At 30.3% G+C, this 121,292-nt stretch overlaps 13 protein-coding genes across 31 annotated transcripts; 5 read left to right on the top strand and 8 right to left on the bottom strand.

Annotated features, from left to right (window-relative positions):
* Positions 1–8,257: 8,257 nt before the first annotated feature.
* Positions 8,258–10,947, bottom strand: LOC105638910 (uncharacterized). 2 transcript variants are annotated; one of them, XM_012222808.3, is made up of 3 exons: positions 9,741–10,947; positions 8,703–8,931; positions 8,258–8,603 (listed from the first exon to the last, which is right to left on the bottom strand). In XM_012222808.3, exons 1-3 carry the CDS (start codon positions 10,670–10,672, stop codon positions 8,439–8,441), a joined length of 1,326 nt encoding a protein of 441 aa, XP_012078198.1. In that variant the 5' UTR covers positions 10,673–10,947; the 3' UTR covers positions 8,258–8,438. The 2 variants fall into 2 exon arrangements, with proteins under 2 accessions (XP_012078198.1, XP_020536933.1); XM_020681274.2 differs by having other exon boundaries at positions 8,703–8,919.
* A 12,963-nt stretch (positions 10,948–23,910) lies between these two features.
* Positions 23,911–26,345, bottom strand: LOC105638909 (Pyridoxal phosphate (PLP)-dependent transferases superfamily protein). Its single transcript, XM_012222807.4, has 2 exons — positions 26,020–26,345; positions 23,911–25,247 (listed from the first exon to the last, which is right to left on the bottom strand). Exons 1-2 carry the CDS (start codon positions 26,209–26,211, stop codon positions 24,096–24,098), a joined length of 1,344 nt encoding a protein of 447 aa, XP_012078197.1. The 5' UTR covers positions 26,212–26,345; the 3' UTR covers positions 23,911–24,095.
* Positions 26,346–35,566: 9,221 nt separating this feature from the next.
* LOC105638908 (GRAS family transcription factor) lies at positions 35,567–37,231 on the bottom strand. The gene has a single exon (XM_012222805.4). It carries the CDS (start codon positions 37,056–37,058, stop codon positions 35,586–35,588), a length of 1,473 nt encoding a protein of 490 aa, XP_012078195.1. The 5' UTR covers positions 37,059–37,231; the 3' UTR covers positions 35,567–35,585.
* A 10,424-nt stretch (positions 37,232–47,655) lies between these two features.
* On the bottom strand, positions 47,656–49,464 carry LOC105638907 (histone-lysine N-methyltransferase). Its single transcript, XM_012222804.4, has 3 exons — positions 49,172–49,464; positions 48,313–48,381; positions 47,656–48,011 (listed from the first exon to the last, which is right to left on the bottom strand). The coding sequence occupies exons 1-3, from the start codon at positions 49,382–49,384 to the stop codon at positions 47,817–47,819; spliced, it is 477 nt and encodes a 158-aa protein (XP_012078194.1). The 5' UTR covers positions 49,385–49,464; the 3' UTR covers positions 47,656–47,816.
* On the top strand, positions 49,435–51,217 carry LOC105638905 (uncharacterized). Of its 3 annotated transcripts, none has more exons than XM_012222801.4 (3): positions 49,447–49,574; positions 49,719–49,822; positions 50,750–51,217. In XM_012222801.4, exons 2-3 carry the CDS (start codon positions 49,773–49,775, stop codon positions 50,982–50,984), a joined length of 285 nt encoding a protein of 94 aa, XP_012078191.1. In that variant the 5' UTR covers positions 49,447–49,574; positions 49,719–49,772; the 3' UTR covers positions 50,985–51,217. The 3 variants fall into 3 exon arrangements, with proteins under 3 accessions (XP_012078190.1, XP_012078191.1, XP_012078192.1); XM_012222802.3 differs by having other exon boundaries at positions 49,450–49,574; positions 49,750–49,822; XM_012222800.4 differs by lacking the exon at positions 49,719–49,822 and having other exon boundaries at positions 49,435–49,574.
* A 60-nt stretch (positions 51,218–51,277) lies between these two features.
* LOC105638906 (uncharacterized) lies at positions 51,278–54,710 on the bottom strand. Of its 3 annotated transcripts, none has more exons than XM_020681264.3 (10): positions 54,571–54,710; positions 54,401–54,465; positions 53,874–54,186; positions 53,668–53,806; positions 53,446–53,547; positions 53,219–53,343; positions 52,722–52,761; positions 52,478–52,640; positions 52,293–52,383; positions 51,278–51,813 (listed from the first exon to the last, which is right to left on the bottom strand). In XM_020681264.3, exons 3-10 carry the CDS (start codon positions 53,985–53,987, stop codon positions 51,418–51,420), a joined length of 1,170 nt encoding a protein of 389 aa, XP_020536923.1. In that variant the 5' UTR covers positions 53,988–54,186; positions 54,401–54,465; positions 54,571–54,710; the 3' UTR covers positions 51,278–51,417. The 3 variants fall into 3 exon arrangements, with proteins under 3 accessions (XP_020536923.1, XP_012078193.1, XP_089581835.1); XM_012222803.4 differs by having other exon boundaries at positions 52,478–52,761; positions 53,874–53,992; positions 54,080–54,186; XM_089725709.1 differs by having other exon boundaries at positions 52,478–52,761; positions 53,874–53,992; positions 54,080–54,186; positions 54,417–54,465.
* Positions 54,709–60,213, bottom strand: LOC105638904 (Ribonuclease II/R family protein). The gene is made up of 7 exons (XM_012222799.4): positions 59,537–60,213; positions 58,689–59,086; positions 58,538–58,591; positions 58,367–58,435; positions 55,861–58,077; positions 55,672–55,743; positions 54,709–55,573 (listed from the first exon to the last, which is right to left on the bottom strand). The coding sequence occupies exons 1-7, from the start codon at positions 59,667–59,669 to the stop codon at positions 55,160–55,162; spliced, it is 3,357 nt and encodes a 1,118-aa protein (XP_012078189.1). The 5' UTR covers positions 59,670–60,213; the 3' UTR covers positions 54,709–55,159.
* Positions 60,214–70,373: 10,160 nt separating this feature from the next.
* On the top strand, positions 70,374–74,079 carry LOC105638903 (S-locus lectin protein kinase family protein). 2 transcript variants are annotated; one of them, XM_012222797.4, is made up of 2 exons: positions 70,374–71,288; positions 71,432–74,079. In XM_012222797.4, exons 1-2 carry the CDS (start codon positions 71,123–71,125, stop codon positions 73,927–73,929), a joined length of 2,664 nt encoding a protein of 887 aa, XP_012078187.1. In that variant the 5' UTR covers positions 70,374–71,122; the 3' UTR covers positions 73,930–74,079. The 2 variants fall into 2 exon arrangements, with proteins under 2 accessions (XP_012078187.1, XP_012078186.1); XM_012222796.4 differs by having other exon boundaries at positions 71,393–74,079.
* A 670-nt stretch (positions 74,080–74,749) lies between these two features.
* Positions 74,750–76,701, top strand: LOC105638902 (glycine-rich protein). The gene is made up of 4 exons (XM_012222795.4): positions 74,750–74,897; positions 75,997–76,100; positions 76,203–76,353; positions 76,440–76,701. Exons 1-4 carry the CDS (start codon positions 74,879–74,881, stop codon positions 76,472–76,474), a joined length of 309 nt encoding a protein of 102 aa, XP_012078185.1. The 5' UTR covers positions 74,750–74,878; the 3' UTR covers positions 76,475–76,701.
* Positions 76,702–81,884: 5,183 nt separating this feature from the next.
* FLS1 (flavonol synthase 1) lies at positions 81,885–83,696 on the top strand. Its single transcript, XM_089726519.1, has 3 exons — positions 81,885–82,433; positions 82,539–82,866; positions 83,342–83,696. The coding sequence occupies exons 1-3, from the start codon at positions 81,973–81,975 to the stop codon at positions 83,552–83,554; spliced, it is 1,002 nt and encodes a 333-aa protein (XP_089582645.1). The 5' UTR covers positions 81,885–81,972; the 3' UTR covers positions 83,555–83,696.
* A 476-nt stretch (positions 83,697–84,172) lies between these two features.
* LOC149493524 (camphor resistance CrcB family protein) lies at positions 84,173–96,538 on the bottom strand. 13 transcript variants are annotated; one of them, XM_089725805.1, is made up of 8 exons: positions 92,860–92,999; positions 92,332–92,572; positions 88,795–89,206; positions 87,767–87,850; positions 87,014–87,112; positions 85,784–85,976; positions 85,273–85,685; positions 84,173–84,955 (listed from the first exon to the last, which is right to left on the bottom strand). In XM_089725805.1, the coding sequence occupies exons 3-8, from the start codon at positions 89,200–89,202 to the stop codon at positions 84,737–84,739; spliced, it is 1,416 nt and encodes a 471-aa protein (XP_089581931.1). In that variant the 5' UTR covers positions 89,203–89,206; positions 92,332–92,572; positions 92,860–92,999; the 3' UTR covers positions 84,173–84,736. The 13 variants fall into 13 exon arrangements, with proteins under 13 accessions (XP_089581931.1, XP_089581929.1, XP_089581928.1 ...); XM_089725803.1 differs by lacking the exons at positions 92,332–92,572; positions 92,860–92,999 and adding an exon at positions 96,109–96,479; XM_089725802.1 differs by lacking the exons at positions 92,332–92,572; positions 92,860–92,999 and adding an exon at positions 95,445–95,645.
* Positions 96,539–104,568: 8,030 nt separating this feature from the next.
* LOC105638897 (cold shock protein 2) lies at positions 104,569–105,874 on the top strand. Its single transcript, XM_012222791.4, has one exon. It carries the CDS (start codon positions 104,916–104,918, stop codon positions 105,522–105,524), a length of 609 nt encoding a protein of 202 aa, XP_012078181.1. The 5' UTR covers positions 104,569–104,915; the 3' UTR covers positions 105,525–105,874.
* Positions 105,875–116,258: 10,384 nt separating this feature from the next.
* On the bottom strand, positions 116,259–119,229 carry LOC105638896 (auxin transporter-like protein 3). Its single transcript, XM_012222790.4, has 8 exons — positions 118,909–119,229; positions 118,601–118,786; positions 118,269–118,381; positions 117,985–118,168; positions 117,759–117,856; positions 117,225–117,432; positions 116,880–117,137; positions 116,259–116,745 (listed from the first exon to the last, which is right to left on the bottom strand). The coding sequence occupies exons 1-8, from the start codon at positions 119,062–119,064 to the stop codon at positions 116,551–116,553; spliced, it is 1,398 nt and encodes a 465-aa protein (XP_012078180.1). The 5' UTR covers positions 119,065–119,229; the 3' UTR covers positions 116,259–116,550.
* Between the last annotated feature and the right edge of the window lie 2,063 nt (positions 119,230–121,292).

The following is a 121,292-nucleotide window of genomic DNA, read 5'->3' as shown; positions in this document are numbered from 1 at the left end:
TCAAAAATAGATTATATTTCCATTCTATAAAACTACAATATTATGCTTATACATTAAAAATATAATTTCAAAATGTTTTACTGATAGATTATGGGAATATAAGCAAGGAAGGAAAGAGCACCAAGGCATTCATCTTTCTCAGTCAATATTGTTCTGCAGGTTACCCAAAAAAAAAAAAAAGGAAATTATAATATGTTCAAATATCTAGGCTACATCTAAATAGAAATACAGTAAAATAATTCAAAATTGTTTCCCACAACATTAGGAACATGTCTAACCACTTGCATGTGGTTGTTCATTTGCATCTAGGGTTCCAAGAAATTTAATACCCTATTTCAGCCAACTAAAGAAAGGTAATGTCAAAAGTGTTAGGTGACCAATGCTGCCCTAAATTATAAAACTTCTAATAATTGCATTTATGTTCTTGCAACAACCATGACTACATGTAATAATGGTGGATTTGGTCCTGAATTTATTTAGCGAGATGAAAAAAAAAAAAAGATTAAATTTAATTTTTTAGGTCAATTTAATTTTCTAATTTGTTTAAATTGATTAAAATATTAAATTTAACATTTTGAGCCAATTTAATCGCTGAACATTTTAAAATAATTACAAATATCATATTTAATATTTTGAATCAATTTAACCCTATTTTTTCATTGTACATACATGTATATACATTTATTAATACTATAGTTAGGATCAAAACTGTATGATTTATTAAAAAAAATAATTAAATATGAAATAAAAGAAAATGATATATAAAGTTTACCATATAACTCTTTAGCTTGACTAATGATTTTGAGTTCATAAACACATACTAATTTGAACATTTTAAAATTGAACTTTATTACTAGGTTATATATGAAGTCTATGCATTTCTCATGTTGAACAGATTAAATTTATAATATATATTTTGTAATAAATAATTATTTTAATACAGAACAAGAAGAGATAAGAATTGATCTTATTAAATTGAAATAATTTATTAATTTGTAAAAATAAAAACATCTTCATAGGGGCTAAATTAACTGAAAAAAATAATGTAGTAGAACATTTCATCGAAAACGCAATTCAGAATCAAGAGATTCATGGAAAACTTCTACTTGAAATAAGAATAAAAGCTACTAGATCAAACTAAAAGTCAAGCAACACAAGACAATAAGCTCGAAACCATGCTAAGAAAGAATCCACTGTATCGACTACCTTTTTAACCAAACAATCTATAAATTATTTTCTGTTTACATGTCTGAATTATTTTTGAATGTCTGAATTATCATAACTGAGTCAAAATAATACAACAAAGATTCAAACTTATTTTTAAAAGAAATAATTTGACGAATTATTCAAAATTATCTTTTGACGAATTCGATAGTGAATAAATGAGTTTGGATGAGTTCGAATAGTATTTTTATTACCTTTATTAGATTCGGTATCTACCACTCGTTACCTGTTTAATTAATATTTAAAAATATTTAAAATAATTATTTTTTAAAATAAAATTATATATATACACTTTTTAATGCTATAATATATTACATTTAATGTTTATATTATATTTTTATTAAGTCAAAATAATAATTTTATAATTTTTACTTACTTTTTGCTTTTGAAAAATAAAAATAAAAATAATATTTTTAATGCTAAATGGGTATTTAAATGCATTCTGGTTTTTAATCAGATAATTATAATCAACTCAACGAATTCAAATACCTAATTTATAATAGGATTCAGGTTTGATTAATACATTTTAATTGGATACCCGACATGTTGCCATCCTTAAATGGATGCACCATTCATCTAATTTACCTACATGTTAAAAACATCATACCATGATGTTGGTTAATCATTCATATGATTTATCTACTTATATGTGTTAGCCAAAGGGATAAACTTGCGCGTTTCAACTTATTAGTTAGCTGGTTTTTTAGTTTAATATATAAAGAATTTAGTTTTTTAATTATACTTTCTATTGAAAATTAAAATTACCTTTATAACAAATAACAAAATCTAATAAAAAAAACTCAAATTATTCAGATTTATATAAATGAAAAATTGAAATTACATTAAACATTCATATTCTAATTAATTGAATATATATATCCAATAAAATAATATGATGATTGTTTAAGTTTAAACATTTATATATTTTCTACCTTACAAGATTGTGTCATAATTTTATGGAAGAGTGTGTCATATTCCTAACTCGTGTATTAAAGAAATTAACCAAAATTGAAAAATAAAAATAGAAATAGAAATATTTATATCATACCTTTTTTGGAATAAAAAAAATCAATAAATGTTTGTAAAATTCATTTGCAAATCTAATTTTTTATATTTAGAACATAAAAAAATTGAAACTAAAACAATCCGTATTTCCATTATAAAACCATATCCATCCTCCTAATATTCTAAAATTATTAAAAACAAGTGAATTTTTAATTTTGAATTTATTTTCAAACATAATTTTAAAATTAGCCAAGCTTTCTCTATTTCTATAAGGAAAAATTTCTTACGAAGAAGAAGAAGAAGGAGAAGGAGAAGCTTCTTTCCCAAGCAAATTGTGGAAACATATTCAACAAAGTGATGGTATTTAAATATCTAATTAATTCAAACCGACTTCTTGTTTGGATCTTTTTGACAAATGAAATATATAGAGTGAATCTCATTAAATATGTTGTTGAATCCTCATAAAACGCCGAATATTTTGAATATTATTTTCTGAAATTGTCAAATTGCGTTTCCCATCCTATAAATTTATTCCTCATAAGCATAATTAAATCTTTGATTATCTTAATTTTGCTGGCAATTACCTTCTCATTCCTCTCTTTTTTAGTAATAATCAAATTTCTAATTAAGAAATCAATTCCTTCCCTTGATGTGAATTTAGAATCATAACTGAAAATTGATTAATTTATGAATTATGTATTTGAATATTTAATATATTTAAAATAATATTATAAATAAAAGATTGTAATTAGCATGAAATAGATTGTTATTTTATGTTGGTATGGTATATTAAGTCAAAGGAAGACTTTGATGACATAAACTTAAAACCTTTTTAATGAGTTGTTGGAGGATTATAAAAGACCCATTTTTACTCTCCGCACGCATTGTTCCAAACTCTTTCTTCCTAACTAAAATTGAAAATTTGATTATTATAAATAGAGCAAATACTTACTAAAACTGTTTCACTCTTTAGAAGGTTAACTCGAAACAAATAAGATTTAGTTCTAATTTAACAGACCGTAGATATCGGTCTGATTAAAGATGTGTTCGACAATAGCTTTTTAAGTAATTTTTAGTGTTTTGAAACGCTACTTAAAAAACTGTTCTGTAACATAACTTCTAGACTAACTTTTAGATATTATTATAATATTTTATAAAAAGTTAACTCATAAAACGTTTAATTTTTATCATTTCATAGAAAACTATTAAAACAGTTAACAATTATCAAAACAACTAATTTTGTTTAATAAAACTTAAAAAGAAGAAGAAAAAAAAGCTAACAACTGTCAAAATAACTAATATTCGTAAATAAAGATTTAGAAGAAGAAGAAAAGAATGAGGTCATTGCTGATTGGTGACCCCATCAACCAACCAACTAAATTAATTAGTGGCATATATACTATTGGAGTAGGTGACTTAACCCAGTCTCATGCAACTCTTTGCCGTTACTAATAAATACAATAGGAAAAGGACTTGAAGGGGAGGGGAGAGTAGGGCTTCTGGTAGGGCACTATCATGCATATATGTTATATTAAGATTTAATGACACTGTCATATCATATCCTACATATATACATATCACTATCACTTAGACTTTGTTGGGGATCTTGCATCTTTATTTATTTCCTTTTTTTTCTAATTAACACTTCAAATTCTCCACAACATAAAAGGAAAAATCTATAGTTACATTATTAAAAGTCAAATTGAGGCATTGGGTTGAGACCGCTTGTAAAATTCAAATGCATGAGAGTCACATACCCTTGTATTAGAAGGCAACTATTCATTAACAAGGACATGTAATATAAAATTGTTGACCTTTTCTCTTTCTTTTGGTTCCCAACAATTGAGGTCAAATTACCCTTTTCAAAAATAAAAAATTTCAATAGCTCTAGGTTTTTAGCAAGTGTAGTTTTAGGGTTTTTGAAATTCATATTTATTCACAACCAGTTGTGAATCCTACAGTTTGAAAAGGGGCCAACGCTTTAGATGCTAAAGCGCTTACCAATTCTATCAGCTTCATTATGCACTTAGATTACTTTTCTTCAACTTAGCTTCCATTTGAAGTATTTGGACAGAGAGGTTAAAAGAATAATATTATTCTAGCGAACTAAGTTTGTTTAATTATTAAGCTTTTGAAAATTGAAACAAACGTTTGGTCTTATTAAGGATTGGTTATTGTAAATTGAATATTAGGTATAGTTTGATTGAAAATGATTTATTTTCCGAGAAATATACTTCCTAGAAAAAATATATTTTCAAGGAAATTATGTTTCAGGAAGTATAATTTGAATGTGTTTGGCATTTAAATCAACTTTTTAAGAAGTAAACCGCTCTCAAACTATAAAAAACTAATGTCCATAATATAAATTTAAATGTGTTTAGATGATAGTATAGATGAATAAATTCATTGCATTTAATGCAACTTCCTTAGCCATCTCTAAGCAAGTTATTTTTTTTGTACAAAGTTAGATAGTCTATTTCTCGGAAAGTAGAATTGATAATGTAAAACGAATACATGATTTTATGCACTTTTCGAAATTAATCTACTTACTTCCAATCAAATACCACCTTATATAAAAGTTATGTTCGGCAAGAGCATTTAGTGTTTTGATTAAACACTGTTGTAATTAATTATTCTGTGCGGTAATGTCATATATATTCTAACGTTTAGCGTTTGAGATGGTGTTTCATAAAATTTTATCATCACATTTAGCGTTTTACGAATATTTTATCAAACATATATCCATCACTTTTCTTTATCTTGTTCTCTATGACCATGTACTTTTCCGTCTTTATATTAAACAGCAAATCAAACACTTCTTTTTACCGAATATTTTTATTTTAAATCGTTATATAAACAACTAATCACTAACAGCTAGTAAAACAACTAATAGTTACTATAACAGCTAACAATTATTAGAACCGTTAAAATTGCCGAACAAGGCAAAAACAAGTTTGTCAGTCATTCAATACAAAACAGTATTGGGAGGATGAGGCAAATTTATTAATAGCAACTGCTTTTATCCCAATACAATTTTAAATTTAATAATGATAAATCCATTCTCATATGAAATGAGCTCATATATATATATATATATATATATATGGGACCAATAGCCTAGCTGGTTAGTTTCATTATTGTGAAAGATTTTAGCGAAGAAATATAAGGGTAGGATTGAATTGGAAGCAAAGATGATAGCTTCTGATAAATTTGGTTATAATATACACACGCAAGCCATTTGTCATCTTCTTGCAATAATAGCCTGCCAATTGGCCCAATATAATCTGCCTCCCACTGGATTTTTTTCACCCTTTTTCTCATTTTTTAAACATTATTCTCATCTATATATTGATTAGTGAAACTATAAATTATAAAGTTAAAATACCATTTAAATTGGACCAATAAATTCTAAATTACTTAAATTAATTACTTTATTTATCAAAATTATAATTTTGGGCAAGGCCATAATTAGATATTTTACTTATAAATATTTAGTTTTTGAAAGAACTATCGAAAAAAAATTCAGATAATCTACTCAGATGCAATGATGTAGGCTATTTATTTTTTTCTTTCACTTAAAAGTTTTTATAATTATTTTTTTGTTAGTTTTTATTCTAATTATCATTTATTACCAAAGTAAAACATGAATTTTAATAATAATAGTATACAAAAACAGAAATATATTTTGATATTTAAATTTTTATTTTGAAAAATTAAATAAAAAATTCAAGAAATTTTCGTCTTTCTCCCTATAGTATTCCTCTCTATAGATTAAATTTACTATTAGTATTGTAGAAAAAATAATTCCAAATAAAAAATTAATGGAATCCTGCAGCAAGAAAAGAAAAAAAAATAAAAAATTTAAAAAATATTTATTGATGACATACTGACATCAGGGTAAGGCAAAATAAATGAACAATGAATGTAAGAACCAAACATGCCTGAAACCCGTTCTGCTGATTCTGGATAGAATATTGTCATAATTTCAAAATCCAGTAGAGTTACATTTATTAAAACTCAAACCTCCAATTTTTATTTAATTCAAATAAAAAATTTTCTTGAACTTCTCACCTTTCCAATTTTTACCATGTTTAGAAGCATCTTTCATTAGCCCAAAGCAAATTTAGCAGTAGCATTTTGATCTAGTGCATTGGAAAATGCAGTATATTAATTTTATGTTTAAAAATCCAACCAGCAGTTTGATCACCGAAAAATAACTTGTATTTCAAGACGAGTTTTATTTATAGAATAAAGATTGCATGATTAAAAATTTAAAATTATTACTGTTGAGAGAGTTTTATTTGAATATCACTAAAGTTACTATTATTGGGAGGATTTTACTTGAATACCACATTGATCCGAGTATATAGACTTATTATAATAACTGAGAAACAAAAAATTACATCTAAAGATTTGACAAATTCTGAAATTTTTTTGCAATATTAATTTATGGAGAAGAACTCTCACCAGGCAACTTAATTACTATTTTTTTAACAAACATCTAATAAGAGAATCCTTGAACAAATTTGATCAGATCACTGATTATTATATGTATAGCTGAAAATATTTAATTCAAATACCACCAACAGTGGTCTGAAATTGAACCCTCCAAGGGCTACCAACTAAAGAAGAAAAACAATTTTTAATGAACAAAACTTTAGAGTAATGATAGCCAATATGAAATTTTAATAGAGTAATGGCAAACAAAAATTGCTTTAATTAATCTCTTTCTCACATGATCAATTATTAAATACACTATGAGTAACATGTTGGGATACAAAGCTCAGTCAGGGCTGAGGTAATATTTAATGTTTTTTTAGAGTTGGTGAGTTTAATGAATTTGAACTATGATCGAAACATAATTAATAAAAAAAAGTTTTCAATATTTTTTTGGTTTGCTTATATATTTCTAGTTCGGATAGAGAGTAACATTCAGGTAAAGTTAACACAGGAAAAAGAGTTTAAGAGTTGAATTTTTTATCTTGTAAGTAAAATTTGCCTCTTGGTAATAAATATTTACTAAGTAAGGAGGAGAAGATTTGAATCTAAGGTAGAAGACCAGTAGTGAGTAAACTGAATAAAAGAAAAAAGAAAAAGAATCACCATATATTTTAAAAATTTAAATTCAAACAAAAGAAAAAAAGTTCTTTTGAGTTGCCTTTATAAAATTACATGGAAACAGAGATTGTGGATCCAGCATGCATGAAAAGGCAGAGTATTTTGGCCAAGGCAAGGAGCCCCACACCCACCATGTCATGTGCTTTCATGTATTTAAGAATAATATCAAGCCTAACATTATCCTATATCAATGAGGAAGGCACATGGCTTCTATACAATAGTTTAATGAAAACATGACAACCAATCTTAACCCTTCACTTGATTTGAGTTCTACTCTCTATTTTTAAGTTTTCATCATTTCTTTTTTGTCATATATTGTTTGGGACAACATAAACTACCCTACTGAATACCTAAAATTCAATCCGACATAATAGTATCATTTTGCAATCTCCGGAAATGACTTCACTGCAAAGAGATAAAACTAAGATCCATTTAGATAAGCAACTGGGAATAATTGTTTCAATTTTAAGTTTTCAAAATTGCTAGTGAATCCAAACATGCCCTTAGCTTTACCATTAATCTTATCAACAATACACACTGTTCAGCAGTCGATCAGATTGATCTTTTTACTTATGTGAGGAGCGATAAATTTCGTGTTAAACTCCTCTCGACCCAAGTGTTTTTACATCCCTATTATCTTTATTGCTGGAATGTCTCTAAGCAAGTCCTCAATGATTTATAGAGCATGCCAATGAAGCCAAGCCTAGATGTATTATTTTATATCTATTGCCATGTTCTTTCCAACTTTGTAGCCATCCAAATTCCACAAGAACCAGAATATGGTTGTCAAATTTTAACTAAAAGACAAAGCTTGGATCAAGCCTAAAATTTCACGATTGTACTACTGTAGTACACACAATAATAGAGAGCCTCATGCAGCAACTTGTAGAGTAGGGAAATGAACAGCCTATGAAAAAAAAAATCATCTTCCACTGATTGATTTACATGGTGTATTTACAAGTTACAGTGTGATAAAAGAAGCCTTAGACACTCTCAACCTCTGATAAGCTTTTGCTTATCGGGGCGACATCTTCCAAGTACATAAAATTAGTAAAAATGTACACTTTTTTTTAATGGAAAAGCTAAAATTCTTACACATTCGTATCGCAAAATTTTCCATCCATCCGGTTTTGAACAGCTTTGATAGCAGCAACTCGAGCAGCAGTGGCAGCTTTGTTTGCAGCCTGAACTGCTTTGTTCACTTGATCATCCACCCGGCGAAGGCGAATAGCACTTTCAGCTGTTTTTCTTGCAGCCTATGGTTTCAAAATAATAAAAAAGAGTCAGAAATAAGCGATTGGTTATCATGAAGTATTAACAAAGGAAGTTAAGACTTAAGACTTCAAATCATATACCTGAATGGCTCTAAGGACTGCATCGGTTAGTGGAGCTAGAGGAGTCTTAAGAGTACCAACATCCCATTCACCGCATTTTGCATCGCCGTTTCTAAAAGTATACATGCCATAACCTTGCTTCCGGCCTTCATGCCATGACCCTTCATAGCAATGGCCATTGGCGAAGTGGTAAACACCAAAGCCATGGATTTTGTCTCCAAAATATTCACCAGCATACCTATCCCCATTTCTGCAATGCAATCAGTTTCATAATCACTATTGATTTATATCAAACCAAAAGAAGAAATGCATTGTGCATAATATCATGGTTCAATAACCTTGAGTTGCAGAATAACAGTCTATCAAATATTCAAGAAGCTATTAATTATGACTAACCATATAACTTATTCAAATTTTATCTAAAAATGGATATCAAAATCCTCGGATACAATTCAAAAAATCATAAGTTGGCTTTTGAGAAGCACCACCGTGAAAAATGAAAAGAAATAATATTTATCCCATAAACGCCATTGTCTATTGTTTTAAAAATGACACCTCATAACAAACCATAAATAGTCCAAACTGAAAAGTCAATAATAAGAGAAATAAAGAATTCCGTTTGATCAATAAGTCACCTGGAAATCAATAATAAGGTTGCCATGTTAAATCACAACCATAACTGCATATTTATGAAAATAATTCATAAGGCTGAAGTTCCTATAGCTTTATTAATTATGAGTAGTCTAAACAGTAATTCCACAAGAATCAACATGGTACCCAAAAACCATAATCAAAAAATAATTAGAAAATATAACAGAAATTGAGTTAAGGAAATTTCCTGATATGGTAAAGCCCACAAGAAACTAATGAAAAATTCAGTACTACAAGTAAAATTGAACTGTTTTATCACTCAAGAAAAAGATGTGAAAATAGTAAATCCAATAACCAGAATCCAAAGGAAAATAACATAAAAAGGAAAAAAGCAAAAAAAAAAAAAAAAAAAGGTCCAAAATAATATTCCCAAGCCAAAAATTAGAAAAGGAAAAAGGGAAAAATTACCTAAAATGGTAAACACCAAGTCCATGCTTGACACCATACTTGAATTCACCCACATAGCAGCTTCCATCAGAGCAAGTCTGCACTCCAACACCATGGCTCTGCCCATTACACCACTCTCCAGCATAAGAATCTCCAGTGTAGAACTTATAAACCCCAAATCCATGCCTTAAACCTTGTCTATATTGACCTCTATACCTACTCCCTCTAGCCCAACTCTCTATACCAAATCCGTCATATCTCCCATCAATCCAATCACCCTCATATCTTCCATTGACAAAATAGTTATAAACTCCACTGCCATTGCATTTGCCTTTGTGAAATTCTCCTTCATAGAAATCCCCATTGCTATAAAACTCTACTCCTTCTCTTATAATCTTCTTCTCCTTCCGGACTTTGTTGGTATCAGAATTTGACTCGCCGATAAACCATTGAATCTGCTTTGATTTGGTTCTTGAAGAGCAAAGACTGAGTCTTTTTGTGTTTTCTTCCCATAACTGCTTGATTACTATTAAATTCTGGTTAATTAAGTTCTTGTTCTTGCTTGCAAAGAAAAGGGTTATAGCAATGAAAATTAAAGCTAATAAAAGATTCTCTGATGTAGGTATTTCTTCTCTTCTCAAATAGAAGAAGAAAAAGAAGGAAAGCGAGAAGAGAGTAAAGAAAGTAAGCGAAATCATAGTAAGAACAGGTGTGAACCGAGCCGAACCGGTCCTTCTTGGGGTTGAACCAGACCGGTTGAGCTTTCTTCTATCTTCTCTTATTTTATCTTCTAATTCTTGCTTTTGTTGTTGCTGCTGCATCTGCTCCGGTCTGATAAGGTCCTCTTCTGCAACATAAGTGAGGCTGTGGATGGATGATCGGACGGTAGGGAATGAACGGAGAAGTGACGATTGGTTTCTTGTGAGCTTCGCTTGGCTTTTCTGGCCATCCATTTCTAGGCGTGCGTCCGAAAGGAGATCCAATCTCCACCGTTGAAATTAAATCTCCTAGTGGGCCGTCCTGTACCGCGAGATTCTGATAATTGTTGTTGTAACTGTTCCCGCCGACGACATATCTCAGAGAGCGAACGTTAAGCAGTGGCGGAGCTCGCACGTTAGCACACGAAGGAAATAGAAACTATAAAGAAAGTTCCTTTCTTTTCTTTCTCTGAGATAGAGAGAGAGAGAGACAGAGAGTGTGCCTGTGTGATTTTTTTGAGTTGTGAGAGAGAGGCTTTGGACCGGGTTTTGGTTAGCCTTTATGGTGTAACGGGGAGGAGGAGGGAGATTTAATCTGGTACGTTGGATGAGAATCTGACGGTGGAAGTAAAGAGTGAACTTTTTAGCCGTTGGATTTGATCTGGGAGGTCCCGGTCTTGACGGAGAAATATGATGTGGTCGTCGGATCTAGATTCGGCCCTTTTTCTCTTTACTGTGGCAGGCCGGCACGTGCCACAATATTTTAAAACAGAGAATATTTTCCATTGCGACTTGCGTAGTTGCGTTCATAATTTTATTTTATGGCATTCGTTCAAAAAACAACGATAACAATAATTTTATATGGAATCATCGCCGTTGAAACTTGTGGACCATACTCATATCACCGTGAAAATGATTTTCTTTTTATTTAGTAGTATCACAAATAAATGGTTCAACATAGTAAAATTGTTTTTTTTTTTTCTAATACTACTTGTGTCCCCCTCTCAGCTAAACTTAATTCAGCTCGCGCCGTGTCTTAAACATTTAGTCTCTTATTTAAAGGATCTTAGTTCTTTCTATTCAGATCAATCCCGTTAAAAAATTTATTTTTTATTTGATTAAAAACAAATACAACTGGCTCATCAGAATATAAAAAGTAGTTTATGATAAAGAATAAGCTAAGATGCAATTTATATCCTTCATGTAATGATGTTAATTTCAAGTTCATATGCACTAGAATATTAACTAGTTTCGTGTTGTATGTAATATTAATTGAGTTATTGAACAATTTTGAATTACTTATTTTGAGGCTATTTGACAATATTAATTTTTTAGCTATTAGCTGTTTATATATCGGTTTAAATTATTATTTTGTTTCATCGTACTTGTCACATTTGTTTTTTAAAAGAGTAATAAATATTTATTTTCATGTTTACCCTTTACACATGACCAATAATTATTAATTCAATTTAATGATTCTTAGAGAATTAATATTAAATTAAGGGTAACATAGTTAATTTACTCAATAATTTATTATAACTTACACAAATTTAATGATTTTCTTGAATGACGTGAAATTTCAAATGTGATAAGTATTATAGAATAGATGTAGTATAGTTAATTTACTCAAAAATTTATTATAACTTACACAAATTTAATGGTTTTCTTGAGTGACGTGAAATTACAAATGTGATAAGTATTATAAAACAGATGTAGTATAAGTGTTCGATAAAAATAGTTGTTTAACTTAAAATGACAAAAATGAACATTAATTGTTTAATTAGATTAAAATGCCACCAAATATTACAATGAATAGAAATAAAGTTTTTATTTAATTAAAACGCTAAAAACTAACTTCAAAGTTATCGCATAACAGGACCTTAATATCACAAGTTTTTCTCAAACCAAATATTATAATTGAGTATTAGGAATTTTTCATAGGATTAAGCACTAAAATACTTTTAAATTTGAAATAATTGAGTTTGACTTATTCTACTTGATTGAAATGCTAAAAAATTTTGAAATATATGATTATTTTAATAGTTGCAATAGAATGGTGGGGTTTTGTATAGTTAAACTTTCATAGGTTAATTATATTTATGGTGTCTATTTTTTTTTTTAGTGTTTGAATGAAAAAAATTTGTAATTAAAGTGTCTAAATTATTCAAAAATTTACAATTTTGCCAGATTATTTAACTGAAAAATAAAAATGAACCTTTTACTTAATAAACAACATCAAACACAAACATTCATTCAATTTATGTCTTTTTTTTTTTTTTTGATTTTTATTGTCTTATATATATTCTCTTTAATATAAAGTTTCATAAATTCCTTCTAATTTTCTTTTAATTTCAAAAATATCCTAAATGAAAAAGAAATGAATAAAAAATAAAAGCAATAATCTAGAAAATTAAATAAAGCGAAGTGAATAAATAATTCATTTTAATTTTTTCGTGAGAAATTTCAACTTAATGCATTTAGCTGTATTAAAATTATCAATTCAAATCACTTAATTACAAATATTTTACCATTAAACACTAAAATAGAAAAAATTATAAAATTTTAACACTAAATTTATAATTATTTCTATTTTATTCACGTAATTTATAGCCCCAAATTTGAGTCAATTTTCGAAACTTAAAACATTAATATTGAACCCCACGGTATTATCTTGACTTTATAATTACCGTCGATTTTACCATTAACAATTTTGACGGTGGAGATAAAAAGTGTTGGAGACTGGTGGGGATTTTGATGGGATGTCACGTGAGGGAAAGGTAATGAATTTCTTGGAAGTAATTATCACGGCTCACAGGGGCGGTAGACGTGCCTATTAATATTATGAGTATACACAAGTTTGGATTAAGGAGGTTAATTAAATGATTAATCACTTTAATTAATGACTTATTATTATCAAAGCCCAAAAATCATTTTGCCTTTTTCTAGGGGCACATAGATTCTTTACTGCTTCAACTTTTTCATAGGAAATATCAATACTTCAAAAGGATTCAATAGTATTTTTTCTAAATATTCCTAAATAGTTTGTGACATTTTTTAGAAAAAATCAAATTCAAAATTTTAAAAAAACTATATACAGATATAGAATATACATTAATATATTTCTATATTACAGTGTTCAATTTCTTTTATATAGGGAAAATTACTTATTTAAAAAGAGATGAAAGTTGCAATTCCTTAGTTAAATAATTAAGTACCTCTTCCGTCCCGTTTTGTTTACATGGTTTGACAAAACACATATATTAAGAATTTAGTCAATAAAAATTATTTTGACATTTTTTACTCTTAATCCATTAAGATATTAATAAATGTACTTCATTTGATGAACACTCATAAAAATTATAATGAGAAAAATAATTATTTAAATATATAAATTTAAAAATCTTGCAAACATTTTGAGACATCTCAAAAAGGAATAACAATCAAATAAAATGAGACAGATAGAGTATTATTTATCGCGTTGTCAAACAATGCATGATATGTTTGAGTTAGATATTTATATCATTTCTAATGTCGTTTTTCATTAATATAGTTTTATTTTTGAAAAATTAATCATATTAATCAAACATATTTAAACTATATTTTATGAAAAGTAATTTTTTTAAAAATGTAGTTACAGAAAAATAAACTTCTGTTTTTCTTAAAATAAGATGATAGTATCATTCTGTTTTAATGGCTTGAGTAGTTCGTTAAAGAGAAAACTTGAAATGAAGAAAAAATATTAAAGAAACATAAACTTGATACCTAGACCTTAATACATGTAAAATGCACTAAAAATAAAGAAGACAAAGAAATTGATTAAGATTATGTTCGGCAATAACTTTTTAAATAATTAATCAAAATGCTAAATGTTTAAACAGTTGTTTGGTAACATATCATTTGTATTGGCTTTTAGATGTTATGACAGTATTTTGTAAAAAGTTAATTTATGTAACGTTTAGCTTTTAGCATTTTATGAAAAGTTACTTAAACAGTTAATAACTAAACGCTAGTAAAATAACTAACAACTATTAAAACAATTAATTTTACCAAACATAACCCTAAATTAAACTTGTGCCATCAAATATATGAAAATTTTTAAACAAATTGATTGTCCCCTTTACCAATCATTTTAATACTAATTTAAAAATTGTTTTCTTTCAAAAAAATGTTTTTTTAAAAAATAAGCAGTTCAAATTGTCATATAAAAAGCTATTTAAATAATTGAACCGAACCGACTCAAATTTATTTTTAAAAAGAATTGCTTGTCATGTATTTCGTTTTTTTGCGTTTAAAAAGAAAAAGAAAAGGAAGGAGAAGGAGATGACAACGAGGCTTTAGAAAATTTTCCTACATATTCTACTTTGATAACTTAGATGGGAAAAAGAAAATTTTTCTGTATTGCCGTTGATTTAAGTTCAACCACTCTTATTCTGAGTTGAATATTGAAAATGTACGGTTTTACCTTCGGAAAAAAAAAATAATCACATAACTTGATTTTTGTAAGGACATGGATTTACTACATTGAGGTAAAATGATAAGCCAAATTCAAAATTTATATCTGTTTCTGAAGTTTCTATCTTGGATGACAAGACAATTGCGTGACTGGAGAGTCGGTCAAAAGGGTAAATGACTGGCTCTCTTTCATTTCATCAAATTTAGAAATTGTAAGATAAAAGGAAAAACAAAAATTTAGGTAAGCTTATGTCCAAATTTTTTTTTTTTTCACATAAGATAAAATATTTAGGTGTGCAGTGATCTCATTTTACAGAAAAAGAGTGAAGAATAAAATGTTTTAAATTTAAATTTTTGAATATTTTCGGCCATTATAATTGGTAAGTGAATTTATTTTCATCTTATTAATCGAATATAACATTTAATAGAATTATAAACTGATAAATCATAGAATGAATTATTGAATTATAAAAATTAGATGATGTCATGTGATTTTGTATCCGCTAAATTCACGAGTTGCATATTATATAAAAGTTAACCCGTGATGAAACATTTTTGCTATTTTTAAAAAAAATGAATATACAATTTGTAGGGAATTAATTAAGCATTGATTTATCTCTTTATTTTTTTTTTTTAAAATGAATATACAAATTAATTGATAATGTATCAACATAATAATAATAAGATATCATATCGGGAATTATAGTTTATACTTCATCTTTAGTAGGTAGTAGGTACATTAAACATTGGTAAACAATATATTTTTTTAAGTATGATTATCTTTGTCGGAGACAATTAATTGTCAACATTTGCAGGCACCAAAATGGATATTTACTTGAAAACAATATTATTAATTAATCTAAAACACTATTTAAACCAAATGATGTAACTTTTTTTTTTTTTTAAAGTAAGAGGATAGGTATTTTTCTCCATAAATATATAATAATAATAATTAAGTATTTTTCAAAAATACTTTTCATAGTCTAAAAAGCAAAGCAAGTGGACTATTTGTTAACCAATATGTATAGAGTTGGAGGCTTGCACACATTAAGGAGGTTGAAAGATATGTTTTTGGATTGTTGAAAGTATTGCCTACTTCAACCTCAACATTTTTTATGGCTTTGTGCAATACCCATTCCCATCTCCATCACTATTTTGAATCACTGTCTGGTTCACTTTCTAGAACTAGGTCATGTGGTGAGCATATTTTTATGGTAATTTCCTTTTTGTTTTCTTTTTTTTTTTTTTTTTAAAATAATATTAGGAAGATGTATTAGAGACTTTTGCTTACATTTCTGTTTCTTTGTAGGTAGAAGTTGAAAGTTTAATTTTTGAGACATTCTTATATATTAGGAGATGGTTTAGGTCATGTGGTGATTTGCCAACTTTTGGATATTTGATTGTTCCCTTCTTGAAGGTGTAGAGTTTATGCAAAGTTGATGAGCAAAGAAAATCAATTTTGATCATACCATATTCATTTTGATTAAAGAAAATCTCTCCTTTTTTTTTTTTTTTGTTATTATAGTAGAGAATGCAAAGAAAATTAAATTACATCGCACTTAAGCAAAATTAAGTAGAATCGGTAGAATTATTAAGCATTTAAGGAATATAATATCAGAAGGAGGAACTTTTTGATATATCAATATATTCAGCAAAATTAGCTATTTCAATGACTATTAGCTGTTCTAAATAATTATCAGTTGTTGAACTAGCTTTCATCAAATGTTAGATGGATTAATATTTCATAATTCACTCTCTCAAACTTTAGATATTATTATCTATATTACCGAACAATAAATAATATATGTTTTTAACTTTAATCAAAATGCAAATGTTACATAAAAAGTTATTATCGAATAAGACATATATATAATATATTTTGAGAAAAATTAAATATCCACTTTTTCTTTGTCTTAGCTGGAGTGCCCATGATTTTAAAAGATGATATATTGGGAAATATTAATTAAGTTTTTAAATTTTATAATGTTTATTATATAGAAAAAATATCAAATTGATTCATAAATTCATATACATCACTATCTACGTATATTAAAGTGATCCGAAAAAACTTTTACTGCAGTTGGAAGTATCAATGAATTCTGGAAGGACACGGAACTGAAATTCCAGATAATAACCAGATGCAAGAAAGTCTTATAGTTTTCATCACTCACCAACCAACAATTACTTTAATTAAATATCTATAAAGTAAAATTAAAGACTATAATAATAATAATTAAGGAAATCGAAAATGAAATTAATTTTCATTTAATCATTCTTTAACAATGATTAAAATTTGAGATTTAGAGTATCATACTTTATAATTGATATCAAATTTTATAAATTTTGATGGTAAAAAGATGATAGAAATTACTCATGAAATTTAAAAACCTCATTTCAAATAAATATATGACCAAAGTTCTAGATATTTTATGTCATCTTAAACTCTTATTCTTTCTTTGTTTTTTAAATCATATCTCTTAACTTTCTAACTTACCATCTTGATCATTTTCTCTATTTTAATTTTTCTTTTTTTTTTTATATATTTCTATTTTTAGCCATGTATATATAGCTCACATTTAAAAGATTATTAATAAAGTTAAGAGAAAAAATTTCAATCATTCGTGTCATTCTTATCATCTTTCTATTATTTATATTTATAAAATCCGAAATTAGAATTTTTATTATTCTAGAAATTGATATTAATATAAAAAAAAATAGGTATATTATTATACAAAAGTGATTGTTTAATAGGAATTATGTGTAAAACTAAACCCAAAAAAGAAAGTAGGAGTGATGGGCATGAACTTTAGGGTTTAAGGGATGATGGGGACCATAGAATGAAGGGTTCATCTTCAACTTATGTACTTATCCATTTTTCTGTTCATTAGCTAAGAGCAGAGTTTGATTTTGATACATGCTTTTACTACAACACATAACTCAAAAATTCTCCACCTTTACATGCCATTTGGACATGCTAACTTGTTAGATATGTCATAAGGTTATATATATATAATTTTTTTAAGCTTTTAGAAGATCTTTTTTTCCTTAAAACACAATGAAATTTTCTAAGATTATTATTATTATTTTTTTTGCATAACACTAAATTAATATGAGATATTTCTATTGATTGCAAGTGAAAGTGGAATATTAAAACATGATTTTAATATAAATAGTATGGTATTTGAAATTATTTTAAACACAATAAATGACATTTTAAGATATGTATTTTATAAAAATTAATCTATAAACGATCTTAATACATATTAAAAAAAATTTATAGTATGGTTCATATAATTTATAATTAATTCTGATATGAAACTAAGTTTTGAAGTTATATTTTTTTTCAGCAATTGATTATGCCTTTTATGCATTTTACAATAAAATTTTAAAAAGTACAAATATTAAATTTTAAAATTAAAAATTAAGGTGAGCACTATAAATTCAATTATCAATCATTATATTTTAAATTTATATTGGGATAATGTAATATTTAAATTTGTATTGAGATAATGTAATTATTATTGATGTGTCTATTAATCCTATTACTATTACTGTTTTGAAATCTAATAAATGTAAACTTGTTTTTATATAAAGTCAAACTTATGGTAAATAAATTCAAAAAATTAATCTTTGAATTGTTTTTCGTAAATCACAAATAAAATTCAAATTAAACAATTACATAATTTATAAAATAATTTTAGTAAAAAAAAGTTGAGTTATGGATATATTATAACTAATAATGTAGGAGTATATAAAAATTATATTATGATTATCAACATAATAAATTTAAAAGATTATTTACATAATGATTTTATAAGGCAAATATATATATTTTTTCATTTTATTTTAGAAGGTCAATATTAGCTCAATAATTTTTTAAATTTAATATTTTAATTATTTATAAAAAGGATATTTGATATTTTTCTTGTTGATGAACTTCCCGCATTAATGTCTTTTAGTTCGGCAAAACAAATTTTTTATTATAATACTAAATATAATTGAATAATACATAAATAAGAAATTATCGATTTTATATATAGAAAGTCATTAAATATTTTTAGATCTAATGGCCTACATTTGAGTAGTTTAAATCTAATGAAAGATTACTACTTCTGTATTAATACAAAATTTCTCATTTCTGCATAGTAGTCTTATCCTTTGACACTAAGCAACTTGCTTTTCAAATGGCTCAAAACTCATCAAAAATAATTGAGACTTGGTAGAATCTTATTTAGTATTTTGTCTAATTTGGATTTGTTTCTATATTTTAATTTTATTGTTTTGTTAATATTTGAATGCCATATGTGCAGAAGTGAAAAAATTATCATAATTAACATGGTATGGCCTCTATTGTTTTAGAATTAATATTTTTAATTATTGAAATTTGTTAACTATAGAGCTTTTTAGTTTTAGTTTTGATTTGTATAATTTTAATTTTATTTTTCACTATAATTTATTTCTGGATTGTTTATTTTATATGTTACTTCAATCTCTACAAATTTTAGATATGATACTTCAATCTCTACATTGTTAACTTTTTTTTTTTTTTTCAAATAATTTTGTAAAATCTCCAAATGAACCCTTCTAACAACTATATTACCGCTAATTTTAAGGGTTTGTGGAAAGTTATTTTTTTATATTTATTATAAATACTCCTTTTCATCTAAAAAAAAAAAAAAAGTTATAGCCCTTCTTTAAAAAAAAATAATAAGTTCAAGCTTTTTTTTTAATTTTTTCTAAAAATTATTTCATAAACATTTAAATTTTAAATTTTTTAAAAAAATGTTTCCTAATTCTTTATTTTATAATTATGTGAGTCGCCGAAAAATCAATTAAACAAACTGTCAGAACCGTTAAGAAACTGGAACCGTAACCATTTGGTTCCAAACCGTAATCAGATTCGAGCTGGTTCGGTTCCGAAACTATAGCTTCCCCTAATTGGATCCCTAAGTTATATTGAAATTAATACTTAAACCTCTTTCTGTTTGAGAAATGATTATGATGTCTGCATCTTATATTTTCGTCTTACAATTAGAGACTTTGTCAAAAAGTGAGCTTATTTTTTGGACGGAACAACTCTGTATTGAGATAAAATATAAGGTAGGAACATCATAATTATTTCTCAAATATAGAAGGATTTAAGTATAAATTTGAATATAATTTAGAGAACCAGTTATATTTTATCCTATTAGTGAGCATAATTCTTTAGAGTTTATAACAATTCATTATCATTTAGAAAATATTTAATATTCTTCTGGTTTAGTTCTTCATAAAATTATTATTTTAAAAAAATTACAAATAAAATGATCATAAAATATTAATTTTAAAATTTTATTAATAGTCATTATTTTGAGGTTGATGGAGTCCAAATAAAATTAGAATTAGCTAGCAGCCTATATGAAAAAGCTCTAAAATATTACTGTTGGAATCAGTATTTTGTTGGAACTTCTATCGGTTAAACCCAATATGCTCTTAATCTTTAAATTTAAAAAAAAAAAAAACCTTGAAACTGGAAAAATACGCATGATTTTATTTAGACGCATCAATTTTTGGATGATGAAAATCTATTAAAAAAATAAAATATTAATAAAGTTTATCGAAGTTGCCATCAATCACCACAATCCCATCTCGGTTTCATGATCATTTAGATCATCACAAAATGCAGTCCATGTGCAGATTCTGTGTTCGGCCCAAAACAGGTGTGACTCGTGGCCTAAAAATTATTTTTTAAGAAAATATTTTAATGTACTAAGAAATTGTCGAGTTATTGATAAAATATATAAATTAGAAGGTGAAGAATTTAATTTCAGGCACTATTTTTTTATAGAAAAAATTTCAATATATAAAAAAAATTATAATTTTCAAAATTTTTAAAAACTTTTTGCTTTACGTAGACAGTTAAATTAGCAAAAATGAACAATATTTATAAACGCACTCTATTTATCAAATTAGAAAATTCGAAATTGAAATTGTGACTATTAAAAATATTTTATTTAAGGATAAAAATACTTGTATAAAAGGAAATAGTTGGTCATTGTTTGCTACTTGTCAATTTGACAACACAAATGATTGAGCTTTGTATTTATAGTAAATGAAAACTAGCTAAAAATTAGGTCCTTATCTTGTTGACAATATTATTATGATAACACGAAAGGCACTATCATTACCAAAAAAAATAATTGTGTTTTGGCATTTCACAAAAATGTATTTCTTTCTTTTGTGATTTTCCTTTTCCAATCAAAAACTTATCTAATATTAAAAAAAAAAAAAAAATTTGCATAATGGATGCCTCTCTTTATTTCATGAAATAAAATCTTCTCATCTAAGGATTTTGAAATTTGAACTCCATACTTTTGAATTCAAATATACTCCCTCCCCCAGTCAATAGATAAATTTTATTTCTTTCATTTGTTCTAAATTATAATCCACTTATTATTTTAATAAGTTAATTAATGCGTTAAATCTTTATTATACCCATATTTACTCTTATTTTTTCAATTTTCAATGCATTATTTATTGAAATCTTCGAAAATTGACCATTTTCAATAACCTTAAATAATTAATTAATCTCGGTAGATGTAAAACATCAATGATAGATTAATGGATATATATCATATTAAAGTAAGGGTGTAATAGAAAAAATACATGTAAATTTATATTTTTAATTATTTTTTTTTATTTTTGTGAAATAGAAAGTGCATCGGAAACTCTGAGAGTATAAGTATTACTAATTTTTAACTTATTTCCCAAATAAATACTTTATCTATCCGAGAATATAAGTCAGATTTTTGCATGAAGATGAAAAAAATAATTATTTTTTTTTTTAATTTTAACAAAATCAAAAGTAATTTGACTAAATTATCATTTATTTCAAAATTAAAAAAAAAACTTGTAAAGGTAATTATTATACCAAATATAAATAAGGATAACATTAGAAAATTATTATTTTTTACTCTAAAAAATTCTTCAAACTACTTATATTTTAAAAGGGAGGGAGTATTTGTATACTCAAATCCATAGTTGGGAGTGTAGAGATGATTTCCCGTTAAACCAATCAATAGACAAATAACAAAATTTGCCAATAACCAAAAACTGTGATAAAAAATAATAATAAAATAATAAAATAATAAAAAATAAATTTAGCAATGAACTACGATTTGAGGTATTTACACAATTTCATAAAAACAGTGCAATTTTCACTTTCTTTAGACTGATTTTCTCTCCAAATCAGAGAGATTGCAAATATGTGTCTTGAATGAAAAATAAATTAAATTTTACTTCGTTATTTTCCAAACAAAAGAAAAATGATTTTCTTTCCTTATTTTTTACATGCATGAAGAAATATAAAGTTCTGAGAAAGAGTAGGATTAGCTTACCCTTATAGAAGGGCTCCGACAAAAGATTTCAAAATCACACAAGAAAAAAAATATTATAGTAAGAAAATTCATTGATCCAGAAATAATTTATAAGGATTTCTTTACACAAAGAATGCAAGAATTCCTTTTGAATACAACCTAAGATGTATACAAAGATTCAAGATTCATCATCGTCTAACCAAAAAGTGAACGATAGCAATATTGATGGAGCAAAAGATTTGAGCAAGCTAGAAGCAACTAAGCTGCGTCCTCCCTCGCTGGAGATCACATCCCAGCAAGCCACCATAAACATTGGCACGATAGGTCATGACTCCACAGTTGTCAATGCCATATCAGGAGTATAAAACAATTCGTTTCAAGAGCGAACTAAAGATCGGGTTATTGGGCTGGCAAGGTCAAGGCAGTGTTGTTGGTGCATGGAAGCATCCAGAAGGGAGTCTTAAAGGCGAATTGTTTGCTGAGCTAAATAAGTTGCAGTTTGCCGTATAAGGAGGCTTAATCGGCTTTAGAACAGCCATAGATCCAGCACTAACTCGTGCTGATTGGTTAGTCGGGCAGGTTCTTGGTGAGGTTAATTCACTGCCTGAAGTGTTTATTTACATGTTGAATTCTTTACGCTGCAAATACTTGTAGTGTGGGTGTTAGCACAAAAAAAGGCAAAAGAGCAACAGAATGTTTCCAAGTTAGTTACGGTAGAGATTTTGATGCTGAATATTGGGTCAATGTAGAGATTTTGATGCTGAATATTGGGTCAATGGCAGCGGGGCCCCAAGTTGTTGCCGTAAGAAGAGATTGGGATGTGAATCCAAAAATGACGCTAATGCAGTAGAACTGAAATTGAAAAAAACAGTGGGTACTAGGACACGGGAGAAGGCTGCACTAAGCAGGAAGATTGATAGCAAAATTGAAGTTAGGGTTTTTTTAATGATTTAGCCAGTCGATGCATATCAATCTTCCAGCTTATTAGGTACAACTTGAAATTAGAGTACTATTGTTATTAAAATTAAAGTTCAAGATATTAGGAAAAAAAAAGTTCAACGGAAGTTCAGGATATTAAAAAAAGAAAATTCGAGATACAATTAAAATCACCCACAAAGTTTGAGGTTTTTTTAATGATTTAGCCTTTTGAAGTCAGATTGAATTAATGGGCAGGATTAAAGATGGTGTTATCAACCTACGGGTTATGACTCGGTTGATAACACAGGCTAAGCGTTTGTAGGTTAGATGAGTGGGAAGAGCACTCGGATTTGATCACTAAACACGCCTATAGCAAGGCGCGAAAAACCTTAACTGTGACTACTGAATTAGTCGGTATTTAGGATAAGGTCTAGATATCGGTGGTTTACAAAAAAAAAAAAAAAACGGTGTTATCAATGTTTGAGACTCCCCAGCTTGAGGTAAGTCAAGACACAGCAATGCAGGGCATACAAGAGCAGCAGAACTAAAAAAGTTGTGAAAAAGATTCTATTTTTTAAAAAGATTCTCAGCTCATAAATAGTGTGATATTGGATTTGGGAGTAAACCGCCAGTATGTATTGAAGTGACGCGGGTGAATGTATTTTCTACACATAAATCCAAGCAACATAGATCCAAGTGATTGAAAAACAACACAATATAAGCAAAAAAATTCCAATTGCCCAGTCAACCAATTTCAGAAAATAGGGCTGGCAATAAAACTAGATATTATTTAAATATTTATAAGCAAGGTTAGAACAAATCTGTTTATTCAGGTAAACTTTATAAATTCATAGATTGAGCTAAATATTCAAGTGCTCACAACAGATGCTACTCACCTTCAATTGAAATGTTTAAGGTTACAGCAGCAACGTTTTCATCCCACATAAATGGGTTCATTTTCTCCTCAGCTTCTCCTTCATCCTCTCAACTGCACTCCTTAGAGTTCCTTCATCTTTGCAGAAAGTGAATCTGACCAAATTCTTCCCTTCTTCTGGGTTCAAATAAAAAACACTGGTTGGGATTGCTACCACCCCAACTTCCTTGATGAGATACTCGCAAAATGCAATATCATTTTCATGGCCAAAAGGCGTATGATCAACAACAACAAAGTAAGTCCCACTAGATGGAAATACTTCAAAACCAACAGCCTTTAATCCCTCCACTAAAATTGTCTTCTTTGCCAAATAATCCTTCTTTAGCTCTGCATAGTATGAATCTGGAGCTCTAAGAGCCACTGCAGCTGCCCACTGCATTGGAGTGGAGGTAGCAAAGGTGAGAAAAGCATGTGCTTGCCGCACTCCCCATGTCAGATGTGGAGGAGCTATTGCCCAGCCAATCTTCCATCCCGTTAAGGAGAATGTCTTCCCTAAGGAATTCAAAGTTACAGTCCGCTCATACATTCCAGGAAGGGAAGCCATAGATATATGATCCATTTCAAAAGCCAACTTATCATAAACTTCATCAGTAAAAACTAGAACATCATTCTCAATGCAAAGTGATGCAATAGCACTGAGTTCCTCCCTTGTAAACATCTTTCCAGTAGGGTTATGTGGTGTGTTGATAAGAATTGCACGAGTATTCTTTGAGATAGCAGACTTAAGCTCATCGATGGGCACTTTAAAATCTGGGGGCCGCAGAGTAATGGCTTTGATTTTAGCACCAGCCATGGATAGTGTGGCTTCATAAGAATCATAAAAAGGAGCAAATAGGATCACTTCGTCACCAGGATTTATCAAGCCTAACATAGTTGCAGCAATGGCTTCTGTGCATCCAGAGGTAACAGTAACTTCTTTCTCAGGGTCCACCACAAGCCCAGTATCTTTCTTGAATCTCTCAGCAATTGCAGAGTTGAACTCTGGAACCCCATAACCACGAGCATATTGATTCTTCCCTTCCCTAATGGCTTGAATAGCTGCTTCCTTAACAAACTCTGGGCCATCAAAGTTGGGAAAGCCCTGGCCAAGATTTATTGCTCCATGTTTGATTGCAAGCGAGCTCATTTGCGTAAAAATTGTAGTTCTGAACTTCTCCAATCGCTTTGCCACCTGACAAAATAGGGCCAAAATATTCAAATAAAGGAAAACAAGAGAACCAAGACATGTCATTTAAATGCTTCGTCGAGCAAAATATTCAAGTAAATTCATAAACTACGTGGAATATCAAAATGGTGCTTAGTGAAACGTTCAAGATAGCTTCATAAGCACCTGTTCAAAGAACTTTCAGTAGATGCTGAAATAAACCACCTCGAAAACTATAACCTTTCCCACTCTCCTATGAGGAATGCCTCTGAATGTGTTGTTACAAAGACAAGAGACTTACAATAAGCAATCCCTCATTAAGGTTTTGCTTAAAACTCAGTCCATATAAAATAAAAAGGTAGCTGAAAAGCAAACAGCTTGCCTTGTCATTTAGTATGGATTATATACAAAATATACTAAACAATTAAAACTGATGCTGTTATGCATATAGTAGATAAATCTTGTTCTCGCAAAGATTATATATATATTTTTTTACCCTTCTCAAAATTTCAGTATTCAAGATTGTAGCTCCTGCTAATAGAACTTTCGGCCCATAATCAAGTCAAATGTTTCACAAAATCAAAACCAACCATTAACCAAAATGACAATCTTAAAACCTTCAGCAAAAAAGCATACCCATAAAAAATTAAACAGGATAGAGAGATAGAAGACCTGAATTCCACATACTTATACACGATAGCATTACAAATTAGGTCAAATCCCCTAAATCCACAGCGAAAATTAATAGCCAACGCGTAAAAATTAAGCTGAAAATCAATAACAAAAGCTCTGAGTTTACTTGTAATGGCTGCTGGACCTGCTGGGTCAACACGTTCTGACCGGAAGCGGAATCATTTTTGGTGGTGGTAGCGGAAGATAAGGCGGCCATGTAAGAAGGATCGCGGAAGAGTGTCCTTCTGTTTTTATGCAAGTGCTTTGAAATTGAAAAGGCAGGCGAAGTGCAGAATTTAAAGCTGAGAGGTCTAGGCATTGCAGGATGTGTCCAGGTACATTGACACTGTATACCGGAACCAAAAGTTAACCAGGAAATGGAGGTCACACCTGCAAAACGTTTCGTATTCCGTCAACAGTCGAGGCATGGGTTTTTGCGGCACGAATTTTTTTAATTTTAGGAAATTTATTATTTTCGTGAAATTGTTATATTGATTCGCTACCTGTAATATGCAATACAGCTCACATATATATCCTATCTGATGTGGCATACATGTCAGCATACATATCATCAGCTAAGCCACGTCAGATTACATTTCAATGAAAAGTAAATCTGAACTAAATACCAATATTAAAGTAAATATTTCAATTGTATCCAATATCAATTACAATTAAGCCTCCAAAATCAAAACTACATGCGATTATATCCTAATAAAAAGTTATTGCTGAACACAATATTAAAAAGAGAAAAGACGGTTTCAAATTAATTACCAGGTAGCCGTGTTATATGGACTTGACAGAGAATGAGATAAGACCTTAATTATAGAAAAGAATATATTAATTGTATCATAATTTGAACCTTAAAATTTAATATTCATATCCCTGATAAGGGATCTAATTTAAATTTTTAAGCTGTATTAGGGACACATTATCAAATCGAGTCGGACATACATATGACCTGAGAACTCAAATTTAGTACTTGCACAATTAACTTTTATAAGAAATGACTTCTTTTATCTAGTTGGATATATGTGTTGGGGGGAGGGGGGGAGATTATATATAGTATGGATGTAGATACGAAAAAAATTAATGATTTTGAAAGGATAAAAATGAAATACTAAACAAAGAAAAAATTGTATAGTGAAATAGCGATCCACGTAGATAAATTGGAATGACAATTCAATAAAAATAAAATGCTTATTAAAAACCTTGAAAAAATAGAAAATTTGATGAAAACTGATAGGTCAAATTAAAACCTTAATAAAAAAAAACTAATTATCTTTTTTTTTTTCTTTTTAAAAAAGCTATTTTATTTTGTTGGAAAGTCATTCCAACTCATCCTCCTAACATAAAAGATCCAAATTCTTTATTTTATCTTTGATTAATAGACATATATAAGTAGATATATAGATAGAGTTATATTTATTCATATATTTTATTTCATATTTAAAAAGGTATTTTAAATAAAATATCAGAATGTCTTATTTGAATTACTTAATTAAAAGAATGTTAGAATTAAGCCTTCATGAAATTTCATGAATTGTAATCTTTGATAAGGATGAAGAAATAATAATAATAATAATAATTCGAAAAAAAGAATTATAATTTTTTTTTTTTGCAATCAAATGAAAAAATTTGATAAAATCCATGTAATATTTAAATTCGATTATAAAAATATTCTATCTAAATTAAATATTTATCTTTTTACTACTTAATAAAAATCCTAAAAGTATTATAGATATTGGAAAACTTGTTATATAGATTTTTTTTTTTAATTTTGGTTTAATATATAGGATATGAAAGGAATAAAATAGTAATTTGATGTCAAAAAAATTAATTTTGTTATATATAATTTTATCTTATATATAAATTTTTGTTGCATATATAAATTCGGGTCAACATTAGAAGTAATTATTTCACAAAGAGTGATCGTTGTATTTTCATCTATTCGCCGAATATATGATTTCACTTCTGAATTTTGTACTTCTGAATTTTGTTATTTTAATATTTTTGTTTCCATGCATAAAACAATTCAACTTTCAAAATTACATTGCTGAACACTTGAACTTGCAAAATCATTTTATTGAACGTTTCAACTTGTAAAATAATTAATTAAATTTTTTTTTTGTCAGCAATCAAATCAGTTTTATTACAGATTAATAATAAAAAGGAAAAAATTTTTCAAAACCGAGTGAAATTAAACCCAAGCAAGTAGACTTTTCCAATACTTCCAAGAAAATGCTCATAATTAATAAGAAAAACCTTACACAAAGAAAATTAGAGAACCTATCTTAAGGTAAGAGATGAAAACTAGAAGAAAGCAAAATAAAAATAAAAAATCAATAGAAACTCAAACATCACATTAATTAAAACCACGCTAAAAATGGGAGTTCAACATCAATACCTTAAATGTCTATTAAATAGTTAACAAATGTGAATATTATTATTATAAAAGTTATACTAATTATATATCAAATCAATATTATATACATATATATAAGCCAAAACCCTAAAAAGTATTATTGTTAGTGTAAATATACGTGCAATGTTATTAAAATTCACAAATTAAAGTATACAACATGTCATCTACAAAGTTCAAGATGTTACAAAATTAAAGTTGCAAAATTCAGGAATAAATTTATATATTGGGGCCATTTTATTTTTAAAATCAAATCAAATATATGATTGCCAATCAGGTATATTATCTTCCTACCTCTTATAGAAGATGTAGAGAGTGAGAAATCTCAAGTTCGAGTTTTTTCCATTATAATAGTTATTACAAATTTGGTGAATGTTATGAATTGATAAAAATATCATTAAGAATTTTAATTTTATTAGTTGAAAAATAAAAGCTAATTTAGTTTTTGATTGATGATATTAATTTTCTATTTAAATATAAATTCTATTGGATAAAATAATTTCTTATTTTTTAAGGAATTCTATATAAGGTATATATTAAGTATGGTGAAAATATAATATTTTTGAGGATTTAATTTTTCTATTTAAATTTAAATTCTATAGGATAAACTAAAAAAATAATTTTTTATACTAAATAAGATATATGTTAAATACGGTAAGAATTTAATATTAATTATATCATACCATATAAGGTATGTATTAATTATGGTCAATATAATATTAGTTATATCATACCATATAAGGTTATTAAATATGGTAAGAATATAATAATAATTATTTTTAATAAATTTTTAATTTGATTGATTGTAATTATTTCTTACAATTAATTTATTTAATAAATATAAATATAAAATATTATTATTTATTAAGGAATAAATTATGAGATTTATTGTGTGATATAAAATAGAAAATAAAATTCATTGGAAATATATAAAATATAAAATATAACTATAAAATTATTTATATGCTGATAGACTGAGGAAAAAGTTAAAGAAATACCAAAATTATAATGATGCACTAATAATAATTAATAAATTAATTATTATAATCGCTATCTATCTACAATGTATAATATTTATGATATTCATTTTGAAAAAAAAAATTATGAGATAAATTCAAAATGGCAATAAGACAAGTTAAGCTGATCCTCAATTTAAGAAAATTTCCCTCGTGCTATCTCATTTTCACTTTTATTTGTTTAATATATTTTTATTTTCAGTATTTATTTGCTTTGATGGTTTTACATAGAAATTAATTTTTTTATTATTTCCTTAATTTGTCTAAACGTTTAATGGAGTAATGACAATAAAATATATTTCTTAATATGTATACCAAATTTATAACGGGTATGTTCTTCATATATTTGTAAATGAAAAATCAATTGGTATATATTTATAAATTTTTTAGCTTTTTTTCTAAATTAATGCAAAAATAAAAATTATATTATCTTAATCCATAAAATATGTGAGTTAATCCTAATTTTTTATTTTTACTAATATAATAAATATTATATTATATACATATAAAAATAGTTGGGATATACTTTCTCCCTATTTCCATTCCTCTCAAACAAGGTGTTTAGGTCCATAACATTAGAATTCAGAATAATACAGACAAAACAAAGCCCAAAAATCTATAAACTTTCCAACTTGGGAGGCTATTAAGACTTGAAGCCCAATAAAATAGAATATTCCCCTCTAGGAATGGAATAAAATTATTTAAACTAAGGGTGACCACGATTATGGAACCGGCGGTTCCGGTTCCAAATTTTTTGAAATCAGAATCGAATCGAAAATTTCTGATTCTGGTTCTAGTTTAGAATCAAACAGCTCCGGTTCCGATTTCGGTTCCTTAACGGTTTCAAACCGACAGTTCCGATCGGTTTTCCTGCGAATCACATAATTTTAAATTTTAAATTTTGAAGACCGGTTTTCAAAATTTTAAAAATTTGTGAAAGTTATTTCTAAAAAAAAAATACACCTAAAAAAATCAAAAAATGCTTTAATTAAATTTATTATTTTTTAATGACTTGAACTTAATTATTTTTTTAAAAAAAGTCTTCAACTTAATTTATTTTTTGTTTAAAAAAGTTTGAACGTAATTTTTTTTTTTAAAAAATGGCTTGAACTTAATTTATAATAAATCTAAAAAATTATTTTTTCAAAAATACCCTTAAAATTAGCCGTTATGTAGCCGTTGATAGTTGTTGGGAGGGGTAATTAAGAGATTTCACAACAAAATTTAAAAAAAAAATGATAGTTTCTAATGGCTAGAACCGCCGGTTCGAACCGGCTAGAGAACCGGTTGTTCCTTCTGGTTCCGACCGGTTTGTGGAACCGCCAGTTCGCGGTTCCAACAATACTGGAACCGAAATCGAAATGAAAATCTCTGATTTTGGTTTTGGTTCGGACCGGTTTCGGTTTCAGTTCGGATGCGGTTCGAACCACCGGTTCCGGTTCTAGGAACCATAATATGGCCACCTCTAATTTAAACTAATGTCTGAAATATATCTCTTTTTATTTATTTAAAATGCTAAATATCATAATTGATTTTAAACTATGTATGTCTTAAATTCTTGATTATTTTAGCAGATAAACTTCAAAACTTTTGAAAATCTTCATGTTTAATATTAATTATTGGAAAACATCATTTATATTACGTAACTGCAACTATTATAATCAATAGTATGATAAATAATAATTATGGATTAATAAGGTCATTAGCATCAAATTTGCATGGTATGAAAACATGATTAATTAATTAGGAATACCAATTTAAAATATAATCAATATATCTCTAATCAATCTCTATCTTCCAATAGTTGTAAGGGACACCAACTGGCTGCAATTTCATCATCAAGCACGTCATTACAAGATCAAGAAGACAATAAAATATTATTTATAGATGACCTTATTAATTTAATTTCTTTTGATTTGAATATATTAACAAAAGAAAATAAATTATTATTGTTTTATGATTAACTTAATCACTGTTCCCTTTGAAGAAAAAAGCTGATGGGGTGGAGGTGGCAAAGGAATAATATATTCATGTTAATTTATTAGCAAATCAACTAATTAAATTAATTAATCAAGGGTAATTATTATATGAAAATTACAGGGGAAGAAGGGGATCTTTCTATTAATTAGGGTTTATAAAAGTTTTACTTTTTAATGGAAAACAAATAAATGAGTGTGCTGTGATTGGTACATTCTCTGGAATCTTCCAATGTTATGGCAAATACTTGTCAATTTAAAAAGCAGTGTTAGACATGACAAGAGAACGATATGCCCACCACCAATATCTCTCCTCCATTCCCACGAATATAATTAAGTAATAAATAATAATTATTAGCTTTAGGTTCCTGCACTGCATTATATATATTAAATCAACTTATGTATGTTTTCAACTATACATATAAGTTCATTTATTTTCTTAAACTTTTTTTAGATAAGTTATTATTTTTTAATTTTTATGCAAATAGAATATGAAATTATTAGTTTTTTATCAATAATAAAAGAAGTAAATTTAATGCACACTTAGACATAATATAGTGATAAGTGCAAATACAACCTGACAATGATTTTAGGTTTGAAAAACAAAAAATAGTATTATTTTTTATTATCTATCTTCATGGTTGAAAGCTCTCCACCATCTCATCTCCAATCTATCTATGATTCCCATCTGCTAATCACTTAATTATATCACACTTATTCTGGATTAATTAGCTTTTATAAAGATTATTCATACAGCAAATGCATATGTAACCATAATTCCTTCAAGCAATAGACACGTAGCCTACAGTTACAAAGTTTTCCTCCTCACTCCTTTCCAAAGAACCCACGCAGCCAATATTGAATCAACCAAATCTTTCATCTCTTTTTTCTAAAAGTTAATTTTTTAACTTGATTTTTTCTCTTTCTGCAATCCTCTACTTGACAATGGCAACAGTTAGAGACGAGACTTCATTCTTTTATCTGCTAATACTAGGCTTTGCCTGGTTGGTCTCTTGATAAATACATCTATTGTGAACAAAACCACCCACGCAAGTTCTCTCTTTTGACTCTCATTAGTAGATTAATTAGTTCTCTCTCTTGACTCTCATTAGTAGATTGATCAGTTAATTAGTGACTGATTTGGGAGGGAATCAAGCAACAAATTTCATGTTTGCTTAGTTAATTAGGTGCAGTAATTGGAGGTAGTTCAGTTGTAATTAGGGAGACGAGGTATTTTGTTTCTAAAAAAGATTAATGTTTTTATGACGTTAGAGTGCTTATGTTGTTGTTCCAAAACAATGCATTTTATGTCCCTTGGGTCAAGTTAACCCAGGGGTAACGAGTGAATATATTATTTTATTTAAAATTCTAGATATTTTTGAATTTGGAGTGTAAATATATCTAAGTTTTAAAATGTGGTGCCAAAGGATACATATATCAAATTAGAGTGATTTTACAACTAACTCATAAAGTTAGGATATTTTTGTAATTTAAACAATAATTATATATAACAATTTCTTGCATGTAGTGTAAATAAATTAATAAGTCAATAGCATATGATATGATTGATTCATTCATTTTCTATAACGCTGTAGAAATTTAAAAATTTTTATGTTTAAGAACTTATTCGAAAACCAATTTTAAAATAGTATTTAGTGTTATGAACATTAATGTTTAAAGGTCGATGAGGTTGATGAAGTGAATTACGAAACGTTAACCTATTTAGAGTTTAAACTCGAGCAGCCTCATATAAACATGATTCACTTCACACCTCAAATTCTTTTTAGGCAAGTCACAAGTGCTGGATAGCTATAATGTTAGTACTGTGCACTTAGAACCCAATTTGAAAGAGAGAAGCACTTATTTGACCTCTCTCCATTCTTTGAAACCAAAGTTTCTCAGCCTCCAGGCTCCACACATGTGCCGGACATAGCTCTTGTAAAATTGAGACCTAGTTACAGGAGCAGGTAGATAATGGTGGACAGTGGAGTATTAATAAATATATATTTTTGCATTGGCAACATAAAATATCTGCCGCACAATTTTGAATCTACATATGTTTATTGGAATTTAAAAAATAAAAAAAAATCCCATAATTCATAGTTACTATTATCTTAAAAGGCAAACATTAGGTTCAAAGTCACGTGCTTACATAGTTTCTTTGCTTTTCAATGATATGAACTGACTTATTATAAAAGGTAAATAATTTAGACAAGCGAAAGGTTCATGTACCCATGACAGAAATGTTTTTAGCTGCCTGTTTTTGAATCCAACTTTAGGGGATATGACTTAAGACAGCAGCTTATTAGAGAGGCGTGCCAACTTTCCCTACTTTTGAAGTGACCAGGGTCGAGCAATTCTTAGTTTTTAAATAAAAATCGAATCAAATCGATTTAATTTTATTAAATTTGAATAATAGTTTAAAAAATTTGTTACCAATTCATTTTGGGTATATAAAACTGTTTGATTTTTAATTTTTGGTTCGGTTAACATATGTAACTAGCCAAATTTATTTTATGTACCAAAATAGTTAATTTGATTTGAAATAATTAAATTCAAATCGAATCAAATCAATTTAATCAATTTGGATTGATCGTTACACTATTTAGTTTTAAACTTAAATATCATAAAAACATATTTGGACAAATCGAAATCAAGTTAATTCAGTTTGGTTTATTTGAATCTTCATCCTAGAAGAAACCAAATCAACAAAAACAGGACAAATTTGACATAAGAAGTCTATATTACTCCTAAATTTAATCTGCACCGACCAAATTATTGTTTTTCTTCCCAAACACTTGAAATTCACTCACTCGTCCAGTGATGGCGGCAACCAACGAAAAAACAAACAAAAATGGTTGTGGAATAATGGTGGAAATAGGTAGAAATTCGATAAGAAAAACCATTAATTCAAACTTTACAAAATCACAAATTCAAACCTACCATCCTATAAATCAAATCTAATTAAGTGGGTTGTACGCGGATTGCATTAGCACGTTTAATTTGTATTTTGAGTGGTTTGAATGTATTACACACATGTTAAATTAGTTTGGTTCGGAATCTATTAAAACCCAATCCTAACATGTTAATTTTATATATTTGACAAATTATAATTACATGTCATGACCTATTTTGTCATCTTTAAAGTTATCGATGGGGTGTTACATCAATTTAAATTTTATTTTAGTCCTTCAATACCACAAATTCCTTGGTGGTGGTACTACGGACAAAAGATGAGGGGCAGAGATTATACTTTTTTTTTATTAAATTTAAATATAAACTTCAGATTATAAAATTTTATTTTGAATTTCAAACTTTTGTATATCATCCTTTCAAACTCTTTTAAAAGAGATTGTACAAGTAATAAGTAGAGAAGCAATCAATTAGTGATTAGTAAAATGTCATTCACAAAGTAGGAATCGAGAACTCGTTTGATTGGCTTAATTAAAATATTAAATTTATGTATTGACTTAATTTTTCAAATTTAAATCCTATCGAGTCAAAAATCTACCTTTGACTTTTGGGATGACCAAATTAATAAAATTAGGAGAAATTTTATAAAAAAAAAAAAAACTCAATTTGTTGCCTGAATTTATTCAAAAATCTAATTTTTATAAAATTTACCACTGAACATACATTAAAAGAATAGAAAATCCATTTTTTAAAGAAAATTAATTTTGGGACGTCTAGATTCCTTACGAGTTCACATACCAACCTCCGGATTCTCAACTCACCTTCCCTTTATTTTTTTAAGCATCGTCATTCTTTTACTATCATCTCTACCGATTTCACCTTAATCTCATCAAATCAATTCCTCTTCCTCTTTTTCTTGTTACGAAAATCCTAAACACTCGAACCACTTACTCACTATTGGAGGCAATAGAATCAACGAAAAAATAAATAAGAAAAGTGGTGGAATAATGGTGAAAAATAATAAGAAAAAACACTAATACAAACATCCAACCTTACAAATCAAATCTTTATCTTCTATTTCTGTATAGACAAGCTTCTTATAGACAAAAAAATCAAGGGGTTTTGGTGGGTTCATCGTTTTTTAGAATACAACTGAAAATTCTTGCATTTTCTTAACAAATTTAAGGTTTTACTTGTTTGTTCTATTTAGTTTGTTGCTGTTTTTTAGTGAAATACAACTGTGGGATTGAGGGAATTGGTGTAATAAGTGGCATGGGAGGAAAAACTTGACATTTGACAAAGAAAAAGGGGTTGAAAACACAAATAATAATAATAATAATAATAATAATAGAATGAAAAGGCTGCTAATTTACAAATCACTTTCTGAAGGAGAAGTCCAAATAGACGCTGATAATATACGTCTTGATTTCCATCCTAAAACAAGCCTATTGCAACCCGATTCCTCCACCCTATATCCATCATTGAATAATCCCAATAAAAGCTTTGCTTGACAATGATTCGCGAAGCTTATATTACCTGCCTTAAACCCCACCGCACCTAACCAGTCCCCATATGAACCCGCGTCCTTTTCCCCACGTGTCCTATAGATCCGCGCTAATGACCCCGCTATTCGGGGCCCCAAGAACACTCTTTCTACCAATGCCCGCGCCCGACTTTGCATCGGAAAACCCGCTTCTAATGAGTCGTACACGGCAGAGTAATGGTGTAATGAGTCCATAAACCGATTCACGAATCCACCATCGCCAATTGGTCCTACTTCCTCTTCCACCAGAGTTACTAATCTCGGGTTTAGAGTCTTCGCTCCGGTTAAAAAAGAAGCAACCGAATCGGGTGCCCGGTAAATGAAATGAGGAAGGTGTAACATGCAATTCATGATCAATGCTTCTCCTCTGACCAACTTCAAAGCCGACGGTCTAAATGTCTCGTCGGAGTCTAATCTACACTGGTGAAAAGAAAACGGCTGCCCAATTGAGGCGGCGAAAGCGACGAGACGGCGGCCAGTCTCCTGAATAGTTCCGATTGATTTCCGGCCACTTCCACCTCTCGACAACGCCGTGATTCTAAGGTGTGGTGTAGGTGGGCCATCCTTTCGCGACACCAGGGATTGCATCAAGGAAGCCCATTGGATACCTTCCATGATATCGTAATCGACGATGTGGATTCTCCTATCTTGTGTCACCGCTTCTAGAATAGCTTGATTTGCTGTAAAATGGCCAAATTTAACATATGGTGACATGTCTTGAAGAAGCTGAAAAGCAGCAAGAACATCGTTTTGATCGTCACGGTGGTGATGGTGGTAGGGCCCATTTGTTATAAAATGTTTATTACTATGGCCGCCGCCGCTTCCGGCTGCACCTTCGAGTAAATTTTGCAAAGCGTCTGTGAAATACGCTGCTAATCTCTCCATATTAGTTCCGTCGTTAGGGGAAACCAACTCCTTGAGCCGAACCAATATCACCCGAGCCAGATCACGGCTTTTATTAACGCCGGTAAGCGCCTCAGCCGCCGCCATCAATAAATGAACTAATCGCAAGCCTTTAAAATCTTCGCCCACGCTAGTTTCATCATCCGCCGCCATAGTATCGGTGGATAAGGAATTATAATTGCATGTCTGATTATCCAATCCACCATCTTCCATCATAGACTCAATAAGATCTTGGAAATCGTCATGGGGACCGGATAAAGCTTTCCAGTCGACGACCGGAGACCAGTCATTCCAGTTTCCGGCATGGTCAGTGGAAGTGGTGGTTGTAGTTGTGCTGGGGCTATAGCCGGAAAAATCAAGCTCGAAAGTACCGTCAATAGCCATAGCCATGGTCATTGGTTACTTGTTAGCTGATTATGGCTGTAGCAAAGGTTGGTGGTGATAAACGAAGGACTTATAGAAGGGAAAGAGAAGAAAGAGCTGAAACAAGAGACAGTGTAATTGAATTTAAGTTTTTTTAATTAAGGCATAATGGAGTAACCAGTGAGAGGATAAGGCGACACCTAGACTGGTCTGGTTTTATAGATACATATCACCACCTTGATCATTATGTTAAGTTTACATTTATGCCCTTATTTTTTTAGGATATTGTACTCATCAGTTCTTTTTTTATGGTGAGTATTTTGTATTATTAGTTAATGGTAATTTTGTTGTGCTGGAGTCTTGGAGATATGTACAGCAGCTTTTTAGTCGTACGAACCAACGAGCTACTTACCAATAAATGCTCGCCACGTGTAATTATACCTCCTTTAATTACAGACGTTGAATTTAAAATATGAATATCTAGTACTTTTAAAACAGGGAGAGCTTTTTTTTTTTTTTTTTTATTCGCCATAGTAGGTTTCAACTATGGGTTAATATCCCGGATGTATTGCTTGAGTTCTATTCTCAACTATAATATATGAGTTCTCTTCTTTTCAAAAAAAAAAAAAAAAAAAACAGGGAAAGCTTTTATTCTCTTTATAATCCAGTCCGGTGCAAAATGAGCTTAATCTGGTCAATAAATTTGGACATTAAATTATTTAAAAAAAAAAAAACAGCAATAAGCTTTGAATAATGAATGGTTTTTAAAAAAAAAAAATAAATAAATGACTAAATTCATGCTCTAATAGTTTGTAATATTATAATACAATGTAATATGCATATAATATGTTTGAGTCGAATATAATTAAAACAATATTATAAACTATATAGGAATAATTCTTAAATTTAAAACGACTTTAGTTATATATTCATATAACTGAACTTTGTTTTTTTAGTAATTTTTAATTTGCATTCTAAATCCAACTATAAAATTAGTTTCTCTTCTTAACTCTTAATTTACAAATTTTTAGTAATAGGAGGTATGCACTCTTATCATATTTCACCTGGTCAAATGACACACAAAATGAAATAATATGATAAAATTTAAATTCATAGTAACAAGTGAAAAGACAATGCGGATGTAGGGCTTTGGGACTCCTACTTGTGCAGCAATAAGTCCAATAAGAACTGGATTAAAGAAATGTGGATACTGCTATTAATGTAGATGGACTTTCTTGGGGTATTGACATGGTGGCTAGAGCCTTTTATAAAGAGATGGTTGCAGCTTGTAATTTTTCTCCTAAGTTAGCCGAAGTTACGGAGATTAAAAAAACTTTAAATTGGATTAAATTTAACTCAATAAGTGAAACAAAATTGTTATCGAGTCTGATAATTTTTCGAATGTAATTAAAATTATAAATGATAAGAAATTTTTTTTCTTTTAAATTTGAAGGACTAAATAAAAGTTTTTTTCCGAATAAATGTATCAAAAATTAATATTCAAAAGTGATTAGAGCCTAGAGGGGATAAAAATATAAAGTTACAAGTAAGCATATTAAATATGGAAAAATAGAGGTGTAAAATAGCAAAATCGATATTAATATCTTGTCTCATCAAAACGGCAGAGAGCGACTGCTTATTCCTAGCTTAAAAATCATCCAAATGAAAGCTGAGTGGCAAAAGGTTTTGGACAAAAATTTTTAAACTCATCCACGTTGGCAGTTACGATTCAGTTTTCCCTAAGTGTTCAGATTGTTCATAAGCCTCTTTGACTAGGCTACGGTTAACTACTTTTTGTGCTCCACGTCAACAATGTATCCACGTAAGCACACTCGCCAGCTCCGCTGGCTTACACCGGTAGCATCTTTTCCGTCCTCCGGTGGTGGGTTTTTCATTGGCTTAAGAATCTTTGCTTATTGTGTAGGACGGTTAACGTCAAAGGCTCCACTGCCTTGCAAAATCTTTGAAGTCAAATCCCAATAGAGTAAATTAATAGGTTCCATGACACCTTTGATTGATGTAAGATGTTGTGCCAGTGGGTCCCATCACAGCCATATGTGAGACCATATATATTTTCTCTCAAGCTAATTAATAGTATTAAAATTATTTATCAGTTGTAAAAAAAATAATATTAATATATTTTCAAAATTATGAAATTGTAAATTTAAATTATTATCATAATTTAATTGATAAAATGTAAAAAATTAATATGAAGAAATATTTATTAAATTTAAGTCGAAATTATAAGAATAACAACTAAATTTTATTTTCAAACTAATTGAAATTGATTATATAAGTATTTTATTTTTATTATGCTTCGACTATAACTAGGTTACACATCTATCAAGAAGTAATATATATTTTGAAACAACTTTTCTCCGTATGATTTTAGATCCACCTCCAGTGTAGTCACTTACGAACTAAAGTACATGGGGTGAATATAAGACATAATTGAATCATTTAAGACGTCATTCTTCCATTTTATTTTTAATTTTTATTATTTGCATCTCTTTTTAGATGTAATTATTTTAATTTTGTTCAATCCCGTATTACCATATATTCATCTTATTATCCTAACATCAATACTCGTGTATCATTCATTTTATGAATATATCCAACATTCACTCATCCAATTTTTATCGAACTTGCCTTTTATAAACTTAAGTTGAAGTTAAAATTGAAAATTATCGTAAAAAAGGAAATCATAGAACACAAGTATGTAATTGGCAGCATGTATATATATTGGACATAGTAATTAATAGAGTCAAGTAGATGTGGTTGAATGGCCGGAACAAATAGTAGTTGATACTTTGATTCAAGGCGAGACAATAGGTATTTGAAAATTAGTTCGATGTTATATTTGGAGATGTGTCTATGCAATTCAGTTTTAAAAAAAAAAAAAATTGTAGTTACACCTATTGTCTTATGTAATCATCATATGGGCAAAACAATGTGTACAAAATACAAATATGGATTTTGTAATATATACTTGTAGTTGTAGACTCATTCTTATTTTAGTAACTTGTAAATGCTAAATTAACATTTAATAATTAAAAAAACATTTTCTATTAATTATTTTTCTAATTTAATGTTTTCTCTACTCCATCGGTTCCACTTTAATAGCAACATTGGATCTTCTCACAAGAATTGAGAAAATGATTAGAACACATTGATTTTCTAAAAAATAATGATAAAATGTCTAAATTGTCTTTCTTAAAATTAAAAACTCTTTATTAATTTTGTTACAAAACACCTAATAAATATGAGTAAAATTGAAAAAAAAAAAATTAATGCACTTTTAAAATCCTAAATGAGCACTTAAAGTAAATCAAAGTAAAATGTTTATTTATTGCTGTTAAGGTGGGTCAAAGGGAGTATTGATTTTAAGACATGAGGATCTGAATTTAAGTATTTGTTAAGTTGATTAACCCTTTCAATTGTTGAGATTTTAGAAAAATGAAAAGTCAACCCATTGGGTGGGTAGGATCATTCAACACCAGATCGGCAACAAAAAGGTTCTATACTCTATTATTTATGTAGTCAAAGTCAATTGGGAAATCCCGTGACAAAGACAGTAAAATTAAACAAGAGAGAGGGATAAAAAAAATTAATACCACCTAGAATACATTTTTTCTGGTGAAAAAATAAATCAAGGGTTAAAACAAAAGAACAGTAATAATTTGAGTAAAAACTTAAATTCAATATTCGTTTCTCCCAAATAAAAAGAGCAAGATGAAAAATATATATATTATATATGAATTTACACGTACTTACAACAATTAAGCAAGAGGAAAAACTCTCCTAAAAAAAACTCATTTTGAATTCTAAACTTATAATATTTTATATATTAAATTCTGATATATGAAGATACGTTGTTAGAATTACGATAACATTAATTTTCATTTCGGCGTAAGAAAATTGGAAATTTCCAAAGACCAAAATGGAAGTACAGTAACATTAGGAGTTTCAGAATGATAATTTCCCATGAATTAAAAATTAAAAATAAAGGCAGTGGTAAAATAAATAAGTGAAAAAAATGGGGAAGAGCAAACGGGAGTACATAGATTTGGTTATACAGTGAAGGGTGAGCTAATTGTGACCTAAGACGTGGCCGCATATGATCTCTTTCATTGAATCACAAATCTTATTCATTAATCGAACGGCCGGCAGGGAATGAACAGTTGATATGGACCTTGCTTGAAAGGGAAGCGGAGGACCCTGTTTGGGCGGCCTTTTAATGGCAATTTGGCAAGAGATGATTAGACAGACCTTCTATTAGTGCACGTCCATTTTTTTTTTTTTGAGAAAAGTGTATCTTCACTTCAATGTAGGGTTAATACATAGTCAATACATAGTTTTTTTTTTTATTATCAAAAAAAAAAAAAAAAAAAAAACATAGTTTTTTATATGCACATATAAAAATTGCAATTGGTAACTCCAACAAAGAAACAACATATCTATATATTTTTTCCATTTCATTCTCATTTCTAAATTTTTATTTCCTTATAAGGAAATTTGAAGAACCCTTAAACAGGGAATGAGATATGTGATTTTAGCACAATTATAATTAGATATGTGATTTGAAGAACCCTTAAACCGAGTATTATTTCTTATTACTTTAATGATAAAATTATTATAATCTTCTTCTAATTGTTCTCTCTCCCTCATTTTTTCTAACATAAAAAGGTGAAGTATTTGAATAAAAATTAAAAAATAATTCATGCCTAAATAACAAAAATTACAAATAAAGAAAAGACTCAATATATAAATTCACTCATATATTTTCTCGTAAAAAAAATTATAACAATTCCGCGTAAATTGCGTCATTAGTGGAAGCTAATCATTAGTCAAATTTAATCCAAAATTTTCATCCTTAAAATTTAACAACATCCTATTAAAACAATAGTTATATTATGTTAAGACATTGAAGAATGAAATAAAACTAAAGCTTAATATAAATTAAAATATATCAATTTCATGGTCACTATTATGCACTTTTTGGCTGACGTAATATAATTATGTATAAATAAATAATAATCATATATTAATTAGTTTCTATTAGACACAACTTAACCAACTTGCCTTTGAAGTTCAATATATTAATTATTAATTATTATTAACAATTAATTAATTTTTTTTAATTAAACTCCCTTTAATATTCTACATATATTTAACACCAAATTGCCCATCATCATCCAGGGAACAAATGGATGGTGATGAAAGCATTAGTATTAAACATTAATAATCCAAGTCAAAGCACTTTATAATTGGTCCACAGCATATGCCTCTAATTTCTTTTTATAATATAAACAATATATTATTGTCAATTTCTATTTGTTAAATATTTTGCCCAATAGAAATATCTAGCCGTATATACCAAGATTCCTTTGTCTTTCATAAGAACAAGGAGATTCCTTTCTCTAATTCTTAAAATATTAAGGCGTGTACTAGCTAGTATAATGTACTTCCACAAATAGCTAAAGGGTTTAAAAGTAATTAAGATAATTGTACTTTAGGTATTCACAAATGATAAATGAGAAGGAAGAAAAATACTAACGGAGTCTATAGATAATTAATTCATAACAGTAATTAAAATTATTAATTTGGACATATTTTTTCCATTAATAATGATATTTTATTTCAATATATTATATATTAATTGTTTCTTGAAATGTTAAAAGTTTATTTTATACTCATTTAACTTATATTTCATACTAAATTCCTATAAAATATAAAGAAAAATAAATATTTTATAGAACTCGTATATTAATCTTTTTCATTTCAAGCTATGAAGAACTTTTAAATGGAGTTTATAGATAATTGAGCTTATTAATAAAAATTAATGGATAAATCAAATTTAAATATATGTTTGAGTTTATTTTTATTTAACGAATATAATATTCTATACAAGTACAAGTATTCTTGAAATTTGAGTAAGTAAATGTATTTTACATGTGTCTAGGAAACTGGGGGCAAGCATGTATGTGGCGCGGGGCAATTTTTTTAGAGTAGACATCTTTATTTAAATTAAACAAATTAATTTAGTTATTGTTTATGTTATAATAAGTATTTAATAGTTCTTTAAAGCTTAATTAATCATCCCAACTTGTGTTTATTTAAATGAGTTAATGCAACTATATACTGCATAGATAGATTTTTAATTAACAGAAGTGATGTGGTTTATTTATAGTCAACTAAAAAATTAATCATCAATAAAGTTCTAATTAAGCATTATTTAATTTTAATCATACCGTAGTTACTAATTGAAGCAACCATTGAGATTAAATTATATTAGACACTTAATTATCTTATTTTCTAAATTAATCTATTTGTTGAGCTCTAAACAAACTGAATCAAGTCAAGTATCACATAAAGTTCAAGTCACTAATTAAAATTTTATTCGAGATTAATTTGTTCAATTTTCCAGAAAATTTAAGTTTGTTCATGAACATATTTAACTAATTAAAATTACAAAATTTGAAATATTTTTCTATCTAATAATAATATTTTATCCAATATATTAGATATTAATAACTACTTGATACATTCCCTAAAAAAAAAATTAATACTTGATACATTAAAATTTTATTTTATATTAAATTGAATTTTATTTCATAATAAGTTCTTATAAAATATAAAGAGTATAATTGTTTTTTTTTTTTTTTTTTTGTGTGTGTAAACCACCATTATTCAGACTTTATTACCAGAAAATTGCCTAATTCAACTCAGACTTAGTTGCAGTTAAGGCTTTTCGCCTCTTCCTGCAGATGTATTTAGTGGGAATTGCATCCGAGAGCTCTTCTTAAATGTCCAACTTGCATTGTCAACTGAACCACAATCCGTCGTTGTAATTGTTTATTTTTTTGAACGCAAATCAACGACATTTGCATTAATTATAAGAAGGTAATTTGAGTGGGGCAATTTTACAATCCTATCTATTCTTTTTCACACTATTGGCATTCTATAATCCAACAAAAATTTAATTTAAATTTTAAAATTAATTACTTAACAAATAATATCACATGCAACTATATTTTTTGAAATTTGAATTAATAATTATATTATAATTGTGCATATTATCATATATGTTAATCACAATATCTAGGTCAATGTTTGTCTCCTTGCCCATACAATTAATATTTATTAACTCAATATATAACTATAGGGCAAAATGTGATTTTCATGTGTGAAGGAAACTACTGAGGTCCATGCATGCATAAATATGGATTTTTTTGCGGTAGAAATCCATATTTAAAAAAATTAGTTGGTGCTCTTGTAATTAATAATTCTTTTAAAACTTATAGAATTACCTAGGAATGATTCATTGGAGCGTGCTGCTTAGTACCAACTGGCATATGTATCAAAGAAACAACTTATGACCTAGTAACTGCAGCATTTTGGTACTTGCACTGCTTTGTTTTTTTCTTTGTCTGCATTATCTTACATTAATTCCTACTCAATTATCATTTCTTTTTCTAACTAATTAATTACAAAAATTTTGCCACTTCTACTGGACCTATTAGCTTAGTTGTTAAGTGTCTATTCCAAGCATAAAAAATATAAGAAAAATAAAAAATAAACCTACAAGATAGTTTTTTTTTTTTTTGAAGAGCAAAACCTACAAGATGTTGGTTGAGCAGTAAGTTACTTCAATCCTCAAAATGGTAAGAATACAAGTTCGATTCTAGATAAGTGCATTTTTACTCCGAAGGAATTACACCATAAATTCAAATTTTGAGTCTTTTCATCTTTTAAATATCTCAATATTGTAAATAAATTGAGAAAAAAAAATCGACTTTAGGCCTTTTTTCTTATTAAATTGCAAATTGAGGAGATAAATTAACTTTATTCCAAAAAAAAAAAAATCTGATTTTCCATTTATAATATTTGTAAAATTATATTATTGTGAAGAAAATTTCTATCGGGAAGCAAATTCCTGTGCTGATCTCTTAATAAGGTTAGCAACATCGGTTCATCTGAGTACTCAAGATAAAAGAAAAATGGATTTATTGTTTTTCAATTTTCTTAAATATGAAGCCCTCGAAAATAAAATAAATAAGATGTGACTTCTAAAAAGTTGTAATATTTCATAATTATTTCTTATTCAAATGACAAGTGCAATGGCCGACCCACTACAACATTGTTCAAGGAGAAGGTTTTATGTCTTTGTCACCAATTAAAGTGATTATTTGGAAGTTTATGTCAATGTTGTCATGGTAATTATAAGGAAATTAAAAAAAAAAAAAGTCATTATTCAATTTTAATTAGCCAATAATTTAGTGTTTGAATGCTTGATTTTATAATAATTAATATAAGGTACTATTAAAAATTTTAAATAGTTTGAAATATAAAAATATACATATCTCATAATATAAAAAGTCCCAATTTTTTTTTAATCGTAATAATTATTTTTAATTAATACAAATAAAAAGTTAATGAAGTACCTAATCAGACTTTCATATCAGTGCTTGCACCGGCACTAACAACAATTGGTTCATTCTATTTTGGCATTTTAATTGATTTTGACATTTCTCTCTTCTTCCTCGTTGAATTGTGACATTTCTGAGCAAAATTTTTGAAACTTTCTCACCATTCTTTTCTTCCTTTAACTTTGATTTTTTCACTAACCATATTGAAAATCTTGCCGTCCTAATTCAACAAATTAGGTTAATTTGGATTCGTGAAGCCTTTAAGTTCCTTTCCTAATAAATAAATGACACTTAAGATATTTTCACAAAGTCTTTTGTGTATATCTACACATTTTGAGAATTACATTACTATAATTAATTAATTATTTAATATGGTTCCTAATTCAAGAAAATAAAAATTTTAAATTTTTGCTGCATGATTATTTCCTTGCATCGCAGTCTTCTTCCAAGTGGATCGATAACTTCAAGTCTTCCTGTCCCTTTATTAGCATACTAAACCTAGTTCTGAGTTTCTTCATCCCACACGTCATGTTACTAAACAACAAAAAGAAAAATAAAAAAGAAATTAACAAGAAAAATAAAATAAACAAGAAGTGTATAAAAAAGTTAAACTTGAAGGCAAGTGATGTCACTGCTTTCAGATCCATCATATCTCAACAAGACTGAAATTATGCTTATAATAATTAATTTAATCATTAACTAAAAAGGTTCCGATAGCTACTAATTAATTGTCTCTTCAGAAGAGAATCAACTTATATTTTATGATTAAACAAGTAATTAATTACTCATTAGAAAGCATCATTAGAGAGAAGTGTTCTATTGTTACAAGATGGCGACTTTAATTGATTTAAAAAAATTGCAAATTGGAGCATTTGAGGGTTTTGGTTGTTGATAGGTTGTCTTCTTCCTCTCTCCGTGATGGGTTTTGATTTGGAAGTTTAGTGATTGTGATTGCAAAATTTGCAATAATTTTTTTTGTTGGTTTCTTAGTTCATAAATCATTTCCAAAGGAGTAATTATTTTTGTATGAGGCAAAAGTGGTCACCATAGATGGTTAAGCCAATAATTGGTGGTGTGTTAAGCTTAATCATATATTTTAAAAATGAAATATTGTATATTAAACCTTATTTTAAGTTCAAAATGAACTAAAAAACAACAAGGGGAGATTTTTTTTTTTCATTAATTCAGCAATAAAAGATCACGCTAATTGTCATTAACTAGCTAATAATTCATCATTCCAATGTTTATTTTATAATTTAGTGATTAAAATTTCTTAACACCTCATTTATTCCTTGTTTCTATAAAAAAAAAATTGTATATATAGTTATCTGATTGATCGCACCATACATGAAAAATATGGAAAGTATATGTATAGTATTTTAATTTATAAAAATATTTTTTTATATATAGTTTTTATTTTAATTAGTTTAGTGATTTTGATTCAGTTTTTAGGTTATTTTTATTTTTTAAAGCCCAAACTCGAGATGGACTGAACTCGACCTAAATACATTATATAATTAATAAAACTATATATTTATATGAAATGCTAGAGTGAAATATAAAAATTTCTTAAGATCTTATTCGGTAATAGCTTTGAAACTGTCTTTTAACGTGTCAACACTTTATTTCTATTAATCGAAGAGTTCGGTAACATGGCTTTTAGAGGTTGAAGGTTTAGCTTTTAATTAAAATTTGTTGACAATCATACTCATTATTTTTTTTCCTCCAAATTTTAACTAATTAAACAACTAATGTTCTTTTTGCCGCTTTATGTTGCTATGTTTACCAGAACACTTATAATTAAAAACGTTATATTAACAGCTATCAGCTAATAGCTAACAACTAATAAAACAGTTAATATTGCCGACTAAACCCTAAGTTTTAAGAAAGTTTTATGCATAGGATGGGGGTGAATGTTGAGATGGCAATTCCTACCAGTAGAATAGTATAAGGAGCAGCTTTTGCTTCTCTTCTTTCCTGCAGACCCCAAGTACAAGGGGTTCATTGGCAGTGTAAACAATAATGAGGGAACTTTCTTCTTATTTTCAAACACAAATAGTTGAAGAAAACATCTCAGCAACTATAATTCTTGGGTACACATGATTCTTGGTTCATATAACATACAGTGCACTATAATGAAATGATACAGAATGTAATTAAAGATATTTTTGTTCCAAGAATTTAAACAAAAACGTTCCATATCTATCAAGAAAACTCTGTACTGTAACAGCTAATTTCCTCTGAGCAGAAAAGTATAGTAATTATAAAATATTGAATAACAAGTGTTCGAACAAAAAAAAAAAAAAAAAGAAAGAATTCTAATAAATGTCACTTTACCAGCTATGATAAAAGGAGAACTAAATTACTGGACATTTTGACTGCCACTAAATGGACCTCCCTTTTGGTTTAGAGCAACATGAACAGCCTTGGCTGCTGCAACAGCAGAATCTCCTCTCTTGACAATTTTCTCAAGTTCTCCAACTTTCTCAGACAGCATTCCGACATTTGAGTTGGTCAACTGGACCAACTCGCTTGCAGTTTCCAGAGCAGTGCATAACTAGAATATTTGGGAAAAAAGGATTAACAAGGTTATGGATTCAGAATATCAATACCGTACCAGATACTTGCCATCTACCTTCTCATGAAACATGCTGCATTTGCTGTAGTAATGAATTTGTGGTAGATGTTGCAATAGCATTGCATTATGTACTTCAAAACATAAGCCAACAGGAGATGACATGTGTGGGCATGCTTACAATTAATACAGACATGCTTCCCAGAAAAATGTTTAACATACTAAATATTGAGGCAGAGCAAGTCTCCATATCACATGCATACTTAGATATTTATCACCCTACCTTTAGAGTCAGACCTGTCCATGAATTATCTTTTCCTGCAAATGCCTCATTCAATTGGCTGTAGTTTTCCTGAAGCAAGATAGCGAAAGTTAGTTGAGGAGCTCTTGTAGATGCACCCTAGGTTGATCTAATAGCACAAGTAGCTGAATTACGCCCAAATTTTCATATGCAAGTTTGAATTATAAATAAAGTCCTCCACAAGGGAATCTATCAGTGAGGTCAAATTATCTTGTTAGTTCGGTAGATATAATCAAAGAAATTCTATACAGAGCATACTATCTTGCCCCCAAAACGCCACTACCCAGTAGCATCCACCAAGTCTTGGGAGGGGAAATCCTCTAGCATATTGGCACGAAGTGAGTACTCCCATATCAATAACCCAAGCATGCACTCTAGCGTAATTCCTGCATTAACTTAATGACAAAGGTAAGGCTAACTAGGAGTGGAAGCCAGGATTCAAGCTTCACCATTAACAATCTCTTTGCTACCCAATACCAATAATCCACCCTAGTATCTGCAAACCTAAGAAGTTATTGCACTAGAAATGGCAGATTCTTAATCTTATGCTTTTAAACGTAATTGTGGCTATCCTTAAGCTAATTCAGTTTTCTTGTTTGAATTAGATTACCCATCAATAAAAAATAGAAGTATTGTAGACAACATCTCAAATTACACTAGGCATACTACATACTAAAGACAAGATCAAATTAAATCAATTAGAACGAAATTACTTAAGGCCAACTGTTGCAGCAGAACAATTCAATGAAAACTTTCCAGAGCAGACAATTAGGTCAAAATAGTGATTGCATATGGGATTTATTAGATGATTGAATGCAATTGAAGAGAGAAAAAAGAAAACCTGGAAGAGCTTGGTAAGATCCAAGGAAGATTGAAGGGTATTGTTAGAATCAAGAACTGAAGCTGAAGAAGGGGAGGCTACTTCTTTGTAGGCTTGGTGATGATCAGATGCTTTAACACCATCTTCTTCTTTCTCGCCAAGATCGCTCAACAAATCTCCTATGCACAGCAATGGTCCTCCAACCCCTTTCATCTCTATCTCGCACTCGCACATGTACGCAACGCTTTTTAGTTTTGCATTGTATCCACTAAAACGACATCGTTTTTTTAGCTGCTGTACTTTACAAAAAAAATTACAGAAAAATAGAAATCAAAGTGTAACTGTTTATGCGGGAGCAGAGTTCCCAATTCACATTTTCATTTTTCCTCAAGGGTTCGCCTTCAAGTAGTCTTCTCTTCAGCAGGTGAGCTTCTAAAATATTAGATATTATAATGGGTGTTCAGCAGTTTTTCTTGCCTTTTCTTCTTCCATGGATTTTGCGGATTTTAGGGTTTGTGTTGTCAACAATAATCGAGTTTTTCACTAAATTAGCAAAAAATGGGAACAGGTTTGAAGTGGGTTGCTATTTTCATATCTAGGAATTAGAGGGCAATAATCAGAAATGGCAGGGCAGGAGAATGTTAAACACCTTGAGGATTGCTCGGTTGCCAAGTCAGTTCTTTTTTTTCTTTTTTTCTTTTCATTTTCAATTTTTCCTATTTAAATTTTCGTTTGTTTCTTTTATGTTTTCTGATATGTAGTTTGTTGATTGTCTTGTTTGTGTTAGATAGCTTACTGACTTCTGCATGCACTTATTTATTCGCCTTGTAGGCATTTCGTTTCAGGTGGATGAAATGCTTAGAATCCTATAGAGCCTTGCTATGCTGATATAAAAGAAGGTTTCATGATGTTGTTGCTCTTTTATGTATTAACAACCCTAACCAATCTTTATTTTTGGTGCTAGTAAAATTAATATTCTTGGATACACAAACCAAAACCAAAATCTTTTTTGTGCTAATACATATGATAAATAAATTTTTGTTCTAAATCCTTACTAGAGGCAAAGATTAACTAGATGGGTTTTCTATGTTTCATTCACATTTGCTTGGCCTTGTAGGTTGTATCAGTTGGCATTGTAATTCTTTATCTAGGTTAACCTATGATTTAATCTTGATTAGTTTGCATATTTTGATTTTCTGCTATTGAATTGATATTACAAGTTTTAAGGTACTTCCATATATGTGCTAACAGACTTTGTTGCAAATGCTATTTGGGAAACTTTGAAATTTAAATATCTTGAACCATTTGACTATAAGGTGAACTCAATTTATTCACCTTAATTAAAGACAAGCCCAAATTAACAAGCATGGTTGTGCTTCCATCTTTTAACTATTTAGCAATTCTCTCCTCAACTTCAAGTTTGTTTTCTTGTATGTGTTTCAGAAAGTCATGCCTCTTGACTCTTGAGTCATACTTATGAATGCAACAATTTACAAACGAATAGAATTTATCCCTTTCTTTTTCTCCTCATCTGTTATTCCACATTTATTTATTGTTTGAAATTATAATGTGAGAAGTAATCCATGTTGCTATCTGCAGTGCTTTAGGCACATGGTTCTTCTCGGTAGCAGGAGCTTTGGTAGCAATTCCAGTAGGGATAAAACGGAAATCCTTAGCACCTCTGGTGTTCTTTGGCACCACAGGCACAATGCTTGACATTATCATGGGAATCAGTCAATGTGAAAGAGAACATGCAGAACGCCAAGCAAAGCTGCTGGAAGCACAAAATTCTGCTGCTGAAGCCTCTGTTTCAGAAACAGAATCTGAGTCTTGAATCTCCGAAGCTGGTTTAGGCATGATCTCATTTGGCTTCATTTAAACTTGCTTGACATGGGAGACAAATTTCCTTTGGTCAATTGGTTAATCTTTGTTCTTTCACTTGGTTTGTGATTCAATATTCGGTTTTTTGCCGCCCTACTCTCTCAAGTTGTTTTTCTTTATGTAACTTCGTATTGTGGTGTCAACAAAAAATGTCATGATTGAATAAAACAGAGAGCTTTTTCTGAAGCTGCTCCATTTATGTTTTTTGAGTTATTAAGATAGAAGGTTGACTTGTAGAGCTAAAAATGCTTAGAAATGTCCAAGCGACCAACACTAATATTTAAGTAAAACCTGAAGGAACACAGTTCAAGCATTTCTTTTTCCAAGCACCAAAAAAAAAAAAAAAAAAAATGATATTGTTAAATGTACATTCTTCAACATCAACACTATCTGGTTCTGATGCATGGAATTGACACAGAAACCATTTCAAACTTGCCAGCTTCAATATCCAGATCGGCATTCACACTGACTTCGAATTTCAAGGGACTGTTCTTCCCTGGTAGCAACAGCATTTTTAGAATTATTAACCAAATCAAGTGGAAATTAACATTTTTATTATCAGTTCGTTTCCTCTCATCTGGTGAGCAAGAATCCACGACAGCTTTCCCAGTACCATTAGAAATTCTCTCTCTGTGAGGATCTTTTTGGCTACAGTTTTGACCATGGTTTTGCCCTTTATAGCAGCAGTAGACTCTTTCAGCCTTGATGTTCCCAAACAAGAGCTCTGCAGCCTTGTTTCTCACATATAGCGGCATGTATTCTGATTCATCCCACACATACAACTGCAGGAAGATAATCACAATCAGCAAGAGGATTATCCCAAGATGTCAAAGAACCACCATCTACATTCTATAAGAACTGTTTTACACATTCAAACAAACTGTTTACTGCTTTCATAGTTGAGAGGGAGATATAGAATACAAGAAGGATAAATCATCCTCAAAGAGGATACAAGAAAGACAAATTTGTTTTAAAATATTTCCTGTTTATATTATTAAAGGCAGGAAAATAATAACTTAAAATATAGGCAGGATAGTAATTTCAAATCAGCGTGTGGAAGAAAACACAAAATATAGGCAGGATAGTAATTTCAAGTCAGCGTGTGGAAGAAAACACAATGACGAGAAAACGCCATTTGATAATGGGTAGAATAAACTCTTCTCAACCTAAAATGAGGTGCTCGTAGCATTTAAAATTTTAAACAATAAAATGTAGGTAAGGTAAGGTATATTAAAGAAAAAAAGAACCAGAAAATTGATACCATGAAGGGCCTATAGATCAAGCCTGCTACATGAAGGTGATCTGAGCTTTTTGGACAATAGAGCGGAACAGAATTTTGCTTGAACTTAAACCTGTAGCAGTCAAAATCGCGATCAGTAATCAATTTATCGCCAATTCGGCATATGAGTAACTAATTGCAGCAAAGTAGATTTATTCCTTCCTCACCCATTCTCTGAATCCAAAGGATAACCACATAACTGACAGCCAATACAAGTAAAATCTTCCACTATGTTACTATCTTCATTGTTGCTTATTCTCCTGCTAACAAACATCTTTTCTTCCTCATAGTCACCAAGTGCTCTCCAGGTAATTGGTAGAAAAATTTCACCTGCAGATGCATTAACTATTGCTTTACAGGAATTCCTTAGGTGCAATACTTCTGAAAGTAGGAAACAGTCCCGAGATTCACTCTGTTCTGGTACCATCCAGTTCCTTGAGAGCTTCCTCTTCTGCTTTGCAAGATATTTTCAGCAATTACTCATGAATGCACAAAATATATGCCTTCAGTATTAGCTTAATTTATAATGAAATAATACGTCATATGTCGTTTTCAGAAAACTTTATCATCCTATATGGGTAGCTCGTTCCAAGATCATGATCAGAATAACTTGATTCTACAACCTCTTAATTTCCCTTAACAGTCTTCAAACACGCAGAAACTTGAGGGTGAAAATGAGAAATGCAGCATAATTGTGTTATATTTAGAATCGTCCAGAAAATAAAGTACTAAAAATGAGGCAATTCAAATATATATAAGGAAATGAGTTGAAACAACTTAAAAGCACCTTCACAATTATTAGAAGAAAGCTTTCCATCTTTTCAAGCCCAAGTGGGCATTTAGTTTAGTTTAGCTGATAGCTGATTTGTAGCCAAAGGTTCATATGTATTAGAAAGAAAAAAGAATACCTCAATGCCATTTGATCCAATGCTGTCCAGAGCAGAACCAGCTCTCTGAACCCATTTTATAACCTTCACAAGCTTTTCCATTGTTGTTTTCCCAGCTCGACATTGCCCTATTATGTCATCTACACCTACATATATTTATAGAAATTCATTTTATAAGTTGTTGAATAGAGCTTCAAATTATCCAATCTTTCTAAACCCCAAGGTGATAAAAAGGAAAATAAAGCCACCTTTTGAGAGCAGCAATTGATAAGGATGGATCAGACACAGTAAAGATGAAAACTGAACAGTTCTAGCCTCAACAACACATCCAAATTTAGTGATTTTGACATCTGCAATTCAAAAAATTAATAACCAAAGTTAATTTCTTAAACTGAAATTTCTCAAGCCGATTGCAGTACCAAATTGGAAATTTTTAAAGGCTAAAATTATCGGAATCAATCGGAGCTTACTTTGCAACAATACGACATCACCGGCAACCGCCGTAGTTGCCATTTGCTTTTGCCACAACGAGACTGAGAAAAACGGTAACGTATCATCACCAACCTGAATGTCTGTCCTGATTACTTCTCCGCCTTTTGATAATTTATACTGCAAAAAAGCCATTTCTCAAAACTACGACCAAAAAGATAAAACATAAATAAACACAGAGACGGACCTGAACGGGATTGCATCGGTGAACAACCACGAGAAGCTGAACAAAGTCGCCGATGTGAGAAGAAGCTTTGGAGAGATCGATCAGTGGTCCGTACCATCCGATTGCCGACGTCATCTCCTCTTGATGTTAAACGTAATGAATTGTGTGGCCTTTTAATTTTGGCGCTTAAAAGAGTTTTCAGTTAGGGACTAAGGAGGAGCATTTACCATTTTATTAGACATTGGTTGAGCGTTCGGTTTGAATCGAACCGAACCAAATCATCCCCAGAATTGAAATAATCCTGATCCAAAGTATCTGTTTTATTGATAAATAGCTGAACCAAAGAACCAAACTGAAAATTGTTACCATTCTAAAGGATCATATTTAACTGAAAAATTAAACCAAAATAACGTTAATTTAATTCCAATTTACAGTTCAAATTAAAGTTTCATGTTTTAAACATGTAATTCAATTATTTCAATGTATCCAATTTTCCTCACAAAAACCCATTCTCAAATCAAGAAATTAATTCAGATTTTTTGACTAACCGAATCAAACCAATACCATCAGTTTCAATTCGATTTGCTCACCCCTCCGACATCCCATGTGTTTACTGCATAATTTATCAATTAAAATAATATTAAAATTTCATAATAGTTGCGCCATGTCAAAAATTTTGAAAAAAAAAAACAATTAGTTTCTTTTCTTTCCATTTCACCTGCAAATGATTGCTGGAAAAATAGGATGTTATTGCTCCTCCTCTCCTAAACAAGAAGGGGAAAAAAAAATTACCTTGTTATTTTCCCCTCATCCAAACATAACCTTCATCTTCCCTATTCAAACAAAAACCAAAAAATTAAAAGAGGCAAAATCCTCAGCGTTTTATTAACTGTTCATAACACGTAAGAAGCAGAACCCAGCCACCCAAAATTAAAAGTTATTGGGCTGCAGAAATTCAAATTACAAGAGAAATAAAAGCTTAAACTCGACCTCGACTCGTCAAACTTCTTAATAACCATTAGAACTGGCCTACAAAAACAAGGGCCAATCCCATGAAGCAGCTTTTGTTAAAAACAGCTACCAGAGCTAAAAGGCCGGTAATATCTACACCTTAAACTAGACGTTTCAACAGTGTTGAGAAAATATAAATGACTCTAAACCAGACTCTCGTTTACTAACTATTTCAACTATACACTACCATGCTTATCTACAACAGAGCTCGTCTTCTTTACAAGCTCTATTACCTTCATTTTCATTACCACATCAGCTCATTCAGTTGCAAATGTAATAAGCTCATATGATAACGTTTAGCCAAAATATGAGCTCATGTATAGCCTTACTCCAATATCAGTGGGTCCATCATTCCCACCAATTGCATGAAGCGCAACAGGAATTGTTGAAAGAAGACGCACGGTAAGGGGGAAAACTAAGGGATCAATTTCAGACTCTGAAATGGGATCTACATGCTGAGATGGCATGTCATTATCATCTAATTGTGTGTTACTGCACTGAATTGCACTCCCTTCAACTGCAGCAGGATCCACCTTCAGGTTGCATGGATTTACAAGCCATGCAACCTCGTTCAATGCCTTGTAATAACCAGGCCCAGCCTTTCTAACTGTGCGTTTGAATGCACATAAACTTAACACCAATGTTGATGTAGCCTCAAACCACTCTACTGTCAAGCCTTCAACTTCATCGTAATATATTCGCCGTTCAATCTGAAACCATATACACAATCATCACCATGGAAAACTAGTACAAGACAACTATATATAACCTAACAACAAAATATACCGAGGAGCAGAAAGCTACTTACAGCAAGTTTTTGAACATAAATGGACATAAACCTCGGCCCCAGACCCAAGACTCTAGCTTCTGAAAATAAAACCTAGAGATAAAATGAAAAATAAATCACCAAGTCCTGAAGAGTAGAGAGAAAAAAAGCAATAAAACAATGGAAAAAGGTACACCACTGCCGGAGGCATCAATGGAGGAAAGAACGCACCTCTTTCTTCTTCAGCAAAACCCACATGTACAGTTTCTCACAGGCATCCTTGACATGCCTGCTAGCTAGCTTTCTCTCATTACAGTAAGCAGCAACATCTGAAAGTAGTTCTGTGCAGGGAACTTTATGTTTAAGTGCTGCAGCTGAAAATGCTTCCCTACCTTCCAAGGATTCAGCCGCATTTTTATCGAAATAAATACCAGTGAAACACCTTGTGACTTCCTCTTTCATGCTTACATTATGCAATATTCTTCTACTTCTCATATACAACTCCTCTGCTTCTACAGCTGCAGCCAATGTCCGATGTACAACAATATCGGGATACCGACGCAATGGTGAAGTAAAATGTGTATAGAGAGGAACAGCAAGTCCATAATGACCCCAATCATTTGTATTATCTTTCATGACACCACTGCAAAAGTAGGTTGCCAATTGCATTGGTCTTGAAGCATAAGACATAAGAATACCATACAACATAGAATCATCCTTGAGCTTTTCCCTGATACGCTCCAATGACCTATGGAAGTGACCAGAGGAAGTGGTGTCCAATTCTAGACCATGCTTGCAACAAAAAGCTTCAAACTCTCTTAGCTTCCGCATATTAGGTTCAGGATGCCTCCGCAATAAAGCACTATCTGGGAAAGCTCTACATATAACTTCAGCAGCTGTCCTATTTGCCAAAAGCATGAACTCCTCGACAAGGAAATTGGAGTCCTTCCGTTCAGAAAACATACTATCATATGGAATTCCATATTCATCAAATAGAAAAACAATTTTGGAACTTTCAAGCTGCAAAGCCCCATCATCAAACCTTTTCTCCCTTAAAGTTTTTGAAATTTCATGGAGACTCTTGACAGATCTAATGACATCTGCCCATTCAAAAGGGCCATGCAACTGTGGCAAGCCATTTCCATAAGTACTAGAAGCATCCTCATCAATCATCCCATCAACCATATACTGAGCATGTTCATATGAAAGCTTGCAACAAGATCGTATGACAGTGCGACCTATCCAACGATCTATCACATCTCCAGCACCATTCAAGTCCCAGAAAATAGAAAAGGCAAGTCTATCTACTCCAGGCTTAAGTGAGCCTAGATTCTCAGAAAGAAGTGGAGGCAACATTGGTAATTTGCGCCGCAACATGTAGACACTTGTTGATCGACTCTGAGCTTCTATGTCTAAGGCCGTATCAGGTAAAACAAAATATGAGACATCAGCAATGTGGACACCAACTCTGAGAGTGCCATTTTGCAGCCTTTCAACTGAGAGAGCATCGTCTAAGTCAGTGGCAGTGGAAGGGTCAATGGTAAATATGCACAAATTTCTAAGATCTCTTCTAATTTTAATTTCCTCTGCTGGCACTTTCCAAGCATCACATGGTAGGCAAGACAGAGATTCAGGAGAAAAATCAGAACAACGAATTGCATTTTCATATAAAATTGCATTGATTTGTGGCTCCATTTCACTACCCCATCCAAAAATATGCGAGACATGGGCTTGTGGAAAAGGACTATCTTCGTCCCAATTATCAATTTGCGCAGCTACCAGCTCCATCTCAACTGTCGGGTCTCCTTCCTCCAACCTTTTCTTGATAGGGTCAGGTAAGCTTTTCATGAGGACCATCATTTTAGGAAATTTTGGATCAGTGGGAGTAAGTTGGATATACTCATGGGCAGAGATTGATAATGAATTTTTGTTCTTTTTTCCATCTTTCTTACAAGCTTCCCTGTAAAATAACCACTGCTTGACATATAGAAAACCAACAATAGCATCTCGACGAGGAGATCTTTCAACAATGGCCACAACTCTACCAGTAGGGCGTTTTGATGGGTATGAATTGATCATGGCACATAGCCTACCCACACCATTCATGACATCATTCTGCCCAGTAGAGCTAAAATGCGAAGAATCTGAAGCAGATGGCTGATGCCCATTAACCAAATTATAACCCACTGGACCATTCCATTCCTGACGAACACCTTCGTCAATACAAGCACCATCCTCACAATGAATTCCTTTCTGAGGAGGGGAGAAACTTCCAGGATTAGTGCACTCATAATCTTCCATTTTACTTTTGTGCTTGTACTCATGGGCTTCTACAGCCAAATTGCTATCTTCCACCGAAGAAAGATTAGTGGATGGCCCATTGGAGCCCTTCATCTTAGTCCAGCATGGCAATGGATCAACTTTGATGACCACAACGTCTCCTTCCACCTACAGATGGAAAAAGTGAAATCAAACAATTAGAAGCCCCACACCATTCAAAAGGGTGATTTAGTACAAATACATATGAATATTGACACTTCTTTTTACAACTGGCAAGTGACACACAACATGAATATTTAATTCAAAACATTAAACATTCCTCGGCGTGAAAGAAAAAATATATCTTGCATCTAACTACAATGCAACTGCTGTTTGCTGTCTAACTACTTAATAAGGTGAAAAGACATAAAAACATCATAAATTGGATAATCACTTAGAACAACTAATCCAGACTTACAGCTCTGTTCTGAGCAGCAATTCCACTGACGAGAACATCCGTGGAAACCCCATCAATTTTGCAATATGCCTGTCAATAGGAACACCATATGCAAAGTTCTAAGCAAGAACTGACAAATTAAGGCAATTGAACAAATTGTACACATTATATATGCAGGATCCTAATACATACCTCAACCTTATTGTGAGCATTCACATGAAATAAGGCCTTAAATGCATCACCTTTCTGTCAAATATAAACATGAACAAATGGATCAGCTAACCTCACCAAATATCTAAATGCAAAAAGATAGCATTAGTATTGAATTAAATATCAAACTAACCTCTAATGCCTCATTAATAGCGTCCGTGGACCAGTACGGAGTAAAAATTTTACCCCTAGCATTACCATCAAACTGATAGAAGGTGAGTGCATCCTTGTTCACGCATGTTTCAAAGGGAACTCCAGCAGCAAAAGGTTCAGGACATGAGTTCGAAAATACTTGTCCACCAAGAGCAGATGGTAATAGGGGTTCCACTTGCTCATGAATGTGCATAATAGGCATGGAATTGAAAGCAACATTTGAGGCTGAGGTCAGCCTATTCTCATCCGGTCCATGAGCATCTAATTCTGGCTGCCTTGATGAAGAGCAACTCATAGATGATGTATGATTTTTCGTTTTGCCACCATTTCCAAAGGAATGTGACAACTCCCCACGTACTTCATTTATTGAACTAGACGCTGTTCTCATGATAATCAAGGTCAAGAAAATAAAACCCAAATCACTTAACTGATAGTTACACATGCATTCGAACAGTGGGAAAAAAAGAAGTGTATGAGATAACGAGAAAAAAAAAAAATGGAAGTGTGCTATCCAAGCCCCGTTCTTTTAAGAATCACCAAACACCTAAAATTCATAATCCTATCCAAAGAAACAAACCAAAATTTTCATACATTACTGAAAGCAAGTATAGATTACTCAGCAAGCAAATCAAAAATGAGTGTAACGACAAAAGCCGACAAGAACATAAAAGGACGAGTGAAAAAATAGAAATCAAAGCTACCAAACCTAATGTTTACAACTAACTCAAAATTTAACAGTTCACGAATAACTGTAATTAACAAGTAAGCTTACAGTAAGGGATCGCTGCCCAAGCTATAAAATTCACTGAAATATCAATAAAAATTTACCTTGATTACGAGAGTTCTGCTTAGATCGACGATTAGATCGCCGCTTATTTTTCTTCTTTTCTCTATCCTCATCTCCACCATCCTCAACCCTCTCAACCACCAGAGACGACGATAACTCAGTAGCGCCCTTCATGATTCCACTCGATAATAAAAATAATTTAACAGAAAACAGAACAAAAAAAAAAAACAATAAATAATAAACAAACTGTAAGTGATAAGACACCAAAAACAGAGGCAACTTCCGATTTTGCAAAAAAAAAAATATCCGGAAGAACCGATATTCAAGGGAAAAATTGAAAAACAAAAAAATAAATAACAAAAACTATCAAAGGCAAAACCAACAACACAAGAAAGGGAAAGGAAGGAGACGGTGATAGGGTTTTATAAGAAGATAGTCTTTTTTAGAGAGAGAAAGTAGTCGGATAAAGAATTAATTAATAATAATAAAAAGGGTAGAGAGAGAGTTGGTGGTGAGAAGTGAAAAAGGGAAAAGAGACGAGATGATTGGTCGGCGAAGACAAGGTGGCGCCGACTATCGATTCTTTTGTCTATTACTCGCTACTACCACAAATACTGCTACCCTTTCTCTCTGCTCTCTTCTCATTTTCTTTCTCTTTCACTTATTTTCTTTTCCTTTTCTTTCCCTTTCTTTTGCTTTCTCTCTCTGAAAGTTGTGTTCTCTTTTTATTATTATTATTATTATTATTATTTATTATTATTTTGATTGTGGAGAGTGGCTGGGGTGGGGTCCTTGGTTCTCGCAACACGTGTCCTTTTAGGACTGGTGGGTGCTAAGTTGCGCCGTAGATACCTGTAGGCAGGGGGTGTTCACGAAACCGCCAAAATCGTACAAATCGATTCAAATCGATCTAAAAACCATGGTTTTAAAACTTGATGGTATCATTTAATTTTGAAAAATTTAAAACCGAATATTTATTTTGGTTTATGGTTTATGTGTGTGACAACTTCTAAATTCGATTCAATTCAATTTTTTTGAATGAGTATTTCTTTTGCATTGATTAATTTATATTGGATAGTAAATTAGGGGGATTAGTTGTACATTTTATAAAAAGTTCAAACGTTAGAGATTTATGAAAAATTAGATATTTATATATGCAAAAAATTATATGGGAGCAAAATTATAGGTTTTTATAATTTTTTTTAGTAATAAATGTAAAAATATGTCAAATTTTAAATTATAGATACATATTTATAAATTGCTTAATTAAAATCTTATTGAATATAAAACTTTTTTTACCATAAAAAATTTAATTTTAATAGCTATTTAAATCACATGTATCTTATAAAAAAAATTATATTAATTTATTTTGCATAATTAGTATAATATTAATATTTTTTTCTTACTAACTAGATAAACGAGGAAGTTTAAGTTTTTTTTCTTTCAAACCGCCAAACTATCAAACCGAATCAAATCAATCTAGACCGCTATTAATTTGAAAATTTTAATTATTTGATTTGATTTTAATTTTTTTCGAGCCGTAACCTTAAATTTGATTCGATTATTATACTATAACCGAACCAAACCTACCACGGACAGCCCTACTTGTAGGTGAGTCGGAACGAGAAAGTGGTGAAATTTCTGCTTTCGTACGTCTACGTAAAAGTCGTCTGGACGGTGGTGTAAATAATTAGAAAAATAAGGTGCACCTGTTTTTATTTTAATTAATTTTTAAAATTGGCATATCATAAATAATTTTTATGTACATTGTACTGAATCTGACAAATATTTTTTTAGTGATATAAATCATAGTTATAAATAATTCAAGTTGCATATGAGCTGTTAAAAGTTGGATTCCAAAAATCCTCGTTAAAGGTTTCGAATTTGTTGAATTTAAATTTATTTATTAAACTCTTTTAAAAAGTGAGCCGGACTCAAATTTATTTTTCTTAAATATAAATATATCTTTATCATGTCAATTCATTTAAAGTCCGATTCATTAATAGTTTTATAATAATAATTAATCGTGATTCTATACTTCGCACATAGATTATTTGAATGTTTATTTTTAATAAATTATATTGTTTTGTCAAAAATTTTTCATTTACATCTTCATTTATAAATTAATAATATATATATATATATATATATTATTCATATATTTAATGTATCTGATTTCATCGGTGAATTATAAATTTTTGGTTAACGTGTAAAATATTTTTAAAAAATATCCATATTCCAAATTTATAATAAAGTAATATGATAAAAACTAGTATTACCATGGTCTAATAACCTCTATTATTAAATAAAATATATGTAAAATAGTGTACTTAAAATCACCCTAACCAAATTTTAATTGCATTACATAAAGTCAAATTTAAAAATAATTTATTTAAAATCGCCCTAATCAACTTTTGATTCTCCATTAATTGCAATAGAACTCGTATTGGTTATACATAAATTTTATTATTATGAAATTTTATTTTTATTTGAATAAATAATATATATTTGAATGAATCTAAATTTATGTTTTGAATAACAAAAAAAAACATTAATATAATGTTAAATTCAAATAATAATTTATTTTAAAATTTTATTTATAAAAAATGAAACTACAGTGAAAACTATGGCTCCGTTTGTTTCCGTAATAATTTGTAGGAAAATAATTTGCTGAAAAATATTTTCATGGAAAATATTTTCCTTGAAAAATATTTTTCAAATGACTTATTTTAAGTTGTTTGGTTGTAATATTGAAAATTAGTTCAAAATATTTAAGTCTTTATCTCATACGGCCATAAAAATATTAATAATAATAATAATTTTATAATTTAAAATCTTTATTGTTAAATTTGAAAAGAATGTAAAAGAAAATATATAAATTATGAAAGCCACCGATAGTCGTGGTGGTGGCTGCCGGTGGTCGGTGGTAAATGTTGACTGGTGGTAGTGACTATGATGATTAATAAATTAAAAAATATGGATTTATAAGGTTTGCCAATGTCCGAAAAAATGTTTTAGTCTCTCGAGAATAAGAAATTTTTTTCCTTTAAAAATGACTATTTTCCTTTGATCAAAAAAATATTTTCCGTTAACTTATTTTCCTGAACCCCAAAACAACGAAAAATTATGAAAAATATTTTTCTGCAAGTTATTTTATGGAAACAAAAGAAGCCTATGTGCAAGTGAATTTTCACATTTATTATTAAGCTCTCAAAATTTGAGATGTAGTAAATTCTAAATTGGCCCCTTAATGGGATAAAGTTAAAGTATATATACAGAATTTCCAGATGGTTGTATTAAGATAATGATTATGAATCATATATTATTTATTAATTTGAATTTATTTAGGAATCTTATATTTTTATTTTCATATATTTTATTATTATATGTTAACATTTATAATTTTATTTTATAGGATGTGGAAATTTTGTTTTAGTCAAACCAAATTATGAAAAAAAAAAAAAAGTATAACATACGCAATTAATTGATTAGAATATTGAAAGAGAGGTTTTTTTTTTATGAACCACCGGTATCTGGACCTTACTATTAGGAACCGACTAAATCCGGTTTGGGGCTTTGTCATAATTAAGACTCTTTGTCATTTGTGTCTAGCTGGGATTGAATCCGATAGCTCTTTTCACATATGCAGCCTATATTACAAATTGAGCCACAACCCGCATATTGAAAAAGGAGATTTTTCAGAAATTGTTTGTTGAATATTCGGGCCTAACCTTCAATTTCAACCCGAACTTTTTGAGTAGTTGCAATTTCACTCTAAATCGATCTTTGTACCCTAGACATCTTGAACTTATCAATATAATTGCAATTATACCAAATTTTACTTTTAAGGTGCAGTTGCACCATAAAAGTGAATTAAACACTCTAAACTTGTCAATTTATTGCAATTGCACCCTAAAAGTAAACAAAAGTCAGAATTTTAATTAAAATAATGTAAAAAGATGGACTCAATACCTAAGTATTTAAACAATAAATAATAAAATAAAACCCAAGTATTCATATAATAAATAAAAAATCAAGATTGAATATTTACTTTTAAAATTGCACCAATTTTAAGATGCAAAAATAATGAATTAGTTATTAATTGAGGTTAGGGTTGATAAATCCAGGATGCGCCTATAAAACTCGATTTAGAGTGAAATTGCAACTACTCAAAAAGTTTGGGGTGAAATTTAAGATTAGGCAGATATTGGGTGTCTAATAGTAATGGCAGCCTTACTTTTATGCTCCGCATATAGTTATCCTTGGGATTTGTTTGGACGAAGATTATTTGAAGGGTTTTGGCGTAACGTTAAGGTAGTACAAAATTTTTAAGTTATTTGAGAAGAAGGGGAGGGTTCGGAACGTAATTTGAGAGGTTATGAAGATTAAAAATGACCATTTTCTATATTACTCATACTATTTAAAATATTCACTACATTTAAATAAAATATAATTATTATTGTTATTATTATTTAAATAAATTTTACTCACTATAAAATTTTTATTTTAATGTATTTAAAATGTAGTTAGGTTTAATTAATATTTCATCTAAAAAATAATTCTAATAAATTTGTACGCGTTATTTATTTTGTTTTTAACCATCTAGTGTCAGAAGTTTATTGGTCCGACTAATCGAGATTCGCATCGGACAGATCCACAAAGAGGACAAAATGCTCTCTTCTGAGTGTTTAAAGAAATACTTTATCCATGGTTCAAATTTGAGACCTCTGATTAAGGAAGAAGAAATCTCTATCATTCCATCTCACTCTTGGGATAATTTATACATTTTAAATAATATATTTTATGAAGAGATATTTTATAATCTTAATATTTAACTTCACTTTATAATAACTTCAAAACAAACAACAAAAGTTGTTAAACCTTTATTTACTTTATCCACACAAATATAAAAGGACCACCTTTACTCCATCTTGGCATATCATGCTTTTACTTTACTTCAATAACTCTTCCTTCAATCCTTCCAAACAACTTAAAGTTTGGTTTCAATCCTTATAAAGATAAGGATAGGATAGTGAAAAATAATTGAAAGCAATTTGTTTGATTTTATCTTTTACTTTATATATATATTTCCTTCCACACATCCTTAATTTTTAAGGCATCAATGAGAGTAGTTCTTATAACTGTTCTTGTTATTAGATTTTAAATATATTTACTATATATTTAGTTTGATTTTTGTTGTATTTTAATCACTCTTTTTTGGTAAGGTTGAAATACAATATGAATTGTTGATTGGTTTTGATCGGAGATTTTAAACTTTAACTTTCCATTTGTTGCTCGATTTGGAGAAAGAAAAACGCATTCTCTTTAAACAAAATTATTTTTTACCAAACAATTTTAATTGTCTATACTTTTATTTCTTTTATTATTCATGAGAATAATATGATTGTTTTTTTTTTTATCTGATTCCTTTATCTACAAATTGTGAATTTTCTCAAAAAAATTACATACTTTTGTATTAAAAAATATTTTAAAAAAAGGAAAGGGGTTATTCATGTTAAAGAGAAAAGGGTTGTGTTCTCCAACCTACTTTTTGTTTACCTTTCACTAACACATGTCTGCATAATTTGTATTTTTTTAGCATTTTCAATCAATGAATTGGAGAGCAGCTTGAAAAGGCATTAATTTAAATAGTTTATCATATATAAAAAAATTTCCAGATAGGCATGGGAATCAACAAGGTAGATGATTGGCATCAAGAGCATTATTGTCTAAGCATTTGGATATGTTCTACCTTTTCTTTAGGGTCAAGTGATAATACAATGAGCTGATCATGAGATCATACCCACTGCTCTAGCATTTTGACAGACTCAAGAAAAAAGAAAAAATTGAGTTAGATAACCAATCTCAATCCTTTAGAAAGTATGAATACAATTTTAATATTGAAAAAAAAAAACCTATTTATTAAAAAATAAATTTTATACTTTATGCCTTGAAAAGGGATTACATCCTAATTTCAAATTCATTCTTAAAAACCTTTTGATGCATATATTATGATTGGTTTAATTAGGTTTTTCAGCTAATTAGAGCATTGATTTGTTCAAATCTCACAGAAAAATGTTTTAAAAAATAAGTTTCTAATGTTTGATTGGTGCAATTGCATTCAAGTTTATATGTTTTATATCTCCCACTCTCTCTCCCTCTTTCTCTGAAAACCTAAAAACTCTGGTTTCTTCTTCCACGGGCGGCTATTGGTAAGCTCTCACTAGTGGTCATCCTTTTTTTTGTTTGGTTTTTTTGTAAATAATCCTTAAATCTGTTTACAAATCTGAATTATTGTCGCTCATATATTGAGATTTATTGTTGCCTATATATTGAGATTTTGTCCTCATATATAGTTCTGAGTTATTATTATCGTCGTTATAGTGATTTTATCTAGCGTATTTTCTTATTTGGATAGTTATGCAGAAAAAAAGTGTGAAACTCATCTCCAATAAAATGAAGAAATCGGATTTGTAGAAAGGTCATGGAGTCGAATAATGACTATGAATAGCCATCAAGTGGAGCAAATGATCACTTATGGCACAAATATTATGTATTTGTCAACTCGATTAGATACTTCAAATAAAGATTGTGTTTTTTTATTCTTCATATAAATGATTTATTATTAGGCTTCTTATATAAAAATATAGAAATATATGATTTGTATCTGATATCTGTATATAGTTCAATATAGTTTTCAATTATTAAAATTCTAGTTTGATTTTTCTTAAAAAAAAAAAAAAAGTTTGATTGGTGCAAGAATTTTACTTTTACTCGAAAATTCAATTCCTATGCATGAGAACTCAACCTTTACTTTCCCGTTACTAAGAAAATTGGATTCATGTAGAAATTGAGATATTTTTAAAAATATAATTACGTACATTAATACCTTTAATTACAAAAAATATTTAGATAAATATTATATTTTACATACTATTATTTAGTATACTCAAAATTATTATTTACAATCGGAATCATATATATTGATTCATTTATATATGGTATCATTGTGGATTAAGTAAATAAAAAATATTTAAATTAAGAATAATGATGTAATCTATCATATTTTTTCAGCTTTCCCTGAAGTTTAACTAAACACAATTATTTTATTTTTTAAAAAGTTTTTATGATTATCCAAATAAAACTATTCAACATTTATATAATTACTTTCTTCAAAATCTGCATTCTTAGAGGAAAATAATTTTCTATATGAATATTGAATTCCAACGACTAAGCGCACCAAAGGTTAAAGTTGTAATTTTGGTTATTTTAAATCACTTCAATTTTATCAATAAAATCAAAACATTTTAATTTAATTCGATTCAATTACTACATTTTTAAACTGTTTTAATTCAATTCGGTTCAGTTCAATTGAATTAAATACTCACCTATAGTTATTAGAGTGTGAAAATATATTTATTTCTTTTTTTACTAGAGTATTTTCGAATCAATCTACATGTATTTAAATAAAATATATTTTTTCAATGGTTTTAAAAATGAAGACGTTCACATTAGTAACTTAACACATTGTTAAAAAGAAAGAAAAATAAGTATTCTAATGTTTATAATTGAAAACATTACCATCGTACGAACATTTCCACAGCATAAAAAATAAAGCACCTTTTGGATTTGTCAAACTTGTGTTGTGCTTTTGCGGCTACACTACCCTTACCCTGTGATTGAATTGTTATATTATAATTAACCTTGTGATTCATTTTTGTTTGCTTTGGAATAGTGTCTTTTTGAAATATGCAATTTTGGTATAAGATGCCTGATTTGCCTTCTATTTTATATGCAGTGAAAATAAAATGTCTAAATTTAAATTATATTTCAAATGTAAACTTTAAAATTCACATACATGTGACCTTGGAGAATGTGGTTAGAAATCCATAATAGAGTCGCTATGTCAGAATATCTTATCTGTCTCTCCATAAAATAGATATCTCCAGAAAAAAAATTTTATGTTTCGCAATAACTGTATCAAATAAAAATTTAAAAATTTTTATTCGATTTTCTAAATCTATTTTTTTTTTAAATTTCATTTATTCAATGACAGAATTAGACGAGGATATATAGCTCCGAGGCCATAGTGAATAGGATCTTCATCGGACAAATGTAGCGCTTTAGCTAGTACACAAAAATGACATGCCGCAAATCCTTTTAACACAGAAGAGTGCCTGCGGGATAAATGAAAATATAAAATTATAAATAATTCCAAGTACTTGACAATTTAACAAAAAAAAAAAAAAAAAGCGCATGTTCAAAAGAAAATGTCTTCTTGTTTTTTTTTTAATTATTTATATTTTATTTAATTGATTGTCAACTGTTTTCTGAAGGTTTTTATTAATTAATTTCTATCGTCTTCCTTTATTTTATTTAGTTTTCTTTTTAACAATTTCTAAACCTATGATCATTTCGAACAAAACTTGAATTCAGTCTCAAATCTATAATGGACGAGTTGTTCTTTGTTATTGAGGAGATATTTTATTTGTCTGGCAATTCAAAATACAAAATGAATTGATGGTTGGAATTCTTCAAGTTCAATTTCATTTTAAAAATATTTAACTTTTTTTATTATTGAGAGAAGAGAATTTAAATTTGGATCTATTATAAGTTGTAAAGTTATATATGCACTTACTATAGGCTATATGCCTTAATGCACTAATTTAATTTTCAATTTGATTCGATTTTTATTTAAATTTTAAAAATAACCTAATTAGGCCTTAAAATAAATCAAAATAAATTAAATTGGATTAAATCATTCAATTCAATTTTATGTTTTTAATTAAATTTGATTTAAGTATTAGAAAATTTTGATTGGTTCAATTTTGTACGCTCATACTGTGATCTACAATAGTTTTTATTAAAAAGCTAACTTTGAACTATAACTTGTTTTTGCTCGACATAAAGTGGTCTGATCTTGATTCAAGCTCAAACTAAGACAAATTGCTCAAACAATTGGAAATCCAATAATGGTGAGCAAACGTATTTCTTGTTTTTTTTGTTAAGCCCAAGTTATTCTTTTCTTTTTCTTTTTTTCTTTTTTTAGAATGGATTCTTGAACAACTCAAACCTCGCATGTCTCTACCACCCATACGGTATTTGGCTTGTTTTTAGGAAAAATTATCTAGACCGGATTCATAATTCCACTTATAGATCCAACCAATGAAATTAATGATTTTTATTGAAATGAGAGTATCTCTAACCATGCATTTAGAAAAAAAAAAAAAGGATAAGAGTATTTCTAACTATACACTTAGAAACAAAGAATAAAGATTCATTTATTTAGTTTAGAAACAGAGAAATAGAGTCCTTCCAAACAAGTATTTTCTTTTATCTTTTAAGGATACGGTAGTTGTGTTTCTCAATGTCTCAAACATGGATATGATAGCCATATATATATATTTAAGGATAACACATATTTACACATGGTGTATGAAGGGAAGCATATATTAAACCAATTTAATAAAAATACATAGGAAATATATGAGAGCATTGCCGATTATTTACCTAGAAAAAAAAAATCCTAAAAGATAAAAATATTCAAAATAACCATCAGATAATTAGCTTTATATGTGTAGATTTTTTTATACATGTGTCAATTAACGAAGATTCTGTATCAAACAGAATAATTACTATCTGGACAGTAATAAAAGATAGTAAAAACTCATACATAATGGGTCTATACATCGAATATAGACAAATAAATTTCTATATTTAAAATCCTTCCAAAATGCTAATTTCAGGACAAAATGTTGCGATCATAGTCATAAGAATATTTAATGACAATATAGAAACAAAAACACTGGGAGGATGTGGCCGACATGATAAAGGAGAAGGGGAGGAGACGGTTGACTTAAACTCTTATTTAATTTATTTAATGTATCCTTTTTCCAGACTGTGAGATCACAAATAATCAATGCAAAATCTTAATTAAGTTATTGTTTGGTTGTCTTCAATTATTCTTTTAGTATTATTTTATATCAAATAATCACATCACGTTCTTTGTTAGCAAAAGTCCAAACAGACCTTATAAGATTAGGAGCAATTGATAGTTTCATATATTAAATTTAAGTAAATGATCCAAGTTGTCCTTCTATTAGGCCATGCTAGACTCATTAATTTAATTTTTAAATATTATTCTTTAAAAAAAAGAAAAAATATTATTCTTTCATCTTTTGAAATAATAAAATTTAATTTTTAATTAATATATATTTTTGAATAGTTAATATGGATAAAATTGTAAATTAGTAATAATACTATTTTCTTTCCTCCTCCTATTTTCCTTTGCATACAAACATATGGTAGAAAAAAAAAAGAGGAAAAATAAATTGTAGAATCATTTTTTATTTTCCTCTTTTATCTTATTTAATTTTAGTTATGATTTTAGATAATTTCAATTTGATAAAATAAAAATAAATAAAAATATACTCAAAAATAAAAAAACTCAATTAAAACGACGGATCAGACAGTGGATTATACATTAAAATATACTCAAAAATAAAATCATTTTTTATTTTCCTCTTTTATCTTATTTAATTTTAGTTATGATTTTAGATAATTTCAATTTGATAAAATAAAAATAAATTAAAATATACTCAAAAATAAAAAAACTCAATTAAAACGACGGATCAGACAGTGGATTATACATTAAAGCAATTTGATTTTTGAACTTTAAATTAATTGAATTTTTATAATTATTATACATTTTTATCTAAACATAAGAACTAATAAAATAAAGCATATAATCCATGTCTAAATCCTCTCAATTAATACTAAAAACAAAAATAATAATCAAACAAAATCCAAATTCAAATATAAGAAGCCAAAATTCAAGAGTGGAACTTGAATTTGTTTTATTTACAAGTCAAGGAATATATCATCATTAAATTAAATGCAAAAATATTAGTCTATAATTGTAGAATCAATAAAGTTGAATAGCAAGTTCAATTGTTTCGTCAACAAAAGTTTTTAATCCATTGATGATGATAAATTCAGAGTTTTGGGAATGAAAAAACAAATAAGAAAGCTTCAAATAAGGGTTGATTTCATGGACTTTTTATCCGTAATCACTGACTTTCTTACCTGGATAAATTGGGTTCCTCCATTATTTTAATCCTTTGTCTGTTCTAACCAAATTAGTCCTACTAGAATTGGCATGGCTCTGTTGTCGCTATACAGTTGCCCAGAAGAAAAGATTTCTTGGTTGACCTGTTTATGCACACTATCTGTTCGTTTTTTTATCCCAACCAAGTAGATGTGTTTACTTTTGTCTTTGGATTACTGATTCGCTTTTCTTTTTTTGGTTTCTTACCAGTCTTTCTTCAATGGGGTGGTTATGACTGAAGTTAATAGAATATAGGTGCAATGAACATTGCTTAGTGTGCTGGTTCATGAAGCAAGCAAGCGCCAATCATGCTACAATAAATATAACCCATGTTTTCGTCAGAGCGGCATTAAAATATTTAGTGTGTAAAGAACTGGTGGCAATTGTCTTTAGCAGATGGGTTTAGACTATAAGTGAATGATTGTTAACATATAAGAAGAAATGGTTGTCAACTGATTAAATAAACCCTACCTTAGTTTTGATCCAAAATGGGAATTTTTAAATGTTAATATTTTAGCTGATGCTATCACCAGGTAAACGGTTAGCTCTACAATCGTCATTAATCAGGTTTATTCAGTTTGGAGAGAGAGAAGTCAACGGAAAACCAAGAATCAGAATTGGAGAAAAAAGAAATGAAGGAAGCCCAAGCAGACCAATTCCAACCCCACCAAAACTACTACTACAAGGTTGCAACTATTCTCTTCTCTGCCTGTCATTCAACAAATCCTCCACATGAAAACTTCCCTCTTATTATTGTTCATTACTTTCTTGTTCTATTCTCTTGTCTCAGGTTCTTCCTTCACTGAACTCATTTTTCCGAATTTCACAGCTTCAAACTATCAATTCATCGACAACAAAGGCGCTTTCTTGTTCTCTCGTAATGGAACATTCAAAGTTGGTATCTTCAATCCCGGAGAACAGGCTAACTTTTACTTGGGCGTTATGCATGTTGCTTCCAACACTATCATATGGTCAGCTAATCGTGATGCTCCTATCTCGGGTTCAGGTGAAATGGTCCTTACCGGCAAAGGAATTAGCATTGCTGATCAAGATGGCGATCCTAAATGGTCAACTCCGCCATTGAGATCTTCGGTTTATGCATTACTGCTAACTGAGATGGGTAATCTTGTTTTACTCGACAAATTTAATAGTTCTCTTTGGGAGAGCTTCCACAATCCAACAGATACAATAGTCATTGGACAACACTTGCCAAAAGGAACAACGCTGTCCAACGCTGTATCAAATGGTGACCTATCAACTGGAGATTACGGGCTTGCTGTCACTGATTCTGATGCAATATTGCAGTGGCAAGGACAGACATATTGGAAATTGTCGATGGAAACCATGTCTTATACAAACTCTAACTCTATTGTGGAATATATGGCAATAAACAGAACTGGTCTTTTTCTGTTTGGTAGAAATGGATCCGTTATTGTTATTCTGATGAGTTTGTCACCATCTGACTTCCGAATTGCCCAGTTGAGTGCTTCTGGCCAGTTTATAATCAAACACTTCTCCGGTAGTCAATGGGAACAGGATTTCACAGGGCCAATTGACACTTGTCGAATTCCACTTATCTGCGGCAGGATTCGGTTATGTGTTGATACTATGTCTAACAGGCCAACTTGTTCGTGTCCTCCAGGTTTCCTTCAGACACAAAATTCAAGTGGTTGCGTGCCAAGCCAAGGTTATTCTTTGCCGCATGCTTGTAATTCAAGCCAAAATGTCAACGACTCTAGTTCATCTGTTGTTTCCTATTTGAGGCTTGGATACGGTATGGATTACTTTTCAATTGATTTCTCCGAGCCTACAAAATATGGTGTAAATTTGTCACTCTGCCAAGATTTCTGCACAGCAGACTGTTCTTGCTTGGGAATTTTTTATAAAAATTCTTCTGGATCTTGCTATACACTTGAAAATGCATTAGGTTCCATCACATCAAGCACGACTGATGAAGATGATATGTTGGGATACATTAAAGTTACAGCTGAAGCACCTCGAGATGACAACACCAATGGTGATCAAAATAAAAAATTTCCTGTAATTGCTCTGGTGCTGTTACCTTTCACCGGGTTCTTCTTTATGGTTGCACTTGGTGTCCTTTGGTGGAGAAGAAGGAAAAATTCCAAGATTAGAGAGAGAAAACTAGGTCATGCAAACTCATTTTCTTCTGATGATCTGGACGCCTTCTTCATCCCAGGCTTACCCCAACGGTTTGACTATGAAGAGCTTGAGGTAGCTACTGATAATTTTAAAACCCATATTGGTTCAGGCGGCTTTGGTTCTGTATACAAAGGCACACTCTCTGATAAATCTGTCGTGGCAGTAAAAAAGATTACCAATTTAGGAGTTCAAGGGAAAAAAGATTTTTGCACTGAAATAGCAGTAATTGGAAATATTCATCATGTCAATCTGGTGAAGTTGAGAGGATTTTGTGCTCAGGGTAGACAGCGCCTTTTAGTTTACGAGTATATGAATCGCGGCTCATTGGACAAGACTCTTTTCGGTTGTGGACCTGTCTTAGAATGGCAAGAAAGGTATGATGTAGCTCTCGGAACTGCTCGGGGACTTGCATACTTGCATAATAGCTGTGAGCAAAAAATTATTCACTGTGATGTCAAACCAGAGAACATTCTTTTGCATGATTATTTTCAGGCTAAGATATCCGATTTTGGTCTCTCAAAGCTCTTAAGCCCTGAACAGTCCAGTTTATTCACTACAATGAGAGGCACTCGCGGATATCTTGCACCCGAATGGCTAACGAACTCAGCAATATCAGAAAAAACCGATGTTTACAGTTTTGGAATGGTACTGCTTGAACTTGTGAGTGGAAGGAAAAATTGCTCGACTCGGTCACAAAGCCATAGCACGAATAACAGTAATAGTGGTGGTGGCCAATCGACATCATCATCCGGTTTAGGACTCGTTTATTTCCCTTTATTTGCATTGGAGATGCATGAGCAAGGAAGGTATTTAGAACTTGCTGATCCAAGGCTCCAAGGGAGAGTGACAAGCGAAGAAGTGGAGAAATTAGTATGCATTGCTCTTTGCTGTGTTCATGAAGATCCTGCATTGAGGCCTAATATGGTTAGTGTTGTTGGAATGTTGGAAGGTGGCGTTCCTTTAGCTCAACCAAGAGTAGAGTCTTTGAATTTCTTGAGATTTTACGGCCGTCGATTTTCTGAAGCTTCAATGGTAGGGGAGGAAAATGGAGAAAGCAATTTCATTTTATTTCCAAGAGGAAATAATTCTACCACAAGCGCGACAAGCGGTTCCCCTGCTCGTTTCTCTTATATCTCCTCACAGGAAGTCTCAGGTCCCAGATAATGTTTAATGGTTCAATTTCTGCTGCTTAATTATGTATAGTGTATTGTGAATGATATAAAACCACAAAATGTATGCAACTGGAATTTGTGCGTATATATCTATATATTGAAATCATTTTTTTTTATATATTTTTTCTTTTAGAAGTTCAAATTGAGTTGATTAGCAAGTGAATAGTTAGATGTTGTATGCACAATATTGCACGTGTAAAGATTGTATTATTTTTCTAAATTACGCTTTAATGTGTTGCTATATCTGCTAATAAAAAGGTCTTGTTGCTTTTGATTTTATAGCCTAAAATGTTCTCACTTAGACTTAGGATATGTTTCGGCAATACAACGTTTGAATTAGCTAGCTTTTAGAGAAATTAAAATAGCATTTTATAAGAAGTTAATTGATTTAACATTCACCTAACAACTAAATGATATTAAAATAATTCGTACCTACTATCGAACAAACCTTTTTTTATTAGCAGATATATCAAAATAATTAATTTGTTTTTTTAGACTGAGTGTATGACTCATTTATCGACTAAATAAATAAAATTAAAAATTTTTTAAAAATATTTTAACTTTTTTTAAATATATGATAAAAATACTATCATTTTAATAAAAATATCGAATTTAATTATTTTGATCGGAACATGCACCGGCCTGGATAAGTGTTTCTCCAATTTAATACGGTTTAAGCATGCGGCAAGTATTTTCTATGCGTAATTAATTTAATATCAACCAACCAATTACCACAGGACACCTAGACATTGTTGCCAGCCAATCAAAATCAATGGAACGCGTCATCACCGTTATAAGTGAAAGAAACTAAATTTTCACGTCCATATATAAACAGATGGATGCCTTTCTCTCAGCATTTTCATTATTAAAATTAAAATAAAAACAAATAAATACTCTAATTGCGGGAAGAAAACTCGTGAAGGCCTTGGAAATTAACTACCATGGCTTACGTTGAGCGAGGTCTGGATCTTCTCTTTTCTAATTTCTGTTTTGCTTAATTCATTTCAGCTTTTAATTCGAGTGTTGTGTTTTCAATCTCCATTAATCTCTCAATATTTAGGGTTCAATCGATCCCAATTTTGTTCCTCTTTTAGGACGTTATATTTTTTCTATTTTAATACAATTCGGATTTCAGATTTTGTTTCGTTTGATTCGTTTTAGTAAGTTAGGGATTTCTTGCTTTGATCATCTGAAGTCCATGTTAAGGTTGACTAAGTAGGAGAATTGAAACTAATTGCAGAATTAACGCATTAATGATTAGATATGCCAATCGCCTAATTTTTAATTATTTCAAGATATCAGGTTGGCCAGTGGGATTATGGCAATTCGTGTTGGTAAACCTGGATTTGAGTTTGTGATTTGCCTTATTAGAGCTAAGTTTCCTTAGGACTTTATTGGTGCAATTCAAACAACACCTACAGTTGCTGTGTTTCATCATGTTATGTGTTCAAATCTCTGGTTGGTCGTTGCATTCTCATAACTATCCTTGTTTAGTGGGATTTCAAGAACGGTTCCATACGGCTTTGAGATTTTGAGTTGTATGTAGAAGTTATTTAGCGAAATGTATATGTTTATTTACAGAATTTGGAAATCATTCGAGAGATGTAATCAATTTTTGGTGCTTTTTGGATCTGTCCACGATGGCAGACCATTTAAGTTGGAAGATAATCTGCTATTCTCTGACACTGATAATATGGTATTCTTAAGAGGGACATATATTGGTCTTTCTGAATGACATATGTCTTCTGTCAGGATACATTTGAGTTCTGAATTATTTGGTGACTTTTTGCTGTACTACTTGCTTCTGGAAAATTTTGCAGCTTATTCTTCTGCCTAGTTAATATGCAGGTTTTATTCTTATTGTTGAGACAGTGGGTTGTATATGTCGTTTGCTTTGTTTTGTTTTTCACATGTATTTTTCTGTATGCGTTGTTTCTGTGGCATTATTTTTTTTCTGAAAATGAGACTCTGAACTTGTTTGCTTGTGTAATGATCTTTGAAAAGTTTCTTTTGGGCATAAACAGCAACCGGTAACATGTACACATCATGTTTTTTTCAGGTGTTGTGAAGTCCAAAAGATCAATATGGCGACTGAGAACTATCACTGATTTCTTCTGGGCTATTGTAAATTTTATAGGCGTGTTCTTTGCTACTATGTTCTCGGTAATGCCATGATCTTCTAATGATGCTTTACGATAGGCAATTTCTATCTTGGTACTCGTCTAGTGGGGATTAATTTTTTTCTCGTTGGCTTTCATTTCTTAGATGGAAAAGTCAAATGCTTACCGGAAAGGATCTGGTTCTAGCAAGAAATGGGATGGTGGCCCTGGAGGGCCTGGAAGTGGTCCATATGGTGGCGGCGGCGGCCCACGTGGTCCACCTCGAGGCTTAGATAATGTTCGAGGGATTGACCATAGTAAGTTTGTTTTTTATTTTTATATTTGATGTTCAATTGTTTGCTCATTCAGCTTTTTGATGGAAATTTTTGTTCTAAACTTCTAGGTTCCTTGCCTGCCTGTGGCTCCTGTTGTGGTTAATTGTAGAGATATCTCTGGTGCTTTTGGCAAGTGCTTTCAGTTGGAAATATTAAGTCATAATGTGTGTAGTTCAATAGATCTTTGTAGTGGGCTTGATGACATGAACAATTTGGGTTTATATTTATGGAAGGATCAACAAAGCTTATTTTGTTGACTGTTATAGTTGGCTTTAATATCTGTGTACACGGTACAAACAACTTGGTGAAATAATATGAGATTTCGCAGTCTGTCTGAGCCCAAATGTTTTGCATCTTTGGAATTCAATAATCGCCATTCAGGGCATTGTTTCTGTATTCAAAAGACCCCTCCCTTCCCTTGCATTCAGTATCAGTTTTATGTAGCTTAGGCCTAGTGGGCTTCTAACATGTTATGCTAACAAAAGTGTCAAAAGTTAGCTGAAACCTTTTAGTTGGTTTATTCAGCTAATGGTGGAAGTTTGATTTCCCAATCCCCATTCTAGGCCCAGCTAAGGCGGACTTACGTGAATAAATCCTAGACCGTGTGCCTGTGTTTGGGCTCACATTGTGTTTGGGCCAGCCTATAAAATTGGAACTTCACCAACTTGTCCTATGTGTATATAATATCATCTAATATTTAAAATTAAATTATCATTTTATATTGTTTAATAATATTTATTTATATACCACTTAATTTCAACAGGTTAATCATTGTTAAAATTCGTATTGAATTTTAGTTGGTGGGTCCTTAAACATTTTTTTTTCAATAGTTTTTAAACAAGTTACCCATATAAAATGTTAAGCACTTACGTTATTTAATACTTAGAATTCAACTCCAAGATTTTCAGCACTCAATTTCAGTTTTTGTGAGTGCTAATTTACTATATTTGAGAATTGAAATAATATATTTTTTTATTGTTGTTTTAAGGCAAATTTTGAAAGTCAAATGTTAAGAGTTGAAGTTTCAATTTTTAAATTCTAAAGTGAAACAATGATATCGTGTAAAGATGATATAGTTATTTAATGTTTAATTAATCTATTACTTTTTTTTTGAACTTTTAAACATTAGTATGAAGGGTAAATCACAACACCAAATAATGTAAAAAACATAGATAATATTTTGACCTAAATCTAAACAATGAACACTAAAAGTTTCTCGAAGTTAGTAGTTTTATTTTTATTTAAAAAAAACAAAAAAAAAGAAATGAAGCATCGTCAGGTTTTGATGGTAGTTGAACTCCCTATAACAGAAAAATGGAAACGCGGGGTAAGGTTATAGAGGGACGCATTATTGAAATAGGAGATGATGGTAAAGAACACAAAAAGTATAGAGGAAAGAAGGAATTATTGAAGGACCACTTTCACTTTGTCTATCATTTTCTGCTACTTTTGCCTCTTCCTATCATTGTACATGTTTATTTTCCTCTTTTTCGTTTTCCACTTGCATATAAGTTAGTATCTATTATGTTGCAAGTTAAGTAGACTTCAGTAATTTTAAGTACATTATTTTTTTAAAACATGCAACTTTAATGGCTTAATTGTATCAATTTTAAATTTTGATTGTCTCTATTAGGCATTATCTGTACCATTTGTTTAAAGATTTGTACCAAATGTCAGTAAATTAGAGGTTATGCTCATTAAAATTAATTGTTTTAGCATCCTTTAATTGTTTTAATAGTTTCATTTGTTCTATTAATATTTCATCAAACATTAAAGAAAATAATATTCCACAATTCAATTCCTCAAACTCTTAAATACTAACATATAAACAAAGAAAATAGTTTGTTTTGACTAAATAATAAGTATTAAATTAAAATACTAAATACTATATAAAAAATTGTTGCCGAATATTACCATCATGAGATAAAATTAAAAAGCAATCCATGCCCTTTAGATACTCTCTAGCATGCCAAACAATGATTGTTATTGCTTTGGGGATCAAAACTCTCACCACCGGTATTGGTTCAACTAAAACAGGACTGTTGGGATTCATTTAGTCCGTTTCATCTCAGGATCACCACCAATCCCACATGTAAATTAATACTTATATTCTGACCAATCTGCATCAATTGCATGTGCCAATCACGTGGGACTCTTCAACCCCACCCATTAGAGATAAATATAACACGTAATTCTTGAGTGTAAGGAAGATAAATAAAGTGGAAAAGAAAAAGAAAAAAAGAAAAGCAGCCAAAAAGATTACTTGATGCTAACAAATTCCCGCCAGATTGCATGCAGATGTAGGCTTGTAATTGGACTCTCTTTTGGGATGAAAGTCATCATTTCTTATTATTATTTGCTGCCCTTTGTGGTTAACAATAATCAACCTTTCTTTCTTTTTTGGTTTTTCTCTTATGCAAGTTATAAGCTTTAAAAAAATACAAGGATGTCACTTGATTTGTAGAGTGTCTTTTTTTGATGAAAAGTCATCAATTATTATTATTATTTGCTACCCTTTATGGTTACCCGTTATGGTTAACAATAATCAAGCTTTCTTTCCTTTTTTGGTTTTTCTCTTCTGCAAGTTATAAGCTTTTAAAAAAAAAAAAAAATACAAGGATGTCACTTGATTTGTAGAGTGTCTTTTTCTAAGGGACTATATTGAATTCCTAATCAAATTTATACTAATCAAATTTAAAAAAATCTAATTTGCGATGATGTATTAAAATTTATTTTTCTAAAATTACTTTATATTGATTTGTATTTTCATTTGAGTTGAAATCACATGAATGATGCGTTTGAGTTGGAAGCCTAGTGTGGCCATTTTGACTTTGGAGAATGTTGGAATTATATAGAAGTATTTATGTGAGTGTGTTTTGACTTGAGATTTGATTATATTATGCCGAAGTGCTACCGAAATTTTTTTTAAAACTGAATATGAAGAATCGCACACGTACTGATATTATAGTAATTATATATATATATATATATATATATATATATATATATAATTAGTATCTATATCTAGACCTATATATCTATATCTTCTATACCTATATATCTATATCTATATATCTAGACCTATATATCTATATCTATACCTATATATCTATATCTATATATCTAGACCTATATATCTATATCTAGACCTATATATATATATAATTAGTATCTATATCTATACCTATATATCTATATCTAGACCTATATATCTGTATCTTCTATACCTATATATCTATATCTATATATCTAGACCTATATATCTATATGTATACCTATATATCTATAATTAGTATCTCTATCTCTATCTATACCTATATATCTATATCTATATCTAACTGGTTATATATATATATATAACCAGTTAGAAATAATAACCTCGGTGAGTTTACATATATATGGTTACCCTTATTATAGAAATAACATTATTAAGTTAGAAATGTAAATGAAGCATTACTTTTGGTCTGTTTTAAGGATGATTTAGAACTAATGCAATTACATATAATTTGCCCTTTATAAACAGAGTGTTAATTATATAAAAATATGCGGACTAATCGAGATTGGATGTACTGAACCGTATAAACAGAGTGTTATATATATATATATATATCTTTATAAGTTGATTTGAAGACTTATATTGATATTATAATTCTATTTAAAATAGATCTGAACCGTATATAAATATAATATTATTATTATAATTATTAATTAGCTACTATATTCATATTAATATTAATATGAAATCATATTTTAATATTATAAAAAATTATAATTACTATTTAATATTTAAAATATACAAATAAATAAATACTATCTCTGTTCTATAATATTTGTTACATTTAGAATTTCACGTCCCTTGAGAAAACCATTAAATTTATCAAAGTTATAATAAATTATTGAGTAAATTGACTATATTGCCCTTCATTTAGTACTAATTTTCTAATAAAATTATTAAATTGAGTAATAATTATTAGTTATGTACAAAGGGTAAACATGAAAAAACAATTATTACTCCTCAAAACCACAAATGTGATAAATATTTTGGAACAAACTATTTTTTCAAATGCGACGAGTATTATGGAATCAAGATAATAAAAAACAAGTAATTACAACCTGCGTCACAGTGAAAAGGATAACTTAAGAGCTGATATTAAATTAAATTCTGATGCTAATTTAAGGGCTCTTCGGTTACAAATACTAAACATACAATAATAATCAAACTAAAACAAAAGACCCAAAATAAAAAATAAAAACGAAGAATAGAATAAGGGTTATCTTGGTCACAACTCCTTCACTGGTCCAATTGCTGGGGGTATTCTTAGATTTGGTAATTTGTTTAGATACAACAACCACTTAACTACCGATTTTTTTTTTTCATTGCCAAGAAGAAATTTTTTTTTCAGCGCCAGCAAAAAATAAGTTGAGCGCAAGAAATTTAAGCGCGAAGAGGAGATGGTGGAAAAAGAAAAATAAATTAATAGGAAAAAATAAATTTAATAGCTGAGTCACAATAGACAGACCTTTAAAAATAGAGGGAGCGGTTCCCAATGTTCATTTTTTTTTCACACATCAACTTCACAGACTAAATAGACAACAACGTTGAAGAAAATATATTTTTTTAATTTTCTATCTTTCTGATGTGGCAATTGAATAAGCCACAATCCACAGTCTCATTGGAGTTGCTCTAACTAGTTGAGCGTAATTTCTGAATAAAATTTAAGTGACACATGTCTCCAAATTATATATACACCGTGTCTAGCAGAAACACTTAAAATCACTAAATAATATATATATATATATATATATATATATATATATATATATAAAATGTTTTAACATATTTAAATTTAAAATATATATATATCATTAATCATCATATTAGAATTTACAAATGATCTCTAACCAAATAACCACGTGAAATTCTAAGACTAAAAGATTTGATCTCTCTCTCATCCCTTATAATTAATCAAGTATAATTAATCAGAATACTAAATTATAAACAATTGAAGTCACATTTTTTCGGTGCATGTAACTGATAATGTCACACCATTTTAATGTGATGTGATTGATTTTCTCACTTCATTTATATACAAAGTGAGAAGTGTCGGATTGGAGTTTGTTCGACCATATAAGTTTTCACCAATTTGATAAGTTAAAGATAAAATATCTATATATGTATTGATCATAATATTATTTCAATCCATTAGATCTCTCAGTATATAAAAAAATTTATAAAACTTAAAAAATAAAAGGAGGAGATTAGATTGCTCTAACTACTCTCCAAAATAAAGTAAAGAATGAGTCGTGTTAGCTAATAAATGGGCAACTACACAACAAAATGACAACAAATATATGAAATTCCTGATATTTATGAATCAGTTATTATTATTATTATTATTTTTTTTTTTTGTGAAGAGAACAGTTATTATTATGTTATTTTTTTAAGTTTTCGCATGAAAAATAAATGAGTTGTAAATCAGAAATTAACCGTTTAATTAAAGTCCTCATTAATGCTCATAAAAACAACAACAAAAAAAAAAAACTCCTGTTTCAATGTATTTAAAAAACGCAACTTAAAAGAAAAAGCAAGAAACTCTCTCAATGGAGCTAGAAAGGGTACAAGGAGTTGCCTTCACTTCCGAAGACACAATTCCGGAAGCGTTTATTAGACCAGAGAATGAGCAACCCGCATTAACCACCGTCCACGGCATCGATATTGGAGTTCCGGTGATTGATGTGAGTGATGCAGATGAAGAAAAGGTGAACCGTTTGATTATTGATGCAAGCCAAAAATGGGGTATGTTCCAAGTCATAAATCATGGAATCACTAACGAGGTAATTAAAAAATTACAGAAAGTGGGAAAGGAATTTTTTGAGCTTCCACAGGGAGAGAAAGAGGTTTATGCAAAGCCACCTGGTGCTGAATCAATGGAAGGCTATGGAACTGTGCTTCAAAAAGAAATAGAAGGCAAAAGAGCTTGGGTCGATCACTTGTTTCATAGAATATGGCCACCTTCTGCCATTAATTACAACTTTTGGCCTAAAAATCCACCTTCTTACAGGTTTCAAGCTCTTAGTTTGTTTTAATTGTTATATATATATATATATATATATATATATATATATATATATATGAATTTATGAGTATAGATAATTTTTAATGGCAGGGAGGCGAACGAGGAGTATGCAAAGCATCTGCATGGAATTGTGAACAGACTCTTCAAGACACTGTCATTAGGGTTAGGGCTTGAAGAGAATGAATTGAAGGAGGCAATGGGTGGTGAAAAAATCGAGTACCTTCTGAAAATAAACTATTACCCACCTTGCCCTCGTCCAGATTTGGCTCTTGGTGTGGCGGCGCATACTGACATGAGCTGCATCACCATTCTTGTACCCAACGATGTGCAAGGTCTTCAAGCCTCTAAAGATCAAAATTGGTATGATGTTAGGTACATCCCTAATGCCCTAGTCATCCACATTGGTGACCAAATTGAGGTATATATTTCCTTTTTCCTTTTTTCTTTTTTCTTTTCTTTCAAATTTAGCTTCAAAATAGAGTTCAGACTTATAATAACACAGTATTAGAAATTACTTTAATACTATCTGAGTCAAAATTCCTTAGCTATATATCTTTTTCTGTTTGAAAATGAAAATATTAGCCTAATTAATAAATTTGACTTTGCACTTTAGCGGATTATTCAGAGTTTAATTATGACTTTGCATTTTTATGTTTCAGTAGTAATTACGTTCTTTACATATCATTTTAGCGAGTGACATAATTGTTAGTGGAATATGAAAATTAGAGAATTAAACGTGAATATGAAACTGAATTATTATTATTAGTGGAATATGAAAGTTAGAGAATTAAAAGTGAATATGAAACTGAATTATTATCAAGAAATGTGAGACTGCAGATTCAAATCTTTATTTGGAATGAAACATAAGGACAACTGGTTGTTGGGTGTGACAGATTTTAAGCAATGGAAAGTACAAGAGTGTCCTGCATAGAACAACGGTGAACAAAGAGAAAGCAAGAATGTCATGGCCAGTGTTCTTAGAGCCTCCATCTGAGTTGGTTATAGGGCCTCATCCCAAGCTGGTTACTGAAAATAATCCAGCAAAATACAAGACCGAGAAGTATAGTGATTATTGCTATTGTAAGCTCAATAAGGTTCCTCAGTAAGTTTAATAATGCTCTATATTCTCTATTATGGGGTTTAATTAATCCCCACCACTCCTGTACTTAGTTTCTGGAATTGAAAAGCTTAGAAACAGAAACAATAAGAATAAGAATAATAATAAAGGCCTGTAAACAGTTATTTCAATTTGTATTTTATTTCTTTTTATGTGTGTGTGAGAATATCAAAATGTTTACATTTTCAACTTTTTATAGTTTACTTCCTTTCCAGAAGAGCTTATTACTTAATGATTAAAATTGTATTAGTAAATGAGATATATAAATCATTCTGAATGACTGCATTTTTACATATTTAATCTTCTAAATACTTGATAATAAAATTGAAGTATTATATATATAGGACCAAACATATACATTTAGCTTAATATTCAATTATTAGCATAATATTATTGTATATACATATAATTTAATTTAATAATAAATATGATTAAATTTTTAACTTAATAATAATAGCTTAGTAATAATTTCTGACCTAAAATTTAAATAAGAAGCCGTTACATAATCCACCGGCATTAATCAGAATAGCAATTAGCAAAACATGCATGCATCACCGATTTGCATAATCCACAGCAAATTTCCCTTTATCAATAGTCAACCTTGGAATTTTGCAAATTCAGAGCATTTATTCAACCATACAGGGTTAAATTTTTAACAGAAATGAATTCAAAAAATAAACAAAAACCATACCCAACGAGAAATTATTGGTATAAAAGACAGTCCCTAAATAGAAAACCACCAAAAGCAAATCCTAAGGAATACAATTCCCATCTATTTCAACTTTCTAAACCTTTTTCATACTTCCTGTACTAAAATGTAATAACAACATAAGCCTGCAGCTAATAAAAAGTATGTACAAATTAAATTCTGCAGCATGTCAATTTGACATAACCAATTAAAGATGCAGTTTCGCTAGTTACGCGTGCGTGAGCTCAAGCCAGCTATCAAAATCCATAGCTAAAGCGCTGTCCAAGCCAGTTCTGATCCCAACTTAAAAAACACATGGCAGCCAGAAAAGGTAGGAAAAAAGGATTGAACATGGACTTGCACCGACGGGCCCCCAGAACTGGCTGAACCGTAGGAACTGGCCTAAATTCGGTGCCTTGAAAGACCTGAACCGCCAGTTTATTACATGCTTAGAGATGTACCAAAAGCCAAGTATATCATGCTCTAGTCATATCCCCTTGTCCAGACAGGTACCGCATATATCAGGATGCCGGATACAAATGAGATGACTATTGTTGTTAGAGCATAAACATAAGCTCTCCCATATTCATTACGTTCTTTCAAGGCATTATATTCAGCTATGAATGTTGAAACAGTACTCAAACAACCCAGAAATCCAAGCTGTACGCCTGTCGAAATTGTGTTACAGTACTTGGTCTCCACCTGCATTAGCCAGATTTCAACTAATCAATTTCAAATGGCAGTTATATGAAATATGAACTAGTATATGATACTGTGGATTCAGCTTTCAAGACTAATGCATCGTAGAAGTTCAAACAATGAATGGAAATAAGAAAAGAATAATTGCACGAAGAATAAGAAAGGCTTTCACGTTTTATCATTAAGGCCTTTGATAGAACTGAGCCCAAGACATTATGACAGAAACCAAAATTCTGACGACTCAATATGAATCTTATCAGTGCTTATATGTTAAATTTAATTCTACATTTGCTAACAGATTCACAAGATTTAAGACTTACCGCTTTCTTCAAAGTAGAGAGTGCTGCCATGACACAAGCAGCAGAAACATTGGCAATTAGAGTCCCGAATGGGATCCATTTCAAATACCCTTTTTTTCCTAATCCACGTCCATTCAGACGTGCCAAAAACCACCTGATCCACACTCCTGGAGCTGCAACTAAGCAAGCCAGCCATAATTCAGCTCCGCTGCTGTCACTGTTAAACTCCTTCTTTAACAAAGTTCCACTCAAACTCCACAAAATGCTTAGCATAAACACCAGAATTGCCATGACGGCCATATGACGCCTACAGCTGTCTACCCTCCAGTTGCAACTAGTTTTAGTTTCACTTCTATTTAGTCTTTCGAGAAGTGACTTGAAGCATTTGGCTGTCCCAATGCCAAAATTGATGGAATAGGCTGCAAGGAACAACCCTGCAAATATGCATAATGGAAAAGAGCAGCAGATGAGTTTTTTCATGTTCTAATTAACACCGCTCCTAAATATTATTTCTCGTGAAGTGCCATATTACCTAGGAGAAAGCCAACCAGAGCAAACACCCAGCGGCCATCAACAATGAGATCAAGCATTTTCTGATTCCAACCGCTGAAAGTTGTGAGACTTCCCAAGTAACCAGTTGTTAATCCAATGGCCAGATGATCAGAGACACTGACTATATCTCTTTTAAAAACTACACCCAACCATCCCATCAAGAAAGAACCAACCTAAAGAATGAATAAAGAGATACATGAGACACACAGTTTTTTACTTATAATAATATTAAAAGAATCCCTAGTAGAGGCGGTTGTGGGAAACTAAAGGGTAATAGGTTTGATTTTGGAGAGACAAGCTGTAAAGTATCCACATGACAGTGTAATTTCTCAACCATGTCCTATGTGTTAAGGTACCTTGGATTTAGCAATATCACATTATTGCATGCTGACACTTGAATATGCTTTCACCTCATCATTGGCAGCAAGCCAAGTTAAATTCACCGCAAGTTTTCTTTTCAATTTGGGGGAGGATGTCTTTGGAAGACACAGATTCCATCCCCATGGTTGAGCACAGATTCACAAGCCAATCAAACACGCAATTATGGCCCTACAGTTTTGTTGAAGATAAGGCACCTTGGATTTAGCGATATTACATTATTGCATGTTCACAGTTGAATATGCTTTCACCTCATCATTACAAGGGCAGAACGCCAAGTAAAATTCACCATAAGCTTTCTTTTTGGTTTGGGAGAGGATGTCTTTGGAAGACAGATTCCATCCCCATGGCTGAGCACAGATTCACAAGCCAATCAAACACCCAATTATGCCCCTACCGGTTTGTCAAAGGTAAGGTAATAGATTCCCAAAACACATTCTACCATATTTATCAGTATCTTATTTCTTGATTATTGGTGCTTCAACCAATCAAAACTTTATTATTCCTACATCTATTTAAGTCCAGCCATTTGTTTGCAAATACAAAATCACATTAAAAAAATGTCTGCATCTTCATTAATAATAATCATTGTAGACATATATTCTAACAAAAAGATATGGCTAATCTGTTTAAACATGTTGGATAAATACCATAACATAAACACATCAATAACGTCATATATAAAAAATCATGGAATGCATTTGTGTGAATGCACACTTGTGAAATCCACCCATGTGTAAATGCAACCATGAACTCAGCATGTGGGTGTGGGTGTGCATGTCTTGTGCATGTCTTGTGCATGAGAGAGAGAGAGAGAGAGAGAGAGAGAGACCATGTTGGAAGGAAGGTCAAGGTATAGAGGATAGTGATCACTTGTCACACCAGCTACACTGGGGCCAAAAAGTTTCTGTAACAAGTACCTTGTTAAGACCTGTATATTACCAAAAAGTTTCTTTAATTAGTACCTCTTAAAGCCTCCGTATCACTTGTTGTATCCTACAGATCAAAACACAATCTGAAATACATTAGCCTAGGGACTAGATTCTGAAAATTATTCTTTTGACATTAATAAAGTTCTGATTTATCAAATCACCCTTTATATTTAATCGAGTTTTTCTTGCATGCAAGCAAAGCAAAATGAGATTCTTCAACAAACGATCTTAAGGAAGAGACTGTTAGGATGTCTTAAAGATCAGGGTATTTACAACATAGAGATCTCACTTCGATGTTAGGTTAGCAATAATGTTTTGCCAATCTACAATAGTTCACACTTCATATTCGGGAAAAATAGCAATGAAAGAACAGGAACAGGTTCCTGGCAATAAATACAATTCTCCTTACATTATATTGGTGTCTCTCTGGGTGCCAAGACTCTAAAGAAGTCCAACATTAACAGTTAAATAAAATTTCTGCATTTCCATTCAGCTATATCATTTACTAATAATTGAAAATTTCATCGGCTCCACCTCTATAATTACCACTGGTATGCTTGAAAATATTTCACGAAGAAATTATTTAATAAGCTATTGACTAATGCTGAAATAAAAATTCTGGAAGGTAAAAACTCAAATGCTATGTACATTACCCCAAGAATCCCAAAAACAGATAGATAAACAAGACATGATATATACTCCAATATCAGAGGCAACGTGAACGCTGTCTTGTTGTCCTGCATACAGAAATACACAAAAACTTAGCTAATTAACATACAATACTTAAATTGAGTAATAGAAACATAAAAAGCAATAACCTTATCCATATGGCTATAACCCAATTCTTACCATCATCAATAAAGAAATAAATTTATATGAAACCACACATTTCAATTCATAAATACATAGCCTAGGTTCCACTTACATGGATTCAAAATGCATGAAACTATCTTCTTAGCTTGAATACAATAATATCTTGGACAGATTCCTCCTTGTTAATTAGTGTTTTAACTTTCAAGGCTGTGTTTGATATAGCATTCAGCATTTAAAGTTAAAATCTTCAATAGATTAGTTTTAAGTTGTTTGGTAATACTTATTTACATATCATTCAAAAGTCTCGATCAAGTTAAATTCACTTAAATTGATAAGTCAAAAATTTTAAATTAAGATTCGCATTGAATGCAAAGTTACTGAGTTCTGAAAGAACTTTGCAATTGTAGAAAATTTCAGTACTTATATTATTCAACTCTTTAAATTTAGGTCTGAAATTTTCGGTGCTTTGTTATTTTTTTTCCACTTACTTTATTCTTACCCGTGTTGTACTTCAAAATTCAAGAATTTTATATTTCATGCTCATCCTTTTAGTTGAGATATCATTGTTCCAACTTTCAAGCTTCGATTCAACAACTCATTGATTGAAACCAAGTTTAAGAAGGATTCTAAAATTACAATATTTCGATAAAAACCTTAACCATTAAACCAGAGAGGGTGTTTCACAATCCCAATAACTGAAAGTAAGCAATCCACGCGTGCTTATTGTCACAATAAAAATATGCCAAATTAGATGAAATCATGCTCCAAATATGAGGCAGAACGAAGCAATTACCTTTAAGAAATAATTATTTACCAAATTCTAATCATTAATAAAGAAATAAAAGCAAATTATTAATTGAAAGCTCACTTGTTTTTTGTCATTTGAGCACACTATTGCATCTGTGGAAAGAGGCAATGCGATTTCCTCAGGCAACTGTGTCACATGGGACTCTGTAATCAAAGTTGTGGAATCATGGGATCTGAGCCCATATGATTGAAAAAAATTGCCTTCTGGGATGGGAAATACTATTCCACTCTCTAAAGCATTATCCAGGGATAACCGGCGGCTGCCACTCTCACTCTGCATGTTGATATGAAGAGCCCTATCTCCAATATCACCTGCCTCTGAAGCATTTTCACTTTCAGTATAATCATCTATTCGAAAGGACACAGTGCGTGTACTTAATGAACGCCTTCTCCTTGAGGAGCCTACACTGCTTGTCCTTTCAAATGATTCAACTGGATTGGATGCAGATTCAACAGTCTCATGCTCCATTACCCTGAGAACGGATTGCAAGGTTTCATTCTTCATGGAATAACTTCAAAGGTAGAATTAATGCCACATTGATTTTAAAAGTTAAAACCAAGAAGATATGACAGGAATATGATGCAGTTGCTGATGAAAATGATAATGTTAATTCTTGCAAGTTTAGTGACAAAAAGTCAACTGCTACAATTTTTAAGAACCTGCAGAAGGTGATATAACAACAAATGTTGCAATCAGCACATAATGGTGACAAACTTGCTGTATTTCAATGGAATTTTGATAGAAATTTGCTTGTTTATTCCCACAAGCTGATTGGGTTTAAATAGACTGAAGTATCCACAAATTTGGGAATAAATTCCTAAATTACAGCCCTAATTGATGCCCATTGTCTCCTAATTATGGCTGGCAATTACAGCCTTAATTGGCTCCCTAATTGATGCCTAATATGTCTCCTAATTGATGCCCATTGTCTCCTAATTATGGTTGACATTTACATCCTTAATTAGCTCCCTAACTGATGGTTATTTACAGCTATCTTACAATAGTATAGTCAATTAATTACAATAGTATACTAACATTATACTAACATCCCCCCTCAAATTGATGCTGGGCGATCAAGAAGCATCAATTTGCCAACGAGAAATTGATGACGCTGGCGTGTCATAGATTTTGTGAATACATCAGCAATTTGAAGAGCAGTGGAGACATGTGGAAGAGAAATGACACCGGAATCTATGGCCTCTCGAATAGAATGACAGTCGACTTCGATATGTTTGGTACGTTCATGAAAAACTGGATTGGTAGCAATTTGTATGGCACTAGTGTTGTCAGCATGTAGAGGAGTAGAATGAGGCTGAGGAAAGCCAATTTCGGCAAGTAACCCACGTAACCAAACAATCTCAGAACAAGCAGCGGACATAGCCCGATAATCAGACTCAGTAGAAGATTTGGAAACACGGTCTTGTTTCTTACTTTTCCAAGATATCAAAGAATCGCCAAGAAACATACACCAACCAGTTATAGAGCGTCGAGTGTCTGGACAACCGGCCCAATCAGCATCACTGTAAGCAACAAGGCGTACCGGAGAGCCAGTAGGAAAGAATAAACCCCGAGAAGATGTGCCAAGAAGATAGCGAATGATTCGACGAACTGCTACCAGATGTAAGTGACTCGGAGTACTCATGAATTGACTGACTTGCTGAACTGCAAAAGAAATATCGGGCCGTGTAATAGTCAGATAATTCAAACTGCCAACTAATTGCCTATAAAGAGATGGATCAGGAAGAAGATCTTCGTTTTGAGTATGATACTTGACGTTTAATTCCAAAGGAGTATCAACTGGGGAAGAATCTTGAAGGCCAGCTAAAGTAATCAAATCTGTAGTATATTTGTGTTGATGCAAAAATATCCCAGAACAATCATAGTGAACTTCCAGCCCTAAGAAATATGTAAGTGGACCAAGATCCTTCATATTAAAAGAAGTTTGAAGAGATTGTTGAAGAGTGAGGATCGTTGATGTGTTAGTGCCAGTGATAATAATGTCATCTACATAAACAAGGAGTAGAACAAAACCAGCAGAACTCTTGTGAAGAAACAAAGAGGAGTCATATTTACTTTGCACAAAGGAAAACTGAAGTAAGGTAGATCGAAACTTGTCAAACCAGGCACGTGGAGCTTGTTTTAGTCCATACAAAGATCGTTTTAACTTACACACATGTGTTGAAGATGAGGAAGTCAAACCCAGTGGAAGTGTCATATAAATATCTTCTTTAAGATCACCATGAAGAAAAGCATTTTTGACATCCATTTGATGAAGAGGCCAACCCTGAGAAGCAGCAACTGCAATAATAGTACGGACGGTAGTCATCTTTGCAACTGGAGCAAAGGTCTCCTCATAGTCCACTCCGTACTTTTGCTTATTGCCAAGAGCAACTAATCGAGCTTTATATCGATCCAAAGTTCCATCAGAACGAAGCTTAACTGAATAAACCCATTTACATCCAATGGGCTTAACATTTGGAGGGCAAGGAAGAATGTCCCATGTATGATTGTCGTGAAGAGCTTGAAGTTCGTCCTGCATGGCTTTTTGCCAACATTCATTCTTGGAGGCGTGTGAGTAACAAGATGGAATAGAAATATCAGATAAAGTGGCAGAATATCCAGCAGGATTATCAGAAAAATCATACCGTCGTGGAGGTCGAGATACTCTGGTAGAGCGACGCAGAGTAGATGCAGGAGAATCAGACATAGATGAGGGATCAGTCTCGGGAAGAGGCACCGTTGGTTGACGTCTTCCATACACAAATCCAGGCTTAAATCGATTAGGAACAATTGGTAAATCCTCAAAAATTGGAAGAATGGGAGAAGTAGAAGAAGACTTGGCAAGATTGGGAAAGAAATATTGATGCTGAAAGAAAATAACATTTCGAGAAACACGAAATTTGTTAGAAGTGGAATCATAGCAAACAAAACCCTTTTGAGAAGAATTATAACCCATAAATGCACATTTAACAGATTGAGCTGAAAGTTTATGACGTTCATGAGAAGGTAGATGAACAAAACAAACACAACCAAATGTGTGTAAATCATGATAATTAGGATATTGATGATATAGACGAAAATATGGGGAGTCAAGACTTAATACCTGAGAAGGGATTCTATTAATTAGATAAGTTGCAGTAGATAAGGCTTCAACCCAAAACTTAGATGGAACTGAAGATCCAATTAACAAAGTTCGGGTTACATCCAAAAGATGACGATTTTTACGCTCAGCAACTCCATTTTGTTGTGGTGTATAAGGACATGAACGTTGTGAGACAATCCCTTTCTCACGAAGAAAATTCTGAAATTCATGAGACATATATTCTCCTCCAGAATCAGATCGTAATACTTTAATACAAGTAGAAAACTGAGTCTCAACATAGGCTAAAAAGGTCTTGAAAACAGAATATACATCAGATTTAGAATGAAGAAAGTATACCCATGTATATCTACTGTAATCATCAATAAATGTCACAAAGTACTTGTATTGAGCATGAGAAATAACGGGCGTAATGCCCCAAACATCACTATGAATTATATCAAAACATTGGACAGCACGACTACCATTAGAAGGAAAAGGAAGAGTTTTGCTTTTACCGAGTCTACATGTGGAACAATCAAAAGGAACCTTAGCAAGGAATTCTTTGTTGCCCAAGAAACCAGAATTTGATAAATGAGACAAAATAACAGGATTAGGATGACCTAAACGTCTATGCCATAGTTCACTTTTGCTAATAACTGTAGTACAAAATGAAGAGATACGAGGAATAGAAAATAGTAATGGAAATAGTCTTCCAACTTTAGGCCCCTTCGCGATTACTGTCCCCGATGCCTGATCCTGCACAAGACAACCATTACGAGAGAAATGCACATCATAATTGTTATCTACTAACTGACCAACCGAAAGAAGCTTAGTTGAGAGCTTTGGAGATATAAAAACATTGTTGAAATGTGATCTAAGATCTCCAATCTCAGTAATAGGTATTGTACTACCATTTGCAATCTGAATTTCAGTTGAACCATGATATTTGCGAACATTGGTAAGCATGCTAGATGTGTTTGTCATATGATTTGAGGCAGCAGAATCAACAAGCCAAAGTTGAGAGGAGGAGGAGGTATCGTTACCTTGTAGCCCTAAGGCGGAGAAGGCTGAAATAATCATTTGTTGCACCATTTCTGGAGTAAGAATCACAGGTTCAGCAGCTGAAGAGGGAGTTGTAGAAACTGTTGGAGCAGCAAAATGAGTGAGATTATTTGGTGCAACTGGGGCAGCATTTGATTTTCGATTTTGAGGCCGTGTCGGACACTCCTTTATGACATGTCCTGACTGTTTGCAATAATTACAGAACTTCTTTCCACAATTGGCAGCAATATGGCCATAATTTTTGCAATTATAACATTGAATTCTACTCATGTCCCGACCCTTTCCTCTTCCTTGGGCAGCAAAAGCAACCTTGACAGTATTTTCTTGTTGGAGAGAGTCCTGAATGAGAAAACGTTGTTCTTCGCGAAGTAATTCGCCAAAACAAATATCTAAAGAAGGTGAAGGGACACGACTCATTAAATTTGAGCGAAGTGTCTCAAATTCAGACCTCAGCTTCATTAAGAATTGATCTCTTTTGCTTTGCTCATGAATTTCTTGAAGTATAGGGAGAGATTCTGCAGGCACTTTAGCATAAATAGTGTCAGTAAACTCAGCCCATAAATTCTGAAAACCAGAATAATATTCCTGAATGGAGAGATTTCCTTGGGAATAATTAGCAATATCGCTCTCCAATTGAAAACGTCTTGCAGCATTGTCTTGATTATAGACCTTTTTCAAGTAATCCCACATGGCTTTTGCAGTTTTAGAAGACCTCAGATTAGAAGCAATAAGAGGGTCAACTGACCCCAGAATCCATGTCATTACTCTTGCATCTCTAACTTTCCAATGAAGCAATTCCTTAGCATCTTTAGGAGCTGGATCACTTCCATCTATATGGCCCAACAGTTCTTTTCCTGTAACAAAGAGCTGAAACTGAAATTCCCATAAAGAATAATTTTTTCCGGTGAAACGAACATGAAAACTCTCAACTGTGTTTGATGTGGCCATCTCAAATAGCACAAGGAGACCAGAAATGCAAAATTAGGAATAACACAACCAGCAGCAGGTCTACTAAAAGAAGCAACAGACCCACCAAGATGAAAATCCTACAGCCAGAAAGTTGCAGAACTACAGCCAGAAAGTTGCAGAACTACAGCCAGAAAGTTGCAGAAAAATATCCACCAAAATCTCTTTCAAATGAAGAGAACCTCCAAATAGAAATTCAGAATTTCTATGACCGAGAGTTCATCAAAGATATGAACTAAACAAAGAAAGCAGAAACAGAAACTGCAGAATTAAAGACAGCAGATTCTGCACTTTGTTCTTCAAAAAACAAAGCTGAAACTCATAAAAGAACAGCTCTAAAATTGCCTAATTAGGCTCTGATACCATGACAAACTTGCTGTATTTCAATGGAATTTTGATAGAAATTTGCTTGTTTATTCCCACAAGCTGATTGGGTTTAAATAGACTGAAGTATCCACAAATTTGGGAATAAATTCCTAAATTACAGCCCTAATTGATGCCCATTGTCTCCTAATTATGGCTGGCAATTACAGCCTTAATTGGCTCCCTAATTGATGCCTAATATGTCTCCTAATTGATGCCCATTGTCTCCTAATTATGGTTGACATTTACATCCTTAATTAGCTCCCTAACTGATGGTTATTTACAGCTATCTTACAATAGTATAGTCAATTAATTACAATAGTATACTAACATTATACTAACAAATGGCAATTAATTGTTAGAAGTATAAGATTCTGTCTCATCTAATGCATGCCTATAAATGACTTCAGAGAGATAGAAGACAAAAATCTTTGAAAAAAAAAAAAGGCCAAGAACGGGACCAAACGTTATGGAAATATTTTGATTCTTTAATTATATGCCCCAAACCATTGGTACAGTAGATTTATAAAAATTTGAGCGGCTGTGTGTGCCTTGTAAGAATAGATAATATGAATCCTGGGCCTAGCTACTTCATCCAAATATATAAAAAAAAAAAAAATTGGAATAGCTCCAACTAAATACATCAATAAATGAACAAGCAAATATGATGATAAGAAGCATGTTAATTAAATATAAAATAAAATAATTTTTGGTCACCAGCATTGGTGATTTCCAGAACAAATAAGAAATACTATGCCTATTAAAATTACTGCTAATGCAGCACATCCATGGAGCTCTCTATATTAGTCCCAATTGCATGATTGACCCAACAAAGGGAACCAAAAACTAAATTATAATGAAAAACACATAAACAAAACAGATTTTTCGCATTGTACGTGAGAATAAGGCAGAATGTAAAATTACACCAGAATTTTACTTAAACAGCTTGTTCATAACATCGAAACCATGCATACTCCCTGTAAGTGCAAACTAAAACACCTTCCTCAATTATATTACTCTCCTTTGGACCCTGTAGATTGCCAACTTGCCAAGAGATGGCTATTAACAACTAGAGAACCGTGTTAATATTTTGAAAAGAGAGAAAAAGTTCAACTGTTATTAAGTTCACACAAATGCTATAATGAATAACGAAATTAATATTTCAATCAATCTGTAAAATGAAACAAGAATAATTGAAAAAAAAAAAAAAGATCCAGATAGATAGAGAGATGATGACCGCATAGGCTTCAATAATTTAATGAGTTATGCAATTATCAAGATATGATGCCACTAAACTGAATGCCAAAAGAAATGGTATATAAAAACTTGGGGTAGAATATTTTAATGGGTTTTGTTAGCATCAAAATCCAATCCCCTTTAAATTATTGATAACACAACTACTATTGTCCTGGACTTTTTAATGTAGGCCAAAGAAAAAAATAAATCAGAGCGGATCCCATGAATCAACATTACCAGAAAGAACGTTTAGAACAGTGAACTTAGGCAATTCAATTATATTTCTTTTCCAATAAAGCACAAGAAGTTTACTTATCAACAGTTCCTAGATGTGTCCTCCACTAGCAAAGCAGAAAAAGAAAGACAAAACAAAATCCAACCCCACTAAACTAAAGCTCCAATACGCGTTAGCCGTTAAATAAAACTTTACACAGAAATCATCTAAAAAGTGGACTGAACTTTTTTCATATTAAAAAGTAAGTAATAATATAATTGGAAAAAGGCAGGAATTCGTTGGCCATTGGTCAAGAAAACCAAACAAACAATCTGGGTAGCTTAAAGGGTATTTCAGGAATGAAAAGTAATCAAATAAAAAGAAGCATCTGCTTAAAGCTAAAGAAAATTACCAAAATAACCAGATCAAACAAAGAAAAAATTTAACTCACCTAAAGAAGCGACCAAACAAACTTAGCGATGGAGGTGAAGCACCATCGAGTTAAAATGACGAAAGTACAATCAAACGTGATATTGAAACGCCGTCGTCAATATTTGAGAGAGGACAGTGAGGAGAGCGAGAGAGATGCTGTAAAAGTAAAATACTTGTTGTTGAAAATTGAAATGACGATGTGAAAACTGAAAAGAGAGAGATGACAAAATGGTGTGAGCTACGATAATGGCGGATAGTTAGCAACTCGCAACAAGCTTTTGGAGATAGGAAATTAATAGTAAGAAACAGAGAGAGAAACAGAGAATGGCGACTTGCTTTTGGTTTGGGTTATTGGCAGGCACTCCTGCTCTGACTTTGACTACAACACGCCTTCGCTTATTTTCTGGGTTCGAGAAAATAATTACATATGTAAGGTTAGTTTAGTAATTCTCAAATTTTTTTTTTTTCCTTATAAGATATATTGATAACATTCATATATTATGGTGTAAAAAAAAAAAAAAATCAAAGGCTTTGTACAAGTGAAATGGTTCCATTTCCATTTTTCTTTTTTTTCTTTTGAACAGAATGAAATATAATTTTACAAGTGGTTTTTCAAGCTTGCAAAATAGTGTTTAAAGTTTTATCTTCTTTTGATTCAATAGCCTTGTAATATATGATTTTTAAACTTGCAAAATAGGTTATAAATTTTTTCCTCCTAAAAATACAATATAACACGTCAAATCTTGTTTGAAAGTAAAGAAACTTTGATATTTATTAAATGAATTAACTCATTTGAAAATAAGAAAATTTTAATTCTTATCAATTTGAATAAGGGTCTAGTTGATAAATGATCATTAAATAAGTAACATTTTATAATTTTTATCTTCAAATTTCAAATACTAGTATAAATATTATGACATTAAATATTATTAATAATCGAAATAGTATTTTGACTAAATAACAAATGTTATATGAAAAGCTTTTGTCAAACAAAAGTTTAGCTCTATCGGTAGAGTTTATATTTTTTTTAAAAGCTAAAAAGAAAGAGAAAATTATTTTATTTTCAAGTATATAGTTGAATATTAATATATATATATATATATATAGTTCAATCATTCATTTGATATATACCACAAAAAGAAAACATTTGCATTAATAGTGAATACCACATTATTACTAGAAAAAGAAAGAAAAACATTTATATAAAATTAGTAAAAAGTGACATGAATGGAGGAGGAGAAAGAGCATCACGACCTTGCGATTGATAGCTACACGCATGGTTAGAAAATAAAGCGTCCGTAGCCGAACTAAGCAACGTAATGGGCAAGGCATTTCATGAACCATCTTCAATCCTTTTACGTCTAGTGATAACTTTGTGAGAGAATTCAGACCTCTCGTTCCCAGCATCTTTTATAAGATGTGAAAAAATTAATCAGGATATATTTGATTGTCCTCTTTTAGCCTTTTTTTTAATATCTAATGGAGATAATTAGATTAAAATTGTATTAGGTTTTAAAAAATTGTTAAGTTGACGGAATTGAAGGATTTTTTAAAATTTTACAGATGCTATTAAAATCCTATATCGAGTTTAATGGAATTTGTGGAAATTTTTTTATAGATTTTGATGGAATTACAATAATTTTTATACATTCAATCAAAATTAATTTTATGAGCTAAACTGAAAAACAATGAGAGACCAAAAAGAAAAATATGTCATCTTCTAAAAAAATGTTTTTTTCTTTATTAAAACCTTACCGCCGCCAACAGTGAAAGACTTGTAATGGTTAACGCCGTCGGCAGCCATCCTATGCTCTTAGAACAGTCGTGATGTGGTCGAAAGACAATAGACTTCTCATCTCTTTACTGAATGGTGACCGTCTCGTGGGAAAATCTTAGGTTTAAATATTATATATTTATTTATTTATTTAAAACTGAAAATCAGCAACTACCACTAGTCAGGACTTGCGCCAGCTGTCGAAGCTCACGCAAGGAGGTGACACTCATCGAGATAGACCCAATGCACAACCCGCCTCTTACAACTCATGGATCATAATACTGACATGTTATATTCTTCAGTTTTTCGATTATTTCAAAATTTTTCTAATTTTTTTATTTGATTAAATCATTATTTAATTGAAACCAAAACATAAAAATTCTAAAAAAATAATCAAATTAATTCTGAAAAATTTGCAGCAGCATTAATATTAATTTTTGTCAAAATATCAAATTCATGGCATATGAATTAATTTGAAACTAATTCAATAATTAGTACATTGTTTTACACATTAAGGGATAGGGATGGACGTAATATGAGTATTTTAGAGTACCCGCTCTACTCTGATCCATTTAAAGGGGATATTAATAGTTATAAATGGATTTGGAACGGATATGAATAGTGAAATTACTACCCGTGACGGATATGGGTATTATAATTACTACCCATAACAGATACAAGTATGGTATGAGTATAGATCTTTGGATATCCTCTACCCATTAACCGTTATATTAAACATATTCTGTAACGTCCCATTTTTCTATTGAATCGAGTCGTTGCTTAGAGTCGAGTCGGGCTGATTCAAAACCCGGTTCGAGCCATTAGAGTCTAGAATGGGCTAGAATGGGATGTAACTGAAATAAGGAGAATAAGTGGACTTACTTGAAGGAAACAAAAAGATCAAAGTATAAGGATTAGGACTTGCTTGCACTAAATTATAAAGTTGAGGTATTAAGTTGTAACATAGTGACACTTGAGGGACCATTTGGTATTTTTTCACACAAAATCATGATATTTGTGGAGTCTACCCGAGACTTCCATTTCAATTTCCCATTTTTTCATCTTCATCTTCTTCCTCTCCTTCATCATCTTCATCTCCTTCATCTACTTCCTTTACCTTAGTTCACCTTCCTTTCTCCATCAATTTTCATGGGATTCAAGCATTAATTCAACCTCTATTCTATCCAAGTAAACCTTCTTGAATTTCATACTTGAATCATTTGGTGATATTTTTAGATGATTCATAAGAATTCTCATGTATAGGAGAGGTGAGCTCAAAGGTAAAAAGGAAGCTAAGAAGAAGATTCCAAGCTTGTTAAGTGAAGGTGTGCTATCTCTTTTCGTTTAATTAATTTCCTTGCATGAGAATTTGTGTGGTGTGTTGATAATGAGAAAATATGTTGTTTCATGTTGAGTAAGATGACTGAAAATGGTGAAAAAGCATGAGATGAAATGAATAAATGAAGTAGATATTGAGTTCATGCTGAAACAGGTTTTGCTGGAAAAGTTACCAGTAACTTCACCTTGATTTTTACCCCATTTAACGATGGAATTAGGAAGTGTCATAGAAGAGTTATTTGTTCCTCTATGTGTTAACGTTACATGGGTTTTTGAATCACCCGAATCGGAGTTATATATTGAGAGATATAGCCAAAAGAGTACAGACTGCGCAGGCTGGAAAACACGTCGCGCGCTCGCGACTTGGCCTGTAAACTCACTGACTCTCTTTTGGTGCTTTGCGCGCTCGCGACTTTCATTTGCGCACTCGCGACTTATGTTTTTATGCTCTTTTGACTTCATTTTCAATGCAATTGTATTCCTTTGCTCAACTTATATGCCTCCAATCATTTTAAAACAAAAAGACAACATTAGAACATGCATCAAAACAACATGCAAGCATGCAAATGATGTGAAATGAGGTAAACACAACTTGTAATTGTATTCTATGCAATTGTGAAATGATGTGAAATGGTGTATGAAGTTATGAATTCTATGCAATTGTATTCCTTTTCTCAACTTGTATGTCTTCAACCATTTTAAAGCAAAAAGACAACATGAACACATGTATAAACACAAAATGCAAGCATGCAAATGGTGTGAAACTAACATGACACAAGTTGCCCGCTTGGCGAGGCTATCAGCATACAGGTAAGCAGTAAATTTTATGAAATGATGAAGCAGTAAATTTTATGACACAAGCATGTGAAAATAACATGACACAAGCATGCAAATTATGACACAGTTACTATGCTTTTGTTTTATCTATTGTCATTCCATTAATATGCTCCATTGAGGTTAGGTAGAAACCACGTAGATAAGGCTATGTCACGACATAGAATAGCAGATCTGCGCCCCATACAGTTTGATACTCCGGCTACAGGCCGTTGAGTGGATATGATTATATAGGCCATAGCAGCCAAGCATACAGTTTCATCCAGTTTCATACAGTTTTTCTTATCACTTCGGTTTCACTATAACCTTATGGAGCCATACAGATATCTTGACATAACATTGCATGAATCATACAGTATACTAAACAGCAAGAAAGATCATCAAGGTAAAATGAAAGTATCATGATATGTGTGCTTACATTCCATATGTGAGTACATGTTTATTTCTACATATGTATGGGCTTATATGTTTCTTTATTCATTGTGATATTCACTGAGTTTAATCAAAGTTGCAGAGTTCATACAGCATAAAGAACATCAGGTAAGATCATGAAAGTATAATGCTATATATGCTTACAAGTTTAGTTATTGAATCTTTAAGGAGCCATACAGTCATGAGATGTTATTAATCATAACTTATATGATGTGACTAAAAGTGCATAAGTCATACAACATAATGAATAGCAAGTAAGACAATGAACATATACTGTTATGTATTCTTACATGTTTATTGATCTCATCCATACAACACAATGAACAGCAGGTAAGATCATGCTAGTATCATAATGTGTGATTACAGGTTCATGTAAAGGAGTTATGAGATAATTAGAACTAAATTATTGATGTTTATGAATTAGAAGTTTATTCGTTGCTATAAAGAGACATTTATGTTGAAATTTACTGATTCTATGATGATCAATGCTTTATGAAATTTGTATTTTAAGTTAGTTGCCACCACACTTTGTTAAGTATGTGAATTATGAGCACCACTGAGTTTTATACTCAGCGCGTCGATTTTTATCACCCGCAGGTTGAAGATCGTGGTTGCTACTTGAAGACTAAAAGAGTACCATCAAAACAGAAGTGACTATTTTAGTCATAGTAGATTGAGAGTTGTATAATTAAGAATTATGGCATGTATTAAGATTTATGGCATGTATGATTATTACATTTGTTAGAGCTTATGTGATTGGAAATATAATTGAAGCATGTAATTATTATGGTGTAAGTATTTGGAGGAAATGATTGAATATGAAATATTTTACTATAGTTGGTATGATTAGGTCATGAAGACTTGATATAGATCATGAATGCAATTAATTGTTGGATATTAAATGCTATTGAGGATTTATACAGTTATGACTATATATATAAAGTGTTGTTGTGTTATGATGATTAGTTGGAGATATTGAAAGTTTGAAGTTTAATTGGGAGTGTTTTATATTCATATTTAGCATACAGGATGATATCAGCATGACAGGATATAAGTTCAACCAGATTGTAGCGTCTCGGCTCGGTTCATTCGGGTTAACGAGTGGACCGGGAAGGGATGTTACATATTCGGCAGTGAGTGCCTGCGGGTACCCTATGCATTATTAGTAAAAAATGTATTTTAATAAATTTAAATTTCGATAGTTAAGATTCGCAGGTACTTTACCCTTTTTAAAGGTACTTTAAACGGGTTTTGGACAGATACGGATAGTAAAAATTTAAACGGTTCAAATATGAGTATTTAAATGTGTTTATAACGGATACGAGTAGTAAAATTTTAAAAAGATACTTATACAGATAGTTTAAAATTCGCGGGTATCTGCCTGTCTCCATCTTTATTTAAGAGGTATATTGGATTAAGATTCTGTTAGATTTTAAAAGATGTTTGAAATCTTTGGGTTGGATGATGTATTTGTGAATGGCTCTTTTATTCATACTTAGTACTCTAAAATCCAATGAAATCAATGGTTTTATAAAATCCTTCCAAATAAGTAATTTTTGAATATCATCAAATTTGTATGTAAGGACTTTTAAAAAATCAAAATTGAATACCATCAGATTTTTATAAATTTTATAATTGTCTGAATTGAATACCACACAATTTCAATAGACTCAAAAAAAAAATTTAGATCGAATACCATTAGAATTTTAAAATCTTTTAAAATCTAATATATTCTTAATTTAATGCACTTTTCTAAATTTTATTAGTTTTTTTTTTTTTTTGTTTATTGTCAATCATGTAATATTTAATTTTGTGACTGCCGACAATTCGCAGATTATGACCATTGGTTGTAAATTCACTTTCCATTTTTTATCTATATAATTTTATTTTAGTCATAGCTCACACAACGCAACAATCCATTCAAAAAAATTAAAAAAAAAAATCGATACCAAAAGTATTTTAACGGTTAAATTAACAAAGATGTACTATAGTATTATTTAATTATAAAATTAAGGATTTAAGATCCGAACTCAATATTAATAAAGGCCTTTACTGCGACAGAGAATCCAGTAATTCTCTATTGATTCAGAAGTCTAGTTTTATGATATGTGTTACACACATCTACCATAACAAGTTAAAATGACTTTGTTTTTTATATTATTTTTCTTTTTTAAATTTATAAAAATATTACTACAAAACATAATGATTTACATAAATTAAAGTTTATGAAATTTATCGTATATAAACTTTTTATATAATTTAAATTCTTAGTCGTGCTAAAATTTTAAACATTTATATATACTTAGTAATATTTTATTTATGAAAATTATAAGATAGCATAAGAATAAGGTTTCAAGTTAAATTTAAAATCTATAAACTTACGTAATTAGACATTTTAAATTAAATAAAAATTAAAATAAACATTTTAATGGATGAATATATAATATGGATTTTTTTTTAAAAAAAGATGAATTTAGAATGAAAAAACTAAAATTAACCAAACTACAAATTAAAAGTAACAATGCATTATTTATATTACTTTCATTTATAGTTAAACATTTTAAATTAAACAAAGATTAAGACTCCGTTTGTTTTCATAAAATAATTTACAAAAAAATATTTTTTACAATTTTTCGTTATTTGGGGCGTTCAGGAAAATAAGTCAACAGGAAATATTTTCCTAGGCAAAGGAAAAGTAAGTCATTTTTAAAATAAAATTAGTTTTCATTTTCGAGAGAGTAAAATATTTTCTTCGAACATTGACAAATCATATAAATTCATATTTTTTAATTTATTAATAAATTATCGTAGTCACTCCATCATTCATCAAATACCATCAATCACCATCATCGGCTAACACTATCGGCCACCACCACGGCAAGCGGCAGTCACCACCACCGACCACTGATGGCTTTCATATTTTACTTTTTTTTTTGTTACATTCTTCTCATATTTAACAATAAAATTTTTAAAATTTTATTATTAATAATATTTTTTATGGTCTTATGAGATAAAGACTTTAATATTTTTAACCAATTCTCAATATTACAATCAAGCAACAAAAAATAAGTCATTAATATTTTCCATGAAAAATATTTTCAACAAATTATTTTACAGAAACAAACAGAGCATAAGCAAAAAATACAATGGTATATATAATATATAAAATTTTGACTATAATAATTGTAAAAATCAATTTAGCAAAAAAAAAAAAAAAAGATCCTCATAAAATTCTTAATAGTAATGACATTTGTTTTTTGCTTGGTTAACTAATATCTATTTTTAAATCAAATAGATGTGAAATTACTAGGCATGTTAAAACACATGACATAAAATTTGATTATGTTAGATGGATGAATAAATTAAATGTTAGATAATTATTTATTTTTGTTTTTCTATAATCATGTTGCAGGCAGTAGTTTATATTCAAATTAAAAGAATTACATTAAGTAGCTTATTTAAAACGTACTTAATAGGTTACAAGTCACTCAGTAAATTTTCAATCTAACGGTTTACATTTAAGTATTTTAAATCTAACGATGAAAAAAAAATTTATATCAATACAAAATTTTTGAATTCCACATCGTAGTCTTACCCATTAATAAAATATTTTATTTGAATATTAAAACTTAATCTGAAGCACCTAATTTTTTGTCAACTCTGCTCCTCAACTAAATTTTTTCTCTCTTCATTCTTAGACCATAAGCATTTTTATATAAAATGTAAAGTTACGCAACGCTATCTATGCAATTGGCTGCTAAGTTTGATTCAATTTGAATTACATGGCATATTTCATTGACTTTTTATAAAATGGATAACTCTTTATATATACTGTCACGAATGTTAAAATGGATTGAAGTTGCCACACCACACCAAGTTAATATTTTAAGCCATTTTTGTATAAATTTTATATATATTAGAAATAAAAAATAGAATGCATAGATTATTTTATTAAATACTTTAATATATAAAATCATATTTATTAAATATTTTAATTTATAAAATTATTTTTATCAAATATTTTAATTATAAATTTAATTTATACAATTATTTTAATAGTTAAAAATATAAATAATAGTAACCACACGTCAAGTTCATCCGGTCGGAGCCGGTTGTTGCCATTTCCCAAATCGGTAATCTCGTACTACTATTCTTCTTCTTCGTCGTGATAGAAATCGGATAAGGAGTTATGGACTAAAGTGATATTTGGCGCAGATCGGTCAAACAACATAGGATAAACCACAAAACGTTTATTAACCGTAGGATATCAATCTAATTGATTGTGAACCGTCCGATCTCAACACGTCTGTCCCCGCCCTAACCAACCCAAAAAACTAAAACCCGAAAGCTCTGACACGCAAACCCTACTACTCCTCAGCACAACACAGCCTCACTATTCATTCACTGACCCCAACTCTCAGAACTTCTAGATTCTTCTAGAAGATTCCATGGCGGAAGGTAAGAGGTCGACCGGCACCGTCAAATGGTTCAGTGCACAGAAAGGTTTCGGTTTCATTGCTCCTGATGACGGCGGCGAGGATCTATTTGTTCACCAGACCTCCATCCAATCTGATGGCTTTAGGACACTATCCGAAGGCCAGCCGGTCGAGTTCGACGTCGATTTTGGAGAGGATGGCCGTACTAAGGCCGTCGAAGTCGTCGGCGTATCCAGATCTCGCCGTGCCCCTCGTGGCAGCCGTGGCGGGGGAAGCGGGAGAGGATTCTATGGCGGACGGGGAAGAGGAGGTGGTGGTGGAGGATATAATAGTGGTCGCGGCGATGGTGGCTATGGAACCGGTGGAAGGGGTGGTCGATCAGGCAGTGGATATGGCGGTAGCGGTGGTGGTGCTTGCTATAATTGTGGGAGAGTTGGCCATTTAGCGAGAGATTGTTACCAAAGCGGAGGCGGTGGTGGTGGAGGAAATAGGAGATACGCTGGTGGCGGCGGCAGGGGCGGGGGCGGGGGCGGATACTCTGGTGGTGGAGGCGGCGCATGTTATAATTGTGGGGAGGAAGGGCATTTTGCGAGAGATTGCACTAGTACTGATCAAAACTGAGACAATGTGGATGCTTCTCTTCATGATGATGCTCTGTTGATTAATTATTTATGGGTTGTTGCATTTTCAAGTTTTGGTGATTGTTTTTCAAGGGATGGAATTAGCAGACGAGATGGAGCAGAAGCGTCTTCTGTTGCCATTGCCACTTTGCTTCTTCCTCATTGGGTTTTTTTGGGTAAATTTGATGATGTTGGTAATTGTTTGCTTAAGTTATAGTTTTATCATTTTCTCTTTTTTTTTTTTTGGTCTCCTCAGTTATTTGTTGACATGAAATTGATCCTAATTACATGTTCTATATGAAATTAGTGATTTTTTCAATTTTCTTTAATGCAAAATACCAATTATTAATATGATTTAGTCCTATGCTGCTTGGCTTTTCTTTTCTGTTGCCAAGCTGAATTCTGAATCTGAACTCTTTTTCTGATTGTCCCCATAAACTAACTCTAGGGCTTGAATGGTAAGCTTTTGTTTGAAAGCCGAATATATTGATACATCAATGGGATAGTCATCTATTGAAAATGATAGCTAGCTGGGTTGGATTTCTTGGTTTTGTTTAATTTTGTACGTGGATAAATTTAATAAATTGTGGACGAGCTTTCAAGAGTAACAACTAAATATATATCTTTTTTTTTTGTGTGTTCTTTTTTAATGTATCTTTTTTATGAACCAAGTCATAAATATGGGGCGAGTGGTTGGCTAGTGTTCTCATATTTTGTTTTGTCCAATTGTATGGCTAGAGTTCTCATAAGCCTTATCCAAATTTTGAAATCCTTTGAAAGGACTAAATTGGATGATTTAAGATTGAGATCACCTTTGAGGCTTGATCATCCACTCGCTGAAATCTATTAGTGCCTGATCTTATCTAGTCCTTTTTGAGTTCCACGATATATCCAATTTCACAATCCTTGTCCTTGATTTCCTAATTTCTAATACAGTTAATCACTGTAAGGATGGTAGTAAATGAATGGAATGTGATAATCCTTATATAGAAGGGAATAAGACCATTTAGACTATGGGGGATGTATGGAGGATTTTGGTTTCTTCATATTTGCCTCTCCAGAGGAATATATGTTCTTGCAAAGTAATGTTTTGGAATAATAATAACCTAAAGAGATCATGATGATTGGCAATTCTAATGTTGCATTCCTTAAGATTTATTGACAGGCTGTTTGTTTATAGGAATATCCAAACTGTGTGACATATTTGCTAATGTGGGAATATTCGGAAAATTACATTCATACCTGCTGCAATCTCTAACATAAAGCGCAACTACGATAAGCATCTAGCGACTATGTTACAATCATGCAAAAGCATAATATATCTGATATTTCACTTCAATATCAAATGCATTCTTGATGTTTTGGAATTTGCAAGAGAAGCTTTTCTCTTGTTTGTTTTCCTTGTGATTTGGGTTGGAGGTAGGTGTTTGGGCAGGAGATATGGTTTGTATTGTCAAACCTCAAAGCTGACGTATCACTTTTCCTTCTTGTGAGTTGTTTCTGTCTTCCCAATGGAAAGATTTGGTGCTAGCTTAGTTTATTTTTCTTCCAATGAGCTGTTTGCAAAATAAATGAGGAACTATGGAAAATAGCAGATTGCAACTGTGTTTCTTATACTCAATCCATATGGCCATTGCTTCTAGTAGTTCTATTCAATTGCATTAAGCTATATGTAAAAAAATCATTATCTCCCAAATTCCCTTTTGAGTACTTTGCTGGTTGCCCTTATAATTGTGATTCGTTTTCAGGCCATTTGATACAAGGACAAATTCTTGTTCCTTCAGGTGGTTGGTTCTCTCTTCATTTAGTACGATCTTTTTTTTTTAAGGCAACTGAATCATCCTTTTAACAATTGATGAATGTGTCTGAGCAGAGTAGGCTGACATTACTGGTATTACGGATATATATGAAAAGCATTTCCCTGCATTAATATGTTTGTGAGCCAAATGGGCATAGCCACTGCTTAGTCAAGATTGTAGAGTGTAATATCCCATGATTAACCAAGATTCTATACAGATTTGTGCTTTCCTGTCGTTGTTCTTTAATATTTCTGCTTCAATAATACACAGACTTTAAGAATTTTTTTTATACTAGAGTGAACAATTGTAAGGTATTGAAGATTACCGAGCTTTATGTATTTAGTCATATATTTTCTTCTTCAGCAATATGATCCTAATTGTCATATTATTTCTTCTTCTATTACATGCCATTTGTATAATAATTATAGTCTAGGTTCCAAGCATATTCTATGGGGCATTAAGACTTTGTCTTGTACTCAAAGGTCTTGCTACAAGAATTCTTTGTAGATTAGACACTTGCTGCTGAAGTTTTTGGCAAATATAAGGTTTCAATGTGAATCCCTTTCCTCTAATATCAGAGACAGAACAAAAGTGACAAAAAACTTCAGGATTCTTTTATGAATTGACATTGATAATGTAAGCAGTATTCTCAGATGATATCATCCAGTTTAGTAGCTGAACATGTCCGAATATAGTGGTGCTAAAATAAAGATTAAGAACACAGATGTTGTCTTCTGTAAATGGTTTGAGTAAGGACACCTGTGTGCAAAGGTAAGCGTAGTAATTCTCTGTATAATGGAAAAAGTTGTATCTAATGTTGCTAACTGTGACTAACCGAATTGGAGTTCCCTACAAATCTTTAGATCACTTTATTTGTAGGAATGAACTTAAGTCAATTTCCACGAGTATTGCAATGTAGGCATCTTCTTTCTTATCGTGAAGACACTGATCGAAGGAAGATATAGATTAAAGGGATTGATTGTGTTTGAAATAACCTTTTCTAACTAAAATATGTCTTGAAATATAGGAGGAAGTGTCATGAAAGGTAATAGCAAAATGTTGTTTTCTTCTTTGATCTTTGCTTTTTGCCTCGGTATAATGAGAATTTGCTTTACAAGGTATGCACTTTTAAACAGGTGGATCTGATAAACCTTGCTGTTACTGCCTCTTATTCAATAATTATATAGTGGAATAGAGACACCAGAACTAAAATAAAAAAGATTTGATGACTCCATTTTCTGCTGATCTCTATTTCTTAGTTTTAATCTACCTTTGATGGTTGTCTTATCTTTGTTGAATTGACGGATCAATTTATGGTGGTTGACCTGGTATTATCGTTTTACTATATAACTACTCTGTTTTTGTTTTTTTTTTTTTTCTTTTTTTTTTGCCGGGCGCTTGTTGGGCTTTCTTAATTCATTCGGTTGATACGAAATTGGTTTTGGATTGTGGGATTTTTGAATTTGAGGATTGTGACTGGGCTTGTGATGATCTTGCAAATTGGCAGATTGTTGTGAATAAAGAATTTAGATGAATGTTCTAATCTGGGTGTTCACTTCAGATTGTTTTATCCTTTTTTTTTTTTTAAATCTGACATGAAGTCCCTATAATGATGTTATAATCGTGATTTTTAATTGTTTATTCAAAAAGAAAAATGATAAATGACGCAAATGGTAAATCATTTAAAATATGGGTTGTTATTAATTTTCCTTTCCTTAAATCTTTATAATTTTTTTATCAAAATGATATTTTGTTAGAGAAGTTTTTGATATGGAAGAGAATCTAAAGATCTACCTTGAGTGGTCTAATTTTGCTGATTCAGTTTTTTTTCTTCTTCTACTACATTTTTTATCGTTTTCATTTCTTCTTTTTTATTTTTTTGAAGTTATTACTTATTAACACTGTACACGAGAGTATGTTTAGTTTTAGATGGTGATGGTCGAATTACTGGCAATGGCGCTATAAATATCATTAGGTTAGCTTGTTTGAGCTCAAACTCAATTTTTTAGCCCAATTTTTTTTGGTTGCTGTGAGGTAGTAATGTGGCTTTTCCAAAAGCCCATCTAGAAATTCATTTGGGAATCGGACTACTCACCTAAGCGAGATCCAACCAGTATATCCACATCCAAAACTTGAGCATACTCCAAATATTCCTATTTTCATCAGTTTCATTGTCGAGTGTCGTCTTGCGGTTTAATTTAGTTATCCAGAAATTCAAGTATTTTTTTATAATTCAATGTTTGAATAATTCTAACTTACATTGAAAACATGGATAATAGTGATATAATTTTTAATTTAACTAATAAATTGCCCTATTTAATTGTTTTTAAAAAGTAAATCTAAAATAAAATTTTCACTGATACACATTTTTTATTATTCTTGTTTCAATTTCAAGATGAATTTAAAAAATCCTTTTTGCCCCTAATAATTCAATCATTTTATATTTACTGTTGATTTTCTTTCATTTTATTCAATATTTTTTTTTATTTTTCCAGATTTTGTATGGTTCGTATAATAGTATGGAATAAAGAGAATAAAATATTTATTCCATGAAATTTGTTTCAAAATTTGAAAATAACATTACGGGGATTAACTTTTTATTTTTAAGTTTTTATTAAAGTTTTAAATATGAAATATTAAATAAAAACGGATATCATATTTTTTTGAAATGTCTATTTCATTTTTTATCGGCTCAATCCAAAAATTAGACAGCGACAACACTTTGTTGCCCAACTCAGTGCACTTTACACATTGCAGCTTTAAAATCTGATAAAGAAGCTTCCATATATGGACATGGGCCCCTTCAATTTTAACATCCAGGCTGCTAAGCCATCAGCTCTCCTCTCTTTTATATATATATATATATATATATATATATATATATATATCCCCATTATCCTTTTCTCAGTCGGCAGCCATTTGTGGTCAGCTACTGACCTGTCACTATACATACATGCACATATAGATCAGTTTTTGATTGTTCGTTCTCATCTCAAAATTATCTTTTATTTTATTAATTTTACTTATTAAAATTACGATTTCTTGAATAATTTAATATATAAAATTACTTTAACATTAATCCTTAGAATGTGGCAATTGGTCAGCAGCTCTTACTTTCTATCTTTCTTTCTCTTCACTCTCTTTTATTTCTAATATTTTATTTTATTTTAATAAACTCAAATATGTTTTTTCTGTTCCATAATTTATATCTTATTTTGGCTTGCATATGATTAAAAAATTTTAATTAATATGATAAATATATAATTTTTGTTTTATTTTTTTAATAAAAAACTTTGTGTTAGTATGCATAAAAATTAAATGATATACTATTAATTTATTCTGAAAATTAATCAAACATTTGATTAAATAGAATTTTATTAGAAAATTAAAGGTTGATATGTCAATTTTATTTACATCAAGATTTAATTAATAAATATAATAGTTTGATAATTATATTTGTAGACAAGGAATTTTTTTTTAATAAAAGAAAGAGAGCATAGTTTTAAGAAGACAAGCATATTCTAGAATAGGTTGCACCAGTAGAATTTTACAACAACGAATCATCCGATTCGGGAAGAATCTCTAATACATGGGTTCCAAGAGAAAATTTTCGAGCAATTTTAAGCTCCGTTTGTTTCTGTGAAATAACTTGCAGGAAAATATTTTTCATAATTTTTTGTTGTTTGGGGCTCAGGAAAATAAGTTAATAAAAAATATTTTTCTGGTTAACGAAAAATTAAGTCTTTTTTTTAAGGAAAAAAACTTCCCATTTTTTAGAGTAACACATTGTTCGGATATTAGCAAATCTTATAAATACATATTTTTTAATTTACTAATCATCATAATCACTATTTTCAGTCACTATTTACCATCAACTACCATCATAATCACTACCACCACCGATTACCAGCGGCTTTTATGATTTATATTTTTTTAGATTCTTTTCATATTTAATTATAAAATTTTTAAATTATAAAATTTCTATTATTATTAATTTTTTAAGAGTTTACGAGATAAAAGACTTTATTATTTCTAGCGAATTTTTAATATTATAACTAAATAATAAAAAAATTATTTAAAAAATATTTTTTAATGAATTATTTTTTTATAAATTATTTTATAAAAATAAATGAAGGGTGGGGTAAGTAAGATAGTCTGCACATAAATTGGCTTGTCCGTGTAAATAAAACTATCTGACAATTCCAATCATCCTTAACAAGATTTTTAATAGCAATAACAAGCTGGTTTATATCTTGTTGTCCTCTGTACAGGTTGCACAATTATGTAACACAAAGATTTGAAGGTTGCCAGCAGTGCAACCAGGTGGTGAAACGTGTGCATTTATGTCAGATGATAAGGAATATTATATTTGCTCGGAATTGCCAACGGAACCCACACTCGTTGCAGATTTGATGTGGACGATCCGGATCCAGATTTGATTCCCTGTTTCCATAAGCTTACAAGCAGACCGCTCTCAAAAATATACAATCCAAGCGCTGTCTCTCTATAAGCTTCTATGCTATTGAATGTCAAGCTGGCATAGCTCTCTATTCTTTTTGTAACAACAATTTATAGAATTTTTTTTACTTTTCCTATATTGAATCTAATATATTGATGATCAAAAATGCTAAAAAATGTGCTAATTTAGTGATACAGAGAGAAGTTTATTGTTTCTCGGCGTCATTGCAACGTGATAATAAAATAAAGTAAAATAAAAATAAAAATAGTCGATCATAGCTAATTTAGAACTAAGAATGTGGTTATAAAAATGAATATGATATTATGTATAAATGCGATTTTATACTAAATTAATTAACTCTATAAATAAATTTTATATTTAATAAGGAAAAGATAAAATATAAAATTTTATAAAAATTTTTGTATGAATGGAAATTCAATGCTTTAAGACAATAAGAGAGAAGTTAGATGTTAGAGCCTTAGAGGAGGAAATGATTGCCCCTTTCTTTTATAAAAATTGAACTTAAAGTGCAGTTACTTCAACTTTAACCATTCGCTCTTTAGTAATTAATTGAAATGGTTGACTCTTTAGTAATTAATTCACATTTATATTTTACAATTTTAATCTTATGACATCTTAAACTTTGCGAATGACCTATTATGTACTTGAACTTATTAATTTTGATAATATTACACACTTTTGAACACTAATATCATTAATTTTTAGAGTGTTTTTTTTTTTTGTAAAAATATCAACTTGATATATAGTTAGTATGACTTTTGAAATAATAATTTCAGAAATTTTAACTTTTTAATGATTGTTTATTTAATCTAATTTTATAGATTAAAGTGTTTAATAAAATAGTTTAAAAAATTAAAATGTTTAATAGGTGTAATTTTATAAATTCAAATATACGATAGATTAGTCACAAAATTTAAGATGTCATAAGATTAAAGTTATAAAATTTAGAGTGAATTTATGTATTTAAGCAAAGAAAATAAAACGGAGAAAAATAGAAAGAATCTCCACCGTTGAAAATTAGGGTCCCCAAAAATCTTCAAAGTCCAGCTGCAAGATTCCAGCCAGTCAAAACTCAAAAGCATCTTCATTTAGCAGATTCATTGATTTTATATAAAGAAAAAGAAAAAATAATAATAATCGAAACATTCCATGACAAAGACCATACAGTTCTTGTCTTAGAAAGTTCTTAAACAAAATGTTAAAAGGTCCCCACATATAGGAACGGATCATGTGTATTGTGTGGTAAGCCCACCCACTTTTCTTGGTCAAATGACTCACTTCTGCATTTTCAGGGTTAAGTTCCTATTACAACATTGCCTTTCACTTCTTTGGAAAATTTGTTGTTTTCAATTGATTGGTTTAAGCTTGGGGTCTAGCAAGGGACTTAATGTGCTTTTGAGTTGTACAGTCTTTAGTAGGTGTATACTGTGTTAGTGGTAAATCGGTAATAGTGCTTAATTTTATCCCCAATTTCTCGACTTATACCTAATTCTTTTTATCACATTTAAATTTTAATTCTTATTTTTAAGAATTCTCAATTTTATAAATGTGGAATACAAAAATTTCTTTTACCGATTTAATTTAATTTTAATTAGCGAAATGCCAATTGGACAGCTTCATGGCTTAAAAAATATTAATTTTTTTAAAAATAATATGCTAATAACACTCTTTCTCTTTCAGCACAACAAAAACATTGAGCATGTTAACTTTTGGATGGTGTTTGGCTGAAAAATTGAGTAATTGAATATTTTTAAGTGACGAATTGAAATGAAAAAGCGACGAAAGGAAATAGGTAACGTTAAAGGATGATGGAAAAATGAAGCCCTAGTAATAGTAATAGTATTGATTGCTTTTCTTATATTGTTTTTCTCCATGTTGTTGTCACCATTTCCATTTTCATTGTCATCTTTTCAGTTTCAGTCATGTAGGTAGGTTGTCATTATAAGCCTACCAAGAGTGGGCCCATACACTCTTGCATTACACATATCACATATGGCCTACAAATTCTTTTGGTTTAGGTCCCACATCTTAAGTGACAGCCCAAAAATCCATACAATGCTTTTTTCATCTTCATACCCATTTGAGATCATTTTTTTATGCTCCTTTAATGTGGCCAAGATAATATTTATGCTCCGTTGCTTATAAATAAATTTAAAATATAAAATTTATTTATAAATAAATTATAATAAAATTTATTTATAAATAAATTATTTTTTTGGATGAATTAATTTAAAACATGTAATTTAATTAAATTTCATATAATCATATATGGAATAAATTTATAATTGAAAATTTATTTGATTTTGTTTTATATCTTTAAAATAGTATATCAATTATATTTATATTATGCTATATGATTTTTTATATTTTTATTAAAATAAATATATTAAATAAAAATTATATTAATAAAATTATTGCATTTAATTTAATAATAAATAGATATTTAACTTGAATCTCTTTAGTCAATAATAAAAAATATTATAAAATATTAAAATAAAAGATGAAAAATATTAAAATAAAAACACAACAATAAGTTATTTTAAAAAATAAAATTTTTAAAAGGTTTTGGTCAAGTTTGATAAAATAAATAATTTAAATAATTAAAAGAGTGAAAAATTGACTTTGTAGATAGAGAATGATAGTTTTATTGTAAAAAGTTAAATTGTTTAGTTTGTGGAATTCATTTGGAAATTCCAACTATTTTTATGGGATTCAGTGTAGTCATGTCAAATTCCTAAAATTAAAATCTATATTTTTTTTTCATTCCAAATGTAAAAATAAAGATTTCAAAATGAATTTTTCAAAATTTTGTGAAATTCATTTATTTCAAATAAGAGGTTAGTGTCCCAAATGGACACTCTAGTAAACTAATTGAATGTTTGTTTTGTAAATTAAAAATTTAGGAATTGAAGTTCTAAAAACTGTTTTTTTCGTTTTTTTAACAAAAATAATATATTGATACTTTTAATAAAAATTTTATTTGAATTATATCATAATAAAGTAAAATTTATGGGCAAAGACTTTAATGTAAGATTTCTTTTGGTGGATCGAAATAAAATGTGATATAATGTAAGTAAATGTATTTCTAATATATCACTCATAAAATACCAAAAAGCCCTCCTAATATTTTATGATGGAATGTTTAGAAAGAATATTTTGACATGGGTATGTGATAATTTTTATGCATGATACATGTTATTTGTTTACCAATGAAAATAAAAATGTCATTTTAAATAATTTATGAATTAATGAATGCACTCACCTAATAAATTTCAATTCCTTGAGGAGGATCATATAGAGTGTCAGTACCCATAAAAGGATCAACAAAATATCTAAAAACAGTTCAAGAAATCCAATAATAAACCCATTGTAATAGCAAATAATTTCATACACAAGATCCATTTGGAGCCTACAAAATTCTAACTATTCATTTTTGGGTGACACCAATAATTCATAGGTGCAATTTGGCTGCTACAAACAATCACAAAATTAATAAAATTCATAAACTGAAATTGGTGGTTCTAAGTTGTTTTTTACAATATGTACAAAGAGACCACATCAAGATTAGCATGCTTCCAATTAGCTAGGTTGATAAGACTCCTAACAAAGTAGAAAAGGGAGGAAAAGAGCCTCAAATACCTAAAGGGAGAGAGAGAGAGAGAGAGAGATAGAGTAATTAGGCAAACCAAATTGGGCCCTTCAAATTGTATCATCCCATAACAAACCCTAACTCTTTGCACCCAATTTTTGTAGTTGTCCATTTGTTTGTACAGCAACTCTAACCAAACAATTCAATGGTCTTTATAAGTTTATATAGCATGTGATGCTTTTTAGCCACCAAAAGGAAAGGTTTGTGAAAGGATATGAACCTAACTAATATGTTTTTTTTTTTTTTTTAAAGTGAGCATAAAGTGAGGTCCTTACCCATTCTTGGCACTATCAGTTTGGTCCTTGTGGACCTTTCTTTTACCTCTCCAGATCTTTATCAACATCTCTTCTTTTATTATGATTTGAAAATGACTTGAGGTATCTTATTATTTACCAATGTGCTCTTTTTTTAAAAAAAAAAAAAAATTAAATTAACTTTATAAAAATATATAGAATTTCCACAATAGCTTTATATCTTAAAATGAATTTTATATATTAAAATGTAAAATATCAACAGAAGAATTCATTTTTCTTAACCAATTAATTTTCTTTGATAATTATCTGCAAATGAACATTCATTTTGCTCCTAATACATTTTCTTTGCCTTCTGCATGATAATAAAATTCATGGGTATTGTTCCCAATACATTTTCTTAACCAATCTTTATACTTTTCTTTATAGAGTAATGGCTATATGTATATTTGAAAATGAGGGCATTTAAAAATGAAATTATTAAATAATTATTGAATGATTAATAGAAAAAAAAAGAAGAAGAAAACATATAGATATATACAATGGAAAGAGTATATCCCACGAAAACCAAGGGAATTGCATTCTTGAAAAGATTAATCAACACACAAAAGGTTACAACTATAGGTCTGTATAAGGGGGGATGGCCATGATTACCATCACACCTTTTTTTGACAACCATCAACAATAGCTCTTACAAGAAAAATAAATAAAGAAAATTTAAAAAAAAAAAAAAAAAAAAAAAGGAAAGAAAAGGTTACAAATGCCAATCTCTTTACACACTTCCTTAATTAATTTAAAGTATATTAAATTGTTAAACTTGCCTTTTGAAAATTGGGGGAATCTTCTTATCAAGCCTTGTGAGGAGGGCACTGATAGCACTTGGTGAATAGACCAAATGAATCAATTTGATGTATGAAATTGAGCAAACTTGCCCATCCTCCAAACCCAAATCCCACAATAAAAACCCATACTACTACAAATAGATTCACACAAAACAATCCAACCCAACCTCCTAGAAATGATGGTGGCCTCTCTACTGCATTCTGTTCAAGGGAAAAAAAAAAAAAAGTAAAAAAAAGACCAAATGAATTCGCATCAAGGACCGTAAAATTACAAATTTGAACCATAATCAAAACCTAATTAGTGAAAAGAAAAATGAATTAAGATGAGTAATTACCTCCCGGGCCGACGCGGTAGAGAAAGTTATTATGTGTGCTAATGCAGGAATTATATAGACCGTGAAGCTGACTAAAAGAGATCCAACAGTTGAGTTAATAGGACCAAAAAATGGGAAGATAATAGCTAGGAACCAAATTGGTACCACCACAGGAAGTCTAGCCAATGCTCTCTTGAACAGACTCTTTGTTTCGTGTACTCTAATGAATTTCTCCCACACAAAGTATAAAGGGGTGCAAGCAAATCCAAATGTTATAAACTGCACCAAAAAATAAAAATTTATGTTACCCTTTTTAGAAAATAATCTAATTCTAAAATTACATGGATAAATTTAAAATTTTCAAACCTGATGGATTAGCATGAGAATAACAGCAGCGTCTCTGTATCCATTTCTTGGGAGTAAGGAGAGAGCATTAGCATGTGTAAGTAGTAAATCCCCAAATGCCCAATAAACAGCAGAAGCTGAAGGTAGTGTTAGGGTTAATACATATAATGTTGCCAACAAATATATTAGCTTGAATTTCTGTGGCTTCCACATTGCATGCATAATTTCCCTGCAATAATACAATTCCTTAATTAATTAATTTTCTGTTCGGATTTAAATTCCTAATCTTTTATACTATAAGATAAACGCTCGATCATTAAACTACGAGTCAAATAACATTATGACTTGAGATATAACATTATTTGTTAGGGGAGAATAAAGTAATTAGAAAGGTGATTATCAGTTTCTGAGGAAAAGATGTTCCCTTAGTTGGAAACTCTTTCCAGTAATTATGGATACGTGATTAAGTGTATTTATACACAAATACTATAATTATGAAAATATTAAACAAATTAATTATTGTTTATTAAATATATAGAGAGAGCGAGTTCTTACACTGTGACAGCATGCCCACCAAAGGTGTAAAGAATGTTGGTGGCCCCAGTAAAGTAGAGAACCATTTTGGTTGGACCAGAGTGTTTCACTCCTTCAACCTTCAAATCAAAATAAAAAGAAAGAGAAAGAGAAAGAGAAAGAGAAATTAATTAATAAATTAACAATCCAAAATTGGACTTTATAAGTAGATTAATACTTGTTAATTAATTAATTAACAAGAGGGTACCTGTCCATGAGTAAGGGAAGCAATTGTGAGATACCAAGCAGTATAAGTAGTCATAATAAGGCCTAAGAATGACCAAATTCTATAATTATGAAATGAAGGAATGAAGACAGTAGTTGCACAACATGCTCCAAATATGTAGGTCCATGTCCTCTTGTCCAGATTGTCATTAATATAGTAAATATTGCTGCAATTAGCAATTTTATTCATAAAAAAAATTAGGGAAAAAACCTCACATATATAGTGAATTTTTCATATTATATGATAATATATTTATATTTATGTACCTTGCACAAGCAATCAATTGAATCACCGATCCAAATAGAAGAAAAGTGCAATTGAAAAATAGGCCTGCATTTCTCCAGTGTCTCCCTAGCAACCCATCAAGCACTTCAAACCACTGGAAATTAATAATAACCCAAGTGAGATTATCTCAAAATGAAAAAAAGAATAATATTATTGAAAATTTTTCATTTACTGAATTTCATTACAACTTCGACTTAAAATGGTGCTAGAACCATCTCTAAAGTATTAAAGTTACGAATTAATTAAATCTAATTCGAGTCTGATTAACCTTAAAAATAAAAAATAAATGCTAATAAATAAAAATGGTAATTACCTGAATGACATGATTCCTAAAATCAACCTTTTCTCTTTCCTTTCTAGTTCTGTACTCAACGTATAGAACACTTATAAGGTAAGCAGTCCAACTTCCCATCAAACCATAGAATAGTTGAAAAAGAATTCCAGATAACATTCCAAGTTGTGAAAATGAGTAAGGCAATGTAAGAAGCACTTGTGCAACCTACAAATTCAAAATTTTCAAAAATGAAATGAAAATAATAATTAGCTTTCACTGCAATATATCTAAAACAAAAAGAAGAAGAAAAAAAAAAATAATGGGTTATTATTAATAAAATATATTGCCTGATTAGAAGAACAGCTAAACCAAGCATCGTATACAGAGCCACCATGCCAAAATAACTCTGAAAATTTGGTCTTAGAGGACTTTGAATTGTCTTCTTCTCTCTCCATTTCTATGTAATTTCCAGCTATAACAGTTTCAACCTTCTCAGCAGCCATTGTTATAGCCTTGTTGTTACTGATAGCCAGCAATGTTGGGAGAAGCAATGGACCAATTTTGAGACTATAAATAGCTAAAAGAAAGAGTTGCTTTTCTTTCTTTTTTACTTTACACAAGTTAAGGCTTCTCCTCCTTCTCCTCCTCCTCCTCTTCCTCCTCTTCTTCCCTTCTTTATAAAAGATTTTTGGGTGCAATAATTGAATCACCTCAGTGGGGACCTATTTATGTCACCCTTTGCAATTCTATAGCTCATTTACATTTTCTCTAAATATATGATTTAACCGACAAAAAAATCTTATAGTATCTTAAATTTTAAACTCTAAATTTTACTTTTTGTAATAATCTCACACATTAACACATTAGTAATGATAATTTATAAATTTATTTGGCTTTTATATGTAAAATATTAATTTGATATGTGGTTAGTATAGTTTTTTGAATAATAATTTTCACGTTTTTCAATTATTAAATAAGTATTTAATCAATATAATTTTAGAGATCGACATTTTTAATGGGTCACATTAAAGTGTGAAATATGTGTAATTTTATTAATTAAAGTGTTTAATTGGTCAAAATTAAAATTAATGATGCTATAAAATTTATTATTGTGAAAAAACAAGAATGACGTTTACATTTAGACTTATAGTTTCATAGAGGTTAACTTTAAATGCTGTGTTTGATTAGGGAAAAGGAGAAAACAAAAGAAAAATTTTTATAAAAGAGGTAAAAGGGATCACTTTAGAGTTTTTATTTTGCATTTTTGTTGGAAGTGTTACTGCGAAAGGTATTATTGTGTATCTTAAATATATTGATAACTAATAAATTTGATATATTTAATTAAGAAAAATCCAAAATAATTATTCAAATGATTTTTTTTATAAAATATTTAAATAAATTCCAATTTTAGTTATATGTAAAAAAAACTAGTTGGCATATATATATATATATTTTTTTTGAGTTTTTACTTTTGTACATAGTAAAATTATATAATTTGTTCAATCATGTGGTTTGATTGGTTTTTCCACCTATGTCGATACCTTTCAACCATAAGAGTTTTTACTAATTTGGTGAGTAAAGGGGAGAATTACACTTGTTGTATAGTTTATAACATCCTTGGAGCTTGTTAGGCCTCCTAATGAATAAAAAAATTATAACTCGAAAATAAATTTATAAAACAAAAGAAAGTAACCATAATTTAGTAATAATATTTCTTCTATATTTTAGAAATAAAAATAATAATCATACCAAACGGGTCACAAATATTTATATGTACTTAAAAAAAAAAAAAAGATACTGGCAAGAGAGCACACTTTCCAGTTTCCATCTCTTCTATTTATATGCATGCTATTTAACAACTGAAGGAAAGTTATAATTCCATTTTCTTTCCATTCCTTTCTTATTTTCCATCCTCACATCCAAACGTATGGTTAATTTCAATATTTCATTGGTGGGTGACATAGCCAAATACCCTGCATGTGACAAAATCATTTGACTGTAATTTATTTTTTATTTTTCCTCTTAGATGGGCTTAAAAAGAAGGGTAGTGGACACGAGCTCTCATGCATTGCACGAGCGGGGTGGCCCACCAAAGTCCACTTTTTAAAATAACAAAACAGCCCATGTAATACTTGATTTAATTACGTTAAATTTATTAATTAAGGATGTTTTAAATAAAAATAGAATATAATTATATGAGTCTTAATAAGGTTTAATGGAGTAGTCTAAGATGGAGTGAATGATTACTTAGGGGTGGGCTTTAGTGCTAAACATGATTAGTACCGCACGTGTGCCAACTGGTATTCCAAAAGATTTAACACCTTTTTCCTTTTTTTTTTTTTTTCTTTTAAAAGTAAAGAATGGAAATAATTTTTTTTATTAGGCATTTGATTTTGTTATTGCAAGTGTCTTTTCTCTTTTGGCCCATTGATTTGGCATACCAATCATGATATTGAATGGCTGCCTCAAAGGGTAGGCAAATTTTGAATTAAATGACATGTTTGGATAAAAAGAAATTTATAATTCATTTTGTGATTCCTTAAAATGAAAATGGAAAGTGGGAACCAGAAAAGAAAATTTAATGTTGGGAAGGGTTCTTTTTTTAGAAAAAAAAAAAAAAAAAATGGGCCTTTCATTCTAATATGCAAAGTTGAGATAGATGGGCCATATTTGCACCTAGGAGACGTAAGTTCATTTCATTTTGGACTACCACCATGTGATTTGCTTTGAC

The sequence above is a fragment of the Jatropha curcas genome, chromosome 9 (genome assembly GCF_041381405.1).
Source record: "Jatropha curcas cultivar XTBG-Jc1 chromosome 9, XTBG_Jcur_1.0, whole genome shotgun sequence".
Lineage (NCBI taxonomy): Eukaryota > Viridiplantae > Streptophyta > Magnoliopsida > Malpighiales > Euphorbiaceae > Jatropha > Jatropha curcas.
Note: the sequence above shows the minus strand (reverse complement) of the source record. Positions and strands in the feature narration are given on the sequence as shown.

Bases quoted from the DNA above. Each gene is read 5' to 3' on its own strand.
- LOC105638910 (XM_012222808.3), bottom strand. From the start codon at position 10,672: ATGGATGGCCAGAAAAGCCAAGCGAAGCTCACAAGAAACCAATCGTCA. The intron at 8,932-9,740 runs GTAATTTTTCCC...ATTGCATTGCAG, and splicing joins CTTGGTGTTTACCATTTTAG to AAATGGGGATAGGTATGCTG. The intron at 8,604-8,702 runs GTATATGATTTG...TTGAAACCATAG, and splicing joins CAGTCCTTAGAGCCATTCAG to GCTGCAAGAAAAACAGCTGA.
- LOC105638909 (XM_012222807.4), bottom strand. From the start codon at position 26,211: ATGCCTAGACCTCTCAGCTTTAAATTCTGCACTTCGCCTGCCTTTTCA. The intron at 25,248-26,019 runs GTAAACTCAGAG...CTATTTTGTCAG, and splicing joins AGGTCCAGCAGCCATTACAA to GTGGCAAAGCGATTGGAGAA.
- LOC105638908 (XM_012222805.4), bottom strand. From the start codon at position 37,058: ATGACCATGGCTATGGCTATTGACGGTACTTTCGAGCTTGATTTTTCC.
- LOC105638907 (XM_012222804.4), bottom strand. From the start codon at position 49,384: ATGTGCGAGTGCGAGATAGAGATGAAAGGGGTTGGAGGACCATTGCTG. The intron at 48,382-49,171 runs GTTTTCTTTTTT...ATCTTGCTTCAG, and splicing joins ATCTTACCAAGCTCTTCCAG to GAAAACTACAGCCAATTGAA. The intron at 48,012-48,312 runs GTAGGGTGATAA...CAAATATTCTAG, and splicing joins GGACAGGTCTGACTCTAAAG to TTATGCACTGCTCTGGAAAC.
- LOC105638905 (XM_012222800.4), top strand. From the start codon at position 49,498: ATGCGGGAGCAGAGTTCCCAATTCACATTTTCATTTTTCCTCAAGGGT. The intron at 49,575-50,749 runs GTGAGCTTCTAA...TGCTATCTGCAG, and splicing joins AGTAGTCTTCTCTTCAGCAG to TGCTTTAGGCACATGGTTCT.
- LOC105638906 (XM_012222803.4), bottom strand. From the start codon at position 53,987: ATGACGTCGGCAATCGGATGGTACGGACCACTGATCGATCTCTCCAAA. The intron at 53,548-53,667 runs GTAAGCTCCGAT...TTTGAATTGCAG, and splicing joins TGATGTCGTATTGTTGCAAA to ATGTCAAAATCACTAAATTT. The intron at 52,762-53,218 runs GTATTCTTTTTT...CTTGCAAAGCAG, and splicing joins TTGGATCAAATGGCATTGAG to AAGAGGAAGCTCTCAAGGAA.
- LOC105638904 (XM_012222799.4), bottom strand. From the start codon at position 59,669: ATGAAGGGCGCTACTGAGTTATCGTCGTCTCTGGTGGTTGAGAGGGTT. The intron at 59,087-59,536 runs GTAAATTTTTAT...TCATGAGAACAG, and splicing joins GCAGAACTCTCGTAATCAAG to CGTCTAGTTCAATAAATGAA. The intron at 55,574-55,671 runs GTAAGTAGCTTT...ATATGGTTTCAG, and splicing joins TTTATGTTCAAAAACTTGCT to ATTGAACGGCGAATATATTA.
- LOC105638903 (XM_012222796.4), top strand. From the start codon at position 71,123: ATGCTATCACCAGGTAAACGGTTAGCTCTACAATCGTCATTAATCAGG. The intron at 71,289-71,392 runs GTTGCAACTATT...CTCTTGTCTCAG, and splicing joins ACCAAAACTACTACTACAAG to GTTCTTCCTTCACTGAACTC.
- LOC105638902 (XM_012222795.4), top strand. The intron at 76,101-76,202 runs GTAATGCCATGA...TTCATTTCTTAG, and splicing joins TCTTTGCTACTATGTTCTCG to ATGGAAAAGTCAAATGCTTA. The intron at 76,354-76,439 runs GTAAGTTTGTTT...CTAAACTTCTAG, and splicing joins TGTTCGAGGGATTGACCATA to GTTCCTTGCCTGCCTGTGGC.
- FLS1 (XM_089726519.1), top strand. From the start codon at position 81,973: ATGGAGCTAGAAAGGGTACAAGGAGTTGCCTTCACTTCCGAAGACACA. The intron at 82,434-82,538 runs GTTTCAAGCTCT...TTTTAATGGCAG, and splicing joins AAAAATCCACCTTCTTACAG to GGAGGCGAACGAGGAGTATG. The intron at 82,867-83,341 runs GTATATATTTCC...TGGGTGTGACAG, and splicing joins ACATTGGTGACCAAATTGAG to ATTTTAAGCAATGGAAAGTA.
- LOC149493524 (XM_089725796.1), bottom strand. From the start codon at position 93,640: ATGACATGGATTCTGGGGTCAGTTGACCCTCTTATTGCTTCTAATCTG.
- LOC105638897 (XM_012222791.4), top strand. From the start codon at position 104,916: ATGGCGGAAGGTAAGAGGTCGACCGGCACCGTCAAATGGTTCAGTGCA.
- LOC105638896 (XM_012222790.4), bottom strand. From the start codon at position 119,064: ATGGCTGCTGAGAAGGTTGAAACTGTTATAGCTGGAAATTACATAGAA. The intron at 118,787-118,908 runs GCAATATATTTT...TTGAATTTGTAG, and splicing joins TTAGCTGTTCTTCTAATCAG to GTTGCACAAGTGCTTCTTAC. The intron at 117,857-117,984 runs GTACCCTCTTGT...TTTGATTTGAAG, and splicing joins CTTCCCTTACTCATGGACAG to GTTGAAGGAGTGAAACACTC.